Source organism: Hirundo rustica, chromosome 5 (genome assembly GCF_015227805.2).
Source record: "Hirundo rustica isolate bHirRus1 chromosome 5, bHirRus1.pri.v3, whole genome shotgun sequence".
NCBI classification, from domain to species: domain Eukaryota; kingdom Metazoa; phylum Chordata; class Aves; order Passeriformes; family Hirundinidae; genus Hirundo; species Hirundo rustica.
The window spans coordinates 38,926,576-39,040,994 of record NC_053454.1 but is presented as its reverse complement, the minus strand read 5'-3'; the positions used below and the strand labels follow the sequence as shown (position 1 = coordinate 39,040,994).

At 43.4% G+C, this 114,419-nt stretch overlaps 8 protein-coding genes across 15 annotated transcripts; 2 read left to right on the top strand and 6 right to left on the bottom strand.

The window, feature by feature from the left end:
* The first annotated feature begins 204 nt into the window (after positions 1 to 204).
* YTHDC1 (YTH N6-methyladenosine RNA binding protein C1) lies at positions 205 to 20,898 on the top strand. 4 transcript variants are annotated; one of them, XM_040065891.2, is made up of 18 exons: positions 205 to 339; positions 4,095 to 4,196; positions 4,802 to 5,130; positions 5,263 to 5,617; positions 6,885 to 6,974; positions 7,492 to 7,545; positions 8,140 to 8,234; positions 9,998 to 10,106; positions 10,207 to 10,324; positions 11,199 to 11,283; positions 13,148 to 13,314; positions 15,806 to 15,888; positions 17,296 to 17,332; positions 17,426 to 17,465; positions 17,568 to 17,630; positions 19,094 to 19,228; positions 19,866 to 20,073; positions 20,479 to 20,898. In XM_040065891.2, exons 1-18 carry the CDS (start codon positions 312 to 314, stop codon positions 20,526 to 20,528), a joined length of 2,148 nt encoding a protein of 715 aa, XP_039921825.1. In that variant the 5' UTR covers positions 205 to 311; the 3' UTR covers positions 20,529 to 20,898. The 4 variants fall into 4 exon arrangements, with proteins under 4 accessions (XP_039921825.1, XP_039921827.1, XP_039921826.1 ...); XM_040065893.2 differs by lacking the exon at positions 7,492 to 7,545; XM_040065892.2 differs by having other exon boundaries at positions 19,866 to 20,898.
* Positions 20,899 to 23,591: 2,693 nt separating this feature from the next.
* LOC120753570 (UDP-glucuronosyltransferase 2A2-like) lies at positions 23,592 to 35,127 on the bottom strand. Of its 2 annotated transcripts, none has more exons than XM_040065894.1 (6): positions 34,392 to 35,127; positions 27,804 to 27,952; positions 26,465 to 26,596; positions 25,946 to 26,033; positions 25,110 to 25,329; positions 23,592 to 23,868 (listed from the first exon to the last, which is right to left on the bottom strand). In XM_040065894.1, exons 1-6 carry the CDS (start codon positions 35,125 to 35,127, stop codon positions 23,592 to 23,594), a joined length of 1,602 nt encoding a protein of 533 aa, XP_039921828.1. The 2 variants fall into 2 exon arrangements, with proteins under 2 accessions (XP_039921828.1, XP_058276812.1); XM_058420829.1 differs by lacking the exon at positions 34,392 to 35,127 and adding an exon at positions 29,469 to 30,192.
* Positions 35,128 to 39,170: 4,043 nt separating this feature from the next.
* LOC120752868 (sulfotransferase 1B1-like) lies at positions 39,171 to 41,453 on the bottom strand. The gene is made up of 8 exons (XM_040064592.2): positions 41,374 to 41,453; positions 40,716 to 40,864; positions 40,360 to 40,488; positions 40,174 to 40,271; positions 39,868 to 39,994; positions 39,696 to 39,790; positions 39,440 to 39,620; positions 39,171 to 39,366 (listed from the first exon to the last, which is right to left on the bottom strand). The coding sequence occupies exons 2-8, from the start codon at positions 40,861 to 40,863 to the stop codon at positions 39,254 to 39,256; spliced, it is 891 nt and encodes a 296-aa protein (XP_039920526.1). The 5' UTR covers position 40,864; positions 41,374 to 41,453; the 3' UTR covers positions 39,171 to 39,253.
* Positions 41,454 to 41,917: 464 nt separating this feature from the next.
* On the bottom strand, positions 41,918 to 44,225 carry LOC120752975 (sulfotransferase 1B1-like). Its single transcript, XM_040064823.2, has 8 exons — positions 44,178 to 44,225; positions 43,351 to 43,499; positions 43,040 to 43,168; positions 42,848 to 42,945; positions 42,614 to 42,740; positions 42,442 to 42,536; positions 42,187 to 42,367; positions 41,918 to 42,113 (listed from the first exon to the last, which is right to left on the bottom strand). Exons 2-8 carry the CDS (start codon positions 43,496 to 43,498, stop codon positions 42,001 to 42,003), a joined length of 891 nt encoding a protein of 296 aa, XP_039920757.1. The 5' UTR covers position 43,499; positions 44,178 to 44,225; the 3' UTR covers positions 41,918 to 42,000.
* A 1,404-nt stretch (positions 44,226 to 45,629) lies between these two features.
* On the bottom strand, positions 45,630 to 47,880 carry LOC120752977 (sulfotransferase 1 family member D1-like). Its single transcript, XM_040064824.1, has 7 exons — positions 47,082 to 47,880; positions 46,881 to 47,006; positions 46,679 to 46,776; positions 46,457 to 46,583; positions 46,261 to 46,355; positions 46,001 to 46,181; positions 45,630 to 45,877 (listed from the first exon to the last, which is right to left on the bottom strand). The coding sequence occupies exons 1-7, from the start codon at positions 47,224 to 47,226 to the stop codon at positions 45,765 to 45,767; spliced, it is 885 nt and encodes a 294-aa protein (XP_039920758.1). The 5' UTR covers positions 47,227 to 47,880; the 3' UTR covers positions 45,630 to 45,764.
* Positions 47,881 to 48,264: 384 nt separating this feature from the next.
* On the bottom strand, positions 48,265 to 50,654 carry AP5S1 (adaptor related protein complex 5 subunit sigma 1). Its single transcript, XM_040064825.1, has 2 exons — positions 50,497 to 50,654; positions 48,265 to 50,128 (listed from the first exon to the last, which is right to left on the bottom strand). The coding sequence occupies exons 1-2, from the start codon at positions 50,652 to 50,654 to the stop codon at positions 49,702 to 49,704; spliced, it is 585 nt and encodes a 194-aa protein (XP_039920759.1). The 3' UTR covers positions 48,265 to 49,701.
* An 8,530-nt stretch (positions 50,655 to 59,184) lies between these two features.
* Positions 59,185 to 69,659, top strand: SH2D4A (SH2 domain containing 4A). The gene is made up of 9 exons (XM_040065275.2): positions 59,185 to 59,722; positions 60,513 to 60,672; positions 61,193 to 61,355; positions 63,492 to 63,557; positions 63,971 to 64,106; positions 65,320 to 65,536; positions 65,921 to 66,051; positions 66,439 to 66,659; positions 68,165 to 69,659. The coding sequence occupies exons 1-9, from the start codon at positions 59,548 to 59,550 to the stop codon at positions 68,255 to 68,257; spliced, it is 1,362 nt and encodes a 453-aa protein (XP_039921209.1). The 5' UTR covers positions 59,185 to 59,547; the 3' UTR covers positions 68,258 to 69,659.
* Positions 61,227 to 109,004, bottom strand: CSGALNACT1 (chondroitin sulfate N-acetylgalactosaminyltransferase 1). Of its 4 annotated transcripts, none has more exons than XM_040065272.2 (10): positions 108,849 to 109,004; positions 108,293 to 108,361; positions 88,706 to 88,962; positions 86,202 to 87,119; positions 79,761 to 79,977; positions 78,508 to 78,609; positions 77,524 to 77,702; positions 77,078 to 77,172; positions 73,979 to 74,060; positions 72,167 to 73,617 (listed from the first exon to the last, which is right to left on the bottom strand). In XM_040065272.2, exons 4-10 carry the CDS (start codon positions 86,830 to 86,832, stop codon positions 73,334 to 73,336), a joined length of 1,590 nt encoding a protein of 529 aa, XP_039921206.1. In that variant the 5' UTR covers positions 86,833 to 87,119; positions 88,706 to 88,962; positions 108,293 to 108,361; positions 108,849 to 109,004; the 3' UTR covers positions 72,167 to 73,333. The 4 variants fall into 4 exon arrangements, 2 of the variants coding, with proteins under 2 accessions (XP_039921206.1, XP_039921207.1); XM_040065273.2 differs by having other exon boundaries at positions 108,293 to 108,442; positions 108,849 to 108,922; XR_005701018.1 differs by lacking the exons at positions 108,293 to 108,361; positions 108,849 to 109,004 and adding an exon at positions 61,227 to 61,278 and having other exon boundaries at positions 71,730 to 73,617; positions 88,706 to 89,058.
* Between the last annotated feature and the right edge of the window lie 5,415 nt (positions 109,005 to 114,419).

The following is a 114,419-nucleotide window of genomic DNA, read 5'->3' as shown; positions in this document are numbered from 1 at the left end:
CTCCAACACCACACACATCTGTCACAACAGCACGGGGACGCCGAGAAACCCGAGCTTCCCACACTTCCGAGAGCAACCTCCTCCCTTCCCTACAGCTCCTGGCCCAGCCAGGGAAGCACAGCCCAGCACGCTGCCAGGGACTGACATGGCGGCCGCGCCCTCCGCGCCCCGCGTGGCGCATGCGCGGCCCCGCCCGCCCGCGGCGCGCTCTGACGTGAACAGCGTAAACAAAGCGGCGCCCTGTGGGAAGAGGGAAGCGCTACGTGCAGGAAGAGGGAGCCTCCATCTTAGGCGCTCGTCGCGGCGGCGGGATGGCGACGGATAGCCGGGAGGAGAAGGGTACGTGGCGGTGGAAGGGGGGGAAAGTATTAGGCTTCGGGGAGGGGGGAAGGCCCGGGCAGGGATCGGGCCTCTGCCCGAGCCTTCCCCGGAGCCACCCTGGAAGCTGGTGTGGGCCTTCATCCCGGGAGACGACCGTCTCCTGCAGGGGAGCGGAGGGGCGGCGGGGTCAGGAGTGACCCGTCGAGGGTGATTTCATTGGGGAAGCGCTCCTTGTGTTTTGTTGGGGAGCAGGAGGTAATAGGGCCCCTCATACCTTGGTGTCCCGGCGGTAGCGGGCTCGGGGCAAGGTGACTCGAGCAACGGGAAGAGGAGAAGTTGCTGGGCCGTAAGTTTTACATTATCGACAGAGAGTTAGGGCAGGTTGTCTTTTCGCAGCAAGTATTTGCCATTTCTATTGCGGCTTTTTTTATCCGCTTGGATCGCTAGGCCGTTTTGGTTTTGGGGGTTTTTGCACGATTTTCTGTGGGGGGATGTAATTACTTTAGCAAGCAGAAACTGGTGTTGGAAGCTTATTTTGGCGATTGTTGCTCGGCCTTTTGCAGTCAGCTCTGATTTCTGGGCACTGTGGGTAATTAAATTTGAGTTATAGGAATCGGACGGTTTCAGAGTCATTACTCAGGAATAATAATAATCTGGGATAATTAGTGTCGAATGATAGAATCACAGCTCTTATAGCTAACTACCGCTATTCACGGAAGCTGCAGTGATCCGCATGTTATCTGTGAGATGATATTAATCAGCCCTCACAAAATAGCCTCTTCAGGAAGCAAAACCAAAGTTAGGTGTAGCAGATTGCCATTTGGTGCTAAGCGCAGAGAGTTGCGGAGTTATGAAAAGGGCAAAGTATCATTAGGGTATTGTGGCTTGGATTGTGCTCGTTTGGATTTCTGTGGAGAATAATGCTTCTTGTAAAGCCTTTTGCAGGATATGTGTCCACAAAATGGCTTTGTCAGAGTGGTGAAGGTTTACTGTCTAATACTTATTTGTGAAACTATATGACATGGAAAATTCCTGGTAGATTTTGTTAGAACTGATAAATAAAATTATTAGTGGTGCTTGATCCTCAATGATATTATTGTAAGATTGGTAGTTTAGGGTATGATCAGATTTTGTTGAAACAGATCTGATTGCCCGCTGTGAATTTGAAATGCTTGCTATTGTCATCTGTAAATTTCTATTTACATAATTATTTATCCAGTTGAGCTTGAATTTTATTTTTTTGTGCTTGTTAATCATTGCCAGTGGTCAAATTATATTTTTACTTTAATTAGTTTTTAGTTATTTCTCATATAAAAGAGGTTATTTTGACTGAACAGCACGCCTTAATGCACATTTGCAGCTGAACTGATTTCTGCTGTAAGTGCTTCCATTGGAAGAGAAATGCTGTTTTACCACTTAAAAAAGCAGAAATAAGGCTTGCAGACCTGTTTGGTTTGAAATCACAGGGTCTTATTTCTTTTGTATGCCAACTCAGATTTTTGCTTGGACCCTTCCAATAGTTCTAATTCTCCTGGTCAGCAGAGGAAATGGCCTTTCAGGCTACCTTCCTGCTATTTTGGGTGAGTTAAATTTGTTCATGGAAAGATCCCACAAAACACGTGTGTCAGGAGAGTTCTGTTGGGAGTATCTGTCACAGAAAGAGCTCAGTTGGTCCCTCCCTCTTCCATAGTGATGGACTATAAAGTACCTGTCCTCTGACATTTTTCTGTTTCTGCTTTTGTGTTTTTCCTGATACCTCTCTGAGATAATTTAGCTCTTCAGGTTGAACACTGACAGTGGCAGTTCAGTGAGAGGAATCATCTTGTGCTAGTCAGTTGAGCAGTGTATCCAGTGCAAGTGAGAGACGGGAGGCAGGCTGCTAAATAAATCTGGAAATGTGTTTCTCAGCAAATCAGGTCGATGTACCTGAAGAAGGGGATGAGGTAACTCATCCTGCTCCTGTCTCTTGCACTCTTTTTAAGGTTCCAGCTGCAAATGAGGCCCATCTAACTTGGAATGGATTTAGGAGAGAGTATGTATCAGACTTGCATTTTCTGTTAAATTTTCCTTCTCATTTACTTCTGAATGAGCTGATACAGGAGTCTTTTAGCACCTTTGAATGCTGCTGCAGTAGGCAGGTTAAATGTAGTTTACTCAAGTATGCTGTTGTCTCACCAAGAGGGAAACAAATCTAAGGTTCAATATGTGTGATTTGAGATGGATGATATATTAGATTTTCTAATCTCAGTGCACTTCTTTTTTATTAGTGTCCAGTAAAAAAAACCTTGTGCTCTAGAGTTGCCAAGCTTCCTGCGGGCAAGCAGAATGCAAGCCAGGAAATTGCAACCCACGTTTGGCAGTTGCACAGCCACAAATCTGACTCTCATATGTTTATCAGTCACAGCAGGAATATTTGCTGTGGATGTATAGGTGTCTACAAAAAAAAAAGTGCTGTTCCCAAGAGAATTGTGGTGCACGTTTGTGTTGCATTTAAATGCCTGCTAACTGTGAACTGCCAGGGAAAGGTTTGATCCACTTCTCTCTGCACCATTTCCTTTGCATTAGAGACACTAACTGAGCAGTCCAGGGATCACTTCTGCATTTCCCTGCCACTGAAAATGTGGAGGAGTACCAGCAGGAAAGTTAGTGCACATGCTGACATCAGATTTGGTTGTATATAGTAGAGAGACAATTATAATACTATTCTTTTTTTGATATGTAATGTGGATTATGTTTGGGTTTTTTTCTAGTGGCTCAGCTCAATATTTTGAGATAGACAAGCTGCCAAGCTCTACAGGACTTAATTTGCTGCATTACCCCAGTTTCATGCAGTACAGGAGTCCTTACCTGCATCTGCTATGTGATATTGTAAACTAGCTGAATCCTTGGAGTTTGCTCTGGCTTCTTTTTCCTGAGCACAGAAAATAATCAATCACAAAGTGGAAAGAACTAAGAATTTTGGCGAGATTCCAAAATTAATACTTTTTTATTTTTCACCTTTGCATGCTTAGGCTTTGTTCACTTTTTAAAGTGCTTGGAATATAGAGCTGCTACCCTAAAGCTCGTGACTCCTTCTTCTAATAGAATCACCGTATATCCCCTTTGGTTTCAGGCAAAGTGAAACAGCCAGAAATGGTGAGACATTTTAAAAGTTTTGTGAGCAGGTGTGGTCATTCACTGCTTCTGGCATGAATTTTCTTTAACACTTGCCCTTTTGATCCAGCTGTGGGGTGTTTTTTCAGAACAGCTCAGAGTTAATGATGCAGCAAGTAAGTACTGCTTTCCTTGTTGTGTTTTTTCTATTTGTAAGTGAATGACAAAGCTCACCCTTCTAACACAGCAATGACAACAAAAATAGTGGAAGAGAGATAATTAAACATGCAAGTTTCAGAGTTTTGCAGGGATTAGGGTCCCTCCTCTTTACTAATGGCACTCAGACTATCTCCTGGTCTTCCTTTTTCAAAAATTATACAGACTTTTATGTTCAGTTTTCATTTGTAGGTCAGCTTTCCTGCAAAGCTTTTGTGACGTGAGGAGCCAACTTGGACCTTGTTAGAGGTCTAAATGCATCTTGTGACATATTCTGATTCTTCTATTTGCTCTTCTTGATCCTTCCAAATGAAAGTGTGGAAATAAATCAAGAAGATGTCAATTTTTGCTTTGTTGCAGATCTGTAGCCCTAAAGGAAATATTTGGGTTTGTAAGTACTAGTTCTGTAGTTTACATATCCAGACCTTTTATGGTTGGTTTTGACTTTTTTTGTGTCTTTTCAGATGGTGAACTGAATGTTCTGGATGACATTTTGACTGATGCTCCTGACCAGGATGATGAGTTGTATAACCCTGACAGTGAGCAAGACAAAAGTGAAAAAAAGGGTATGTGACTTTGGTAGTGGATGTTCTGCAGGAACATAAGTGGTAAAAAAAGTCTGTCTTATTACAGATAGTCTTTGAAGTAGTGGATTTTATAACTTGATTCAAAGAGTGAATGAGTTCCAAAAGTTTTTATTTCACAGACATGTGCTTTTTCACCTGACCCTCCAAGCAGACAGTCAAATCCGTTTCCTTTTGTCTCAAGAGCAGTTGCTGAGTCTGGCATGTTCTGAATTCATTTGCTGGTAGAAAATGACTGTCTTTTTTGGCTCAATGAAGTGAGATGGAAGCGGAGCAAAGGGGTTGCAAAGTCTGATTCCAATTCAGTTCTTGTTTTGGCTTTAGGCCAACCCCATAAGCATATAATTTAGCATTTCTGTATATAAAATCGAAGAAATACGTACCTTTTGTGAAGTTAAGTACATGTTTTAGAACGTGAGCTGTTCATAAGAAGCAGTTTAGAGTGTTGTTGCAAAGCCCACAGCTGGAGGATGCTCCTTATGACTGCAGCAGTGTAATTACCTAAAATAGAGGAAGTGGGAGCTTCTATACAGCTTTTGTTTTGATATTGGAAATAATACTGAATTTGATATTTCTTTCTATTTAAGGGTCAAAGAGAAAAACTGACAGGATGGAAAATGCTGAAAGCAAGAGGCAAAAACCTTCTGTGCATTCCTCGAGGCAGATGATGCCAAAGCCTCCCAGCTCATCAGTTAGCAATAACAAGAGAATAGTGAGTACAAAAGGAAGACCAGTGTCAGAGTACAAGACAGAGGAGTATCAGAGATCTGACAGAAACAAGCGCCCAGATGGTGATCGAAGGATGCGAATGTCAAGCAGTTCCAGGGAACCTTACAAAGGACAACCAGAGAAGTCTTACATGAGGAAGAGGGATAGTGACAGAAGGGCAAAGTCTTCTACACCGGACGGTTCAGAGGTATTAAGTATTCTTGCTGCCTTATAAATAAAGCAATTTTATGAGACTTTTGTAAGGCACGTTCTCTTAGGACTGTGTGTGCGTCCTGACAATGTTATATGACTGCTGATTCACTTTTTCTTTAAACATCAGAGAATCAGGCATGATGTGGATAGAAGACCAAGCAGATCTAGCCATTCTTCTAAAGAAGAAGTGAACTCTGAGGAATATTGTTCAGATCACGAGACTGGCAGTAGTGGTTCCTCTGAACAAGGCAACACGGAGAACGACGAGGAAGGAATGGAAGAAGAGGAAGATGATGAAGGGGAGGAGGATGAAGAGGTGGAAGAAGATGGGGAGGATGATGAAGAAGAGTATGAACAGGATGAGAGGGATCAGAAGGAAGGAAATGACTATGACACACGGAGTGAAGCCAGCGATTCTGAGTCTGAATCTGCCTCTTTCACAGATGGGTCAGTCAGATCTGCGTCTGGTTCAGATGCATCAGGTAGGCAGCATCTTGCATGCTAATGTGAAATACCTTGCCACTGAAAGTTTGGCTAATTTTAAAAATAACCACTTCCTGACCATGTCAAAAGTAAGCTGTGGTAGCAGAAGTCAGGAAGATGATAATTATGAAATACCATAGGCATGGGAAAAACATACTGGAAGGTGGTGAAACAAAATGGTGAATATTCACATTACTGTGTTGAGGATTCACTGTGTTCTTGACTGCTTTGGCTTTGCTGTTCAATGCTTTAAAACACTAAAATTAGTATTTTCTTGGATATCTAATGGCTTCATTTTCCACATAATTCATACTAATTTAGTGTTGAGCTGTTTGGTATCTATTTAGATGAGTGACCAGGTAGACAGGTGTAATAAAACCGCCATATCCCTGTGGAAGGATAGCTGAATGTTAAATAGTGGCTGTGTTCATCATAGGAAATCTAAACTGAAGTTGAAATTATTAGCTCTTAGGGCAAATTTAGAACAAAATAATTGTTTTAAGTAGAAACTAGAAACAGTTGTTTTGTATTTGTATATTGTAGCTGGTCCTAACTTAGAGATGTGAAGTGCTAATGATGTAAATACTTTTGGGTTTGGCTGTTCGTTGTTTGTTTTTTCTAGGAAAGCAGCTTGCAATCCTGTTAAGATTCCTATTGTGTATCTTCCTTGTCTGAAGTCTCCATAGGTGGTCATCCTGCTTAATATGCTGCCTTTTTTAGCTCAGCTCTGCTGTTTGGAATTAGAGACAGCAAGGTGTACCCTAAAGACAAGTGAAGCTGTAATAACTGTTCTAAAAAGCATTGTGGTATAACAAAACACTTTCTTAAGAGTGGAAATAATTGCCTGTGTGCTACAATGTTTTTTTTTTCCTGTCTCTTACCATTTTTTAAGCTCTGAGCAAATGAGCTCATGTCGCTGTCACTACACAGTTTATGCTAGATGTTGCGCATTTGGGTGAAGGCTGGAAAGAAGTGCTAACCCACCCTTACTAAAAATACAGATAATATTAATAAATTCTGTCTCTAAACATTGCACAGATTTATTAGATTTGTGCCATTCATCTTCCTTTTTGTGAATGAAAAGCTTGAATAACTAGCATTTGCTTCTTTTGTGCATGATAGTTTTGTGGCAACAACCACAATTTTAACGTGCAAGCCAAATGGTAACTTCGCTTTTACTGATGCCGTTTTCCTGTCTCATTACTTTTTAATTTCAACTTTGCCTGAGTTTAAACTATTGCTTTTATTTTTTACCGTTTCTTTTAGATGAGAAAAAGAAGGAGAGGAAGAGAGCAAGAGGTATCTCTCCAATTGTTTTTGACAGAAGTGGAAGTTCTGCATCAGAATCATATGCAGGTATTCTTCCCTTTCGTTGCTTATCATTGTGACTTGCATCAAATCTTAATGTGTAATCCAAAATAAATGTAACTGGCTGTAGAGATTTATGGGGTATGTAGCTTTGTATAATTTGTAATTGACTTCTGGCATGTTGTGTGTGGATACCTTTGGGGGAAGTAGGCTTTCTTGTTACTATAATGCTATTCTGTTGCTTAAGTGGAAATTTCACTTTTTTTTTCTTTTTTTTTCTTTTTTTTAACTTGGAAGATGATGATTCAGTGACTAGTTTTCTGAGTAAGAAATTGTTCAAATACGATTTTAAAAAACAAACCCAAATCAAACAACCGAAAACCAAAACCAAAAAAATCCAAAACAAAACACTCGTGCACATTGAATAGTATTTTTTTGTGTGTGTGGGTGCGCGCCAGAAAGCGTAATTTGTCATGAATGAAAATTGTATGGGACAAGGCTGTAGAAATTGTATATTATCTCTATTAAGGCTCAATCTGAACAAATGTACTTTGGCTAAACACAGGTTCAGAAAAGAAGCATGAGAAATTATCATCTTCCGTTCGTGCTGTCCAAAAAGGTATCATTTAAATTTGAATTTTTAATGCATGCCCCATAGCAAGCCATTGTCTCTGTTGATTAAATTACCTGTAAGTAGTGATGTTCTGATATAAATCAATTTGAGCACGTCATTGTTCTGAGCATGATAATTGAATCTTGAGCTACTTTTGCATGTTTTGAGAGTGATATGCAAAAAGTTCAGTCACTTTGCTCTTTGCAGAGGCAGCAAATTTATAAAGGAAGTGCCTAAAACTGCAAAGAGGAGCAGCATTCACCATTCTCTATTGAACAGTTTGTGCTTGCTACCCATCCTTTATGCGAAGATCCTTAAGCAAGAAAATAAGTCCTACATATCGGAACATCACTGAATCATGCTGATTTTATTTTACTTTTTTCTTTACTTGGATATCTTAAGTTTTCGTTTTGGTTTGGTTTCCCTTGGCATTTTGTGCTCTGCAGCTTTGACATCAAGTTGGGTGGTTGACTTTGATAATACATAGGAAATGGGTGGGATACTGTGTATTTTGAAGGAAGCAAAAAACTATCTGTATTCAAAGCAACATGTTTGGTAAGTATTTATTTCAGCTTATTTGATACTTTGTTGTCTTTTCAGACCAAACAAGCAAACTTAAATACATTCTCCAAGATGCAAGATTCTTTCTCATCAAGAGTAATAACCATGAAAATGTATCACTTGCTAAGGCAAAGGTATGTTGAATTTTCTTTAAACTGGTCCCTTCGTTTTCAGACTCACCCACCTTAGTTTAGAAGAGTGTGTGGTTGGATGCATTATTTTCTTTATATCTTGGATCTCAGTAGATGCAGCTACAAAAGCTACTGTGCTTTGGTTCTTCTGCTTCCACTGTAACCTAGAAAAGGTCCTAGACCATTGGCCGTTTAGCTTGGCAAGAACAGGGTTAATAGGGGCCTTAGGGTCTGTTTGATAACATCCTAAACCAACCTCCATCAGGAATGCTGGGGTGGTGTTTTCTCCCTTCCATCAGCACCTCTGTTCACACTGCTGTACTCTGAGAAGGTTCAGAAGGTTGTGTGGAATTGTATGCCTAGCAGTGCTGGTATGGGTGAGTTCTTTGTGAGGGATTCCAGGGCACTGGATTTCAACTGTTGTGGAATTGCACTCGGTGTTCGTTGTACCATGCCAGTGGTGTTGTATTGGCACGTGTTCTTTGGAACGGGTTATAGAGAAAATACTTGATTTGCTGTTGCACAATATACATAGAGGAGATGATTCTAATAGTGAAGATTTTTTAAATTAGGGTGAAAATAGCATTAAAATGATTAAACAAATCTGAGAGTCCTGGACATGTTTGGTTCACACCCCTCCTTCCTTTGAAAGTGCAGTGAACACCATTCTGACTGGGGTTTGCTTTAGCTCTGTAGAGGAGCCTATCCTTTTTTGTGCTCCATGCAGTAGTATCCTTGTTCCTGAAGTTGTTGGGCTGCATGCTTTGCCTCTCAGTGTAGAGGCATCAGTGCTTTGACATTGGACTTCCATGAATCTCACTTTTGCGGTGCTTTTGTGCAGTTCACAGCAGGGCTTTACAAGCAGTCAAAAGCCATGTAATCTGACTGAAAGCTAGCAAAAAAACCCAAATAGTTCTCTGGTGGCTATAATGAATTACTAGAATCAGACAAACATTGATCTGAGTTCAGAATAGGACATGAATGCTTACATTCTCTAAAAAAATGCAAGAGAAGGAACGTTTACTTTGGTATGTAGATCCCATTCTGAGGCTGAAGCTTATTTACCCAGCAGATGAATGGAGGAGTAATTCAGTAAACTGTTTTTCTATATCTTAGTTCCGTTGGTACCTTAAAACAGGTTGGGTTTTTATTGTGTGTGGCTGCATAATGGCTGATGAAAGTGAAACGATACTATTGAGTAGTAGTAGGAGATGTGTAAGGCTGAACAAAGTGATTTGTCTTGCCAATTTGAAGTGTTACTCTGGTGTCTTTCATGTTGCTGGCATTTCACTGAAAGGGTTTTAAAGTCTGCAAACTGTCCTCAACAAATCTGCAATACTATATTTAAGTCTACCTGCCCACCTTTTTGTATATATTCTGGTAGTTTTTCATAATTTTTGTGTGTTATATAATACATAAGTTCCCTAAGTCACTTGAAACATAAATGGAAACTTTCACCCTTACTATTTTTAAGTTGTCTGCCCATCATTATAATTGCAGTGGAAGTCTTATGGATGGTCTAAATGCATCTTCAGTGTTCAAAAAAAGATTGAAAAGCCAGTGTTTTAAAAGTTTTAGCACAAGGCAGGCTAAAATATTTCTTGAAAGAAATTAATTTAACAATACCTTTTTCTTTCTATTATCTTCTATTCCAGTACACTATTTTGGTCTTGTTTTCTTCATCTACATTATAAATTTATGTTAGCTAAATAATTTGAGACGAACTCTCACGTTTTGGTGATGGGGTTGGTGTTTTTCTGTTTTAGGGAGTATGGTCAACACTTCCAGTGAATGAAAAGAAGCTTAATGCTGCATTTAGATCAGCAAGGAGTGTTATTTTGATATTTTCTGTAAGAGAGAGTGGGAAATTCCAAGGTAAGGAAAAATGAGCTATTTCCAAGGTGAGTAAAAGTGAGTTTTATGTGCAATTGCCTTTCTGTTGTATGTTTTTTAAAATTCATACAAAATCCTTCAGGGTTTGCAAGATTATCTTCAGAGTCCCATCATGGAGGATCACCTATACATTGGGTGCTGCCTGCAGGAATGAGTGCAAAAATGTTGGGAGGTGTCTTTAAAATTGACTGGATTTGCAGGTAAATAATTGTGCATTTATGTTGCTGTTAGTGGCGAGGCATTATAATATCATTTCCGTGTGTTGCTCAAGTGCCAACAGCATCCTTCTGAAACTTGATTCAACCAGAGATCTATCCTCACTGCTCACTCAAATAGACAGCTGTGGATGAAAAAGAAAAAAATTCATGTAAGGACAAATCGGTCTTGATCTGACTGAACAAAGGAATAATACTGTTCTAAACTGACATGTGAAATAGTGCAAGTATTGCATAATGTATAGGTTGTGAGCATTATGTTCATTGATTTAACTGAATATGTTCTTACAGAAAATATTTTAAATATATATCAAGGAAAAAAAGTTACAGCAGTCCTGTGAAACACATTTGCGTGGTTGTACGAGTACTATGGACTGCCAGAAAGACTAAATACAGGAAAAGTGAGACTTTGAATTAGAGAAAAATCTCTGTTGGAAGGGTCCTCTTTGAAACTACTGAGTCCCACCTCCAGCTCAGAGCACTTCTTGTTTCATAGTTAGGTCAGTACTCAAGGATTTATTTCAGTAGGTGCCAAGAGCTACCACATGTAGAGACTGGTCATTGTATTCAGATGGTGAGATAATAATCAAGCACAGTCTCAATATTGCACAAAGACCAAAATGCTTTCTTTAGAAGGAGATCCTGTCATAGTTCAGACTATATTATTTACTACTGGAATAAGTCAAAGTGAAATCTTCAGTTACTAATATGTAGAACGTCAGAATATGTTCGAAGACCTGACAGTACAAAGAATAACAGGATTATTTTATATGTAATCTTTTGCTGTATACATTTTTAATGATTTTCTTAATTAAAAAAATGGAGGCAAAACTATAAATGGTGCCACTTGCATATTTAGGCGGGAATTGCCATTCACTAAGTCTGCTCACCTGACCAATCCTTGGAACGAACATAAGCCAGTAAAGATTGGACGCGATGGACAGGTTTGTTAATTCTTACTTTTTTTCTATAACTGACATCCTCTAGTGCTTGCTTCCAGCTTTGAATGTGCAGGAGATTAGGCAAGTTTTTAGAGCAGTTACTTGCAGTAGAGTGCTGTGGCAAAGGCACTCTGCTGCTTTCTAATGCCACTGTGGAAGAAGGAAAAGGAAACAATACAGTGCCGATTCTGTTGTCATCTTCATGATAAACAGTGTTTGCTTCAAAACTGTGTGATATTTTGAATTTGAATTGTAATGTGCCTTGCATTGTATGCTGTGCAAACTATATAGCATCAGGTTTTAAGAAAATGTTCTGGTATTTCCAGTTGTGCTCTGAGTTGCGTATTTTTTATATATATACTGTATTGCTTAAGGCATAGACTCCCATTATAGAATATATGCTAAGCAAATTTTAAGTGAGGCTGGCTCTTTGTCTTGTCAGGCTTACCAGAATGCAGGTATGTTGCTGCTGTCCTCACGTACCCAAGCTGTGGGTAAAATAACAGGTTGTGCTTTAAGACAACGTGGGAGGTAATCTTCACACTGTATGGAAGATGTCAACTTTTTGCTGCATTGCTTTGCCCACAGATACATTTGCTTTGTTGTGTAGCAGGAGAAAAACAACAGTTTTGGTCTTGTTTTTAGTTTAGTGTGAGCGTCAAAATGAAAGGATTTCAGTTAACTTAGCTTCTGTTAAATTGTCAAGGAAATAATTCTTTTTAATGTTTTGTCCACAATAGACTTGCAATCTGGATGTGGGTTTCAGCTTTTTTCATCAAATTACTGTACTGTTATGTTCTGGACAAGCATCTGGTCTGATGCTTGGTCTCCCTGCTTTTTGAGTCTGGTTATTTCCTGAAGTGATTGTCATTTATCGATTTATATTTGCACAACTCTGAATTGATCTCTCTTCTGAGGATGCGTATGCTGAAATTCTGCCTTTAGGACATCATTTGGGAAGGTGTTCTTGCAGGCCTGCAGTCACCAGTTTGAAGAAGCACTTCTTGTTACTGTTTTGCACCTGGCTCTTGCTGGATTTATTTGGTGGCCCAAGTTCTTTTGTACTAGAAGAGTCAGCAAGTTGGTGTCTGTCTCATTCTCCTCCAAACAACTTGTGGTGTTTGACAGTCCTATTATCTCCATCTTGTTCCCCTTGTACTGCATATTTCTCTTTTAATCTAGGCTGGGGAGATCCATCCTGCTCAGTCATTGCGTGTAGGAATTGTTGCACAGATTGTTATTCTTGGTGCCCTGATTTGAAGCTTTTCCATTTCTGTTGTCCCCCTGTTTTTTTGAGATGCAGGAGCACAGCTGCACCCAATATTTAAAGTGTGGTTGGAATATGAACTTCCAGTATGATACAATGACTTTCTTATTCTGTGTTCCTTTCCTCATAACCCTGATCGCACAAACTCCTTGTTTTGACTGCGGTCAGACATTGAGTTGGTGTTTTCATGGACCTGTCTACCATACAATGAAGAACTCAGAATGAGTGGTAGTAGTCAACTTCATCAGGCCATGAAGGCTGGGATGTTTTTTTTTTCCTACGTGTGTCACTTTTCTTTCTGTAATAGGTGATCATTTTCTTTGTGATGAAAAACAGTTCTCTGATTTTATAGCAAAACAGTGATGTCTCATGGGAAGCTATGGTTACCCAGAGTGTTGGACTATTTTATGAAAATTCTAAGTAGTGCCTAAAGAGTGAAAGGTAACGTAAGTGCATTTTGCTGTCTCTAGTGATACTGAAATCTCTTTGAAGTGCCTTTTTTTTTTTTTTTTTTTCCTTAAATGTGTATTGTCAGTGTATTTGGGGAGAGTTACATTTCTTCAGTTTATGAACCACTACTGAACTTCTAACTAATTCTAGGAAATTGAGCCGGAATGTGGAACCCAACTTTGTCTTCTCTTCCCTCCTGATGAAAGTATTGACTTGTATCAAGTCATTCATAAAATGAGGCACAAGAGAAGAATGCACTCACAACCCCGATCAAGAGGACGCCCATCCCGTCGAGACCCCGTTCGGGACGTGGGAAGGTTAGAAACGTTCTTTGGACTGATAATAGGCACATGTGTCAGAATAACGTGATGGAGGAATGTGATTCGTCAAAGCTTTCCCTGCGATAAAGAAGAGAGAAAATCCTCAAATCAAGCTGCATGGACAAGTTTGTGGCTTCATTGAGGATTTCACATGGTTCCCCGGTCTGTCATTTTTCAAGAGGAAAATGGGGATCTTTGCTTTTGCAGAAAAAAGCTCTTAAAGTTCTGTCTCTAGTTTAGACTAGATCATTTACTGAGCTAATACATCATGTAATGCTAGCCATAGGTAAGCTTGGCTTGATTATGAGCAGGCTAGATGGAGAGGAGGAAATATTTATATGCCAAAAATGTGTTAATATCTTGTAAAAGCCTTTTCTTTCAGGTGTGTCTCTGGATAAGCCTTATCAAATATGGGACTTTTATAAGGATCACTTAGAATTTTGCAGAAGATGCCGCCTCATTTTGAGGATAAAATATTTAAGTTATTTTGATATTCAAGAGGAGCATTATTGGGACTGTTTCAAATTGTGTCACCGTGATGTGTTAACCCTATTGCCAGATATTCTCTAACATGTAACCACTGAATTCACACATCTTGCTGAGCTTCTGAAAACAGTAGGTTCTTTCCAAAAGGGATCAAGTGGCCCTTGGAGACCCGGCAACAAACCAAAAAGAATGGCTGTTGCTGTGTCTGTATATACAACCTTTCCAGATGCTGGCAGTACCTGTGGACTTAAAGTATTTTTAGAGGATCGACATGGTTATTGATCACTGCTATATGAACTTAACATCATTTTCCAGAAAAAAAGGGGGTATAACTTGTTACAGAATTGGAGAAGTCTTTGCAAAGAACTGATACTAGCCCTTCTGCCAAACACCTTTTCCCCGTGGTAGCCACTTTGCATACAGACTGATGTATGGTTTGGGCTGAAACCTTTGGTTAAGTTTCCTTTTTGTGGAAACGTCCTGTGGTAGGTACAGAGCCCCAACAAGAGTCCCCATTTCCTTGAGCTTAAAAAAAAAAAAAGGACACTGTAACGAGTAGGTAGGAGGAAACCTGGCAGCGCCCCCCTATTTTTGGCTTTAAAGGACTGAACACCAAGATGGCTTTTGGAATTAAGCTAAGAGGTTTCCAGTGCAATAAAGTATGTACAAGTGAAGGTTTTGCAATGGACTGCAAACTATACATAATAACACCACCACACCTCAAGCCTGCCAGGGCCTCCATTTATGTATGTGGCTTACAGCTTAAAGTCAGTAGTTGGACTACTATATGAACTGTTTCTATCATATTTTATACCGGTCGTAAATGCACTCTCAAAACTACAAGAAAGCGGTATGTTTATTCTTTACACCAGCTTTTTATTTTCTTTGAATTTGCTGTAGATGAAACTGCTTTGGTTTTTGGGCTTTTTGCTCATACTAAAGAATCTGCTTCCATTTTAAAAAGCTTAGTAACTGGGTATGGTGGGCTTTAAAGACTGAAGTTGGGGAAGGGAGGGAGAAGTCACTATTTATAAAACTAAAAGCTATAAATAAGCTTGTTACTCAGCCAGCAAGTTGCACAGTAATTAAGCAATTTAAGAAAGTGTTAATGTCTTGTCATAAGGAATTATACTGTTGGGGAGGGGGAGGGGCGTGGGAAGGAAATGATTCTTTAGCTGCTTTGTGTTTAGAAACACTGTTACATTAGCACTGGAGTCTCCCGGTACAGTAACATTTATGTACCTTGGAGCAAAATAAACAGCCAGTTGTCAGCTCTTTTTTGAGCCTAACAGCACCTGGAATGTAACTTTATAAGGAAGAGCAGATTTCTTAACACCTCTCTGTCAAATAGCTGTTTCTATAGAAAAGAGCCCTAATTATTTTAATTATTAGGAAGCTTGAGTGTTACTAAATTGTAAAATGCACCAGTGCATTACTAGTAAATTGCTTAGAACAGAAATTATTAGAAATAGTACAATTGGCCTATTCAACTAGGAGAGTCACAGTTAAAGTTGCAATTTCACAAAGCATGCAGAGTTTTATAAATAAATGTTATTTAAGTAGATCTTTTAAAAAATTATTTACCCTATAGCTATCAAATGCAGTAATCCTCATACCCTCTGACTGCAATGTTCTGTGAAATTTTTTGTTGACCAATAGCTTGTTTCAAAGTGTAATGTGGAAAGTGTAATGTTAATGCCTAAATTCGAGTTTGGTTTAGACAAATTTGTTCCCTTTTGTTTGGTATGAAGGTACAGTTGGGTAGAGTTCCTTCCTTAACTACCAGAATTCCTGTAGACAGAAGGTAACAGTGGGGTGTATGTAATTGAGCTATTTCTGATTCTTTCAGTTGAGATTTAATGCTGTAGAATATTTTGAAGCAAATAGAGTTGAGAATGATTCCATTGATATCCTGGGCAGCTTAGACTATTCCTATGAGTTATTCTGCTGTGACAAATGCTCCAAGCAACCTTGTTTAATCTTTGATATCTAATTTGTGTAGGCGTCGACCAGAAGATTATGATATTCATAACAGCAGAAAGAAACCAAGGATTGACTATCCCCCTGAGTTTCACCAAAGACCAGGTTAATATCTTACTATGAAGATTTGTGTGCACCAATTCACAAGGTTTTCTCTTTCAGCATATCCTTGTTAATTCAAAAATAAAATACTGATATAACTGGGATATTAAAATGTGACATGTTCCAAGTGCTGCCTCCTGCTTTAACCCACCTCTCACAGAAGTCAGTGATGCTGTTTCACTGGTTTGAGAGCTGAGTTAACCTAGGCTGAGCCCTTTCCAAGAGCCTTGAATTGTGTACATTGTTGTGAGTGATCCTCACAAGTGCTGTGTTAATGTGGGCACAATAATAGATCTGACCTCCTTGTCTAGATGCTAATTATCAAATGAAAATGTTTGAGAAATTTCTACCTGGGAATGTCAGCTGAAACTGCCTGACTAACAGACTTTGTGTTGACATGATGGTAGACATTCAGTTATGTTTTCAGAGAGAATTTTTTTTACAAGCTTGACATGAGTTAGGGAGGGGGATGTTGCACTGCATTGTACAAGAGGATCTAATGATGAAGGGAAATTTGTTGTTCCCTGGAAAGAAATGTTTGCAGTGGTAGTGCAGCTTTTTTTTTTTTTCCTTCTTCAGAAAGTAGCTATTAAGAAATTGTCACTTTTAGTCTACCAGATTGTGCTTCACATCTCTTAGAAAAGTGCATTCCGCTATTTCAGTCATAGATTTCTAAACCTGTCATGAATATGCCTTTATCTGTCCAGCATGTCTCCAAAGCCTACATTCTTTCATGCAAAAAGTGTTGGTGCTGCTCTGCATCTTTCTAAGGCCATTGTTTAAAAAAAAAACAAACAAGATTTTTTAAAATTAATGAAGCCCAGAAGCACTATTTTATTTTAGTGCAAGCATGGCTGGTGCTTTGTACCATTCTGCTGAGCTCTTTAAAGGGATTTACTGAAGCCGTAAGAATTCTTTGCCTTGTGGGGCTTTTCCAGATACTTTTTAGTTTAATGACATGTGTGGCATTGTATCCAAAACATACAAGGAAATTAACTTCAAGCATCGTCCAGATGAACACATTCTACTGAATACACAGGAAGTAGTAACAGCCACATACGAAAGGCCTGGAAACAATACTCTTCAAATTCAACTGCATTCCTAATTTGTTTGACTAAATTTCAAGTCTTTATTTGCACAGTATCCCTCTTGCATATTTGTTGATACTGTGTGCAAGTTCTTATGGGTTTATCAATGTCACTTTTTTTGTTATTGCATTATATTACTTGTCTACATTGTCTGTTAGAAGCTGTAAGTTTTCAAGAGTTATTTATAAAGTGAGGGTAATGGCAGGTAGACATAGTTTTGTAGCTGGCACAAAATGAAAGGACACTTTCTAATGAATATAATTTTTAAGATTGTTAAGATGAGATGGTGAATTGAATTTAATACTGCTTGATGTTCGAACAGGGTATATAAAGGATCCCAGATATCCCGAAGTAGACAGGTAAGGTGTGTTCATGTTATTCATTTTATGCCCTGGTAACTTGTCTGAATGGATAAAGTTGGATTTAGTTCTACAAATTTTTATTCCCAACAGACGATTTTCAGGAGTTCGACGAGATGTATTTTTAAATGGGGTAAGTTGTTGCACGCAAATTTTTGGGGAACTTTATATTCAGCTTTCTGCACTTCCAAAGAACACTCAACACAAATTTTAATATTACTGTCTTTCATTTTAGTCCTACAATGATTACGTGAGGGAGTTCCACAACATGGGACCACCACCACCATGGCAAGGAATGGTTTGTGTCTTATTGAATTCGACTTTTCTCCTTAGCATACAGCTTCTTTTTGTTTCCACCTAATGGAGCCTGGCATACGCAGTGTGCTCTCAACTCTTTGCTTTTCCCAAAATGTATCTTTGCTGTAACAGTGTAAAAAGTTTAGGGGAAAAATACTGATAGCAAGTATTTTGAAATTTATTCTGAACTGTAGTCTGGCATTCTTGGTAAGCTCTGAGGAAATATCAGAACCCTCCTTTATCCGAGATGGGAGGGGTGTGATCACTTGCTGTATTCTGCTAAATGTTCATGGTAATTGGCTCTTGAGCAGCAAATGCATCAAACAGGTGGTCTTGTTGAAGAGGCTCCGGGAATGGGCTGCTGGGTTTTAGCATTGTGCAGTGGCTTGCATTTGGCTATGGCAATGAAGCATGCAGGAAATGAGCAAAATGTGCTGTACAGCCTAATTAAAATAAGTCTTCCTGTATTACAGCCTCCACTGAAATGCACTTTTTTCCCAGTCAGATGAGCAGATACATGAGTATACTTATCTACTGCTATGTAAATAGTTCACGTGTACAAGTTGCGGTTTTGCCTTCATGTCAGGAGAAGTTGTTGTAGGGAGGGTTTTTTTGTTATATTTAGTAAGTCTGGCCTGATTTTGCATAACTAATGAGTCTTTTGGCTCTTGTTTGTACTCACAATGAGCAAAAAGCAGTGGCAGATGTAGAGATGCTCCTATAGCCTCTCATTTTTCTCAGCTGAAGCACAACTCTTTACAGCTGAAGGAGGTGAACAGGGTTGTCTGATGGGGAAGAAAAGAGTTTTTCAAACACAGTTAAGCCTCCAGAAACTCCCTTTTTTTTTCCTCTTCCCCTCTTCTGTATGCAGTTCAAGTAGTTGTCCTAGAATCCAGTGCTTCCATTTACTTTCTTTGTAATAAAAATGCAAGCGAAGATGCTTTGGTACTATGGCAAAGGAATATTTTACTGATTGAAGAAATGGAAGAAATCAGTCAAAATATGTCTTGTTTAAAAACAAACAAATCTAGCATTTTGTCAAATAATTTGTCTTGCAAAGTCAGGTTTTTTAATTTAGAATGCAAACATACTCATAAGACATGAGTATGACTTGTTTCTATAAGAGCTCACTGGTTTGGCCAGAATTCACATTCCGTATGCAAACGTTTAAAAAACCCCAAATCAAAACTCCCATATTTAAGTAGCAGAAGTTTTATGTACAGTGTCACATTAAGGCAGATAAATAAGGAAGGAAGGTATATTGGGCTGTGGGGAGGGTGTTTACCAGACTTCTCCAAGCAATGGTAGAGAGGTAGTAAAGCATGATAGCCTAATGGAAAGTAGTCTGCTGTTCAGTTAGGAGGCTGTGATCAGATCTATTTAGATGCTGTGTTTTCCATCTGAATGATGCACTCCTTGTGAGCATTCCTTTGCTTCAACAAACTTCCTGTAACTTTCTTGTAGCCACCGTATCCAGGTATGGAGCAACCACCACACCACCCTTACTATCAGCACCATGCACCTCCACCTCAAGCTCACCCTCCATACTCAGGACATCATCCTGTACCCCATGAAGCGAGATACAGAGACAAACGAGTAGTAAGTGTCCACACAGAGGGGATGCAAGTCTGCAGGCTGGAGTAGGAATCTGGGGTCCAGGCGTAGCCTAGCCAGAGCTTTGTTGGCCATGATAAACGGCATGTTTATGACATGCATTAGAGTTCCTTGGAAAGATCAGTTGTTTAGATTGACTACACACTTCCAGCAAACTTGAAAAGCCTTTCTTTCCCTGGTGAGGTAGAAATGAAAAATTCTTAGGCTCTTAAACTGAAGTGTATGTTTAAATTGGCTTCTAGCCTATCCACCTCTGAACACTTTCCATGCTGAAGCCCAGTTTGAATAAGGACATGCCTGTAAATTTGCTTGTGCTCATGGACAACAAATTATTTATCAGCAGAATTTTGTTTAAAAACTTCTTACAGGCACATCAGAAAATGGGGCAGATTATTAAATTTCTGTTACCTGGCTTGAAAAGCTCCTTAGCTTTCAGGTCTCTTGCTGTCGTCTGGCATTTGAACCCCAGATTCTGCATATGGATGCTGGACACTTGTTTGGTTGGGTTTTTTTGGTTTTTTTTTTAAATAACGGCTTTCTGGAGAGTCACAGCCAGTCTTATAGATGAGGGAAGGAATTCTGATCTGGGAAAGAAAATAGCAGAGCTGTCCTTTCATCACAGCACGACTATGACATGAGAGTAGACGACTTCCTTCGCCGCACGCAAGCCGTTGTCAGCGGTCGGAGAAGCCGGCCCCGGGAGAGGGACCGAGAGCGGGAGCGCGACCGGCCTCGAGATAATCGGAGAGACAGAGAACGTGACAGAGGCCGTGATCGGGAGAGGGAGAGAGAGAGGATTTGTGACCGGGACAGAGACAGAGGTGAAAGAGGTAGATACCGAAGATAATCTATCTGGAACCAGTGCTCACTTGAAACAAAAAAAGCTTGTATTTTTTTGTGTGTTTACAAGTAGTACCTTTTATTTTCAGCTGTCTACTTAAAGTTCATTGTGTAGAAGGATTTATAATGACCCTCTATTCCAAGCATGCAGTGAACTATGAACTGGAAAAACTCAAATAGGCCAAAAATAAAATACACAAAGCTGACACTCAACTTCATGTTTCTATTGGAACAGAGTTGGAAGCAGCTAAGAATGTAGATATTGAATAATTCTTAATAAGTGTTCATCTACTTAGTGACTTCATTCTAGGTTTTTGAATACTGATGGATAACTGCCTTTTTCTTTTTCTTTTTTCTTTTTTTTTTTTTTTTGCTTTGATGTTTTCTTCCTGTAGTTTCATATGGTTCGATGGGAGAATGCTGCTATCAAGTATGCAAATATTGAAGTATGATTTCTTTTTCTTTTTTTGACGGTATGGCAGTGTTGTAGCAGCCTTTTTCCCCCCCCTCTTTACCCCCCATTTTTAAACCCTATCTGTGAAGTCAAGTGGGTTTTTTTCAGTCTTCAGTAAGGAAAGCAATATTAAGAAGACACTATTGATACCTGATTTTTAGCCTTTTTTTAAAATCTTCCTGTGTTCAGTAACATTTTGGTCAATTCTCTTGTCTAGTCTCTTTCCAAAATGTATACATTGCTTGGAATGTTCACAACCTGCGTGTGTGGAACCAGAAAATATTGCTGTATTCTACATTGCTACCATTTTTTTTTTTTTTTTTATATAAAAATAAATTGGTAACTATTGAAATGTTTAAAACTCCATGTCGGGTTTCTTGGTTTTCTAAGCTTGACAGCTTTGCTAGATGCCAGAGTTCTTAGGAAAAGATCTATGTTTGGAAATAGTTCAAATGTTCTTTGTGGTAAGCGAAATTGATCTGAAGTCTGAATTTAGGAAAAGGACTGCTGATATAAAAAGTAATTGCATTTCTGCTTCCTTAGTGAAGTAGCCATTAACTCCTGTAGCTCATCAGAGTTATTAAGGCCTTATATGTTCAGCTTAATCATATAATCTTCAAGCTGTTGAGAAGCTGTTCTCAGCCATAACATACCTGTCTCAGGAATGTGTTAGTCCTGCAAGATCCGCAAGTCTGCACATGTGTTCTTTGTAGTGATCACTTCTTACTTCTCTTAAATAGCAAATACTTTAACCTAAAAGCCAATGTTAAAACTGTGACGGGAAAAACAAAGTAAAACTTGTAGTTAAAGTTCTTCAGTTTATCCAGCAATTTCCAGGTTTCCAAAACTTGTAAGAGTAGCACTGCCTTGGTGGACTTCTTCATAAACTTTCTCCAGTGTCTTCTCATGTAACAAATCCAGACTGTGCTTTAAACACCTCCTGCTCTATCCTGCTGGGTGCTGCAGCTATTTTTCTAAAAGGCAATATAAGACTGGCCACTGTGTGGCATTTGTGGAAGTGTGGTCCAATTTTGGTCTGGCAATAATTTGTGCTCTGTCTGTTTTAGTCTAAAATCACAGTAAACATCTATATGTGTTTAACAAAAAGTTAGACCTCTAATGTACAAGTATGTTTGGATTCTTTAGGCAGTACAAGAGGCTGAATATGTGCTTAGGTTCCTCAACAGAGTTTATTATGTACAGAGAGGTATTGCCTGCTAGCTGGAGGATTAGATCAGTCTGTCATATTGAGAATACATTCTGTGTCTAATTGATGAAATGCGCCATGGACCACCCTCATACTTTGATATCTTTCTCTGCATTATATACAGACTCTAAAATTAAGAGGGAGTGTTGGTTTTGTTTGAGCTTTTTTTGTTCATGGTCGGGTAAAAAGATTCGTAAAATCACAAAGTAAAAAGGCGTTTTGTTTGTTTGTTTACTTTAAAAATTCAATACTAGATAAACCAAATTTCACTGAGTAGGTTACAGAAACAAAGCACCTCCTTACAGCAACTGTGCAGCAACTTCGTCCAGCTTTTCCCATCCATCTTGTTTCCAGTATGCTTTGTTAGCTCTGTCTGACCAATACCTTTGCAGTGTGCTGGAGGCTTGCTGTCCTCCTGGCATCCAAACTGACATCTCAGCAATTGGGTGACAGGGGCTTGTAGAGATCCAGTTTGGTGGAGCTGTGCCTAGGGACCCACCTGGCTCTCTGAACAGTTACAGCAACCCCTTTCTGATGTGGGGCCTTAGTGTCCTGCCCCTTTCTGTTCACTGTGCATATTCCTGGTTATGATCCCATCGTGACAACAGGAACAGTACACCAGAAACTGCCATGAGATGCAGCAGTCTTTTCGTAACCCCTCTTTACTTTGGAAATGGTTGAGCTTTTGTACATGTTGTAGTATGAAGATGTTTAAGCAGATGCTGAAACATGACAATGGTAATAGAAAAAAGCCAATGTGGTGTAAGGAATTTTATTATGTAAACAAATAATCATGTTCTGTTTGAAAACAATTCCAGAGTATTTAAAAATATCAGTTAAAATTATAGCAGAAAAATTTTTTCTTGAGTAAGCTGGCACAGCAGTGAAATAACCTTACCTAGAACAGGAGGCCTGGACTAGCAGCATTTTACAGGCATCTTTAACACCTGAAGAAGTACTACATTTACTACCTCTCTTATCTGATCTAAATGCAGCAGTATTTTCTCTCCAACTTTTCAGGCAAGGCAAATGGCTATTGCACTGTTCCTGCATGGAATGTTATCTCTTTGCAAGTTCCCTCTCTAGATGTTTTCCTGCATTTATCAATTAGCATGGCTCAGAGGTGTTTGGGGCTTAAGATGGGCAAATTCCTGACAGGTGGTTTTCACACCCCTGCAGTGTTGTAGTTAGACTGATGGCCTGTGCAGTTGGAATTCCGGACTGAATGGGAAAGAGAAATGGTTGCCAGGAAAGTAAATTATTTTTGATGCTCTTGGGATTCTAGTCTCCCCTCAGCCCCCAAGTAGTCAGGGCATTTGCCATTTGCAGCTCCCGGTTTTCATGATTGTGGCCCTTCAGATGGGTGCTTTTTAGGAGCTCATGATCTTGGATTCACTGTCCAGTCTGGAAAGAGCTTTTCTGACAGGAGAGGAGGCATTTTGGTTATGAATCAGTGATCAAGCCTGCATGACACTAGAGGACAGAGTTAGGATAAGGAGCCTAGTTGCAGACCCACAGTACCACATGGGGCAAGGCTGAATTTATGAAGTATTGCAAAATATTTGAGATATTTGAAAACTTAGAGCAACAATTTCTATGGCAAGGACCATGTGTGATCACCTAACGTGGTCCCAAGGGATAAAGCAACTATAATGCAATTTTATTTAGACGAGAAAGAATTTGCTGGCTAAGCAAGCAGCTCTGCCGCGCAACAGCTTTGTTGTGGTCATTCATGATATGCCCAGCTTAAAGCATATCCCAATAAACTTGTTCACCAAAGAATGTGCATAAATGCCTTGCTTAATCAACCTAGGACAAGAAAACTGCTGCTGCTGGGAACAAGGTTTCTATTCTTTCTTCGTCTTTGCAATTCTGCCACATCTTCTGCAGCAGCATAGGCAGCACTTGAAAATAATGAAGACAATAGTGGCTGTACAGGTGAACAAGAATGCCAGAACATCCAGAGAGTGGTACTGGTACCAGGTGAGATGGTGAGCAGCTGGTCTCAAGTGCTTTGCTCCTTTGTGACGCATGACAAATTCAATCCAGAAGACAGCTCTGTCCAGAGGCTTAACAGGCTGGTCATGCTGTATCTTGGATAACTTCAGAGCATTTGCCTTATAGCTGGGGAAAAAAAAAACCAAAAAAATGAGAGAGAGATTTTTCCCCTATTCCTGAAACAAACCATTTAGCACCTGGCAGTCCTCTTGAGGAAGGTAGACAGCCCTGCTTTTACTTTCATCAATCTTTAAATGTATTTGAAACTGGTCCAGTTTATTCCTGTATGCCTAAAATTGGGTTAAGAATAGTAATAGCAAAAGCCAATGTTTTGCAAAAAAAAAGTTATTCAAAATTATTCCAGATACTCTTTTAAAAAAACGGCATGGAAACATTTACAGCATTTCTCTTCCCATATAATAGAGTGTGGTGATTTGCACTGGGACAGAGTTAACTTTCTTCATAGTAGCTGGTGTGAGCTATTTTTTGGATCTGTGCTGGAAGCAATATTGATAAAATAACTTTTTCCTTACTGCTGAACTTAAGTCAAGGCCTTTTCTGGCCCTCACACCCTGCCCCCCCACCAGCAAGGAGGCTAGAGCTGCACAAGGAATTAGGACACAGCAAGGAAAGCTGATCCCAACTGTGACCCAAGGGGTTCCCAGACTCCCTGGTGTCATGGCTCAGTAGTAAAACTAAAGGGAAGGCTGGGGAGGCCACATGTACCAGCTGCCATCCATGTTGTTACCAATCACCTCCACCATGGCTGACTCCCTCAGATACTAGATACCTCCATCAGCTGGTCCGTTTGCTTCAGGAATTTGCAGGTTCTTACTTGAAGGAATACCTGTCATTCACACTAGATGGGAGTTGCTGCTAAAGACTGAGGACTTCTGCATTTTTCCAATCCCTTTGTCAGTGGTCTTATCCTTAGCAAGGGAGCCCAGCTGCTGGGCTTCCTTCTCCAAGTCCTGACTGATAGGTATGGTAACCTAAGGATACTGCTAAGTCAGGGGTAGGAGAAAGAACTGTTATGACTGAAGGCAGCTAAGAGCTAATAGAACTAGAATTGTCGTTAACACCCTCCAGAGGATTTACACTAGCAGAGAACTCTCAAAAGCTCCTCTGAACTTTCCAAGAACTATTTTTCTCAAAGCACTCATAAAATGCAATATAAGGAAAACCAAATTACTGATCTCTCCTTTTTGAGAATGCTGATTCTCAGAAAGGAAAGGTAGTTTTCACATGAAATCCAAACTTCAGCTACTTTGCATTTTCCATTCCCAGAAGAGCCAGCAGAATTTCTTTCATCAGCAGCCCAGGATTTTAGTAACCTCAGCCTACTGTAAGGCAAGAACAAAACTCACGTAGAATTGTAAATGACTGTGTTCAGTGCATCAACGAGGTCCTGTGTCTTCATTGTGCTGAAATCCACCTGAACTGCAGCTCCTTTTGCTACCATGTGAGCGATGTTGTCATGCTGGTCAGCAAACATGGGAATCCCAACCATTGGTATCCCATGGTAGATGGCTTCATAGAGCCCATTGGTCCCACCATGTGTAATAAAGGCCTTAGTCAAGGGATGGCCTGGAACAGGGAAGGAGAAGTGCATGTCACAGCAGCTGTGGCAGACTGCATTCCCTGGGATGTGAGCACTGCATAGAGGGGCCAGTGCGCTGCTAGAGAAGGGAACAACTCTGACCTCTGGATCAGCAACAGAACTTGCATGCTTAGCTTTCACAGTCATATGTATTTTAACACAACATGTGAATCAGCATGTCCCTCCAGACTACCCCACAGTTACTTTGGCCCTTCTGCTATTGTGCAGTTGTAGTTTTCACATGGTATCAGGTTCAGAACAGCCCTGTGCTTCAGCCTTGCTTAAATCAAGCATTTTTAAAAATGAGTCCTGGAGATGAGCTGCAGATGCCAAATCCAACTCCAGAGTAGATCTCTACTTTGATGTTTACTCCTGCCTACAGGTGCTTTTGAGCCCTTCCAGACAGCTGCCATCAAGCTCTCTAAGTCAGAGCCTTTTAGGAAACTAAGGGTCCCGAGAGCAGAGTTCTGCAGTTCAGGCTGTGAAGTGTATCCACAAGCATTACATGGTTCTGTTGCCTGAATGCCTGAAACATTCTAGTGGAAAAACAAAGGAAACAGTTTTTCCAAGGGTGCAATCCATCCCAAATAGAATCAGTCTCACCAAGCAGGTCATTTTGTGGTATCCAGTCATAAATCCTGGTGTTGGAGCCCAGAGTTTCTGGTTTTTTCCCTTTGTACCGCCAGAGGACCTTGAACAAAGGAAGAATAAGATAAACATGGTACCTGTGATATGCCTTTCTGTATTTATTACATGTAATTTAGAGCTTTATCTCAAACCCACCTACCTTTTCCCAGTAATTTAAATAGCTTTGGCTCCAGTTCAACTCTTTGATGGGTTATTATGTGCTAATTATAAAAAATGCACTGAGTGATTTTTTTTTTTTGCCCTATAGACACACTTGTGTGTCATTTGGTTCAGAGGAGGTGAAACAGCAGGACTCCCCACGAAGTAACTCAGCACTCTGTCTTCTGAGAGAGCCCAGCTTCCTGGCTGTATCACATCCAGCAGGGATGCAGGTAAAGAACAGGCCACTCCAAACATAAAAGGCTCACTGAGAGCAATGGGAGTGAAAAATCAAGGCAACAGGGCAGCTTGTTTTAGGCTTGAAAAGAAATTCACCTTTTGTGGAAGCTGGCTGAGAGCTTTGGCAATCACATTACTTTTTTCATCACTTAGGTTGTAGACCATCGACCCAAGAGTGAATACAATGACACCATGTTCCCCTGAGCTCTGAACAAATTCTTCCATTTCCTAGAAGAGGCAGAAAACATACCAGGGGTAATTACACAATGCAGATTACACAGATTTCTGTGAATAGCGAGCATAACCTTTTCAGCTTATTTAGGAAGTGATGTTGGTGTGAGCACCTCCTGACAGAAGGGCTTGACAAAGACAGACCTGGCCCTGTGGAAAACAGTCAGTTTCTCCCCAGTGATGAGCAGGACAAGTTGAGACAGATGACAGATTCTTAGGATACATTTCAGCAGCAGGACTGAATCCTGGCATTATCATAAGCAAGCCACACTTCGTGACACTCTCCCTAGAATGGTCATGGTTCTGGATTTTCCTGGAACAAGTACTTTGCATTATATAGCTCTGCTGAAACCTGAGAGGGTTTTTCAGCATCCTGCACAGACTGACCAAGCTGGTGCCATCACTTTGCTAGTCAGACAGTTCTCATTTCTTACAACACACCACATTGCTCAAAACATTTTCTACAAATCAGACCAATAGGTTTTCCTGTTTCTTTTATTAGTGTCATATGAACTGGGGCAGTAACATGCAAAAGAGAGTGGTTATCCATTTTCCCTAAGCTTAACCCATGCTACAGGGGAGTGGGAAGAGAACTAGAAGGTTTCTTTTAGTAGACAACTTGCACTGAAGATGGCCTATATGATAATCTGCACCAGAGGTTGTCAGGTTGTCATCTTCAGTATTTGGGAGTTTCAAATTCCACTTGAATACTGCAATTCACAGCAGAGCATATGCTGGAGATGCTCAGTGTTTTACTCCCTTTAAGATGTCTTAAACTAAAGTACAATAGAAAAAGTGTTTATCGCTCGTCTATTTCTGCAGGTTTTGACCCCGTTTCACCTAAAGAATTTGTCTTGTCACAGTGCCCTCTGGCATTAGGTATTTCAATGTCATTGTGGGCTGCAAGTCTGTGTCTTAGAATTAAATATTACATTTAAGGACCCTGAGGCAGTACCTATTTTTCCTAAAATAGACACTCTATTACCCTGTGCTGACATCAGCTATCCTCTTCTAAGACAACAGGCTACAAACCAGCCCTTAGTTTGGACAAGTATGTATGGATGCTGAATAGTTCCTTGCACCCCAGCAGCACCAGACCATCTTCTTTAAGGACAAGCTTTCTCAGGACATGGCTTGTGTGGTTATCAGGGAGAGAAACAGTCTTTGTAACAAACTAGCCAATGGCAGAATGAAGTTGGGATACCTTTGGTAATGGTTTTGCAGGCTGGCAATGAAGTCCTCCAACAAACTCAAAGTTGGGCAGGAAAGGACGTGGAAATTCGAAATCCCAGTATGTTCTGATTAACCAAATCTCTGCTTTCCCCATCGTCTCACACAGGGTTGTGGGCTTTCCTGTGGACAAGGTACAAGAGGTTTACAACGTGCACGGGAGTGACCTTGTTTGCTCTAAATTGTGAAACAGGAGCCTTACCTTTGTCTTTTGCACTCCCAATCAGTGTAGTTTATCAAACCATGTATAAAATTAAAACATCCACAAATCTGGATCTATTCCTTGCCCTGTCCTGTGTTCAGCTTTAGCAGGTGGCCATGAGCAAGGCAGTACAATCCTTAAAAGGATTTTGAACCTTCATGATTACGTTAGAGAAATACAAGCAAAAAGGATTTAGTATCTAATATAGAAGTGCAATTCTTGTAGTGCTGAATTATTACCTGTGCTTGTAGTAAAAACACAGAGAACACTTGGGGAAGAGAACAGTCACAGAAAATTTAGTTCCAAATACAGAATAAATGAATCACAAAGTGATGAAGTGAATCACAAAGTCACCTGTCAGGGAGGAAGAAAGTTTTTAAACAAAGTTCTGTAGCATTTTTCACATGCTGACTCATTTAGTGGCTGCTCAGACAACAATAAAAGACAGGTACAGACATCTCTAGTTTTCTTGAGGACTGGGTTAGCTGCTTCTTACACATATTGGTAAAAAGTGGCTAACTCCATAGATACTTTTAATGTCATTGTATGCAAAATCCAATATTTCTAGAAATTCATCTGAAAAAAAAAAATGGTAATCTGATGTTTTGTAGTTTACCATTTGGAAAAATCTATATTCTTAGGTAGGCGTTGCAAGTTGTCTTTGTAGTATTTTCTCCACAAAGTGAAACTGGGAGTAAAAGGGTTAGAAGTATTGATAAATAGTTTTCCAAAGCCAGCCTAATGCAAGCAGGAATCAAGCTAAATATGCAGCAAGATAAAAATTATCTGTAGGCCATCTTCTTATACTACTTTATCAGTATAATAATCTACACCAGTAATTTTTTCTTTGTATTTAAATTAAAGAGCAATGAGTCAGTTACAAAGTTGCTGATAGGAAAATCAAGTTTGCATTACAAGTAGAGTGATATAAAGATTTAATTAGGTCTTTATGTGGTATTAAAAATTCAGTCCAGGGAAGAGGGACTTTCAGAGCACAAAGGCATTCTTTGCAAATGCAGGAAAAGATTGGACAGCAACAGAAGAGATACCCTTGTGTTTGCTGTTCACTCGTTATCTGCCTAAACTTAGATAGCCTGGATAAGATTCAAAGTCCATTGAACTAAAAGGTCTCTTTATTAAATATTGAATCATGCCTGAGTTGTACTATGTTGGAGCAAAACTTTCAGGTATGTATGTAGTTTAAGGGGACTATTTCAAACTCTAAATGATGGATGAAAGGGAAAGGTGACAGCATTCACTGCTGAGAATTGAACTCAGACTCAGCATGCTGCACTATGCAGAGTTGCAAGATACTTCAGGATTGCCACCTCTGCTGGCCTTTGAAGATGAATATTTTGAGACAACAGCATGGTGGTCCCAAAGCATTCAAAAGGCACAACATATGCAAGAAAAGAAACCACTCAACAGCTGCCTTACCTAAGACATTACTGTAGTACCCATCCCATTCATCTCGCCAAAACTTCATGAAAAATAAATCCGTGCAAATGTAAAAGAGGAAGTTCTGTAGTCTTTCCATAAAGGACATCTGGTGTGTCAGCCCCATTGTGCTAGCAGGCACATAAGAAGGTGGGGACGGGAGCCCACCACACAGCCGCTCTACCACATTCCCGTCAGAGAAGCGGAAGCTGTAGACAAAAGGGATCTCTAGGATTTCTGCTACAAGTTCCCCACCTACAGACAGGGGGTCAGCGATCAGAACATCAAACTTGGCCTGCTGCAGCTTTGCTATCAGGTGAGAGTTCATCACCAAGGTGTCACAGGTCTGCTTTGACATATTGGTAAAAACCTCCAGTTGCTCTTTCATCGTCCACATGATCTCCCAGGAGAAGAGATTAGCAGCTTCATTCATCCAGAAATTGAGGAAGTCCTCCATGGACGCATCCAAGGTCTCCTGGCTAAAGGGGACTTGCAGGACCTCAAAAGTGAAAGGGGAGGAGGTGTCCTGGTAGTTGATGAGCAGATTGCTTGAGGGCACCAGCACAGTCACTTCATGACCCCGGAGAACAAGCTCTTGCAGAAGCACTTTCACATTGATCCAGTGACTGGCATCGGTGGGCCAGACCACCACCCTCCCACAAAAACCAGTGCTGCAGAAGCATGAGTAGGCCCAGAGCAGCCAGGGGAACTTTGGCCCCAACATCTCAGCATTCCACGTACAACGCTGGTCTGACCGAACTGGAAGCAGTTCGCTGCTTCACTGTGCAAACACTGTAGAGCCAACCAATTAAAAGTGACATCTGTTTGGTGACTAGATTGGCAAACGTGTCAAGATTGGCGTGTCAAGATTGGCAAATATGTCGAGAGGGAATGTCGTAACACAAAACAACACTCGTGGGAGGAGTGGGCAAGCAGCAAATCCCGTTCTGGAGTGCCTTGCAGAGCAACAGCGGATCTCAAAATTATGGCAGCTCCTATCTGCTCACCACAAACTACATTTTGCAGCATGTGAAGACCAGAAGCCTTTTCCCTGTGTTGTGGTTTAGTCTTGAAAGGCGGCTAGGCCTCTAAATCTCTCACAGAAGAAGAAGAAAAGGAAGGGCAAAAGTTAGAAATCTCATGGATTGACAACTTAAGGGGGAAAAAAAGGAAGAAAAAAAAAAGAGCAAGGAAAGCAAGTAATGCAAAAAGAACAGTTGCTCACTACTAACCAATGCCCAGTGAGTACCTGAGAAACAGCAGCCCTGACAAACTGACAAGCTTTTCTCCCATATCTTTTATTTTGCTGAGCACAAAATCGTCATGGGCTGGGGTATCCATTGGGTGAGTCGAGGTCAGCTGTCCCAGCTGTGTCCCCTCCCAACTTCTTGGGAGCATCCCCAGCCCCCTCACCGGTGGGGTGGGGTAAGAGGCAGAAAAGGCCTTGACACTCTGTAAGCACTGCTTAGCAGTAATTAAAACATCCCTGTGTTATCAAAACTCTTTTCAGCAAAAATCCATCTTGCAGCCCATGCAAGCTAACAAAACAGGTATTGGCACATGGAGCCTTAAATGCTAAACCCCACAGTTCACAATGAAAAAAGACACCACAAAATCCAAAGAGCTCTGAGGCTTACACAACAGACATCATGCTTCAGCCAGCGCAAGATTTTCTAGTCTCTGTCATCAGAACATGATAAGCAATACAAACACACAGCTAGGTACTCTAAGAGTAGGATACCTTAAAAGCTTAGCTCTCTCAACAGAATTACACCTTAATATAAATAAAATAAGATATAATAAAATATTAATAAAAAGAATAAAATATAAATAAAAAACACTTTAAAGTCTCATATTGAAATACCCATTTTATCTCTCCACCAGCAGTGCATATGTTTGGTCTGTTTCTTTTTAAGCATTACTATAATCACCTAGAGCAAAAATGGGAAAGCAATTATAGAAATATTTTTTAAAAATTAAAAATACAAATAAATATAACTATAATCTAAGAGTTTTTAGACACTTTAAGAAAAGCAAAGAACCATGTTTCTGCAGAGGGCCTTTTATCACAGTGAATTTGGGCTCATCTGATCTCCCAGGCTTTTAAAGGCCCAGAGGAGGATATTGTCTCTCATTTTGAGACAAGGTAGCAAGTCAAAAGTGTGCTATGAGAGAAGAAGTACTAGTGTTTGGTGGGTATAGAGTATTTTACTATTCTTAGTGTTTGTCATGATTCATCTATGAATATGACTAATGAGCCCCATTTCAAGTGCTTTAGCACAGTTTTACATATCTTGGAAGTACTTGTACAGACTTAGCTCTACCACTGTTGCAGGTCAGGCTTAACAAGCAATGTTTGTACTTGCCTGGATTGTTGGACTTGATGCAGGAATTTTGAAGGAAGGAGAGTGAATATGGGGCTGTCTTGTTCCTGATTTGTGCCTTACCTCTCATCTCTGGGTATTTACTCTTGTGTGTACAGATGTAATTTCTGGAAAGAGAGCAGCCTTACCTAAAACTTCACTGTAGTATTGATCCCAGCTTGCCCAGAGAACATAATGAAATACGAAATCCTGTAGAGCGTAGCTGAGGATGTTTTTTACCCTTTGCCAGAAGGTCATCCTATCTGTTAGGCTGGTTAGGGTGGTTGGTACATAGGAAGGAGGTGCTGGGAGTGTTCCACAGAGCCGCTCCACCGTGTTGCCCATGGAGAACCGGAAGGTATACACAAAGGGGATTCCCAGCTTCTCAGCAACCAGCTCCCCACTGGGAAACAGTGGGTCTGCCAAAAGGACATCAAAGGCGGATGCCCTCAGTCTTTCCATCAGGGCATCATTCTTCACAACTCCATCACAAACTATTTTGGTTATGTTCTTCATCTGCAACATCTTTTGAGCTATCTTGTAAGCACCTTTCCAGATAGGTAGCTCTCTAGCCTCATAAAAAAATAGATTAAAAAGTTCATCCATTAAGTCAGTCATCTCCTTTTTGGTGGTTGGCACCTCAATCACCTCAAACTGGAAAGGTGAGGGCTGTGTGGGATTGAGGATGAGGAAGAACGAAGGCAGCAGCACGGTCACCTCGTGGCCCCGGACCACAAGCTCCTGTAGTATGTGCTCCATGTTCAGCCAGTGGCTGTTGTCAGCTGGCCAAACCAACACTTTCCCCCCAAACCCCGAGCCCAACATGGCCAGCAGTATCAGCGCTGCCGCCTCCTTCCCTGCCATAGCCTGCCCTGTGTGGCAATGCCTCTGTGGCCTTCCTTCACCAGGAGCAGTGGCGCTCCCGAACTGGGCTGGGCATGCATGACGCTGCCTTGATCCCGAGGGCAGGGAGACAAAGGTAGGCGGCGTGAAATCCTGTACTGGATAGTAGCATGTTTAATACCATGTTTTCCTAGGGCGCAAAAAAGGTGACTGGCACCAGCTTGCACCCTCTGGTGGTAAACAGCTTGCTGAAGCGGGAAGATGTTATTCTTCTGGACCAGCAGGGAGAGCTGTCAGCCCTCTGGGACTCAGTCCAGCAAGGATTGTATCCTGTTGGTAATCCCATCCCTCCTGCCCATCTAACTACAATCTCTGTGTTACTTGTTTGGTAGAAGAGGTGACTTTTTCATTCTTCTGGTTCTTTGAAGCATAGCTGGGTAGGCAGCAAAGATGTTCACTTACTATGTGGGCACCTTTTTGCTTTTATAAAGCCACAAACCATTCCTTTAGAACACACTCTGGTGGTCCAGGGCTGCAGCAAAAGAGTTGCATCTTGAAGTAGATGAAACTACACAGCAAATTACTCCAGTATCAGAGTAAGATTGTACTCATGTGAACTTGCCTCTTGCAGAGCACCATGGGAGACCAGAAGGGGATAGTACAGGCTTCCTGCCTGCCACTAAGTGCCAATTATGCACTATAAATGGAACCAGAAAATACATTAAACTGGGGTTTTTTTATATATGGTCCCTCCTGATGTGGAATTAAGAAATTAATTCTCTTAAGAGTAAGTTCTCTTTTCTGTGCTAAAAATCATTATTACAGGGTTTCTGCCCAGTGCTGTTACACAATAGTTTCCTAATGTTGTCATCCAAGGCTTTTGGAGTGGTTTCCATGCTGGCTAGAGCACCCTTTCTGGGACAAAAATGTGGGTCATGGAAACAGCTGGACTGTGAGGAGTCAAGCTGAGATATGTCATGTACTGTACACATGACACCAGCTTGGTGTACTTGTGGAGTCTTGCATCATGCAGGTATTTGCAGGCAATTGAACCCTGAGAGATTTGCAAGAGTTCTTTTTCAAGAGCTCAGTGGGAAGGTAGTAGAAATGACATGTGATTAATAATAAACATATTTTTCTACATGATCACTCACAACAGTCCAGAAGAAAATCCTACAGAGACAGATTTGTTGTTTTCACTGTTTGCTTTGTGGGTGGGAGGGTATGTTCTAAATAAAACTTGTTTTGTGAAGGGAGAATTGGTTTTATATGACCAGTGACATAAGTGAAGTCTATATTACAAAGCCACAATGTACTTAAATATTGCTACTGAGGGTGACAAGTCTGGCCTGTAATTCACCAGCTCCCCTCTCCTTGTTATGGTGCTTTGGGTGAGGAAAATGGCTCTGTTCCTGGCTGCTTTCTGTGCAAGCAGTCACCTTTGCTGAGCGCCCTGTATGGTGTGGAAGTCGTATCAGACTCCACACTAAAATTACAACAAAAGTCAAATCCGTCAATTGGGATGGCCCTGATCCTGTCTCAATGCAATGGCATAGCAGCACAGCACACTGACTGCTAGTGGCTCAGCCCCTTTTTAGGGACATAATGACAAACTCCTGCTGACCTCTCTCTTGACTTTGTGACCCTGGTGGGTTCCTATCTCTGCAGGTCATAAGGACAGACTGTATAATGAGAAGTGAAGTATCAGAAGGCTTACCTAAAGCCTTGCTGTAGTAGATATCCCAATGTCCCCAGTAGCTCTGGAAAACGTAGTCTTGCAGGTGGTAAGACACAAAGTTTTTTACTCTCTCCCCAAAAGACATGTGGTCAGTGAGCTCAGACAGGGCTGCAGGTGTGTAGGATGGTGGGGTTGGGATCTTGCCACAGTGCCTTTCCAGAGTGAAGGCGGGGGAGAAACGTAGAGAGTAGACAAAAGGAATGCCCAGCTTGAGAGCCAGGAGTTCCCCACAGGGGGTCACAGGGTCTGACAGCAGCAGGTCAAAGCCAGACCCCTGCAGACGAGCCATCAGCTCTCGGTTGGTCAGCACTGCATCGCACATGATCTTGTTCATCTCCTGCCAGCCCACGGACAGCCTTCCCAGCTCCTTGTAAAACTGCCAGAAGGTCAAGACAGTTGGCCTGTTGTTGAGCCATAGATCCACTATTCCATTAATCAGGCTCTCAGGAACATCTTTTGTGAAGGACACATTATAGGTCTCAAACTTTTCCGTGGCCTTAGGCTTGGGTTCAATGTAGAGGGTAGCGTTGGATACCAGGATGGTAAAGCTGTGCCCACGGCGGATGAGCTCCTGTATAATTACATTCATGTTCAGCCAGTGGCTGCCTTCTGTTGGCCAAACCAGTATCTTCCCACAGAAGACAGGCCCTAGAAGAACAACCTGGAAAAGGAGCAGCTGGAGGTATTTCTTTGAGCTGGTTGTTTTCATGGCCATGGCAGAGTCAAGGGCTAGATTGTCTTTCAGCTGGGAGTGCTGTGCCTCTGTGTAGTGTTTGATGACTCTCTTAGCAGAAGTGAGACTTAGCTGTTGCACACGTAGTGCCTTTATAACCCGTGTTTCATCTGAGCTCTGAAAAGAAAAAAAAATGTTTGGTGATTCATTTTTCCCTTTCTGTCTTCTGCCCTGTTAGCTTCCCACCGAGGGAGTTCTAGTCTCTTGTTAGGATGACAGCAATCCTGACTACTGTCGAAGGAGCCAGTCTCCTGGATGCCAGCCCTGAGACTCAAACAAATCCCTTGTACTTTTTCCCATGAACTAGCAATGCCAGAGGCAGGCCAAGGAATGAGAAACTGCCCAGGCAACTTCATGCTGTGGGCTCAGTTCGGGCGTATAAACATGGTCCTGGGCCTCTTCTGAGCCCTAAAGGTTTCACTAAAGAGCAAAACCTACATCATCTGGGATGGCTCTCATTTGGAAAGTTGTCCCTTGAATATAAACACCATGCCTGGAAGCAGTTCTTTTAACCACCTGGGGCCAAAATGACATCTAAACCCACACATATAATGATACACTCAATCCAACACAATCTGGGGAACAAATGCCATGCAGCAAAAAACTCTTACCTAGCAGATTCTTCCAACAATAAACATTGTGCTCTGAGTTGCAAGGTGCAATTTGCTACACCAGTTTGCTGCTTTTCCTTGCTGCTCCCCTCCTCTGTGGCTGGGCTGCTCCAGCAGGACTGGTTATCAGGCAGAAGGAGCTTAAGTAAGTTACCCTCTGAACTGGACTTTTCAATAGGAGGAAGTAATAAAATACAGAATGATGGTGATGAGGCATGTATTCTGTGTTTATTCATTGCTTTGTTAAGCTCTGGGAATTTAATGGCTGAGATGGTCTTTCCCTTGCCAGGATATACTATAATGTTATTACAGACCCAGGTTCTTAGCAGGACTTTATATCCTAGAAATAAGAAATACGGTGTCTGACTGCTAAAAGACTTTTTTACTCCCTTTAGGATCCCAGGTGGCAAAACAAAATTGTTTGTTATGTAGCAGATATATTTATAAACTGTTGACAGGAATAAAGATTGAATCTTGTGGTTTGTTTGGAAAGGTTTTCAAAAGTTGGTACTGTCGGTGCAATTTTCCAGAAGTCAGCGTGTTACTTGTGTTGTCTCTGTGGCCCTTTATTCCGGAGATCTAAGTGCTTAATAACCTGAAAATATAGGAATCTAAAGGTGCATCTCAATGATTTTTAAGTATTGTCCATAATAATCAACAGGGCTTTTTCTAAACCCTTAGAATCCAGGACTATTATGGCAGCATGTTTCAATCATAATTTGGCCTTACAGACAGGAATTTCACTACAGTCTCTCCACAGATCTTTGTACCCAGAGAAAGATTTTTTTTTCAGGCTAATTTAGCTTATTTTGTAAAGTCCTATAAAAAACTTAAAGTTCTTCCAGCAACTATTGAAAGGCTATGTTCATATGGGCTAGAGCGGATCATAGAATCATAGAATATCATGAGCTGGAAGGGACCCACAAAGATCATTGAAATTCAACTCCTGACCCTGAGCAGAACAGCCCCAAGAGTCCACCATGTGCCTGAGAGCATTGTCCTAAAGCTTCCTGAACTCCCTCAGGTTTGGTGCTGTGACCACTTCCCTGGATAAAAATTTAGATGGAAACTTGTTTTTTTGTTTCCAACCCCTTAGTATCAAATTTCTCCATAGCAAATGAGAGCAATTTCTAGGGGAACCAAAGAGTTAAATTTGTCTTGTTTCAATAGCCAGCTCTAAAGATGATACTCAGATTACTCAGATCAGAGAAGATAAGCATTTTGAGGGGATTAAAAGAACAAAATCCAGCAAATGAGAGAGAATTGGGGCAGAAGAAAGTAGATGGTGTTAAGAGCCTGTATTTCACACATCTAACATTACTAACAGAAGTGCTGCAGAAAGTGATGCAACCTCCAGCCTTGTTAAAAAACAACAGGCTTTTCAAGGCTAAGGCCCTCATGCAAAAGTTAGGCAATGCAAACTGATGTTTTTCACACACGGGTCTCTTCACCATTGTGCTGGCTGGCTGGGGGTTGCAGTGTGCATGGCACTTTGATTTCTAGGAAATCTCAGAAATTCAGGGCCAGGGTGGAAAAGGGAAGCTTTTGCCTTGAAGAAGTGCCAAATGATTCTGTGCTTTCCCTTTCACTTAATGCAATGAAGTAGCTTCTGGTCTGAAAGCAGAGTTAAAAGTCTTGCCTATCTTTTTGTTGTTGTTCTTTTGGGGAGTGGGGGTGTTGGCAAGGGGAAGGAAGGATACTAAGTTGGGAAAATTTCTAAGTTGGCTCATTCATCCCTACGTGCAGAAGTGACAGGATTGGGCAAGTCTGCAAAGTCACATGTGTGTGTACTCAGTAAAAGGCTTGTAATCCCCAGAGTATAGGGAAACTCCAGCAGAAGTTAATGAGATGAAATAGCCCCACCTTAACCATCTTTCTTGAATAAATTGTGTCTTTATACCTCTGCACTGTTACCACAGGATGAAAAAAAACAAGTGCTAGGTTTATAGCATTGCACTTGGATTTTTTGATTCACTTTAAGATTCTACAAACTCTCTTCACTGCTGCTGAAATGCTGCAGAGGCACCTTGGCATGTAAACAGCAGCCATCAGGGTGGCTAGCACAGGAGCTATTTTCACTCTGCAAAGCCAAAACATTAAAGAAATGAGAGAAGATTCAGGCCAAGCTTGGTGTCCCTGCTAGAAATCCGCATTGTTGGTGGAAGAATAGGTGCTGCACCTTATCCTTGTCAGCTCTACAGTGAGGAGCAGCAGAAGACTTGCCCAAGCTCCCTGCAAATGTGCCACTCTCCTGTCTTGCCAATATCTGTCCAACATCCCTGGGAAGGCTGTGTGCTATGGTAACAGGCAAATCTTCAAATCCCATGGGTATGGACATGATGGGACTCATCTAATGGCTCACCAGCCCAAAAAACAGGAGTTGCTTTCTCCATTCCAACTTTTCATTCATGTTTACTGTTCATGCTGCCATCAGAAGTCTTTCCCCATGACTTTCCCAGTCATCCTGCCAATGGGAGCTTGCTGCTGGGGCAGGAAGGAGCTAGGCACAGACCAGGCAGGCTACAATGGCCAGGGCAGCCCTATCACCATTCCTGGCGGGGGAGCGGCAGTGATAGCACCAGAAAACAGACCAGAGGTCACCGCAGCCATCGCTGTGCCCACTGCTGGGGACAGGGGTCCCAACTGCAGGGACCGGAGCACACCCAGAGCCCCAGCACGGGCACGGGTGCCCACACTGTGCCAGCATCACTCACAGCAAGCACCTCTCCTCTTGCCTCAGCACCTGTGGGGAGCAGGAATCTGGGTCCCTGGGGTTATTGCAGAAGACCCCAGATCAGGAAAAGGTTAGGGGTGCTGATTGCACCCCAAAATCCCCCAAATCCACCACCCTTTACCCCCACACATGCTGCTCTGTGACTGAGCATGGGCAGAGCACCCAGGGACACCCGTCTCACCTAAGACCTGCTGCTCTACGCCGGGAGAGTGACGCTGGAACGGTGACACCAGGAGGGTGAAAATGAGAGGGTGACGGCAGCAGTTTTTACAGGCAGAGACAGGGAGGCGAGGGCAGGAATGTTTGCCAATGCTCTGGCTGCAGGGAGGGAGGAGCGAGTGCAGGGAGAAACCGGCAGCCACTGACCTGCCGGCAGGGCTACAGCGGACATCTCCAGCCCCACCAGTCCTGCTCTCCCCCACAGGTCCCGGGCCACATCCCGTTGTGTAAACGTGGGGAGGAACCCATAACCTTCCCCACATGCAGTTTTGCAAAAACCTTTTGCGATCCCATGAGCTGCTGCTGTCAACCCCCTCACCACAGTGGCTGAGGGGTGACACCAGCTTGTCCCCAGCCCAAGAGGACAGCAGCTCCAGGGACACAGCTGGGTTGGGATCAGCAGAGGCTCACGGCAGAGAGTACACCATGGCAGGGTCAAGGAGCACATTTTATTTCTCTCCAGCTGTCCCAGGGGAGAGGAAGGAACGGCAGCAGTGCCATCACAGCACAGGGTGGGTTTGGGGGAGTGTCCAGCAGTGTCTCCTCAGATCTCAGTGCGGAAGCACAGGTCGGTGCCTGACATCTTCTGTGCGTAGTCCTGGTCAAAGCGCTCGTTCTGGGCCACAGTGAAGTAGTTCTTCCAGTCTCCAGTGGTGCCTGTGGCCACGTAAGATGGGGCTCAGCAGGGGCCGGGGGGACAGTGCGCCAGAGGCCCCCCGGAGCCGCTCACCTTTGCGCATGAATGGGGACACGCTGTGGTCCATGAGGTCAGAGGGTACCTTGCTGTAGTTGGTGGCAGGGTTGTCCCGCATGGTCTCGAAGGACGTGTGTCGGGTGATGGTGTCCAGCGCCGCCTCCGACAGCGTCTGCCCCAGGAACTGGGCCACCTTGGCAATCTCCCGGCGGAGGTCCTGTGCGACACAGGCCAACACTCACCCCTCCTGCCACCCCCAGCCCCCACACCACCGCCCAGCCCACCCCATCACCTCCTTCAAGTCCTCATAGAAGAGGTAGAGAATGGGGTGATCCTTCCTGCGCTCCCAGTAGCCCTTGACATGGTTGTACCAGGAACCATACGCCACTGCATGGGGAGAGCAGCCAGTGGATGACAGGTCCCCGCTGGGCCCCCTGCATGCACCCAGGGGTGCCCTGTCCCACCTCTGCCAGCCATGAACTCCTCCAGGTACTGGGCCCACGTCCCGGGGTGCGGCAGCAGCTTGTTCATCAAGTCAAAGTGGTAGTAGGAGACAGCCACGTCCTTGGCGTTGCGCCCCACATAGATCATCTGCAGATGGGCCATGGAGGTATGAGGGGCAGCTCCAGGATCCCCAACAGGGAGGACGCTTCAGCTCCTAGAATTCCCATTACCACTTCGGATGCTGAAGGGAGCAGTGGGGGATCCTGTCTCAGGGGAACAGGGGTGCTGCAATTCCCCCCAGGGCAGGGACCAGTGGTGGAGGTTACCTTGCAGCGGTTTTCCCAGAAGGATTTAGGCAGGATATGTACCGGTAGGTGAGTCTTCACCACACGGGGTGAGGGCATGGTGGCCAGCAGTTCTGTTCCTGGGGGATCCCAGAGCACTTCCTCAGTGGGCACTTGGCAAAGACCCTTGAGACTCAGCACCTGTGGGGTGCCCCTACACGTCACTACCTGCTGCCAACTTCCCGGGGGCAGAGAACTCCAGCATGGGCACTCTCCTGCTGATAATGTCGCGCTTACACTTCTCAGGATCTCCGCCTTGCAGGATCATGTCCACAATCTCACTGACCCAGGTGGTGCCTGGGGAAAGAAACCTATCAAGGGGAGCAGCCAGGGCAGCATCGGGTGTCTCAGCACTAACAGTCCCTCAGACCTCAACCAGACGCCATGGGGGAAAAGGGAAATCCTACGCAGCTCTGTCCTGTCAGCCCCTAAATGTGCTGCATACCCCCAGGCAGTGGGTCTCAGCTGAACAACACACTTGCCCAGCCAGCATCAGCACATTTGGTGGCCCTGGGGATGCTCACCAGATTTGGGGTAGGCAACCATCACAATGTCCTCAGGGCGGCTCTGGAAGGTGTCAACCCGTTCCCAGTTGTGGGCGAAGGCATTGACCATGGGGATGCCGTGCACTGTGAGCCAGGGCTGGCACAGGTAGGGGTCCGGACTGGCCATCCTGCTGGGGACAGGGACACATGGCAGGGCTGGCTGATGAGGGGAGGCCCCTCCCCTCCACCCTCTCAGGGCGGCCACCAGCCAGGGCAGAGCGGTCACCTGGCACTGTGCCTGCCCGGGGAACGGCAGTGATAGCACCAGAAAACAGACCAGAGGTCACTGCAGCCACCCCTGCACGCACTGCTGGGAACAGGGGTCCCAGCTGCGGGGACAGAAGCACACCCAGAGCCCCAGCACGGGCACGGGTGCCCACACTGTGCCAGCATCACCCAGAGCGAGGGGATGAGAGTAGAATAGCACCTCTTCCCTTGCCTCGGCACCCTTAGGGAGCAGGGAACAGGGTCTCTGGGGTTATTGCAGGACACCACAAGCCAGGGGAAGTTTTAGGGGTGCTGATTGCACACAAACCCAAAATGCCCCAAACCCACCACCCTGGACCCTGCAAGCATGCAGCTCTGTGACTGAGCATGGTCAGAACACCCACAGGGCACCCCAGGACACCCGTCTCACCTAAGACCTGCTGCTCTGCGCCGGGAGAGTGACGCCGGGACGGTGACACCAGGAGGGTGACAGCAGAGGACAAGGAGACTCGGGGCCTCGCAGCGGTTATTACGGGAAGGAGAAGGAAAGAGGCAGGGCGCTGAGGGCAGTAATGTTTGCCAGACCAGCAGCTGCAGGGAGGGAGGAGCGAGTGCAGGGAGAAACCGGCAGCCACTGACCTGCAGGCAGAGCCACAGTGGACGTCTCCAGCCCCACCAGTCCTGCTCTCCCCCACAGGTCCCGGGCCACATCCTGATGTGTGAGGGTGAGGAGGGGACTTCTCACTGCCCACACCCATGCAACATGTTCCCCATACACAGATTTTCCAAAACGCTCTGCGATCCCATGAGCTGCTGCTGTCAACCCCCTCACCACAGTGGCTGAGGGGTGACACCAGCTTGTCCCCAGCCCAAGAGGACAGCAGCTCCAGGGACACAGCTGGGTTGGGATCAGCAGAGGCTCACGGCAGAGAGTACACCATGGCAGGGTCAAGGAGCACATTTTATTTCTCTCCAGCTGTCCCAGGGGAGAGGAAGGAACGGCAGCAGTGCCATCATAGCACAGGGTGGGTTTGGGGGAGTGTCCAGCCGTGTCTCCTCAGATCTCAGTGCGGAAGCACAGGTCGGTGCCTGACATCTTGTGTGCGTAGTCCTGGTCAAAGCGCTCGTTCTGGGCCACAGTGAAGTAGTTCTTCCAGTCTCCGGTGGTGCCTGTGGCCACGTAAGATGGGGCTCAGCAGGGGCCGGGGGGACAGTGCGCCAGAGGCCCCCCAGAGCCGCTCACCTTTGCGCATGAATGGGGACACGCTGTGGTCCATGAGGTCAGAGGGTACCTTGCTGTAATTGGTGGCAGGGTTGTCCCGCATGGTCTCGAAGGACGTGTGTCGGGTGATGGTGTCCAGCGCCGCCTCTGACAGCGTCTGCCCCAGGAACTGGGCCACCTTGGCAATCTCCCGGCGGAGGTCCTGTGCGACACAGGCCAACACTCACCCCTCCTGCCACCCCCAGCCCCACACCACCGCCCAGCCCACCCCATCACCTCCTTCAAGTCCTCATAGAAGAGGTAGAGAATGGGGTGATCCTTCCTGCGCTCCCAGTAGCCCTTGACATGGTTGTACCAGGAACCATACGCCACTGCATGGGGAGAGCAGCCAGTGGATGACAGGTCCCCGCTGGGCCCCCTGCATGCACCCAGGGGTGCCCTGTCCCACCTCTGCCAGCCATGAACTCCTCCAGGTACTGGGCCCACGTCCCGGGGTGCGGGTGGAACTTGTTCATCAAGTCAAAGTGGTAGTAGGAGACAGCCACGTCCTTGGCGTTGCGCCCCACATAGATCATCTGCAGAAAGCTTGGTGGCATATGGGGACTTGCAAAGTCCCAAGGGGGGAAGGCAACCCCCTTATGTCTGCTGGATCCTTCCCAGTGTGTTCATTCCAGCCTGTTACCTTGCAGCGGTTTTCCCAGAAGGATTTGGGCAAGATGTGAGCTGGGATGTGGGTCTTGATGATGCGAGGGGACGGCATGGCCTCCAGCTGCTCTGTCCCTGTAAGGATTTCCCCCAGAAGTGATCCCATTGTGGTGCCCTCCCACACAAAACCAAACCTGTCCCCATCCACCACCCTCTTCCACCTTGCTACCTGCTGGCAGCTTCCCAGGAGCGGCACACTCCATCATGGGCACGCGCTTCACAATGTCCTCCTGTTTGCATTTTTCCGGATCACCGCCTTTCAGGACCATGTCCACGATCTCACTGACCCAGGTGGTGCCTGGCGAGGAGATGTCAGGTGTCCAGCTGATGCCATTCCCGCTGGAGCCCCATCTCACGCACAGGGCGGTCACCATCTACCAGTGTTGCCTTTTAGCATGCCTCTGGTCCCAGCCCAGGCATCTGCAGGCTGGTACCTCCCTTCCTGAGCGTGGCCCCTCTCTGGTGCCTGGGGATGCTCACCAGACTTGGGGAAGGTGACCACCACGATGTCCTCAGGGCGGCTCTGGAAATTGTCAACCCGTTCCCAGTTGAGGGCGAAGGCACAGACCATGGGGATGCCGTGCACAGTGCGCCAGGGCTGACGCAGGTATGTGTCTGAATCGGCCATCCTGCTGGGGACAGGGACATGTGACATGTGACATGGCTGGCTGGCAGTGAGGAGCATCACGGGGCCACCTCCCTCCCTGGGGGCCAAAATCCCTGCCGAACCCAGACATCCTGGCCATAGGAAGGAAACCATGCCCTGCTTGGCTTCACAGGGGGTGGCACCTGTTTTCCGTGGGGATTTGGGGGCCCGAGCGGCAGTGCAGGGAGAGTGGAAGGGCATGGCCAGCTCTGGGCAGCTCGGGTCACGCAGGCAGTGGGCAGCTGCCCATACCAAGTCGGCAGCGCTCCTCCTGGGTATAAAAACTCTCAGGGGCATTCCTGGCTGGAGTTGCAGGCTGCTTTCTCTTTGCTTTTTCCTCCCCATCTCTCCGTTGTTCGGCAGCACGGGAAGCCTTGTTTTCAGGGGGTATGAGTGAGAGTTTGACAGAGACAGGAGCGAGCAGCAGAACTCACAGGACTCTCTCCCTAGGAAGCCTTTCCGCCCACCACCCAGGACAGAAACGCTGGACACGCCAGCTGCAAAAATCCCAAGCTGCATTTTTAGAGAGAGGCTCGGTGTCTTGCTTCCACCTCCTGGGGGCTTGCGGGGACACGGAGCCCCGCACCCACCCCGGCCGCCCCCCGGTTATGAGGCCAGGGCACCCCTAAACGCCCACGGACAAAGCCCCCCAGCTACTTGCGTCTTTTTCCGGGTGCTCTGGCAGGGAGGAGGCAGAGCTTTGCCCGCCGCTTGCGGGGCGGGATTTGGCAATTCCCTTCCCCTGCATGGAAGACGGAGGCGCAGGGAGGCGGGGGACAGCCCCGGGACAGAAGCCTGGAGCGGGACCTGGTGCCGGTGCTGCGGTGGGAAAAGTGCAGGGAAGGGGCGAGCGGGGATGAGGACGGTCCCCAGATGCCTGGGATGAGCCGTCCGTGCTCAGCACCCGTGGGACGCACACGGGCAGCGAGAGTGGAAATCAACAGCTTGCCCCTCCACCCGCAGAGGCGAACGCGGGGAGGAAATCCCAACCCCCATTCCGGGAGATTGAGCATCACCCTTTCCTAGTCCAAGAGTCACCTGCGTGGACGTCCCCAGCTCCTCACACCGACGTGGGGCTTGCGAGCGGTATGTGGGGTTCAGGCTTTGGTCGTACCCCTACTCCACTCAAATACGGGTCCAAAGTTTGCGGGGTTGCAAAGTACAAGTGCTCCTGGGAAAAGTGTTCAAAGGTGCCGGTGGCAGGGCCAGCAGCTTAGCTGTCGGCAGCCTTGTGAAAAACGTCCCTGATTTGTCTCCAGGGCCAAGTTCCCGGTGAGATGAGGCATGCCATGGCAAGTGTTCAGGGGTTTTGCTATTCATACGCCAGCAAAATTGGCTGCATGTGCAAACAGGGCAGGCAAAGCCAGGAGCTGGGGAAGTACATCTTCCAGTGGAAGACATCTTCAGTGGCATTTAAATGAATGCATGAAAAGGATCTTTTTCAGTGAGGCAGATCCCCTCATAGCACTGCTCCTCTCTAGCAGTTGGAACTGGGTTGCATCTCTTTGGGGATAGAGCAACACCATGAGGCTATCTTGCCAAGAAGCTGCAGTCTTGCGATCTCAAGAACCAGCCAGAAATGGGGCATAAATGGGGAACTTGGAGCTCCAAAGTACACCCTTGCCCCCAGTGGGACAGGGACTGGTTTGCTCCAGGCGTCCCAGAGCAAGGGCAAGGTGCAGGCAGGTTGGAGGTCGCAGGGTGTTTTCTCTTTCCAGCAAGGACAGTGATGTTGCTGAGCCTGGCTGCATGCCAGCAGGGAGCAGTTTCCCTTCACCTTTGTTCCACAGTCCATGGGATGCCAAGCTCCAGCTGGGCCAAGGAGAGCCTCACCACCACCCATTCTGTCAAGAAACTTGCCACAACCCAGAGGCATGACAGCTCCTGTGCACACAAGGGAGTACTGGATTTGCTGGTGCTCTGGGGATTTTCCATTCACTCATCTTTGCTCCCTCCAAGCACCTTGGTAGGCTTGGGAAGCCTAGGTTGACTGGGACCAGTGGTGGTTTCTGGGACAGTGCCCTGGTGATGCCTAACCATCACTAGCTAAAATTCCACTGTGTGCCCACCCTCTGTCCTGATAACAATGAAGGTGTTCCCAGACACTGCCTAGAATTCAGGAGGTTCAGGCCCCACCCTCATTTTCCCTGCAGGCAATGACTCAACCTCCATTTGTCACAGTTTATTGCAGGGGGAAAAGTGAATTAGTGCAAGAATCTCCATCTGGATGGGAAGGGACATGAGCCCCTCACACTTCCATCTGGAAGTGGAGGTCAGAGCCTGCCATGTGCTCCTTGTAGTGCTGGTCGAAGCGCTCGTTCTGGGCCACAGTGAAGTGGTTCTTCCAGTCTCCAGAGATCCCTGGGGGCAAGAAAATAACCAAGTAAATCCCCACACACATGAAATATTTGTAGCCACAGATGGGGGCTGAAATACAATCCAGGGACGTCCCTCCCAAATCCTCCACCACCAGCCAAACCCCACCTTTCCGGAGGAAGGCAGAGAGGCTGTGATCCATGAATTCAGGGAGCATGGTCTCATAGTTGGCAGCAGGGTTTTTCTTCATCTCCTGGAAGGAGGTGTGGTGCAGGATCCTCTCCATTGTTCCCTCCGCCAACTCCTTGCCCAGGAACTGCAAGATCTTCTGGATCTCCCGCCGTGGGTCCTGCAGGGTGATTGACATGTGTGACTGCCAAAAAAGCTGGGGGGCAGCCAGGGCTCCTTCCCCTTCATCCCACCCTCACCTTCTTCATGTCCTCATAGAAGAGGTAGAGTATCTTCTTCTCCTGCTTCTTCTCCCACCATCCGCGCACATGGTCGTACCAGGACCCGTAGGCCACTGTGGGATATGGACAAGGGATTAACTGAAAAGGTCGGTAGCGGGGAATGTCCTTCCCACCAGCATTTCTTTCACAGGGCATCCTGTGGCTCAGCCCACACCTTTGCCAGCCATGAAGTTCTCCAAGAACTCGGCCTTCGTGCCAGGATCAGGGTGTATCTTGGCCATCTGGTGGAAGTAGTAGTAGGAGGTGACAACATCCTTGGGGTTGCGGGCCATGTAGATAATCTGTAGAGAGCCAAGGACATGTTTGGGAGGTACAGAGTGGTGCCTCCTCCTCACCAACCCAGATGGGGAGAGACAGGGGGCACCTGTCATGTTACCTTGCAGTCCTTCTCCCAGAAAGACGTCGGGAGGAGCTGGACCGGGAGATGGGTCTTTACCAGCCGTGGAGATGGGGTACTCTCCAGCTGCTCAACGCCTGTGGCACAGGGGACTTAGAAGTGTGAGCCCCAACACCCTCACCCCCACGCTGGCTCTGTTCCCTCTCCACTCAAGCCAGGCAGCCGGGCTGGGGAAGCTCACCACTCGGACCCTTGAAGACCTTCATTTCCAGGAAAGGCACGCGGTTGTAGATGGCATCCCGTCGGCACTTCTCCACATTGCCATCCTGGTAGATCATGTCCATGATCTCGCTCAGCCACGTTGTGCCTACAGCACAGGGGCAGCATTGCAAAGGCTGGTGTCACCACATTCCCCCCTGCACCCTTCCCCAGGACCACTCACCTGATTTGGGGTAGGTGGAGATGAGCAGGTCGTCTGGACGGGCTTGGAAAGCCTTTACCTGTGGCCAGCCCTCGATGAAGCTCTTGAAGAGCGGGATGCCATGGAGGCTTCCCAGCTCCTGCCTGATTGCATCTTTCTGCTCCATGGCTGACAGTGGGTCCACACAGCACTGGCTGTCTTCCCTACTGGCAGCCTCCACAAGCTGGCTCCTGTGCCAGGACTGTGCCTGGGACAGTACTGGATCCTGTGGCAGGACTGTGCTCAGGGCAGTGCCCCATCAGGCAAAGTCCAGCCAGATCGCACGTGGCAGAGGTAGTGCCACAGGAGCGTGCCCTGATCCCTGGTAAGATACTGACCTAATGTGGATGCTGGCCATGCACTAAGCCCAAACCAAGAGGGGTTGGGAATGGAGCCCAGCATCACCTCTCCTCCCACCTGTCTGCACCTCTCCCCCATCTACAGCCCCTTTACTGAGTGCCAGGGGGTTGTGGCAGGGACAACTCTGGCACCCAAGGCCCCCATTGCAACTGTGCCTCTCAGGATTCCATGTGCTCTGGTGCCCAGGAGCCACGGCACCGCCACCCTCCCGCCACACCCAAGCTGTAATGGTTAATGAGAGCCAGCTCAGCTAAACTAGAGCACAGAGGATGTGAAGGAGTTCCAAAGTGCCAGCAGCTGGGGCCTGGAATGGTTTTGCAGTGGGCTCTGCCTCCCTCTCCCCACCTGCTTCATGAGCACTATGTTGTCCTGCAGTGTCCCTGCTTGTCCTGGGGACCAGACTGGCCAGGACCTGGCTGAGGGTGCTGCAAGCAGAGGGTGCCTCCCTCTCTGCTTTCCTGGGTGCTCCTTTGATGCTTCTTGTAGGAATGGACTGGATAAGCTGATCTGCTCCATCCTGGATAATCTAATCCAGCAGGTTGTGCAGTACAGAAACCCACCATGATGGAGCAGGTGCTGCTCTTGCTCAAGGAGGAGATCAAGGAAAAGAAGAAGCCAAGTGGTGCCTGGCCCAGACCAGGTCAGTGGGGTCTCTGGGAAAGGAAGCACTAGTGCAGGATATAGCATCTGGACCATTTGCAGAAATACAATCTCACAACTCTGACTTTCTGTATCCAATGAGGGAGCTGGAAGATAGTAAATGGGTCTGTTACCCCTACAAAAAAATACACGTAACATTCTCATCTGATGAAGAGGAAATAACATTATGACCTTTACTTAAAATTGAAATACAGATGATGGACAGGGTCCACAAACTGCTACCAAAATGGTGCCATATATGGCAACCAAGATATCAAAGCTCCAAGAAAAGTCTAGCAGACTTACATGGGATGGAAACATGCAGGGCTATCCCCATGACAGAGAACTGGGAAAAGATGATTCTTTATCTCCTTCAACTCCCTCTACATCTACTAGACCTTGGGGTGGAGAGGAAAATTACATACAAATAACTATCCCATTTGATCCAATTCAGGTGGCTGATTTGCAAGAAAATTTTGGCCATAAACCCAGTGATATTGAAATCCAGCAACCGTAATCCTATCAATGCATACACAATAATGGCCCTACATTCGGATTCCAGTTGATGCTCATCAAGAGTTAATTGCTAACAACATCTAAACAGTCCAGGATAACGTCTCTTTGGCTTTTGCTTGCATTCAAGCCAGTTGTGGGTGCAGTATGTGACAGCTGCTATCACATGGGAAGGTGAAGACTCCCACAATACTCCCACACCTCCAGCGCACAGTGAGATTCCCCCAGCACAGCCAGAGACCCATCATGGCTGAAGCCCAGTGTCCAGCACCACTCGTCAGGTACTCCAGCTTTACTGGTGCAGTTACAAGGGAAAGCACTTTGGGGTCTGGCCCCGTGACAGCCCCTCTGCATGGCCTGGCAGTGCCCAGCCTGTTCCTGGCACACTGTGGAAGAGCTGTGCATGCCAACTCCTGTCTCACTGGATTTCCCAGCACCCAGAAAGTGCTAGGCTAGGACCCTGCCCCCCACTGCATCCTGCAGAGCTGGGTAGGTGGGTGCCAGCTCCTGCCAACTCCCAGGGTGTCACACAGGTCCCCTGGCCCCAAGCAGTACCATCTAGGGACAACCACCCTGCTGCACGAGGCACACAGCTGCATCCTGCCCCACTGTCTATTCATTCAATCACCCATACAGAGACCCCAATGCCCCACAGCCGGATGCACACCCCTGGTTGCACCATGTACCCTGCCAAGGTCCCCTCCCAGAGCCTGCTGGGGACCCCATGCCTGCCCCACAGTGCTCAGCTGGGGTAACCACAACCCAGGATCCCTCTTTTAGCATCACGGCCACGTGCAGCCTCCACTTGCTGTCATGTGCACGTGGAGTGGTGCAGGAATGCAGTGCAGGAATGCAGTGCAGGAACTTGGCACTGTTCCAGCTCCAGGTGGATTTATAAAGATGGCTATTAGCTCTTCCATGATGGTGTTGGGGTATAAATGGATTAAAACCCTGCTCTTAGCTGGCTCATTGCTCTTTATTCCTGAACCGTGTTTCTCATCCATCCTGTGGGGCTTGGTGACCATCTCGGATCCCTCCCTTGTCTCTCATCCCCAAAAAATATCAGCTAGGCAGGAATGTCATCTGTAGCTTAGCGGGATGCTTTGATACCCAGCTCTCGGTCCACTGCCTGGAGGAAACGTTCGTTAAGGAAAAGCATCTGTCCATGGGGCAGGAGACGGTCCAGGAGGCCATCAGCAGCATCAGGACGGAGCAGGACATCAGCACCAGGGCCGAGGAGGCGCAGGGAGAGGAGCAGGCGGGGAGCCAGGCGCCGCAGGGTGATCTCAGCTAACGATAGATTCTCCTGGGGTTCACAAACCAAGGCAAAGGCGAGGGCCAGCACTGACAACCAGACTACTGTAACCCGCTCAGGGAATGGGTCTCCAGAGGGCAACTGGAAAAGACCCCCTGGAGCATCTTGGAGCGACATCGTCTCATCGGGTAGCTGGGGAAGTTGTGGGGAAGACGGGCGCCCCGAGGATGACTGAAGCAGTTGACACTGGGAGGCCACTTGCCTGGAAGAGAAAAGGGGGACCCTCATGTTAAGGACCCCCACCTCATCCAGGTACAGTGACCCTCTTCCTCTAGGGGAACAGGGTCTCAGGGGTCCTGCCGAGCCCAGCATCCTCAGAAAGCGGCGGTCCCATGAATGGGACTACTGGGGTTCTCGCTGAGCCCTGTCCCCCGAAAAGGGGGCTGCCACAGGCTCCCCTCAGGAACGGAAGGTGTCCCACAGTGAAAGGGCGTCCCAGCCCCGGGGGTCGGGCAAAGCCCAAGAACCCTCCGATCAAACAAAGGGCGTATGACGGCTGCGGGGATCCCAGGGAGAGGGATGAGGTGTCGCAAGACCAGAGGGTCCAGGAGACGGAGGGCACAGGCGTACCTGGCCACGACCAGCAGCTGCTCCTTGCGGCGGAGGCGCTGCCGGGAGCCCCCGGGGGCGGTCCCGGGGGGGCTCCCGAAGGTGCGCGCGTACAGCACGCGGCAGGGGGCGTGGCCGGCGGGCCCGCCCGGCGCCAGCAGCACGAACGCCCGCACCATGGCCGCCGCTCGGCCCCGGCCGCGGCCCCGGCGCGCCGGAAGCGGCCCCGCCGGCTCGGAAGGAGCGGCCCTCGCGGTGGGCGGACGGGGGCGCGCAGGCAGCGGGTCACGATTGGCCAAGGCTTGCGGGCATCGAGAGCGGATTGGCGGGCAAAGGCCGGTGGGCGGGGAAAGGCCGTGGGGGAAGGCCTCGGCGAAGGCGCCGTTTCCGCTGGCGACCCTCCGCTGCCACCCCTGCCCCTGCCCCCTTTCCCCTCCCCGGGGCGTTCCCGTGGGCGCGGCCACGCTGCCCCGGCGCCGGGAGCTGCCGGCACCCGGAGCGGGGCGGAGCTCTGAGCCCTCACCGTGCTGCCTGCCGGGGTCCAGGTCGGCCTCGCTGCTGCCACCCCCCGCGCAGCGACAGCTCTCAGTGGGCCAGGGCTTGTCCTGGGTGAGCTCTCAGCCCCCCGGGGAAGATCCCATCGTCTCAGCCCTCGCCCCTGCCAGCCGCTCTCCCTTTTCCCACACACATCCCCCGCATTGTGGTGCATTCACAGGTCAGGAGCTGGGGTTGCTCTCTCTCCCGAAGGAGTTAACAGAGTGTAAAAAAAACACTCCCCACCCTCCCCAGCTCACAGTGCCCAAACCCTGGCTCCAGTGTTGGGGTGAAGCCCCTCCTGTCCTCCAACGTAAACCACAGCTGGCTTAGAGCAGGACAAATTACTTGAATTAAGACGGGAGGGGGACCTTGATGTGGCCATCCTGGTACCTGCACACTGGGAATGCAGCACGGGGACTGTGGCTCAAAGTGGCAGCACAGCAGTTTTGGGATGTAAATGCAGGAGGGAGTGTGTGTCCCCGGGCATGGGGTGGACACGGCTGGGAGAGGACATGGGGGTAAATGTGGCTTGAGGTGGCTCAGGGGGACACGGCCAGGACCAGCACGGAAAAGTGCTTGTCTTGAGTGGGGAGGAGAGTGTGGCTGGTACAGGTAACATGGGGGGGGGCCCATGGCCAAGAGGGACCATGGAGAGGGACGTGTCTGGGTGGAGACATGAGACTCTTCCATGAGACCTTTCCAGCCATGAAAAACTTATTTTCTGCTTCAAGTGTCTTCCGTGGCAAAGCTGGTTTTTCACCAGTTCTTTATGGCTGTGGCTGGTTATTTGTAGGTTGAAGGTGAGGGTGGAAGGGTCTTTCTGTGACGTTTGGGGCATGATTGGGGACATGATATCGCAGCTATGCTGTCCATATTCAAACAACGGTGTCCATATTCCAGCTACGGTGTCCGTCCCAGGCATGGTGTCTGAAAGGAATAAGATGAATGTGTCCTTACAAACAGACCATGTGAACTCTAGATAGGGCTAGGAACTTATAGATAGGGAAGTAACAGAAGAAACTATTAATTTTAGAAAATGTTACTAATCAACACAGACTGTTGCTTAGCCAAGGCCATGATAAGTTCCTGAACCTAGAGAAAAATAACAAAGACTTAATATAACTATTAATAGCTTTATTTTTTTCCCCTCTTTTATATTACAAAAGGGGGTCGTGTATTAGCGGGGAGCATAGACTAAGTGATTCGGGAACTTCAGCCAGTGGGGAAGAGGAAGAGGGTGATGTGGCCAGGGACTTAGGATAAAAAAGGGGGCTGCCTCCCCCAACAATCTGAGAGACCCGATGGGAAATTCCCATGGCCTCTCCCTTTATTCTAGTAAAGTCACATGACTCCTCTGTCTCCTTTTGGGACATAAACCTCTGACCTCGTGGATTCATTTTCCTAGCAGCGTCCATCCCGGAGCTGTCTCTCTTGCGCTGCCCCCCAGGAGTGGCTGGCCAGCCTTATCCTCCTGCAGCCTTGCTGCGCCTAGCCCAGAGCTGCACCTCCGTGGGTGCGGGCGGGGGGCTCCCGCTGCCGCTCCCGGGGCTGCGGTGTCGCGCCGGGGCCGCCAGGCGGCGCCCGCTGCGGGACAGGGGCAGCTCCGCACAGCCCGCCGCGGCCGCCAGGGGGCGCCACCGCCCAGGGCCGTGAGCGTGAGGGGCCCTTCCCGGGGGTCCCGTCCCGGGAGTCCCGTCCCGGGAGCAGCTGCAGGTCACCGCCCCGGCGGCCCCTCCTGCCACCCGGCCTCACCTGCTTTCTTCCCCCCAGCTCTTTTCCAGAGCCACTGCCGGCAGAACGAACCCTTCGGCCCCGCGCTGGCTCTGCTGTGACCCGGCAGAATAGCTCGAACTGGCGCCGCTCGGAGCCGCTCGTACCCGAGCGACCTGCGCCGGGTGTGGATCCCGCAGGAAGACGCGGGGATGGCTGCACCGAGGGCGATGCTGCTGCTGCTGCCTGCCCTCAGCACGGCCCTGCCAGCGCCCACCCGGCTCAGCCCGCACAGAGACGCGGCGCAGAGCAGCAGCTGCCGTTCTTTGCTTGCAGCTCCTGGCGGCTTGCAGTTCCTTTGTGACTCCGGTCAGTTTGTGTCTCCTGCTCGGGAAAAGCTTCACCTCATTTCTGCTTCGCCGCATTTGCAGCTTCAGGTGATTTGTTTCTGTCCCCAGATTGTCTCAGGTTCAGCTCATAGAGTTTGTTCGTGCATCCAGCATGTTTTAGACTCCAATTTGGTTTCATTTTCCCCGGCTTCGTTTCGGCTCCAGCTTATTTGCAGCTCCAGTTTGTTTTGGTCTGTGGCTCCGGTTCATTTCTGCTCTGGCTCATTACTGCTTGTGCTTTTTCAAATTTGGCTTTTGACAGGGCCACAAATCAATCACTATCATAATTTAAATACGAACGGACATAATCGTACATTGTCTAAAGAGGGACTAAGCTTCTTGGACCATTGCAAGTGGACCTTCAACCTCCAGTGGGATTCCCCACAGGTGCCCTCATACCGGTTCCTACTGTCGGGAAAATCCACAATCGCCAGAAGTTTATCTCCATAGAGGCAGAGGAGTCCTGCAACTTTCTTCGAATAAAGGGAGAGTCCACTGGGGCACAAACCCGTGGGATTTTTCTTTCGAGTTTTCAGAGGGTGCAGCCTCCTTTTATCCTAAACTCCCAGCTGCAAGTTGCCCTCTTCCTTTCCCCATAGGCTGAAGTGATAGGAAGCTACAGCCTTCCCAAACCACCTACCACATATTCCCCCCTTTTATCCCAAAGTTCAGAAGTTCAGGCTTGTGCAGACCCATTTGTTTGTTTCAGGAGACAAGCTGCCTGGTCTGTGCAACAAACCTGCCGCCCAAAGTCAGTATAGACCCATTTCAAACTCGTTAACACCAATACTCTCACCCATCAAATTGTTTGTAAAGACATTAGCTTTCCTCTCATCGTCTGGATGAAAAACTGGAGTGAAGTTCCAAACAAGGTAAAGAACAAAGTGGTTAAGCAATGGAAACAATAATCAGGAACGTGGAAGAAAATTGATGGCCTAAGTTCTCGAAGGGGGAAAACACAGAGAGATAACACTGCTCTTATCCAGGGTATGTAATGATGAACTAAAAAAATCCCCAGTTTTGACTGGTTCTGTAGTGAGAACTTGCCCTACTGATGAACTTTTGCTCCTTTTAATAGTAAAAACCACACCTCAGCTCAGGCACCTCCCCCGACAATAAGACTGCCACTCACCGAGCATGGGCTATGATTTCTTGGGACACAATAACTTTAATCTGAAGTAGAGAAAGGACAAGCTAATAACAGCTTAAGCCAAGTGGTGACTTACTTAAGATTTAATAGCCCAAGACTGTGCCTTAGGGTGCTGGCTCTGGGATTTACCACCCAGTGCCTCTTTCTGCACAGAGCAGTAAATCAAATTAAGTGTCATGGTTAGAGAAGTCTCCTTTTTTACAGTGACTGAGTTTGGTTGAGTACCTGATGCTGTGTGTTAACCTATAGAAGCTCTCACCCTTTTCACCACTCTGTTAATTCCCTCAGTAATTTTGATAAAGGAAGATGATCCAAGAAGTGTTTGCACATTGTTCTAGCAGGGAAGATACATTTTCCTTGAAAGCAGAGCCCTGTGGCCTCAGATTTTTCGGTGACTGCTTCTGTGTCAAATTATTTTCCCTTCTTGCCATTCCCATCCATTCATACCTGCTACAAGATAACTGCTGCCCCCTCCAGCAATGTCAGGGACCTATAGGGCAAGTCAGTTCAGCTATAGGTAATTTCAAGGTAGTTTATGTTGTGGTGGTTTTGTTGAACCAACCTTCATTGGTTTTGTTCTTTCAAGCATTATATGTGAGATTTATGCAGAATCCAGTACATACAAGACAGCTGAAGAGGGGCTTTGGACGAGGCATGGAGTGATAGGACAAGGGAGAATGGCTTCAAACAGACAGAAGGCAGGTATAGATTATATATCAGGAAGAAACTCTTCCATGTGAAGGTGTTGAGGCACTGGAACATCCCTGGAAGTGTTCAAGACCAAGCTGGGTGTTGCTTTGAGCAACCTGGTGTAGTGGCCCTGTCATGGCAGGGGGTTGGAACTAGATGATGTTTGAGGTGCCTTCGAACCCAAGCCATTCTATAATTCTAAGATACAAACAGGTCTGGTTCTGTATTTTGGGGGCTGTGCTTGTGCAGTTGTGTTTTCCTTCTGTTATACTCAATCTAGAAGTTTTCTTTCCATCTGAAATTTAAAAAAAAACACCAAAACAAAAACAAAACCAACAACAACAACAAAAAAAACCCCCCACACAACAACAACAACAAACCAGTAGGGCTGAAGCAAAATTGAACAGAAAGAGAGGAATTAATCACTTCCCTGTTTAGAACAGGAGGATGTTTTAAAAAAGCCACAAACGAACTAGAACAAAACAAACAAGTGAACAGCCAAACCTCCAAGCACCGAAGGATATTTTGGCACTAACCTTGCTGGTGCAGCTGCTAACATAAATGTTTTCTGACACAAGTGTATGTTATGAACCAATGTGTAACAATTAACCCATGAAGGCTTGTGTACTCAGAGCAAGGTTGGGGAGCTGATTTTTTTTTGGCTGCACTGATTTCAGGTGGGTTTTGCAATTCTGCTTTTCTTCACTTCTGAAAAAAATCAAAAATGCCTTCATAAAGTCTGGCAGAGAGCTGAGGGCATTGGAGTGGCTGGATCTGGAGAAATCCAGAAAAACCTGAGCCTCTTAGTACTGCAAGGCTTCGTTTGGAAACTGAAAGGAAATTCAGTTGCATTCTCACAGTCTGATCTCTTGATCAGGGAAAATAATTCCCAATGGTGTCTCTGAAACCAAACAAATAATCAGTTCAAAGGAAAAGCTCTTGACTCAAAATAATATAGTGCCACTATTTTACTGAACAAAGTGGTCTTATCTGCCTTTTAAGGGGAAAACTACTTTATGACCACAGAAATCCTCTTAGGTCATCAGCCTATACTCTGAAGCAGCCTTTCTTGTATTCTCTTTCCTCCTCACTGTTAGGTTTCTTGGGTTATTTTTAGTTTACAGTTACTTTCACATTTACAGTGGAGATGTGTGCAGTAAGTTGAATAAGCTGCCTCCCTGAAAGTGAGCACATTTACACTGTTCTGTTTGATTTCTTGGTGAAAACCATATCTATGATTTTCTGTGTCTGTCTGTTGTCTTCTTGGAGAAACTTTCCCTGTGCTGGCAGCACTGATGGTAAGGACCAGGACGGGTATGGCCAGGTGGGAGTGTCTTTTGAGCCTGTGTCCAAATGTGACCCACTGCATACATGAGCAGGAGCTCGTGCCAGTTCTTCTCAAAGCTACGGCTACACTTTCATGTGTATTCATAGACTTGTTTCCCCTGTTCATGGTAGATGATTTACAGGAGCACAAAGCAGAGACTGCTCTCCAGTAGGACATTTAAATGCTGTGTGACTTTGCATTTTGAAGGATCATTTAGCCTTTGAATTGTGCTTACCCTTCTGGCTTTCAGGTTGAGTGTCTTATATATGAGTGTCAGAACCCCAAAGCCCTTGTTGGGCATCCCACATCCCCTCACTTAGTTTTTGCTATTTTTGGCGATTCCCATCTCTATTCCTGCACAAAACCAGCTCCCACCTACCACTCCCATGAAAAGAATGCAAACAGTAGAAAGTTTAACAGGACCTCTACCAGAGTTTTCCTGCAAGGAAGGACCTGCTTGGAGGTCCTTCTGCCATTACTGCAGTCTTTGGCTTCACTAAGCTTGAGCTGTAAATATACTACTTACAGCTGGAACAGCATCTGCAAAACCACTTCCAGCCAGGTGTCAGTTACATGGCTTTGATTCAGACTTTGGGAACAGTATATGACTGATTACAAGGATTTCCAGCTCCTAGATCTTTAATGAAGTGTCTGCTAAAACAGAAATATCACAAACCTCTTGAGATGCTTATGTCATTTCCCAGTGTTAAAATAGCTGGTGCTTTAAATGGTACCTTTGGGATACAGCATTATAAATCTCCCCTTACAACCAATGTTACAAGGAGACCCAACTCTGCAAAACTGCATCAGTACTGTGAAACTTGTTTGCTGAACTCCCTTCCATCTTGCCAATACACTGTGTCCCCAGGCATGGAAGGAAGGACCAGTTTGTCATCACGGTATATGGCAGAGCACATCATGTCCTCCTAAGTAAATGCCATAGCAAAGCCATTCCCCCTCCTGAGAAGCCAGAGCAGTATGAACATGCTGCTGCATGCATTCTGCTAATGGATTCTCATGTGTCATGTCCCAGGAAGCTCTTCCCTCTCTATAGCTGCCACCTTCATGGCTCAAGGACAGCCCAAAGACCCTTTGGCTGCTGAGCTGAAAAGAATCAGGGGTGTACCGAGAAAGCATTACTCAAGTCAGATCACTTCCCCTAAAAACCTGTTTTTATATCAAGAAAATAATTTGTTTAAACAAAATCCATACTGGAACAGCAGCTTCATGCTTCCTTCCAGAATGAAGTTAACATTTTAATAGGGAAAGTATTACATAATCAGAGAAACAAAATAGAAATGAGAGGACTTAACACCAACTCCTGGTCACTGCAGCCTCCCCAGGACCCTTGCTCCTGGCCTCTGCTGCAGACAATGCATTTCTGGGACTGTGATCTGCACTGCTGTTGCCTTGAGATCCGTGAGGAGCAATTTGTCTCCCTGCCTACAGCTCCTCCCCCTGCTCCAAGTTCCTTTCAAGCTCCTCTTGCTAAAAGTGCATGGGGACTTCACTGCAGTGGGGCTCCAGGCAGCTCTGTTTCTGGCAATTTTCAGGCAAGCCATATTCAGAAGCAGGGGGATGCTTGGGACAGACTGCTTGCTCCAGCATGGGTGCAGGATGGAGAAAGGTGGACCAATGCAGCAGATACTGTTCTGACAGTCTGACTTTATGAAGCTGCTTTGTGCTGTCCCATTTAATCTAATTAATTGTGTGCTCTGTGTGTGCTCCTTGGAAAGATTCAGTATTGCACTTGCTGGCTTGTCTACTACCTCCTTCTTTGTTAGTTTGTCAGAAGCCAAGCAGTCACACTGTGAAGCTGAAGGTGCTCCCACCACTTTTCTTCCAACATTTGGATTCCTAGAAGTCCAGTCTCTCTCCTGTAAGATGGCTAATTGATTTGATCCCATTAACTTGATTTAATATGTAGTTCCACTTCACCCTGGCACAGGTCCTTCTGCCATGTCTGTGCCCTTTGTATTTCCACATTATTCTTTCCATAACCCTCTGCCTCCCACCTACTGTGCTATGTTCTAGCATGCTTGTTCCTTAAACTCCCAGGGTTTGTGCAGAAGGACATGAACAATCCCACTGCTTTAATTTTCTTCGTAATCCAATGGCAACATTTCCCAAGAGTTTGTCCAGAAAGTCCCTGCCACCTCTGGCCAGTCAACCACCCTGCTCTGGTGTTGCACTTAATACGTGGCTGTCAGCCTGCCCATGTCACTGAAAGCACTGCCAGCCAATCTCCTGATCTCCATGAGTTTATCCAGATAAGATAAGGAAAATAGTTGTTTTCAAGGTCTTTAGTCCAAATTTTTATTTTCTCATTTTTCACCTTCCCAAGTGACTGGAGAGCTTCCAATGTTTCAGTGAAATCTCTGTTGTAAATGTAAATCTATGAGCACAAAGTAAGGTTGTGCCGGTGTTAGTACCTCTCCAGCATGCACTGGACACAAACCAGTATCCTGGGCAGGAACAGGAATGTCCCATCTCCCCATCAGCTTCATCCTGGCAGACAGGGATATCCCATGCTAGGCTCACCATGTGGGCAGGCGCATCAGCAAGATGCGTCGAGCAGGAGATGTCTCGGACACTGGCTATCCAAATCGCCTTTCTTTAAACCAGCTGCACTCCTTTTGCTCTCTTGACTTGCTGGGAGGCTGACTTTGATGGATGGGAGTACATTGAAATTCCCACTCCTACCTCAAAAGCAGAGTTGAAAGTCCTCCGTGTCTTTCTTTAGTAAAATGAGGCAGGCTGGGCTTTTGATCTTCAAAGTTTTCCTGTTTGGAAGGGGGAGGAGCCATGTAGTCATGGGTTCATTGATTCCCTGCCCAGCAATGTTTGCTTGGGCACAACCAAGCCGCGCCTCTGATGACTAACAGGCAGTGCTCTCTCTCCTTGACATACTATCAGCTGGGCTTATCACAGTATCAACACAACCTCCCCACTCAAGGCCTCGCCTCTTCTGGCCAGCTCTCTCTGCAGAGCGGGCAGGGGCTGCATGAGAGCTGAGCTCACCTCTTATTCCAAGGAATCTTAACAGCAGGTTTTAAGCTACTTATTTACTTTTTTCGGTCTTTGCAGGAAGTCTGAGCTAAAAAAAAAAAAAAAAAAAAAAGGAAAGAGACAGACGTATAATTGCTCTGGCACGCCTGCATTCCTACTTCAGTCTCAGACGGGCAGGCACCCTTTCTTGTCGGAGCCAGGAAGAGGATCTGATCCCCAAAGATCACCACCACGAACGTGTGTAAGTGAAACCTGCAGCCATGCTGAAACAGATATTATCAGACATGTACATTGATCCGGAGCTGCTGGCAGAACTCAGTGAGGAGCAGAAGCAGATCCTCTTCTTCAAGATGAGGCAGGAACAGATCAGACGGTGGGAGGAAAGAGAAGCTGCTGCAGAAAAGATTTCAGCAAAGAAGCCACTGCCAAGAAGAGGTAAGTCTCTGCTTCCTGACTGCTTCACCCTCTGGCATATACCTGGCTCCATCAACTGCTTCCTAGAAATAGGAAGTAATGTATCCTTATAGCAATTTCTTCTCCAAGGGATATGGTATAGGCTTATTTCCAAACATAGCTAAATCCACCTGCAATGGGGTAGTTTTTGCCAGGCACACAATAGTTTTTACTCCCTGGCCCAGATATTCTGTCCTTGACCAAACGACTCAACTCCCCTAGCTGGGAAGACAGGGCTTATTTGCCCCCAGGAGATGCACCTCATTAAGTTTCCCACTAACTGGTGCCTCTGAATCTGTCTTTAACATAACCATGGATTTGAATATCTGACCTGAGGCATCAGATCTGATGGCCAGTTCCCACTGAGATTTTACATCTGAAGTTCCCTTGCCAGGATTACACAGCATGCTGGCTGCTAGGAGGGTAGCTCTCTTCTCCCAGGTCTCCCGCATGTGCTCTATTTACAGGTAGCTCACCCTCACACAGTTTGGGGAGGACAGTGGTGATTCAGGAATTAAGGCAAGAAAAGAAACAGTGGTGATTCTTCTCCTTTGCTCCCAGACTCAGAAATGCCTCCTTCACTGACCTGGCTCAAGGGTATGATAAAATTGGCAAGTGTGGGCTGCCTACTAGTCAAGCTTTCTTCATGTACAGTTGCTTTTGGGGGGGCTCTGCCACCAACAACAGCTGGTAGGGCATAGCAGGTGCAACACAGGCCCTGCAAAGAGCTACCCAGTAAACAGTATTTGCCAAAGAGCTGCTTCTTTTCCAGTCAGCAAGAAGTCAGTGACATGGAAACTCGGTGCTGACAATGAAGTGTGGGTCTGGGTGATGGGCGAGCATCCTTCAGATAAATCCTATGCAGCCATCTGTGAAGAGATCCAGGCACAAAGAGCAAAGCGCTTAGCGAGAGAGCAAGGCCAGGAGGGCAGGTAAGCACCCTTCAGCTGAAGGACTTGGTGGGCTGATATGGAGGAGAAGGCTTTTGTCTAGGGACACATGAGATGGAGTCTTCTCTGTAGGGGCTCTGGTTAGCACTGTCACGCTAGCCTTGCTGGCAAAAGGCACAGGCAAAGGCTGGCTTTCTAAGAGGACACACAGTGCTGGCAGAGACCAGCTGCAGCCTGAGACTTGCCCTGGTCACTGAGCCTCCTGTGGCATGGGTCCTGCATGGTACCCTCTGCAGACCACAGGAAATGCTGATGTTGTCACTGCAGCAGGTGACAAGCTTGGATCGTTCTGATTCACTGGCAGGTGCCCAGGTACAGCCGGACAACAGTTACTCACCACGAGTCATTAATTTAATTACTCACCTAGCTGATTTGGAGATATAACTGCCTATGCACATGTGGCTTCATTGCAGCTCTGCTCTGCTCACGTGCAGCCTTCTTACAAGATGCTCAGACATCAGAAAGTGACTCCCTCCTAAGTCCTCTCTCTCTTGCATTTCAGAGAGACTGACTCTTCTGCAACATGGTCTCTACACCCACAGACAGGACTTCTGGCTGAGACAGATCTTCATGGGAATAAAAAAAACACTGTAGAGAAAAAGGAGGAACATGGGAGGGGAATGACTGATATTGATACAACAGGAAGAAGCCAGGAGCTCACAAAGGTAGTTTTCCATTTTCCCATAACTATAAGAAACATGTTTTTTGAGGTCTAGGAAATGCAGCAAATCCTGGTTGCTGTAAATACTAATCTGAAGGAAAAGGTCATCTATCTGTTAAAGCTTTTCTTCTACAGAAGAGAAGAAGCTGTGTTGTTACATCCTTCTTGAAGACTCAGGGGGTCCATATGCTATTCTCAGCTCAGATAGATCTGCTCTGCACCAATGGATAAATTACTGTGAATTTCTTTGCTTTCATTCTCTCTGGGTAAAACAAGGGGTGCAGTACTTTTCCTTCTGCACTGTGGCTGATTTGGATGGCTTTTGGGGCAAGACCAGGGAGGCTATCCTAGGATCTTTAAATGAAAGGTCACACCCCTCAGACAAAAAAATTTCACTCGGTCTTTTATAAAAGTAGATAATTTTACCAGAATCATCTGTCATGCATATTTTAGGTGGTTCTTGAGGTTTTTTGTCTTCTAATACAGAAAACAGCTTATGACCTTGATAGCACAGGACAGCTCCAAATGCAGTAATAACTTCTGCTTTCCTGTGGTGTTTCATTACAGAAATATTTTTTCCAGCAATAAATACACTTTTGCTTTTTAACTGGCTACAAAAAGCCATTTGCAGAGAAAGGAAGAAAAGAGGAACTAAATTAACTACCCATGCAACCACAGTTGAACGAAAGGAACAGGACACCCTGCCAATTTAATGGGAGAAGTCCATTCTCCCTCTGCAGCTTTCATTCAGCCTTGAATGAACTTGTATGAGTGTATATTCTTTTATCATACAGCCACTCTGTACCATGGTATAAAAAATATGATAAGAGAAGGTTGGGTTTTGGCAAAATGCTCTCCTACTGCTACCAAAATAGTGAATGGAATTTGGAGTGACTGTCTCTTTTATCAAAAGCCTCTGAGTCACATGGGGTTTTTCTCTGCACTGTTTGCTAAAGTTGAGCAACTATGTGGGAGATTTTTTTTTTTTCAGGAACTTATTAGTCAAAACTGACTAAAAGAAACGCAATAAGCCAAAAAAAAAAAAAAAAAAAAAACAAAAAAAAAAAAACAAAAAAAAAAAAAAAACAAAAAAAAAACAAACAAAACAAAAAAAAAAAAAAAAAAAAAAAAAACACCCAACCAAAAAGCAAACAAGTCATCACCAAAAATCAAAATCTAACCCCCTTTCAAAGTCTTGCACATGGAAATAGATAAGGGTTGTATACTTTCCTTTCTTTTCTGTCATTATATTATTAGTAAATTTTCCCAGGTTTCTGGGGCTTTTGCTATTAGAAGGAGGGCTCCAGACTGAAGTCCCCTGTTGTATTTTCTAGGCCTGGAGAGAGGCTTTTTCCCACTTCCTGCAGTAAAATGTTTTCTCTGAGATCTAGTTCCCATTTAACTTGAGAGATCCTGGTAACACGCTGCACGGAATAGGGCTGATCTACGAAAAAGTGTTGTTTCACACACATTTGAAGTTCCTAGTTTCCTGTTGAGGAGAGGGAAATTATAAAGCCATGTTCATATTAAATATTAGCCAAGTAGGTGATGGAGCTAAAAGGAAGTGTGACCTTGGTAAGCAGAAGAGTACAGTTAACTCCTCACTTGTTGTGCCAGGGGAGGCAGTCAGGGTCTGATGGGGAGGTGGGTGGGTGTTTACTGAAAGCCAAACCTAACAGTTCGTCTGCAGAGGCAGCTCTCAACTAGGGAATGCTGGCTGGGCTGGTTTTCAGGGAAGAGAGAACATGAAATATCCAGCCAGTTGGATCAGTTTGTCAAGTAGGAGTTTGCAGCAACCCAGCCACAGCTGCAAACATGCACAGGCAGGTAGGCAGCAGGTTCTGCAAGGTATTACTTGACAGGAAAGGAAGAAATGGACTGCTCCCTGGAAGCACTTGTCAGCATTGTTTAGCAAATCTAGGCATGCTTATGGCAATCCTAACATCCCTGAGTTCTTGTCCTGTGGCATGTTTGGCCAAATATGATGGGAAACCCCCCTCAATGTTTGTCAAAGCAGGCTGGCAAAATCTGTTAACAAATGTCACATAATTGCTTTTGCATTAAATACCTATTGCACCAAACAAAAGAGCAATTGTCCTAATGTCACATTTATTTCTCACCACTCTTTTACTCTGCTCAGAGAGGAACCAGAAATGTTCACCAGATGCTGGCAGATTGCCATCTGAGGAAGCATAATTTCCAACAGGTAAGTGGCAACCTATGATGCTCCTAACACACTGAGTGGGGTCAGTGCTTTATCCTAGAGTCCCAGTCAGCTTCAGAGCCTCATGTGAGCCAAGACTGTTGTCACTTTTTGGACCACTTTTATCCAGTATTGCCATGCTCCTCATGTATGATGTGATGATTTGGAGATGATACAAAGCAGGCCAGGCTGGAAGACTGGGGAGTAGCACAGGGAGATGCTCCTGATGATTTTGGATGGGCTGTTTTCCCTTCCTGCCTCAGTTGTCACCTGCAGTAAAGACAGAGGGTCTCTATGTTGTTGAAATTGGAGGGATTCAATTGGTAAAGAATGAAGTTACCAGTATTTCAAGGCTAGCTAAAAAGCAGGACTAAAGCTTGCCTGAGACAAAGCTGAACATACTGTTTCTTTCATAGATGAAGGAAGCACAGAGGAAAAAATCAGAAGAGATCACAGACCCCCAGGAGCCAATACCACAGAGCCACTCCAACACAGAGAGCCAGAGAATGCTGCAGAAATCGGATGAGAATGAGCCTGAATGGCAAGAATTCTGTAAGATCTTAAAATTACCTTTTCCTATAAGGCTTGAGACATCTTATGGCTCTGTGGGATCATCCCAACCCTTCTCCTGCCATCCTAGAGCTGAGTAATAGATCAGAGGCTGGAGAGTATTGCCAAGAAATACAGCGCTGTATTATCAGAAATATTTCTGAGTCCATGCAGCATTGAGACTAGAGCTGGGCAGGGGAACGGAAAAGTTTTCCAATTGACACTATGTTAAAGCAAGCAACAAACAGGAACCACATGAGTATAGCCAGTACAATTAATTTTAAACTAGAAGCTGGCCTTTTGTAGGACTTTGCAGTAACATTGCTCTTGAGGACTAGGATAATGGGTAATAGGGACTAATCAAAAAGGGCTTCCCTGTCATTCAAGCATGATCCCGCCTAAGTAAAGCCCTGCTGCACTGTCTCATCTAATGGATCCCAATGATGAAAAGGAAAATGGCAAACAGTATGAGACTTGCAGTAGCATCCATCACTGCTGCCAAATACTTCCTGAAGGAGAACCTGACTCACTTTTCTTCCCAGTTCCCCCCCTGCTGCTCAGTAGATGGCAATGCTGTACTACCAGTTGTTTCCACTTCAGTCTATGGGTTTTATTTTTCTGACTGATAAAAAAAAATGCTGACTGGAGAGCTGGTTACTGATACAGACTCCAGGGTGAGATGGACCTAGACAATTGAGGCAGTTTTACAGGAAAAAAACCAAACAAAAACAGTCAAGTCCTCCACTTTCCATAATAGTTTCATCAAGGCTCCTTCCCGCCTTCCAAAATTAATTAGCACTTTTAAATCCTTCGAATTATTGATTTGGGGTAAATTCAGCAACTTCAACTCCATAAACCCTGCCCTGCCCCCGACCAGTTTACATGAAAGTCACTACAGAAATCCATGTCTGAACCAGGAGTCAGCATCTGAAACAAAACCAAGAAGTCTCTAAGTAGAAAGGGACCTGGTACTGAGAAAAACCACACATTTTTAATCTTTTCCCATAAAAAGACTGGGTTTTAATCTCTTAAATGAATAAAAACTGTGCCACTTAACACATGGGAGACACGCGGCAAATGGTCTCACAACTGAGTGAATCTTTCCGTTTGTGAAATGGACTATTCTTCCATTTCATCACGCAGGAAGATGGCCAAAGGGTAGCAAGCTTTAAACTTGTTGCTTGTTCGCTCCTGTAGGACTCCTTTTTTGTTCCAGTGCAGAAATCCAAGGCAGCAGATGAGAAGAGACGCTCACTTGCACGGCAAGCCAGAGATGACTACAGGAGACTTTCACTGCAGGGTATCCACAGAGGGAAGCAGGCAGATATTTCCAAGGGTGCCACAGGAGGAGATCGGCGACCACTTCAATATCCACCTCTCCCCCCCAAGCCTAAACTTCCACCTCCTGCAATGGCAAATGGGAGAGCAATTAGGTAAGGAAACCCCTGTGCACTGTGGAAAAGAGAAGGCATGAGATGCTTTTGCTCTAGCCTGGGATGGTTGAGAAGGGAATAGTTAGCTCTCCCCCTTGTGTGGAAGAGACACCCAGCAGGGAAAAATACAGAGCCTAGGCTATGTTCCAGCCTGGGGTGTGATGAGGCCTTCAGGTGTTCATTTCTGGAGGGTAACAGGTTTTAGTTAGTAGAGTGTCCTAAGCCTGGAGCACATAGAGCCCCTATGATGCCAGATATCCACTGAAAACCATATTCCATACACCTGAACTGGCCTTAAAATCCTAAGCAAAATGTAAGTCCTGCACAGGGACTGAAAACCTGTTGTTTGATTCTGATGCACAAACCAGAGGTCTTTTCTAACAGGAAAGAGGGAGTCCGGAGGACAATCTCCAATTCCACAGAAGAAAGCATCATCAGGTGGTTCAAAGAGGAGCAATTCCCTCTCCGAGCTGGCTATCTGAAAACCACAGACACAATAGCACCTTGGTTCCATGGTGAGTCCTGGGAATTTCCACCCAACCCAAATGTTTAAAGAGTTTTTTCTGTTAACACAGGCTGGGCTTGGGAGTAAAGCTCCTTTACTGGAATCAACATACAACAGCTGCAATACCATTCTCTCTCATAACACAGCAAGAGTCTTTTCGACCTCTCCACGTTTGTCATTCATCGTTGGCCAAATGTGGAACAGTTAACAAAGAGCAGATGGCTATGGCCTGTTTCTAGCAATGGCAGCATTCTTCTTCTTGGGCTACTGGGCAAGAAAAAAGTGACAGGAATGAAAGTGCCATGGACTTGTTTTGGAGCAGATTTCTTGTGAGAACTGTACTGTCAAGTCCTGCACAAATACTCTCCCTTCAGTTTTGTGTTTTGGTTTTGGACAGGTATCCTAACCTCCAAGAAAGCAGAAGAGCTTCTGAATAAAACCATACCGGGGAGTTTTCTGATCCGGGTCAGTGAGAAAATCAAAGGCTATGTGCTCTCCTATCGGTCTGTGGAAGGATATAAACATTTCCTCATTGATGCCTCCAGTGATTCCTACAGCTTCCTTGGAGTGGACCAGCTGCAACATTCAACACTGGCTGACCTTGTAGACTACCACAAGGTGATCATCTAGCAATGCATTGATTAACGGTTTAATTGCCTCAGGGCACTTCAAAATAAGAAAGAATAGATTTGGTTGTTTAGAAGTGGGTAACTAGACCCATTTTAACTACTGCTGGGTATCTTGTGTGCTCCTCCAGTAGGATATGTCAGCCTAACTGGTACACCCCAGGTGACTCAATACATCTTAGATATCTTAAATTTGACACTCACCCTCAAGCACACAGAACACCTTGCATGCAGGGCCCAAGTAACTTACAAGCTACTTAATAGAATTGTTGATGAGAGGTGACAGCATAATCATGCAGACTCCTTTCTTTTGTATTCTTTCCATGTTTAAGAGGCCCTGGCAACCTGGGTAAACACAAAATCCTGCTTACCCTCAGCATCAGCATGAAAGAGAGCAAGGTATCTTTATAATCCCAAAGCAGGCAAGAGGTGGTACTGATCAAAGGTAAAAATTAGAAGGGAAGGAGGAAGGTTGGCAGGCTCTCACAACAATAACAGTGGTGTTTACCAGCACTGACTGCAGTTACATGGATTTCAAGGAGAGCCACATGGATTGTTCATTTGTTTACTGTAAGATCTGCCCAGGGACAGGACAATAATTTTTCTCATAGATTCATTTAAAATCCCTGTTTCTTTTAAATAACTGCCTAGCTTAATACAGACATGGCTAAAAAAAACTGGATGTGAGAACAATAGCTATGCTCATTTACTCTGTGGAACTCTTCCTGGACTCCCTGAGCTTGCTTCTTGTATGATTTTCAGGCTGAAATGATTAAAAGCAGGAGTTACACAGCTATTTCTACCAGAGCTAAAGGATTTAAAGCCTTGCTGTGCATAGCTACATCAAATATAGAGCCAAGCCCACAGTCTGCAAAGAATCCTGCAGACCCCCTGCACTACTTCACATGTGGGCAGATGAACCCTCTCTGCCAAAGTGCCCCACTGGGCTCTGCTTATCACCCACCAGGTGACCATGAAAGAAGGCAAGTCCCCACCATGCATCCATTGCTAGGATGGAGAATGAGATTGGAAGCAGAGACTGTAATATCAGGGAATTCCCTGCTTAGAACAGGACTTGCCTAAGCAGAGGGTGTCTGCTCTCTCCAGAATCCACCCTTGTCCCTCCCACAAACACAACCAGAAGCACAGTCCACAATCCCTTGTCCTGCTTTACCTGCATGCTGCATAGTCCTGGCTCCAGCACTTTCTAGGCAGGGCACCACTCCATGTCAGAGAATTTCCCTCAGGGATGAGCACAGCTCTTTCCTAGAACTACCAGAGTTGTATCACTGAGTTATGGCACAGAGCACAGACATGTTATGAAGACAGAGGGCAGAGGGCCTTTCCCTGAGTGCTCCAGTGAACTGAGCTGTATCACACAGTGGTGGGAACACATCCACACCATAACAGAGGCAGGAAGACTACTGTCCACCTGGTGAAATTGTGACAGGCAGGGTCTGTTGGAAAGCTGTGTTTGATCATATCCTATATTAACAGGACGAACCCATCACTTCCTTGGGAAAGGAGCTGTTGCTTTACCCATGTGGCCAAGAGGACCAAGAGCCAGATTATATCTCTCTCTTTGAGTAAACATCCCCATCTTGCTGGACAGCCCCAGACTTGTATTCACAAAGAACTTGGAACTAGAGCTGCTGATACTTACCTGAAACCATAAGTGCCTCTATTTTGTATCCTTCACAACACTCTATTTTGTATCCTTCACAACAAAGCAGGAGGAGTATAAGTACTGTTGTGTGCTACAAGATGCATCAGCCCAGCAAGCTGCAAAGCACATGGATACATCCCACAAGATGGAGAGAATGAGCTGATGAAGTAATCAGTTGAACAGGGAGATACTGCCATGGATTTTCAGCGGGTTTTGTAGGTTTATTGAGGGACTTCTGTATTCAAGCTGCCTTTTGTTCTTGAATGCAAGGTTGTGTGCCATCTGGGAAATAGATTAGTACCTACAATTGAATGAGATTATACCTTCCTGAAGGCACAGAACAACTTGGAGAGGTGAATCGATCTTGATATGTAATTTGTGAAGCTTAATTCTATAAAACTATAAATCCAAGAAAACCCTGAATGCCTTTCAGTGAAAGGTGCTCTCTGTGACAAGAGATTTCCATCAAGAGTGCATTTTTTAAACTCCTCTAGCCTCTGAATATAGATCCTCACTCTTTTAACCTATATTTAACTCCCACACAGTCCTTTCTGCATTGAGATGGATTATCCTTTTTTTAAAGAAAAGGAGACAGAACAGAGGCATTTGTGTAAATGACTACCACATGTACAGAGCCTAAAAATGTAAGAAGGAACGCCTATATCAGTATTAATACAGTTTACAGAAGAGTTTTTGCCAGTAAAGAATGCTGTTTTCCAAAATGGAGCTATTTATTGCAAGTTGTGTCCCGATTACTGAGATGCATCTGGTGTAAACCTCATCATAGAACATGTTCTTTCCACATAATATTCTCTCTTCTTATCTGTTACAATGCTCTTTAAATACATAATTCAGAAAAATGGGGGAGAGCCTGGACAGACTCACAAATTAGTCCTCATCCAGGTTCCCTCATGTTTTTGCATATAACAAACTCTGCAGCTGAGGGTTGTGATGTGAATCTGCAAATATTGTTTTTTAGAGGCACAATCCTCAAGTAGTGAACAAGAGCTGACCTTGTTTCTGTTGTTTACCTGTTTTTACATGTTTCCTTTTTTCTGTTAGATCAGGGCTACTCAACTTGAAGAAGCAGTCAAAGCTTTCAGTCTAACATTAATCTGTGTTTTGCACAATACAGATTTAAAGAAATTGTGATCATCTGGTCCTAACATTTACAACTATGCTGACAGGCAGTTTCCATTACAGGAAAGAGGGGATAACTGCACTCCAGTTATAGCAGGTGTTACTTGCTAGAAATAAAGCCTTAAGGTAAACTGAGATTCTGAATGTAAAGACACTTTGCCACTGCAAATTACTTAATGAGCTTCTTGAGCAATATATCACATGTATCAAAGAGATAATTTCAATATAATCTCCATCAACTATGAGAAAGGGTGTTAGATTATTTGTAGAGGGGGAAACATCCCTCCTTCCCTCTTTATGAACTGTTTCTTTTAAATGAAAGGTCCTTCAGAAAAACATCTGTTTTCATATGAAGAATGTGCCATAGCTGGTATCTCACTGGAGACAACTTAGGAAGTGTTTTGCAGACCTATGGGCTGGTAAAGTCAGAGGAAAAAGTATGCTCTAAAAAGGCATTTGGAGATGCAGGGTGTTAACTTGCAAAACAAGATGCTGTCCTGCTATGTCTGGCATGGACATAGCAGGACACAATCAATTTTAGCTCTAAGATCTTTAGTAAAACTTCTCAGGGTTTGCCCTGCTGACAAGCGGACCAGTAGATTCCCTGCCTTTATCTTAAACTACTTATTTGCAAATATTGTCTCAGTACAGCCCAGGGAAAACCACTGTCCATGTTTACATGGACATGTTTGAGTCAAGCCTCAGTTTTTCAAAGACCCACTTTTCTGCTGTGAGGCAAGAAATATAAACATTTAGATTACTGCACTGACTGCAAAGGCAACTACTTTGCTGGAAGAGATCCCCTCAAAACTGACTTTTTATTGCTCCAAAATCCAGTTACTCTGAAAGTCTGTGGAGCAAGGATGTCTTGCAGCAGTTGAAAATCAAGGTGATGACGTGCCTTTGGGAGTTTCTCTGTAGAATCTTTCCTTCTTCAAGGGATGCTGTGCAAGGATTACAAGATAAATCAATTTGAAAATTGCATGCTGGAGAGATAATGTATCCTGGAGGAGCATGGCAATTTGTTTTGCTCAATGCCTTTAGCCAGAGCATGCCGCAGTCATCAAAAAAGTAAAGCAAGGAGTCCCCAGATGGCCTCCCCCACCTGCACAGGGCCATCTCTAGTCCTTCCTCCACCAAAATCCAATCAGTTTTCATTCTGAGAAAGATCACAGGCTGGACTGGGGACAAGGAAGGTAGAGACCTTCATAACAAAATCTGTTCCTCTGTTGGCTGCCCTCTTTGGACTTCACCTTTTTCTAACAGGCTGGAAGACCTGTTAGAGCTCACTTGCCAGATGCAAACATGAGTAACAGCAGCTTCCCTTTCTCATGCTGTTCTTCAGCTCTCCTGTCAGTGCAGTCTCCACCTCTAAGAGGGCCCTGCCAGATCTCTGCTGTGATTAGATTGCCCTGCACATCACTGATGTGGCCAATGACTGTGGACTGGATCTCTCCATCACTGATACCATCTCAGCTCTTGCCAAACTGGCTTCTGCAGCCAAGGAATGGAAACTACATAGTATTATTCCTGGCAAGAGGAACAACATCTCTGTGGAAAAGGACAAACATGAAAATCACAAAGGTGCTATTTAAAAACATAAGTTGTGAAACTGACAGGATACGAATGATGTGCTTGCAAAGCTACCCGAAGTAATGACGTGCTGAATTTGCAACTGCCCAGTGCTTAGAACTGGAGACTAATAGAGGTTTGACGGGACCTCTGGAGGTCATCTGGTGTAGTCCAGCTCTACAAGTGCGACTCAGGGAAGACTGAATAAAACCATAATGGAAATAGTTAAGTGAGGCTTGAGGTAGGCTATGACTACAAAACTTTCATAGTGTACAACACCCAGTTTCAAATTGAGGTTTAAGTGAAACTGTAGGATCAACTTTTGCCTTGGAGGAGCTGCATTACCAAACCTTCGTATGCACTCAAGAAGCCATACCTGATTCCTCCTATTGCATAATGTTTGTAAAGTTTCTTCATCAATACAAAGCCCTCTATAAATAATTTATCATGTGTTCTGGGAACAAAACAGTTCTTTGGAGGATCTACTTGAGTGATTGTTGAAGTTTCTATGGTAAGTGATGTATTTTGGGGTTGAGGTTTCAAAGAATACAAAGTTTCTCTCTATTTTTTGGTACTTTTGCAGTGTTTTGGACACTTGGTAATTCGCAAGGCAAGTGCAATGCAGATCCTTTGTACCAACAAAAGACAAATACATATAAACCTGTCCAAGGAAAAGGTACTTACAGCATCATGGTCTCTGTCTGCAGAACCTGCATGCAGTGCTTTCAGAAGAGGATCGTAGCACTCTTCCTACTGCACAGCCACACAGCAAAGAGTGGTTCATTCATTGTTCAGTGCTACCTTCCTTCCCCCAGCTTTTACAAGCCAAAAACCAAATTTGAATCTGCTTCAGACTGGTTTGAATTAATCTGAATCTATAAAACAAAGAGACTGCTCTGAGAAACAGCATTTAGGTAAGCAAATGGGATTTATAAGCCCATGCAATTTTTGTTGGCTAGTATATATTAAAATAGTAAATAGCAGTCAGCATTAAAAGAATATGCTTTATAAGAGCAGTAACTCAGACTTTCAACAGTTTTAGGCAACAAAAACTATTAAGAAGATGACTAATTTTTACAATTACTACCTATAATTATCATAAGAGAATTTGTGGGGTCCGGTAGTCCATCACAAAAATTTATTTTGCTAAATACAAAAAGCTTTCTATACTCTGGGCAAGACTCTGTATTTGGTTTAGAAGAAATACTTTGGTATAAAGTCAGAAAATGTTCACCACCATTGGTATCTGGCATCTGGAGTTTAAAGCCTCCTGCTAAATCAGTACTGCAGGTTGATATGTATTTCCTTTTCTTCAGCATGATAAAACTTCTGTATTCCAATGCCCAGGTTGTATAGAAAAATCACTTATCTGAACCCAGTTCCCATCTACAGAAACACAGATCTGCAGAGCATTTTCCAAGCATTGGAAGGCTGTACTATTTCCTGCTAAGGCTAGAAGCAGAAAACCTGAAGTATGGCAAAATAATTCCCAAGCCAAACAAATTTCATTTAAAAATAAATCTTGAAATACATACAGCATTCTAAAGCAGAAATTGACAATCTGATTCACACGATACAGATGTGGATCATTGCTTTTGGTTCACTGTCCACAGAGGAAAACAAACAGCTTCAACCATCACACTTGACCAGTAAGGTTTTCTCTTTCTTAAGTTTAGAAAACACTTTCTGAGAAACCTCTTTCTCTGAATGAACTGGAAATGGCCTGTTAATGCACTGCTGCTGTTCCCCTATCCCAGCCCCTTAAAGGAAAAGTATTTTTTGGTCACTCCAGCTTTACCATGGTTAACAACCAGATGTCCTTCTTAGAGCAAGAGTCTCTTATGAAAAAATAGCCCTTTTTAGATATGTCAAGTTAGGTGTAGAAAATAACTCCTAATTATTGGCCCACCAAAAGGTGAATCCTTTAAATAACTGTACACATCTTACAAACATTTCAAAGGAAAAGAACATCCATTTGTTAGTGTGAATACCACACTGGTCACATTATAGCACATAATGTTCATTGTCTCTGTGATGTGACCTTGAATCTCATCAAGTGTTCAAGTCTTCCCCAGGAGCATGCTGAACAGTCAGGATAATGGAGTACTTAAAAGCCCCGTTAGAATAAGAACAAAAGTAGAGAGGACAGATGCTTTCCCTCTTCTTTTGCTGTCATCCTGCTGGAATCTCCATCCTCTTTCAGTCTCATCCCAACTTTTCTTGTTAAAACCTCTTTTCCAAAACACCCTAAAGTCCAATTCAGAGGCTTTGAACCTCCCTTTCTGGATTCATGTCTTCTTACTGCTCGATTTCTGTCTATGGAGGTGTGTCTCAATCTCTTGCTTGAAAACAAGCATCCCAAGCTGGCCATGAGAAGCCTCATTCATGGCCTTGGACTGCATGCACATTTTGTACTGCTCTGGAGTCAGCTCGTCAAGACACTGCTTTTCATGCCACAGATGGAAGAGACCCCTGACAGGCGTTCGGATCACCATGAGGTTGCTGTGAAGGTACTTGCGGTACAGATGCACATCTTCACCACCCCAGCCTTTGATGTCCAGGTCAAAGCCACCTGACACAAACAAAATTCAAAACAAAACTAGAAATCTGTTAGCAAACCTGATGCTAATTAATTGCACTGCAGCTGTTTCCTGGCTCCACTCAGCCCTTTAAAACACACACACTTCCTGTGAACATCAAACTGCCTATCTTCAAATCTTTCACTATCAGACAAAAGTTCTTTATTTTTAATTTTATCTGTAAGCAGTGCTTAGATTCTGGTAGTTCTATGGCACCTAGGAAAAGCCTGGACGTCTAACCACAGCAATACTGCAAATTAGTGGCACAGACATATTGGCAAAGGAAAGGGATACTGATTATAGTTTTCCATGTTTTAGCAAAAAAGCAGGTGTGTTGGAGTGTATTTTTCTTACCTATGTTGATAAAATCAGATCTGTATTGGCAAGTCATCCCAAAACCAAAGTCTCTCCAAAATCCAGTTTCTTTTTTAATAATCTGCATGGAGGGAAAGGAATGTTTACATAGAAACAGAAATACTTTCAGAGTGAGCATTCTGATCTGAATGTGGTCAGAAATAGGAGCAACTGCCCTTTTATTCTTCCCCATGTGAATCCACTGCTGGTACTGAACATGTTTTTGTAGATATTCCTTGGATATATCTGCCCCCACCCCAAACAGCTGTGTTCTTAAGTATCGTGGATAACCCCCCTGATCCAGAACTATGAGATTTTGTTCCACTCCTGCTGTTGTAGACCAAGTAGAACGATATCACACCTCTGGAGTTTACTTCTTTGCAGGCAAAGCATCCTCCAAAACTGTTAGTTTCTGTGGGATTCACACTCAATGTAAGAAACATATTGGTAAACCAGGGAAGCCAGACTCTGCTGTCAGAGCAGTTGATGGCATCTGTGTTGAGGACCACAAGAGCTCTTGAAGGAAACGGGTTCTAATCTGATCACAGATTAGATTACGTTGATTTTGAGTAACAAAAAAAAATTTCCATTACAGAACTGCTATATATACCTAAAATTGAACTCCAGAAATGCTGGGTAATAAATATATGTCCCATAAAAGTCTTTGTAAAAATGAATAGTCTGCCTTCCTGAGATGGACAACAAAAACATTGTGTATTACAGGTAGAAAATCAGAGCACTGAGAAACCATGGCTGTAATTTTGAAAAACAGACATCCAAGTACAGATTTCTAAGGTCATAATTAGTGTCTGTGAGTGATCTAACTCAATCTGGTGAGACATCCAAGACCTTCAAGGGGCTGCGATAGACATTTAAATCCTCTGAGCAAGTGAGCAGTACTTCACACTCTTGAATGTCTGGTTAAAAACCTGTCCCTTAGCAGCTGATTTGGAAAATCTCGACTTCCCTTGTGAAAGAATTTCAGAGGATGAGAAAAGACAATTTCCATTTCCGGATTTACAAATCCCAGTATTTCATTTACGAAGAAATGCTCTTCCAAAGTTTTCTCTCCTGATTTCTCGTTTATGCCTCTCCTTTTTGCTCATAACTCTTGTCACTTCAAATGCCTTTTTTTATTATTATTTTACTGATCACATTGCTATACATTTAATTTCTCCTTTCTCCTTTCCTTGAAAAAGCCAAGTCACTGCAGAAATGAATTAAAAGGAAACAAGATTGTATCTGTCAGGCCTGCACCGTAACATGAAGTCTCCATCAGGACGCCCTTACAGCAAGCTACTCATGTGCATTAGCATTATTATTGCCCATTAGGGCAGGCGGCTGCTGCACAAATCAAATTCTATTAAAACTTTCTGAAAGATTTTTTTTTTTCTCCTCAGCAGCCCAAGTTCCAGACAGAGAGCTAACACTGGCTTATTTTATTGACATAGATCTGGCCTTATGCCTAGCAACTGATGTGGGCTAAAAAGATAAAAATATACATAAAAATGTGATTGGCTGTACTTCTTTAAATTAAGAAGCTTTTCTGACATAAGCATTACATTTTATGGTTCAATTATTAGCTATAAATATTTTCACAATCCTGACAATGTACTTTGTGAAATTTATGCTAGCTTGAAAGCTAAACTCTATTGTAAGCACAATTTTTACAAGCTTGAGGATCCCTGGCAGGGTCTGAGCAGAGAGAGAAATGCTTATGTGAACCCCATGGTATAATCAGAGCAAGTTTCTTCTGAGAAAAAAACAGTACAAGGGATTTTCCAAACTCTTCAGTAAAAGGCTTTCTGACTATATGTCTCATAACACAGAGAGCAGTAGACAAGACTTTAAAACATTTTGGATGGACTTTTCAAACTCTTATTCTTCATTTTTATGGAAGAACTGTACAAGGTGGGGGTAGTGAGACAGAAGACTGGATTCAGGTCCCAAGTAATCTGTTTCAACTGTGACTGTCCCTGGTCTCATGCCACCCCTAATTCCTCCCTACTCAGAACAACAAGAGAAGCTGAGATGCTCTGGGGACAGTGTCCACCCAGGGACAGGATGAGCCGTAGTAAGTGCGGTACCTGGCAGTAAGAGAGGCAGATGTGGCAGGTCAGGATCTGGCCCAGAGGAACTGAATGAAGCTGCATAGCTGGCTTATGTTACAATTTGAAAATTCGGGCACTAGTGGGCAGAGGACTGTGACCCGCTGACTCTGGAGAGAAGCAAGACTCCCTTCTATCAGGCCTTTGGGTTCAACAACTGTGCAACACCAGTGTGCAAGAGAATGGAGAACAGTGTCTGCAGCAATGCCGAGCAACGGCTTGACCACTAACATTCATGTGAACCTCTCATCTGTGTGCTCTTTTTTCCTCACAACAGCTCACTCCTTATCCAGGAGACTCATACATGCCTTAATCATATGCTTTATGGCAATGTTTTTAAAAATATTGCTTTGTTCTCACATCAAAAATAAGCAGGTGTGATGAAAATCAGCGGAGTTGTGCTGTGTTGTTATCAGTGCCAGAATAAAGTGACAGTTCCAAGCATGTGATTTGACTCTGGGACACTTCAGAAACACACTGTCTGCTCACAGACAGTTCAGTCATGAACTGTGGGATGGGAAAGGCCACTCTAAGGTGTTCAAGTAAGTGGGGAAATAACTGACAGTCCCTGGAATTCTCATTTTCCTGACTGATCTGAGGACAGCTCTACTTACAAATGTCAGGTCTTCAAACGCAAATAGTATTCAGTGATAGGAAGAAATGAGAGCAAGCCAAGGACTGTCACAAGATAGCACACCATGGAGGAACTGTTCACTAGTTAGGAAATTCCTTCTAGAGAGAAGCAGACAAGCAGACACTTCTAAAATTCTTAGTTTCCATGTAAAAACTTCAAAAAGGTTTAAAATAAATGGCACCAATATACTTCCCGGTATACCTACAGAACTCACAGTAAGGTGAGTGTTGTAGTTAATTTTGTCTGTGTGGTGGTCACCGTGCACAAGGAATTGGGAAATGCTATCCAAGAGCACATATACCTTTAAAAAATGCTTTGTTCAAATAAAAGCAGGCATTCAGAGAAGCATGTACTTACCAGCTGCTGTTCTAAAGATGGGATGGAATCATGGTGACCATAAATTATACTGGGGTTATACTGGCTGAAGAGAACAGGATAAAATACCTTCTTCCCTGGAAATGACAATGGGTTATTTAAAAAAACCCAGAAAACGACTGTATAAAACACACTTGTCTTTTACAAGGTCCAGACCTGACCAAATCCAGGCTAAGTCATACAAGTTTTGCACTGAGCCTATGTTCTTTCCATGAGAATGTGAATGTGAGGATATAATTAATAAAAAGATCCTATTCCAGAAAGCACAGGGGCTGAAGGCAAGAGATCTATCACAATGGGAGCAGAAACTGTTACAACTGATTTCCAGTAGCTTCATTAGCAATTCAAAGGCAAGAATACTCTGGTGAGGGATTTTACAGAATAGGTAGAACCTGTTGAAAGACAATGGACTTCATGAGAAGCAGTACCTGGCTGTGTGTTCAATCTACAGGAGTTCAAGAATTCAGCTGTGAAGTATATGTCCACATCGCAAAAAAAGAGAACAACATTGTTTCCCTTCCAAAATCGAGCACCAACATCTAATCCTTTGCCCCTGGAAAACTCTTCATTCAACTGGATGAAGGTAAAGTTCTTGAAGTTGGCTGACCTGGAAAGAAAATATTCAGCAACTTACCCTGTCCATCCAGCTCTTAATACAAGTCGGGGGTGGGAACCCCGTATGAAAGAATTAATGTAGAAATCTGTAGTATCACAGTTCTGAGAGCAGCTGGAGGGAAGACATGTCCTGTTTGACTCTTGAGGAGATTTCCACTACGCCTATCTATGTTCAGAGCTTGACTTTTGTACTCACACACTAGCATTCCTGTCACAGACTTTCTTTGGGCAGATCTCACAAAAATCCCAAGGTTTAGATTAACAAAAATATCTTCAGTATGCAAATTTCAATTGCCTGTTACATTACCGTATCTATCCAAGAGTCTTCTTCCTACATGGAGAAGACAAGCAAAAGGCTGTGGTGCCACATGATCTTGACAAACACAGCTATATAACCAAATGCAACAGAGTAGAACTAGCCAAAAGTATCCAGTTCCTTTGTGCTCTACAGAAATTGTTTTCCTCCTGCCTTTGGAAGTCAGCTTTCAATCCTAACAGTTAAAGCCACTTTCAAAGAAATAAAGAGTCACCAGTGCATGGGGAAGAGGAAAAAAAAGCAAAAAAAAAAAAAGCAGTTGCACTGAGGTAAATTAAATTAAAATCTGCTCTGCAATTCTAAAGTTCACGCTGTGGAACTCTCTGGGTAACACCATTTTTATTTGATACAAAATGAAAGCTATTTTCTGCAATGCACTTTAGAACCTTTTGGCACAACTATGGGTTTTGAGTTCTCAAGTCTCCACTTCACGTAGGATCCCTCTATATGAACAGCAGACACCAGATGTTCAGGTACTTACTTAGAGGTATTTTCAAGTATTGATTTGACTTCATTCATTTGTTCTTTTCCAAAGTAAACTACAGTGAGGTGAATTCTCCCATCCTGCTGAATGCCCATTTCCCTGACGAAAAGAGACAGATTTGTGAGTTATCCCAGAAGTTAGCTTCCTTCAATAACCTACAGCAGCTGGGGAAGGCAGAGTAGGGTGAACCTTGGAGGCATTCCTGGGGACATGATTTACTGACAGATATTCTTGTCCTGACAAAGTGGCTCACTTTCTCCCTTAGAAGAGACAGAAGTCGATCTTTCAGGCAGATTAGGTGCAAGCTCTCTAAGCAGAATTTGTTATATTAATAGGACACTGTTAAAAGAGGCCATCCAGCCCCAGGAAGAACAATCAGGCAGGCAATAACTTCAGCACTCACGAGAACACGAGAAGGGGGATTTTTATAATACCCTACCTCCTAACCTTGAGGTTTTGTAACATATATTCCAGAGTTCAGATCTTTGGCATTTACTAAAACCGAAGTATTAAGCAGAGATCAAAAGCGTAGCTCAAGGGTAAGACCAATCTGAACAAATGCAAGAACCATGCCCCACTTGCACTAAGTTTAGTTAGCAAGAGTTCATCTATAATCAGCAGAGATATCAGCATGACCAGAGGACAATTTCTCCCAGTCTAAAGCAAGACAATCAGAATACTAATCAGATGGCTAATTTAGAGAAGGAGCCTATTTTTAGATGGGTGTAATTAAACAAAGCATCCCATTGTAAGAGTCAGTATCTTTTGATAACAGTCTTTTCTGGGCAGCTATTTAAAGTTACATCTCAAGTAAGTTCTCCCTCTGAACACCATGTCTGTACTGAAAAATAATAGCTTAAGAGTAACTATGCTGGAAGTTCAAATACATTTCCTTCTTGCCTTTTGTTACCTTCATATTTTATTTAATGGAGCCAGCAAAGTGCCTGGGAACACTTATTCCCCTTTTCCTCAGAAATGCTCCTTTGCAACTACTGCATGAAATTCTCATGTTGCCACAATTGTATGTGCCCAACAAACAGATTGAGACTCCTAAGTCAAGTACATGCAAATCAGAAACCCTGATGACTGGAATATAATTGCTAATCACAATGCATTAAGTAACCAAATGCCTTTTAGTCTGTAATCTCAAAAATCATTTAGTGGCACAATGAACTGTTATGTAAAAGTTGCAGTGAGTGAGGTCTTGATAACTCCAAGAAAAAGTAAAGGCAGCATTGAAGGAAACCCACCTGAAATTCTGCATGAATTGCCGAAATTTGCTGGCTCTCTTGGCCAATGGCACAATGACATTAATAAGTGTGTCAGCCATATTGACATTTTCATTTTTCACTTTCATTACAGGACCAAATGGTCGGAATAAAACAATCTTCTTGAACTGATGTTTAGCATCTCCTTTGAAAGTCAGCTCATACAATGTGCCTTTATTTTTTTCTGTGCGGTAGATCCCTGCATGAAAACAAAAATGAAGAGATTTTTGGATTAAAGTTGGGCTCCTGAGGGGGAAAAAAAGGAGAAAGTCTTAAGTTGCTACACCTAAGCTGAAAATGCAGCAGAGGCAATGAGATATTTACTTTTAAACCAATACACAGTTCACCATGGTTCAGAGGAGGCCATCGCTGTAGCAGGGACACAGCCCTGGGTTGCAGGAGCTATTTGGCATTCTTGCAGACACATTCCAAGGCTTGGCTGAGTTACAAACCCCTGAAGGTTACCAACTGCTCAGTCTCAGTATAACTCAGCAGATATACTGTCCTTATTTTTCAGACTGCTCCAATTGCACGCTGCAGACATGCATGGTAATGGGATGCAGAGAGACTGCAAAGGCAGTCTTTCTCTCTGCAACAGGAGGGATTAGGCCATCTCCCAGAAAGGCAATTTCCCTGATGAGCACTGGGAAGTTCTCTGGAAAGTCCCCTGATAAACTATGCAGCCAGGCCCCAGCCATCAACTTCACCCACTGCCAGTCAGGACAAAACTCTCCTGTTACTCAACTCTCAAGAGACTGCTGTTTTCTTTATGAACGTCCACTCCTGGTCAAGTAGTCGTCTGCAAGGATGATGTTTGTCAGAGGCTAGACCAGGATACTTAATTCATACAATCTTGTATTTATTTCCTATATGGAAGGAACTTTTTAACATACTTGATGGGTGTAATTGATCTGGTTCATGCTGAGGGCCAGCATGAACTATAAAAGCCTTGATCATGCCCCACTGAAATACTATAATATCCTAAATGAGATCAAGTTGGCAAAAAGGCTATAGATTTCACCCACTTTAAATGATACTCCAGTCCCTACAGTGTATACTGAAATAAATGTTTTTCACTGGCAAATCCATTAGGTTTAAGAAAGAAAAATTAATGCTAATTCTAACTACTCACTAAGCCACTGTAAACATCTTAACAACTTAATCAGTACAAGAGTATAATTGCAATGCCTCCCATCTCTTGCAGAAGTCAAAAGAGACAAGCACAGATGTCTTGAAAAAAACTCCTCCCCCCCTTAACTCTTTTTTCTTTTCTTTTCTTTTCTTTTCTTTTCTTTTCTTTTCTTTTCTTTTCTTTTCTTTTCTTTTCTTTTCTTTTCTTTTCTTTCTTTTCTTTTCTTTTCTTTTCTTTTCTTTTCTTTTCTTTTCTTTTCTTTTCTTTTTTTTCATTTTTCGTTTCCATCTGGCTAGGAAGCATAGCTTCTTCTGGTTATGAAAAACAAGACCAAAATGAGGAATGAGGTTTGCTTCCCCCCCCCCCCCCCCCCCCCCCCAGTCTTGGTTATTCCCTTATGTGTAACATTGCTGGGCATCTGACCCATAGACTGTCAACTCTGTCTGCATTTCTTGGAAGGTCTGGGTCAAAGTTTTCTTCAAAGACCAAAGTGACATAATCTCTTCATTTTGTATTGCAGTTTTTACATTGGTATAATCAAAAGACTAATGAGGTGTGATTTTATCTGGAGAGAGTTCTGTGGACTCCCTTATCTTCTCTATCATCCTCCAAGTGTTTTATTCTTAATGAACCCTTCATCTGGTTAATAATATATGCAGATTTACTGATCTGTTATTCGCTTCATGTTTTATTTTTAATATAAGCTGATTCAACAAATGCCCCAATTCTCCTTCGAGCATAGCAAATGAATCTAGGGAGATAGCAGCTCCATCATTCTTCTACTGCTAATCTTTTACTGCCCTTGACTCCTCCTAGCTTTTTTTCATAAAGTCTGCCCAAGCTGCAGACCATGAACTACATCTGTTACTGAAGTGGAGCTCATCTGAATAGTGACCTAATAGTCCCTTGATTTCCTTCTCCTGGTGGCCAGAAAATAGAACTCTGGGCCTTTGAATTCTGCTCACCTATTTATTCTTTCAGAAAGCCAGCTGATGATCCAAATGCATAGTTGGGTGCACCCATTTGCTCTGGCAGTTTTTGAACACAGGTTTTACCAAAGAAATTTGTGTTAGAAAGGCACCCTTTCAACATTCAGCTAAACAAAATTCTAAATTAAATCTGATTTACATTCTCTTTAGAGATAAATTGATAGAACTGTTTCATGTTGGACATAGTGAACTGACATTTTTCATAATAAAAAATACCTAAATTAAATTAGCAAATCTAATAGTATCTACTACACAACATCTCAGCTTTTGCTTTTACATTCTTTTCCACCTACCCCAGCCAAGAAACAATGACCCCACAAATACCACTTCCCTGGAGAGATGTACTACACAATAAAGGAAGCCTTGCCAAATAAGAAGTACCTTAAAGAAGAATGCAAGTTGTGACTGGACTGGGCTCCCTTCTAGGGCTATACACACAGAGGCTGCTTCTGATTCTGTAGTTTTGTTCTCATTTATTACTTCTACTACAGCTGAAAACAAGTAGTTCAGGTGAAGGCAAGGTTTCCTTGTGCAAAATGGTAATCCAAGAATTTATAATCCTAATGTTTTATACTGAAGAGAACTGTATGCAAGTTTAATGCCTCTAATTAAATATGGCTATTCTTGATGCACATTTAAACTATTTGTTTTCCATTTTTGAGCATGTTCTTTCCATCTAAAGTACCTTCTTTTAGAAGCAGAGAACAAAATGATTTGCCCAAGGACAGGCAGTGAGCCTTGGAAATGAGTCTGAATGTCTTGAGTCACTATGGCGAGTCACCCAGCAGAACATCCTGCCTTTTACAATTTTTTTCCATTTCCAAAAGCTCTACTTTATTTGTGCCACCAGGACCTTCTACGTGATTCAGGAAGATGTGTCAAACAGCCTCAATTCCAGGATATTAACTATAAGAAGAGGAAAAAAGTAGTCTCAAAAAAAGTAAAGAAAAAACCTTTTCTTTAAAAGATTGCTTCTGAAAAAAAAACCTTGGAAAGGTTAGATATTCAATATGGATTTTAAAAGGTTAGTTAATAATCCATTGCTTCCATTACAGCAGATATGTTTCAGAATATGCACCATTCCTTTTAGAGGCAGGAAGAAAAGCCTTTAGAAGCCCAATGTAAAAAAGTAAACAGGAGCTCTGTGTGTCAGCAGATAGCATGGCCCTGAGAGGAAGGAAAATAACAAGTGAGAAGCAAAAATGGCCTAGCCTGAAGAACTGATGAAAGAGCTGTAAGTCTCCAGTCTTCAGAGCAGCAATTCCCAGGGCACTCTAAAGAAATGGAAAATACCTGATGTCTATTCAGCAGGGCAGGCAAACAAATGTTACCTATGTGGATCTACATGAAATGTCTCACTAGCAAATAGCAGTGCATTCTTAACAAAATACTGTTGAGTGGATGATAATTCTAGCCTCAGTTCCACAGACTACAGGCTTCGTCTCCTAGGGTCACTAGAAATGTTCCCTGGACTCACATTCATTAGCTCCTTTCTGTTAGATGATGTAGGAGCCACTACGAGGATTTATCAGAATTTGCTGTCCCCATTTTAATTCTATACTACAGTGGTCTTCCCACTTCACATGCAGTAAAATACAGTATCTTATCCTTTGATGAAAAGTGTCATTCTTTCTCCCAGTAAGCTTCCAGGGCAAAATTCCATCAGAGAGACCACTACCAGTAGCTGCCCATTTGAGAAAGCAAAGCTACTCCTATTTCATTTGCATCTGTGACCTTGATTAAAATTCCAGTCACTAGACAGACACATACTTCAAGTAGGAAAACTTATGATCCAGCATATTCAAAGGTGTTATGGCAGGGCATTTCTTAAACAATCCAGGGATTTTCTGGAACTGTTCATATTAGGAAAGAATATCATCAAGCAGTGATTCCATTCACTTATGGAACACACTACTGAGGCTTGTCAGAGTCTCCAAATTAATCTCCATCTCTGAGAAAATGAACGACTCCCAGATCTATTTGGCCCTGCTGCTATTTACATAAATTTATGACCAGACCTGTTATCCTACTTTCTGAGCAACTGGCTTTCTACTGGAAACAGAGCAGTCCTTTGCCTGCTTACAATACACAGAAATTTCTGATTTTTTCCCATGCTGTTTCTTACTGACTCCCCTTGGCAGAAAGCTAGTGAACTTGGTACATAAGTGGGAGGAATAAGCGGGAGGGGGGAGCATTATAGCAGTGGAACGGCCCATGTGCCTCTGTCAAGAGAGAAGCTAAGCAGAGCAGCGGCCAGATGGATACATCTTGAGCTCCAGGGAGAAGGTGTGGCTCACTTGGCTTTGATTAAGGGGAGAAAAATGGAAAATTCCACTTTGTGTCAGCTATTACTCTGGAAGGAGAACTGAGAATCCTATCCAAATCTCATGTAACAGAAAATCTGCTGAGAAGCAGATGTAAGGTACTGGGGTCATAGTCTAACTTCCATGCACAAGTAATTCTCTCTAGAAGCTGCAGAGGATGCAACACTAACTTTAAGATATCCCAGCCACAGAGACAAAACATTTCTCCTTAAATGCAAGAAGTGTTTGGAGAAACATTTCCCTCTGCAAACACCACCCCGTGCCTGTTGGCATATGCTAGCAATGAACTAGTACTGAAAAAGTGATAGCAGGTGCCAGATGTGATCCACAAGAAAAGAAATATCCACACAGGAAGCCAAAGAAAACAAGATTACTGTGCACAACTCTATGTTCTGCTAGACTCACGATCAGCAACACACTCGAGTAAAGCAGAATAGAGCAGAAACAAGGACACAAATCCAACATACTGACAGCAGCAGTTCAGATTTTAAATCCTTTCTCTGACCTTGCTTACTTGATTTTCATTACAGTGCATCTTCACTTGATCAACCTTAAGATGAATGGTAGCATCACACTTAACAGAAGAGAGGCACACTGATTTTGTGTGCTGTTATTGCTAAAGCAGCTGGAAAACACTTAGAGGGTGCTATTTACTTTCAGTGCAAATCTGGGCACTCCCAGAAATCTCCAGCTGCCCGTGACAGTTCCAGAAAATTAAAACAGCTGGCTTGGTGGCTGGGTTAACAGACTCGTGGTTGCTGTGTTGCTGGACTTGTACTAAGTTGTCAGAAGCTGACATAGAATCCAGCTTATTACTCATTTATTGTGTAGGCAGTAGCGCTTGCACGGCACTGTTTCGAAAACAAGTTCAGAGTCCAAACTATATTTGAAATGCAGCACTGGAACAGATAACTCAGTCCTCCCTACACATACTGAAGTTACACAGAGCAATGGATCTGTCCTTTGATTGGCAGTTTTTTCCACTCTTGGAAGAATGAAGTTGGGGAAAAAGAGAGTGACAAGAGGTGACAGAGACCTTCAAAGGGATTTGGCAGGGAAATTTTCTGCCAAGTCTCTTTGTTTTCAGCCTCAATACACGGGTCACTGCATTTGCAAACAAACCAGTCTGCACTGATGACTGAGAGTTAGAGTTTGTACCCTTGCACCTACAGAAGCAAGGACCTGTCCTGCAGGGGAAGACACAAGGAAGGTTCCTTGAGCTCAGACTGAGCTGCATGCAGGCCTCCAGTTTCTTGAGCTCCAAGTCATGTGAAAGGCTTCCTCCCTCTGGAGCATTTCACCATGGTATAAGAAAGCCAGCAAGACCATTAGTGCATGAAGAACTTTCATAGAGCCAGCACTCGTGTGCATCTCTTCCCCAGGTCTTTCTGCACTTGTTCCCCAAGCACAGCACTGGTACCCAGTCAAAGACTCTCGATTGTGCATAAAGAGAGGCTCACTGCTTAATTGATATTGAGTAATGTGTGATAGGAAACATCTCCTATCTCCTTACCCTCTTGCATGGAAAGAGTTGGTGCCAAACAGTCACACATGCTTGTTCAGCACATATAAAAAACATATTTTGAAAAGATAAACTAAACAACAAACAGAAAGGAGGAGAATGGCAGCATGGATTTGAACTGCAGTTGCCCATGTTAATGCTGGAAATCGATCCGGGATTGCAGCCTGGTCAGTCACTCCTTGCTTTGTCAATTTTGAGGCAAGTGCATGACTAGAGAGCTGTGAGTGCCTATTGGTATCACTACAGGAGACTGGTAGGCTTTGTTGTCACAAAGTCCTGTTCCCCAGGAGAGCTGCCATTTTGCAATCGTGCCTGAGACAGCATCACTAGGTCACAGCACTAACACCGTCCCAGACATCTGTGCTCTGACACAGTTCTCATCTCCCTCAGCAACTCACTCACACCAGAACTCCCCAGCACCGCGTGCGCCTTCTAACCTGCTCTCTGCGTACGAACCTTCAACGAAGTCGGAGGCTGTGTATACACGGGGTTTTGCTTTGCTGACCCCATCTGGCTTGTTCAAGCTCCCCACTGCTAACTCGATCACCTCTATCAACTCATCTCGCTTGTCCTTCCTTACGGGTTTCTCCTCTGGGTGCCGTGTCAGCCCTGTCTCCAGCTGGTACACCTTCTGGAGGGTGAAGCTCTCAAAGGGCACCGCCGCGTACTCTGTGGACAGCTTAACGCCGCTGTGCACCTCTGCTTTGTCTACTTGGGAACGGAGGAAAGCCAACAGGTTGGCCTGGGCCTTTTCTGGCTTACTGTGGTCGAGCTGAATGTCCAAGGAATCTGGGTACTGCTTCTGCATGTTCTTAAGCTGCTCAGTCCTGCCCTGGAGCTCAGCCTTCAACTGGGCAATTTGTTTCTTCAAGCTGATGATGTAATTGCGGTGTTGCTCTTCTCGCTCTTGCAGAATGGCTTCATATCCCTCCTTCACAGTCGGACTGTGCACCCTGGGCAAGGCAAACTGCTGGTTGTCACCCTTGGGTGTGCAAGCCAACATATAAACAATAGACATTGAGCAACAGGCCACAACCAGCAGGCCTACAAGTCGGGGAAGAAATAGAATAAATCCTCTTCGGAACATCGTATCTCAAAAAGCAGAGTCTAAGCCCACACATGCAACAGCTCTTATATCCATGCAGTGCCACAGAGACCTCTGGTCTTGGAGTACTCTTACACAGATGCATGTATGTGCAGGAACTGGTTTCTCAGCTCTCTTGAAATGTGTGCTCTGCCTCTATAGCTCTCTCTGGTGTATACCCAGCAGGACAAAAAGACAAGTTGTGAAACAGACAGGATGCCTCCTGATTCTCATGGCAACACCTGTGTTGCTGCAATGTGATTGGACGGTGGCTGATGGAGCCTGAGGACCTGAAAGATAAATGACAAAGACAGACAGGTTAAAATCTGGTTATTCAGTCCAGACCATTTAGAGTGTTCTAATTTACCTTGTTTCTCAGCTGCGTTAGCAGATCTCAAAGCTGTGAAGTGCTTGGGTTAAAACCCTAAAGGTGCCAAGATCCTTATGCGGAAAATCCCGTATGCATCCTGTTCATTGTTAATAACATGGCTTGGCCCATTGCCTATGGAAAACTAATCCAGGCCTCAAAGACTCCCACACTTCAGAATTACTAGGAAGTGTCTAGTGGTCAGATGCTAAAGTGTTCAGTTCAGCCAAGCATTGATGGCCCTTTAGATGTTCGCAAATGTTGGTGTTCACTCAAGTTTCACTCAGTCCTACAGGTACCACATACATTTTAGCTTCCAGGCATGTTTTTTCCAAAACACCAGGTGACAAATAAGGTCCATTTGAACATATGAAGCCTGACCTGGAGCAGAAATCTGATAACCAGAAAACTAAGAGCTGTTATCAAGGCCAATGACTGCAACTATCATTGCCTGACATATCCTACCAGATGCTCCCATAAAAACCAAATAATGAGGAAGAGGATATTTTCTGGGAACACCAGACCGATTTTACTCAAAATCAGCAACTTTGTTGCAATTTTGAAACTGTCATCATTGCACACTATTTCAACATTTCAAGACCCTTTTCTGTTTCTTATTACAGTGTGAAAAGCTGTGCAAAAATGTACAGTAATACTGTGTTTTCCAGTCTGCCCAGGACTATAGACCACAGAGAAGGTAGAAATGGGAACATTATAATTTTTAATAAAACTTCTTCAAGTATATATAGAAAAGGGAAAAAAAATAGATGATTGAAGTTGAATATTGATCTAGCTATAAGCTACATTAAAACAATCACGCTGAGAACACTACCAGAGGGATTTTCAAAATCCCTTGAGTTTGGTCCAAGCCCATGCTGGTGCAAGGAACTTCATCATTTACTCAGCTGACTGTACACTTAGGTCGATGCTGAGTAACATCCTAGATGACACATTGTTAGACACAAACACAATCAAATTAACCCCTTGATGCTCTCCCCTTGAATGCATGCATGACATTATGACACTCTTTTGACAGAGTCACCATCCTTTTAGGCATATATCTTTGCTGGCACACCCTTAAGTAAAGACAGTTTGACTAAGAATAAGACTTTCAGAGTTTTTTTCAGTCTTTTCTAGTCTCAAATCAAAGTCTTATGTAGGACTTTTTATAAACTGCTCTGTGGTTTCCCTTTCCCCCCTCACCTCTGTCTTGACTGACTATTACTCCATATGCAGCAATTACACAGAGTTATTTCTGATGTTTGGACTGTTATTATTTTATCAGTTTTCAGAGCTTCTGGGAAAAAACCCATCTTTGAGTAGGAATTGAGGGGGCTGGAATGAGCCATAAAAATAGTATGGTATTTTTTCAAAGTAATGCTAAATTACTTTTATAGCATTTATAGGATTCTCCAGAAAATGTCAGTATTTTCAAAGGAAGACTTGCTGATTTTCAAGAAAATATTCAAGCAGCAGGAGAAAAGGACAGGATGAAGTTGGTGCCCTTACCTTTTTGATGTGATCTTCTCTTTGGAACATCTTGGTCTGCTGCAGCTTCTTCTCAGCCTGCCAAAATCGTCTCCTGTTTATCTCCCTCCTTATGCCTTTCCCAGAAAATGCGTGCACTATGAAAAGCACTGTCAGCCTCAGAACACCTCTTCATTGCTTTCACATTTGTCAGCTGCCTACATCTTCAGTCTGTCTCTCGTGTGGTGAAAGGCTGTAGTGGAGACGCTTCCTATGGATGCACTAAAAATGTTGGCCTCCTGAAATGTAAAGGAGCTTGTCAAAGCAGGGAAAATTAATCTGGGCATTTCTAACTGTACAACAGATCTGGCTAGAAGACTGTAAGAAGGTAGTGTGCAGGGAGACAGGGTCAGGAAGTGGTGAGATGTAGTACATAAAACACTGCTGTGCTTGTATGCTTCCCTTCACACAATTAGTCCATTGACTGAATTGGCAGAAGCTGAACATCAGTGAAAGGATTAGTTGTACTAACATGGTATAAACTGAAATTACATCTCAATGGCTAAGATAAACACACTATTTCATTTCTATAAGCAGCAACAGATTTGAGTTTTGGGCAAACAGCTCTTCAAATGTTGACCTTAGAATATATGTGCATATAGATAGATATCTTCACTAAAATATAGTGTCTCTCTCTTCAGGGTACTATCTCTTTTCTATATAGTTTTCTGGTTTGAAATCCCCCCATCAAAGATGCACCTTTATAAACATTTCAGGACAGTAAATTAACAGAGCTACTTCGTCCTTTGAAACACCATTTTCATAGTAAGGAATTGAGACCATGGGGACTTTAACCTTCTTCATGGGCATTTTACCATCATGACTGGAGGCGTCCTGACAAGAAGCTTTCATTGCTTGCCCTCTGGATCTGTTTTATTAAATTGTACTGGTAGCTTCAGTGGCATTGCCTTAGGGTGACTGACATTTAAATATACAGCTGTACTACTATCTCATGGGCATGCTTGTGGAAGGAGTCCCAATCCAGGTGAGGGCCAAAAAAAGCAAATTACTTTAAATCAACACCAAAGGTGGTCACAGCTAAGGCATCTCAGCTGCACAGGCAAGTATCAGAAAGCCAGGGATGGTAACTCCTCCTAACAACCATTCTGTTGATTTCACCAGACCAACAGGGTTTCACACCAACTGAAATGAAGACAAACTGAAATGTCTTTTTTTTTTTTTTTTTTTTTTTTTTTTTTCCCCAAGAACTGACAAAAACGCCTCTGTATTTCACAGCAGTCAGCTGCATCAAGTAGTATTAGTCTCTTTGCAAAGAGAAACTGTAACAAATATGCAGTGATTAGTCTGCTGGCTGAGGAAAAGGACATTAATTCTAAAAAAGCCTTCTCTTGCAAAAACATCTTCAACCTCAGTTCAACCTGTTAACCCAGCCAGAGGTCAGCCCAGCTCACAGAGGTGCTTTTCACTTGTTTTCAAGGAGCCTGGGCCCAAAAAATGCTCTAAACACAGAAACAGATTCTGTCATCACTCTAAGCACTCTGTAAACATTTCTGCACAGAGGAGGGCGCTGCACCCAATCACAGGGAGTGGCAAAAAACGGAATGTTGGTTGGTTTGAAATTTCAGATGGCATGTACCTATCACTGTTTCTCACCAACATCTGAATTTTTATTGGATTGTAGAGATACAGGAAATTCATCTCTGCACAAAAATGACAATCTATTTCAAGTCTGAATATTTGACTCTCAAAAACCACACTGAGAATCTGTGCAGGAGAAAGGGACTCAAACCAAAGTATCTCTGTGTATATATCTCCCCTCTGAGCTCCACAATTTCTTCAGTCCTCATGTTGAGGACAGAAATGAATGGCAAAAGTTCAGTCATATTTGCAGAGGCAATTATCTCTCAACATACATGACATGAGCAATGCCAGATAATTCCATGTTTTTAAGTATTTTCTGTCACCACTTCTTATTGTAGTTGCAGTGCAGACTGGCAACTCCCATTTTAGCTCACAAAACTTTGAAATTCCTATTATTTTCTTTTTTTTTTTTTTTTTTTTCAGTATAGGCAGTAAGTGGCAGAAGCTGCAATTAGGTTTTGTGTAGGTGTTTGAAACATCTTCATTGAATAGCAGCACATGTCACTGTGAGATTTCACTAGAATCATAATAATCTCTGAAATGAGCTGTGGGGAGGAGGAAACAGATGTTCCACCCAGACTTTAAGTGTCTTACAAAAATAGAGAAAGACATTCTGCAGCCACTTGTAATTTGCCTTGAACTTCTTAATTACAAGGACTGTGCAGACAAATTAGTCTGTTTTAAATGTTAGGAACAAGATTTTTCCCCTTAGCTTCTCAACAGAAATCCAAGATACTCAGCAGAATAGGACATGTCACAGGGATTAAAATTTACTCTCGCCTAACTGTTTACACGCTTTATGCAAAAATTAATTATATTTCTCCTTATGGCCAGATCCTGATTTCTCAACTACTTCTCAGCCCAGTTCATCTGTCCAGGGCTGAATTAAACAAAAGGCTGAAAAAAGAAAAAAGCCTGTCTGAAAAACTGACTGTGTGCACCTTCTTAAACTTCTTGTATGGTCCCCTGTTAAAAATTCCACTTCTCTCTCCTGGGTTGACACCCACACATCGCAAACAAACCACTCAAATTCTTAATGTCTGATTTCTAATCTTCAATCCAAATAAAGGATTAGTAAGAAATAGTACCCAGAATGAAAATGCTAAATGCTTATAGTTGAAGACAGTAGACAGCTTACTGTAAAATTCTTAATTTCCTAATCTTTGATTCCAGAGTAGTCTTCAACAGAAAATCTTACATTGTCACATGTTCTCTTGGAAATTTCCAGCATCTAACCCTGCCCACAGAAGGCAAATTACACTGTTTCCCTCTGTAAATAACAATTATAATTACATCTTGCAAATAGGTTACAACAACAGCTAGAAGCTGACTTCAAAAGAAGAAACCCTCAAAACTTTAACAGTCCTGGAAATACGATATTTTCCTCTTGTAAGGGAACTGAGAAGTAGCTGCTTCATTCAAGAAGCAGTTTACTGCTACAGACTTCTCACTCTGGAAGCTACAAAACCAGTGCAGAAGTCCTAACTTTTGCCTTTATTAGTAACTGGACCCCATTTCTGTGAATATAATTGGGCTTTTCTTCTCAGGGTAAAGCAGTAACTCTATCCACCATGCCACTTTAGCTAAATTCTGAAGTCCATGTGTACTTGTGTTAGACCATCCACTTACATGTGGTCTCACTGCTCGTGAAGGCAACTTTCCCAAGGACAGTCCAGAACAGAAATGTGCCAACCCCCAAGCTCGACTGATCTGCATTTGCCTGTCAGTCTGGTCTGTACTGTTCGACAGGAAGAGGCCAGGCCCCTGATTCAGCCCCCACTTCCTTCCTCCTCCAGGTTAGTGCTAACTCGGAAACAACAAGCCACAAGGTCTCGTTTAGTTCATCACCAGTGTTTTGATACATGGTTTTGGTCAAAGACACAGCATTTCCTTGATACACCAGGAAACAATCTCCTAGCAATACTTTGAAACGCCCAAGCTCTTTCGGTTATTTCAGTGAAACAGTTTTTCGCTTTCTAGAAAAAGTTTCCAGATATCGTTTTCATTTTTTTTATTTGGGGCTCACGTAATACTTGAATCTCACTGACTTCACCTTCATCATTAAACTAGCTAAATCATTACTATTGGAACTTGAAAAGATAAATCACAGCAAAGCCTCTGCAGAAAAGGTCTAGGCAGAGATGAAAAGAAAGGAAGGCTATTTTATATTTAGTATTATACAGTCTTCTATCCACTTGACTATGAAATTCTTCTTCCAAAAAGAAATGGAAAAAAAAAAAAAATCCCATGTCTGAGGACAACCAAAGATTAAAGAACTATCTTGCAAAACACAGCTATCTACAAACTTTCATTCAGGTCAACTGATTTCAACAAAATGAAGATGTTTATCACTGTGTGATATTTTATCACTTATATAGATTTATTTTTAAGTAAAATATTTCAGGTAGGCTGAAAATGCCTACTTTGTTTTAACTTAACAAATCACAGTGCTTCGAATTTCCACCTCCTGTCAGTTTTTGTATCTTTGAAGGTGTCAAAATGCACACTGGTCCACAGAATACTGCTTTTAGTCAAATGGCTATAAGAAAAAAAATTCTTTTAATTTCACAAAAAATGTCATCACATTTCTATATCTTTTAGTTAGGTAAACCAAGCCACATTTTCAAGTGTTAATGAGACACTTGCTCACAGTTACTTTGGTTAAGTTTTCACCTCTTTGATCTCAAATCACATTGAAAATGGAATCTTTCAAATTCTTAATAAGATACCTCAATTCAAACAAGAAGTCTGATATTCTATTTTACAGCTCTCTGATATACCAAATTACAGACATAAACATAATTTCTCATTGGTCCTATTGACTCAGTTGGTATCTGGGTTTCCCTCATTGACTCTATTGGTATCTGGGATTAATCTGTAGTTTATTAAGGAAATTTATTAAGTTTATTAAGGAGATGCAGTTATTGCATATTGTCAATAGCTCTTAAACATAGTCATTCAGCTAGAAACACACTAGATGTTAACAGTTCATACAAGAGGCATACTGGTTCACCAACACAGAACTGATTGATGACGTAAGTAGAGCCAGTTTCCCTTATTCCCATTTATTACGTTACCTAAGGTCAGACTCCTGCACTGACCTCTTGAATTGTCTCCTAGACTCCATCTACCTACTTTCCTGATGGGAGCCCAGGGAATTTCCCTGGCTAATTTAACCACCTAATCTGTCAGTTGTCTATGAGTGGGGCAATTGCTCCCCCAGACCACCTTGTCTACATGATTATATCACTGAAGAGCCATCATCACACAATGCCAGTTAACTTATTTTACATAATTACAGTGTGTTCATTACTTCAGAAAACCACAAGTCAACTAAGGTAACATGCCAGGGAGTGGAAACCCTCCTGATAGCTTTTACACGCTGACTTACCCCTTTAAGACTAATCCAGTGTCCTACTGTTTATTCATTTTATTTCTAACTTCAGTTACTTTTACAGGATTACAAGAATCAACCAACAGTGCAATAGTTCAGTGTATCTCCAGCAAGTCAAACACACTCAAGATGCACTCAGCACAAAAAGTAAAGAATATAATGAAAATCAGATGTTCTTGGCCACCCTTTTGGTTTTATACACCTACTTCTGCTCTATTTCAGATATTCTACCTCAAAAGGTACAGTTGACTCGATATATAAAAAGATGTAAGAACCAGGCACCAGTCTGAGTTAACAAGCTGGTTGCCAGCTGAGGAGTCATGCACACATCCATTATTACAAGTCTAAAAATAGCAAGCCGTTGAGAAGCTCTTAGAACAGCAAAATGTGGCATGTCAATATAAAAGTAATTTGGGGATGAAAAAATGGTAAGAAGCTATTTCAAACAGATGGTTAAAGAAATAAAACAATTTAATCCCAACTTTCAGAGGCAAATATTGCCATCATTATCAGTGATGTTAGACCCAACTGTTCTACACGGGGTCCTGCTGCATTCCCTTTGGAATGTCCAGGCTCCCAGGCAGTGGGGTCTACTCCAGAGGAAAGCTACACAACTTCCTATCACTCTTTGAACACTCTCTAGAGTCTTTTTCTACCCATTTTCTATCTCCCCACAGCAAACCTTTCTAGAACAATTGTGTTTCTTGCTGTTCAATATTTTGCACAGTGAAAGTCAGGTCCAGTTGAGCCCTCAATGAATCTGTTATGACAGCAAGGCATCAAGTACCAGATGGTGACCCATAGCTTCTTCTTTCTCTCTTAACAGATGTTCAAGGCCACTTCAAAGGCCCTGGCAGAACCAGCTTGGCTGATCTACTGAAATGATGCATTAGTGCTGGCACTCAGCCTGGAAACCTTAAATATGTACATACTATGACTCCAGCCCAGAGGAAAAGGGGCAAGAAAATGGTAAACAAATTGAAATTAGAACTCTGTATTCTCATCTAGCCTTTTAAATCAGGAGTCTGAAACGAAATACTGTGCACATATTGCAGCTACAGAGTGAGGTTCCTCATTTGTTGGCAGATCTGGAATTTCACATGAGTCTGTCACACAGGAGCACTAGGAGGAATTTGAGGAGCAAATGTGAGGTAAATATCCCTGCCATGATCTTACAGCATCATTTTGCATTTCCTTCTTTTAAGAAGGGCACACCCTCAGGATGACTATTTTGACGTGTGCGCCATTTGCTGGATGGAGGCTCTACACACTCCTTTGGACTTCCAGAAGAGATGCCCCATGAAATCCCTCCAAGCATATTCTCCTTTACAAGCAGAAAACTGCAGTTTAAGGAGTGCAGCTACACACAAAACCCCGAGTGTGCAGTTATAGGATGGGCCTTCTATATCCATTACCACAAGCAGAAAAGGATTCCCAGCCTGAAGAGACAAGAGGAACAGCTGGGAAGTGGCTTCCTCAGATTTGAACTGCACATGGAAGTCCCTCTAGATACAGGTCCCTGGTGTCCAGCCAAAACAAAAGACAATTAGCTATCATGGGTGGGAAGACTGTCTTAGGCAGCCTCCTTTTCCAGAGTAGCTCAATCTAAAAGTTTTTTCTGAGTACACACTCCACTAGAGGATCAGCCAAGAGAACATTCGTTAGTAGCACGTTTTATAGCCTGCAAAGAAATAAAGTTCAGCTACTCATGCTCCAAAGCACTGGCGAAACACAGGCATCCCTCAGCTCAACCCCACACTTCAGCACAACACTGCAAGATGCAGGCTATACTCATTAGACAGGTCAGTTTTCAGGCATGATCCACTTCAGTCTGCAAAGCTGACTAGAGAAAAAAAAAAATCACAAAATTATGAGAAAATGCTTCCACTACACCTGCAGAAGAGAGTCCAGTTGTACAGTTTAAATACTTTCTACACCAGAAGTGCATGATTTTGAAGACCCTGTCATGGCCATTTCCTGGTGTAAAAAACACCTGATCAATCTCATCTGGAAACACTACCTGGGAATACTGAGAAGGCTTTCTAAAGGACACACTGCTTTTTTCACCAGGGTAGTCATGAGGTATCTAGATAAGGTTTCTCACACAATTAAAACAATGCAGAGACTGCTTGAAAGGAGATGCTAAAAGGGGATGGTTCACTGTGAAAGTAGAGCTCAGCTTTGCATTTCATTTGAGAGATATGGAAACATGTAACCAAAAAAGAATCTCACAAAAGGATATTACTGGGATGGTCACTAATTTTTTTTTATTTTATTTTTTTTATTATTTTTTTTTTTTTTCCCTTGAAAAAAGGGAAGTTCTACAAGGAATTAAGGTAATGGTGACATGATACTAGAAAAGGAACATTTGTAATGTGTAATACTACTTCTTCTGTAACTCAAAACTGTCAAGACCTGTGCCATAGACAAAATAGTCTGTATTCAAAGGAACACAACATCAGGAACACTGACACCACAGTTTACTAATACCTGTCAGATAACATGAGGAAGGCAAACAGTTGACTTTAGTAACTACCAAGAAATCAAATGAGAAAGAATTTACAAATTGTAATTTCCTGCTGAAAGTAAATCAGCTGTAGTGATGGAAAGCAAACCTTTACACACATCTGATTTTATGCATCCTGGGTAGATTTCAAAGGGGCAGACATGACATGAAAATTATTTATAGAGCCTTACAACTGTATACATTTAGTTAACTTTTGCTACTTTCCCCCCATAAGAGGGCATGTTCTCAACAATTTTCCCTTTTATTCTGGAACGACATTGTGACTGGGGATCAGGACACTTTGGGTTTATTTTCCAAATTACTTGGAAGAAAAAATGCAAAGAGTATCTATGTATCACCTAAATGGAAAAAAACTAGATTATTACCAAGGTCATAATGATTTATTGTGGAAGTTTTAGTTTCATTTTAAAAGAAAATAAAAAAGGATGTCCTTTTCAAGGCATAGAACAGTATAATCTGCTGAATGTCAATTGGTACTGATTCTACATAAAGCATTTTGTCCATCCAAAACATCTGTACAGTAGTAGTAACTGTTATTAATGAACATTGCAAGTAGACCATCTGACCAGAGCCATTACTTAGACCAGTCCATGCCCTGACTTCATTGAAAATTACAGTAAATTTTTTTTTAATCCTTAACTCATCTATTCAATATCAGAATGTCAAATCCCTCTGATTAGCTCAGCACATACACTGTGATTGAATATCTGAAAGGAGCTTCAGGGGTGCTTTGCACCTTCATGTCATGTGCACAGGGTCATTGAAGAACAGAAACACAAACTTTAAAATTCATTACCCAGCCTATGCCATTAAAGCTCAGCAATCAACTTACAAACTTTGTGTATGCAAGACAGGATATCACTTGCCAAGATGACATTTATACTCAAAGTAAACGAGCAGCACAGTCTAGGTTTCCTAATGCATCAGGCTATTTGCAGGCTCTGATTGCTGATGCTTAATGCTCACATGCATGCAAAGAAGCCATGTGGTTGTGAAAACACAAACTACTCTGCTTAAACCTGAAATCTTCATCCTAGGAATCAGAAAGGACTGGGTTAAACTGTGGATTGTGCTGTCCTCAAGCATTCCTCCAGTCTCCTCCATCAGCATTGATATATCCTTGTTGGAGCACAGGACTCTGCTTTGCTGAAGAGATGGAATTTTTGGAAGAAAGAAGGGATGAGTAAACAAATGGAGGCAAAAGATGAGGGTATTTGTGGAACCACTTAGAATTACTGTGTTGCTAAAATAACCTTGTAATGTAAGGAAATTGGCTGTGAGTAGGTTCGCAGCTACAAAGATCCACAAAACCTCAACATGGTTTACGCAGTTTTGCTGAAAGGAAGCAGCTGTAGCAGCTGAAGCAGCTGGATTCTGAAATGTGTTTGGGAAAAAAAAAAACCCAACAAAACAACAAAACTCCCCACATGTTCAAGACATACATATCTGCAGAGAACATCAGGAGAGCCTTAGAGAGCTCAACAGGGTCTGGACGAGAACCACACCTCTTCTCAGAAGGAGTGATGAGTGCACAGGGACCCTTACTAAATTTGCACTCTTATTTTCCCTGTGCAGCCTCTACCAGCTTTTGTTCTTCCCAAAGGTAGGCTGGGTTAGAAAGCTCTTGACACTCCTGTTTCCACCAAGTGTATTTATCTGAGCAAGTCCAATGGGCCTGAATCCAGAGACAGCAAACTTTCTGGGCACCTCTGACTGTTACGAAATGTAGTGACTCAGCCAAGCTACATCAAAAAGAGAACATATTTTATTTGTTTACTGGAACTTAATAAATCAGGGCAGGAAAAAAAAAATAAAAGTGTCAGAAAAGACACATCCCCATGTCTTCTTCATCTTAGAAAGCTTAGTCCTTCTCTCTGACCCTAGGCAGTTGTTGCTATCTGGCTTTCTGCCTCCCTCCCCAGGCCCATAGCTCTGCACTTCAGACACTCCTAGTCACCTGCCCTGTGATGCAGTTGAATCAAAGGTATCAGTGCTTATTTACGACCAGCATTTCCCCACTTATGTTCCCATTGCCATGGTGAGCAGCAACAGAGCCTGAAATATAAGGTCAAAACATAGCCTAGATATCTCCCACAAGCCATATGGAATAATCACTTTTGGAGGAAATTTCTGGCATAAATTTGCACTTGCTCTCTGACCAAAAGCACACCTCAGCTCAGCACTCTGGACTCTAACAGAGCTCCTAAGACAGAGAACAATAAACATCCCTAAAAAGCTTGAACCCATATTCCTCTGAAGAAACTAAAGAGGAACTTGCCTGTTGCTTATAGGTTATCAGTGTTACTTCTTTAATCTCTGTCAGCCTCACTGTGTTTCCTTCCACCATGTGGAAGTTCAGGGCCATGGCACATACCTGCACTGCTTGCCAAGCACCCCAACATCACTTCATAGGTATTGATTATTATTTTCCATCTTTCAGAAGATTTTCAGCCTATCCTTGCACAAAAAATGTATGACAATATACGTTGCATCTGAATATATTTGTGAGACAAACCAGACCTCCTCCCCAGTTACTATTCCACTGAAAATCAAATGTCAGTTTGCATGTCATGGATTACTCAGAGATAATGCAGTTAGCATCACAATACAGTTAGGTAAACTGTATCAAATTAATCAGACATCAAGGCAGAGGAAAAAACAGGAGAAATCAAATGAACCCTGGAAAGAGACATCTAGTACAGGCTGCCAGGACTGCACATACTGAAATTCCTGAGGAAAGATGAAAATTATTGTGGTAAGTACCTCATGATTTAGGCTAGCCTAAGAGGAAGGCTGTCCACTTGGTGAAAACCTGGACCAGAGCAGATATTCAGCATAAGAGACTGTGTTCTGGAGTCAGGTACGAGGACACAAAATATGTAGCACCAAAAAGGCAGAAACATAATCACAACATACAATTGCTGCCTTGTCTCAGCAGGAGTCAAAATTCAATTAACGGGACCTACCAGATATCAGTATAAATTGTATTTTTAGACATTAAATAGGATTAATCAGTACAAGAGAACACAAAAGTGCAGTATTGACAATAGAGTCAATATATCAGAATGATGATACTGCAGCCCAGTTTGGCATCCTAAGCTTGATGAAAAATACACTGGGCAAGACAGAAGCTTTTCATTTCTGTGTTACCTCCTGTATCACCTCAGCCTTCTCAGGATTAATTTAAAATGGCTATTTTTGGAACTTGTGAAAACAAAGGCAACTCCGTGTCAGTTTTAGCTTGGGAGACAGTCAAAAATCCAATTCTAGCTGCAGTTTATGTGGAATCAAATGCAGACCCAGGCCTTAATTTTGACACAGGTACCACAACACAGAGACATCAGCTATTTTTAACTCTGTGAATTGCAACAGATCTTCTCTACTGATAAGTTTTCATGTCATAGTTGCTTTCTAATCTGAAAAACAACAATGCAATTTAGAAATTCTTCTCCTCTACCTTGATAAAATCTTGAGGAATGCAAGTGAATTCTTCATTTTAATCTAGATCACCAGCAAGACAAAAGATGATAAAAATTAAAAAGAGATCAAAATTAAGAAAAAGATATAATATCTAAGGAGAAAAAAATAAATATTTAGCCAGAACATAGGCATAGGTGAATGGAAATTGCCCTGTGAAACATAAAAAGTGTCGGTAAAGGGCTGTGAATAGTTCTTGCCTACTTTACTCACCTCATAACAAAAACACACTTCAATGTTTTGTTGTTTCAGTCTTAAGATATCTGAAATATTTGCCGAACTTCTACTGACCATACACATCAGTTTGATGAGAAAGACCAAAAATTTAGTAGAAAGTGCGTACCATAAGCTGAGGAGCAACAGCTTAGGAGTTGTATCATTCAGCAGGCAAAATACACTACAGCCTTCACATACGGAAATAAGTCCTCTCTTAAAGAAAGCTCATGGAAGTAAAAAAAAGGGACATTGTATGGAAGAGCAAAAGCTCTCAGTGCATTGAGGTGACTAGCATGCAGCACATCAGAACTTTCCAAAACACTACTGTACTTTCTAGGTCACTGTGTGCAGGTTCCAATACTTCTCCAAAGGCAAAAAAGCCCAGAACTGGTCTGGAAGAGAGTCCTGTCCAATTCCTAGATGACAGATATATATGCCACTATGTTATAGGACTAAACAGCAGCATACGCAAGCCAAGTCTCCTTCCTGGAGGTAAATCCTGTGCAAGTCATTTCTCTGTCTTCTTGATATTTCCAGCTGTAGCAAAGACAATAATGATGACGCTCACAGTATTATACATTTAGATAAGATCATGAAAATAAACAGAAGTAAATATGTACTTAAGATGAAATCGCTTGCTGTGGCTTCTTCTCTTCACTGATTATCATGCAAACTCAGTCAAGGAAGCTTAACAAGATGCTGAACAGAAATATATCTAAGAACCGGACAATCCAGAATCAACTCTCACAGTGTAACATTTAGCACCATTATTAATACGCTGAATACTACTTCCCCAAAAATCTCAAGGTGAAGTATCAGAATTCACATCTAGATCATAATATCACCTTGAGAAGGTGGGGGGTTTTCCCTCTCCATGGGTATGTTATCATAGATATTAATTGGAAAATGTCTATTTACTTCCAATAGGAGGGGGAAAATGTGCCCAGACTGGAGATGCCCATAGCAGCTGCAGTGATGAAACAAGAAACTAAAGAAGTCTAGACCTACATGAAAACATTAAACATGCCACTGTAAAGATTCAAGTAGGACAGACTTCTCTGAGAGTCAGATGATTTTTTCACCAACCACTTTAATGATGGTGCATACTCAGCTGAGAGGAGCTGTGGATACAATTTGACTTTAATTATTTGAACCCATAGATTTTTTTAATTTTTTTTTTTTTTAAGACAATATAAAAGTGAAAACACAACTCCTATAAGAAGCAGCAGAAAAGTCTTACTGAGCAATCATATAATCACAGAATACCAGGTTGGAAGGGGATCTCGGGACAGTTTTGCAGTGGCATTCCTAAGGTGAAGCTCACCTTACCTGTGCCATTCTTCCAGCGTGAAATCACGCCCACAAGCTCGTAATCCAGCCCAGGGACTCCAAAGAAAAATGTAGTTGTCACCTGTACCTGATGTTCATCTAAACAATCGTCCCCAGCAGCAAGAAATTGACACAACATAGCTTTTTATGACACCAGAACTCTGTGATCTGCCTCGCCCACACCTTCTCTCTTTCCTTGGTAACTCTGGAAAAGAGCTTAACCTTCCCTTGGACTCCCTTTGATAGCAAGGGACATCCATTTAGCTCTTCCCAGTGAAAGGAAATTCTCATGGATCTAAGGTACCTGTGACAGCCAAGGCTTACTTATTTCCTCTGGTTGTCTGAGCACATTAATCAGCCCAGATGAAGATCATAATGGATGCAAGGATGCCCTGATGACTTTTCCCTCACAGCCAAATCTCTCCTTTGCCACTTTATGCAAGTTGAAATATTTATATGGGAATGTACCAATATCAAAATTCCATGTAAGATTTTTTTAACTCTAGGATGGAACTTCAGAGGGAAACTAAAGAAATAAACTTAGTCTGCTCTGCGAGTATCAGCACTTGTATAAAACAAACACAGCAGTGATGAAGGATCTCGCAGAACCCAACATCTTTGAAACTCAATCTCATACAGCATAAATACAATCCCCTGATTCATCCATCCACTTTTCTGCCTCCTTTGACTACATTTGAATCATGCATATGAGAAAAAAACATCGGGACAGTACCGTTAGCTGCAGTACAAGTCGCAGAAGGACAAATGGCATGGAATGTCTAAGCCTTTTAATAACGATGGTGTTCTCTGCTGCAGATCACCTGGTACGCACAGTTCAGCTCTCTGAAAAAATAATGCAGTCACTCCCTGATCAAATTACTCCTGGAGTGGAAAAGACATTGGGCAGCCTGCCTGTTTCAATTGGCTGTGTAGTGACTGAGCTGCATGAATATGGAAATAATTGGAAATCCTAGACCAATATAGAGGAGGACAAGGAATATGTGACCCACATAAAGGGCATGCTGGAGCTGCATGAAAGTGAAATCATAGTGTAATATTGAACAAGTGAAAAATCCATCAAGGATTTTTTTTTCCCCTCTATCAGTGATAGATTTTAGAAAAAAAAATGAAGATTACTTCAGTAAAATGTCAGAGGGTTCCAACAGAGAAGCAAAGCCTTTTCAAATGCATTTTGAGGGCTCCTTTCTCCTAGGAAAGAGGTAGAACTGAGATTTTATTTTAAATCCTAATTCATAACTCTAATCTACACCTTTGTGTCTCTTTTTCTCTCAATGTTTAATAGGCTTATAAGATTACTAAGTAGTTGCCAGACAAGTTTTTTTACTTGGCCTCTGAAGCCTTGACCTTAGTAGTAGTTAATACCCAAAAAGATTCTAAACAGAGTATGAGAAATGGATAAGTACCCTACAAAAACCAAAAAGCTTTACCACCAGATGAGCCCATTTTCACCAACTCAAGCAGATGAACTGCAAAGAAAGTTAGAAAACTACGGCCCTGAATTTACTGGAAAAACTCTGTCACCTACATCTGTAAAATCTCTAAAAAAAGCCACATTTTCCTTGGACGTGGCTCACTTGCCCACCTGTGCTAACCAGGAAGAGCCAGCACTGCAGTATAAGAGGTGCTTTGGTGAAATTGAAGCGCTCTGCTTCCCACATACTCCTGCAGCTGGAGTACATGGCACCTCCAGGCGCCCCACATAGTTCTGTCTCTCTTGCCACTCCGTGGAACTGCTGACAAACAAGGTATGTTAACAGCAGCTTCTTCTACCTGGCTATCAGAGCAAAAGGCAGATCCAATAGCAAGGAAGAAAAATTAAGTCTAAATCACACTGGACAAATGCAAACATCCATGCACATAGAATTCTAAACATTTTTTGTTCCCATCTGAAAACTAGGGCTTCCAGTACATGACAATACTTTTAAGAGGCTCTGAGAAGCAGTCTCAAAACAGTTTTGCTTGTACCTTACTTTTGCAGAGATCTAGTTTCTTAGTATAGTTAGTTCCTAAGGATTTGAGAGTGGAGCTTTATTTTCCTTTCTCTAATGCTAAGAAATTTTCCTTTCATTCCTTTAACATTACGTAAGTGCTTTTCATTTCCTGAACAATTTTCAGAGAAAGCCGATATATTTTTGGAATAGCTTATTAATTCATATATTTATATACATGGTTCAATTCAGCATCAGAAAACTTCACCACTGACTTTTATCTCATAAAATCACCTTACACTATCCTGTAAATTGAAAGGTCAGTGGCATGTTTTCTATCCCTGTGGCTCAAACAAATCTCTGTATCAGTTTCTAAGCCAGCAATCACTACTTTCACAGTAAGTTCATTAATCTAAAATATTTCTGTTTAAATTTGCTAGGATTAGTGGTAACATTATGATGTGTTACAAATTCCCCTCAGATAGTTTTTTTACTTAGTAGCAATATGATGAGAAAAAAACAGTGCAGGTAACATGATTCATGATACACACCACTGTATAAAGCTTTTCACAAGTTTTCCCGAAGTTTATTTAAAATTTCTTCCCTGAAATCAAGACGCTACACCTTCTCACAAATAAAGTAATGCAAAGTTTCCTGTACAAAGGATGTTTCAAAACTGTTACCTCTATTTTCAGACTATTCTAACTGAAGAGGAATGCTTTTCTAAAATACTGTCTCCACGTTAAAAGTGCACCTGGGAAAGAGTATTTGATGTAAATCTCCTCCTTTCAAAACCAATAAAACTCAAAGTTTCCTTCTGTGAAGGAAGTCAGTATGTATGTGGTCATTCTAAACGTTAATGAAAATATCAGTTGTAGTATACATGAATGCAAAGAACCCTAGTATAGACATACTCTGGTCTGGGCAGGTTGAAATCTAGCTGTCCTGTCAGGGGTTGGGTGACTGGCTACAAAAGCTAAAAAATAAAAATTAACCCAATGCACCCTTCAAAACTTGGTTCTCTGAGTGACTGCCATCGATCCCTGGCACACGCAGTTCTGTCTAACTCTGTTATGATCACGGCCAGCACTTTCACAGCTACCTTCTCTGAAATCAATTCTGAGGGGAAAATGCTGAAAAAAAATCTTAAAATTATACAAGCACTAAAATCCTACTTTTACGACTGAAATGTTCTTCCCTCCCAGATGTAGTTTAAACACCACCATGGCAACAGAAATGGCAGCACAGGTGACATAGTATCTCCTTATCTTTCACCATTCACATCCCAGCAAAAGATGCGAGTGCAACACAAACCTGTGACTGTCAGTATTGGTCTGGGTAACATGAAAGTCTCTGAAGATCTCTGCCTTGGTGCATGTGCCTGGGAGGCCTTTGTATATTCAATCACTCCTATGGTTTGAACATTTTGGCCTGTAATTCTTTATGAAGCAAACTTTCAAAAGAAATTATCTCTCAGTAAACCAGCTGGAGTTACAGATCACTCAACTGGTTTGAAAATTAAGTGATTCTAATTTCTAAATATGGCTATAGAATAAAAGATAATCTAGTAGGCAAAACTCTGACCTTAAATGCAGGACATTTAAGTCCAGCTTTTGGTTCCACCACTGGCCTACTGGCAAGATTCCATGTGAGTCTTTTCACCATACACAAAACAGGAACAATAAGAGAATTGCCTCAAAATTTGAGCAACATTATAAGCAGATAATTAATAGATATATTGGGCTGCAGACTTTGGTTTTGAGAATTTTGATCCAGTTTCTTATCCTGGAAAGGAAGCTGGGATTATTCAACTCAAGAACTGTCAACTATTTATAGCCTCAGCTATAAAAAAAAACTCTTTTAAGAAATAGCAAGCCAGAAACCTCTTGCTGTCTTAACCATCTCCAGTGGAAACAATTCCCAGGGGTTATCTGCACTCTGTTCCAAGGTTGCTGGAGTGCATATTGTTCCATGTCTTCTTGCCAGTAAATTGCCAAACCACTGCAAGACACACAATGGAGGGGAAAAAGGAAAAAAAGTTCCGAGGATTTAACTTCAGTAGAGTTTTTATCACAGTTCTGTTACTTTAGGAGGATGATGCCTATGTCCAAGTGACTGAGTAATGTTTCTCTGTTATCAAGGCAATGCAACCTGATCTAGTGGAAGGTGTCCCTGCCTATGGCAGGGGGGCTGGAACTAGATGATCCTTAAACAATGTTCAATGCTAATGTAGTCTTAGGAATATTCCCATTGGCATGGAACAGGGCTAGCATAGTACAGTTTAGCCTAAAACACATAAACCTCTTGATGAACCTGAAAACAGAATCCAGAACTATAACTACTCTAAAACTGAGGTACCTTAAAAAACCCAAAAACCTACACAGCTCTCTGCTATCTTCTGACAATTAACTTTCTGTCTCCATGTCAGAAGAAAGACGGAGCTCTGCACAACACTGAATATGCTAATTTACTCATTGGTAGAGAATACAGCTCACCACAAAGACATTTTTTTCTGAAAACTAAGTCCCATGGGGAGGTGAAGACATTTACTCCTGTTTTGACTAACCAGTCAAGTATAAGAATGTAACACATTAATAAAGCTATCTGTGAGTCTCTAACAAGGAAATCATTAAGAACAATGATGGCATCTTATCTGGATAGATACAAATGAAACGGTTTGGGGAAGAAAGATTAACTGCCTGAAAACACTCTGATTAACTTCACTGTCCAAAAACATTTGTAGTGCAACTGAATAAAAAACGAGAGTTTCTTCAAGAATCAGAAAATGATCTGAAGTATGCTGGTGTGGCCAAAGGTGCAGTGTGATGGAGTTGCTCTCACCAGAGGGTAACTAACTCATGGAGGCTTGTGAGCAGGCTTTTTCCAGTATATGTGATCTGAAAGGTATGCTACATGCAAACAAGAAAATTTTGTCAGAAGAGGATCAAGTCAGTAGGATAGGGTGAAAGAAAATAGAGGCTAGGTATAAATAGATTTGGCATTTTTGCCTTATATATTTGTCTGTATCTTTCATAAGTGTTTCTAAGTGCATTGCTGATCTTAACTATTACAAAGAAAAGTTCATAACGCGTTTCCTCTTAACCTGTCTTGACTTGTGCATGGTTTTGACTAAATTGCCTTTTCTTACTAAGGCCATGGCAAGACACAGACCAGGTCACAAGGGTAAGAAAACAAGCAACCAGTTAAACAGGTAACAGGAACCCAATTCAGAGCATGAAAGGAGAAATACAGCAAGCCATGAGCCCTGCTATATTGACTGGGTAGAAAGCTGACACCACAAACATCAGGAAAAACAAATACCTTCCATTGACTGTTGGGATGGAATCCAGTAAGATATTGCATCAACTCCAAAGATTCCAAAGAACACACTAAGCCACCCACATCACTTATCTTCCTTCCCCATTTATGTTTTCTGGCAAAGTAATGTCCATAGAAATGTCAACACATCACGGTGGGGTTCTAATGAGATTGTCTTTAAAAAGCAGAACTGGCTACCTCACAAACCAGAGATCAGAAGGGAAGGGGACAGCCCAATACACCCTCTGCCAATGATGGTGGATCAGAGACCCTACCTAATTTTTTCAGAAAAAGCTTCAGAAAACATGTTATATAAAGACTTAGTTTATTATACTTCTTAATTTTAAGTTTTTAAAGGAACATTCAACCTGAGATAACTTTAACAAGAGAAAATATGGGAGATTTTTTTCTTCACAGTAGAAAACAGGTTGCAGACATAAAGTGTGTATTTGCACTCTGACAGGTTATGAATTTATAACTCAAAAAAATAAGATGACAGAAAATAATAAGATTTGGTGTAATGTTGATTAAAGAAACTTAAGCCTCAGTGGGTTTTTTAACACCTTAGAATTAATATATGAATTTAAGAATTGTAAATGCTTATAGCAGTAAATATTTTTGTTCTATAAAATTAAAAATTGTTTACTGTAACTTTGTAACTCTACCCTCTATCATTCCTTACCCCATCCCAAATAAAAAACCTCTCAACAAACTGTTAAAGGACACTTCTGAATGGACCTAACACTAGGTAGAATTCAAACAGCAAACAGATTCAGAGATGTGAGGAGCCAAACAAGATAGATTTAAAACATTCTGCTAAATCAAAAGTGTTTCTGGACATGCAGTACAGCATGTCTGCCTTAAAAGATGCAGACTCCCCTTGTAAGAGATGCACCAAATATTGAGATGGATTGATTTAAATAATGAGAAAACTCTAGAGCAAAAACCTTGAATTATAAAAACTGTAACTTTGACACAGAAAAGAAAAATCAACATCCCTTAAATGGCAAGTTCTTAAATTACTTAAAAAGAAATATGAACAAGTAGTATTTTCTAATTTCCCATGCACTAATCATAACCCACCAGCAGTGGTTTCCCACACAAATCCATTTTCAATGCAGTTGCATTGGGCGATGTTGCAGTAACACCTTTCAGCTATTCTGATGCTCATAAATAATGATTCAACCTTTTAAAGCTATATACTTCCTCTAAGAAGCAACATTAAGTAGACAAGGAAGTAAACAGCTTGATATGAATAACTATTTTATTGGGACTGCTCTTAAAAAAGAATACACAAAAAAGACCTTGTATATGTTTGAAAACAATTCTACTCAAGTTAAACATTACCATAAAAGTCATCCTCTTACAAGGAAAGTGATTCACAGTGGAAACAATTTGAAACTCAGTTTTACAAAGTTTGCATGAGAATTGCCCACCCAAGGCAAGAAATCCACTCACTCCCACACAATGTGATAAGCTTAGAGGACAAAACCAAAGCAATTACAAAGAATGGTCTTTCATTGATCCAGAGAACACAAGCTGATAGGAACACGCAGATATGTAGTAGATATTGTTGAAATAAAATACAGAATTTTAAGTGTCACATAGACAAGGAACAATTTTGTGACAAGTATAAACGCGTTTTATCAATAAGAAACCCAAATAGCAACAGGATAATCTTAGTAACTATAAAGAACATAAATACTGCGTTTTCTTCATATTTTGATTTCAGAGATAAGGATAAATAATTGCCTTACCTCAAATACAGCTTGAAGAGAGACATTAACAATACACCTACATCCTTTCTTAGTTCCCGTGATAGCAGTCTACAGAAGAAATAAAAAATAGCAAATAACTATCTTCCCTGCAGAGAGCATGTGCCCAGGAATAACATGCTTCCCAGTAAACTGTGCAGAAAATAAGTAAAAAAAGAAATAAAAGATTAAAACTCAAAAAGACAATCCTTGCAAAATAAAAAGACAATAAGTTTATATTTGAAACTCACAATATGATTTATTGCATTTTAAGGGAATAGAGATATTCAGGAATTAGATAATATAGACTTAACTGTGATATTACCTCAATTCTCACTAAAATATTAATTTGGTATATTTGTCTACAAAAGGAAGATTGTAAATTCATCCACACAGAACTCGGACACCAAAGACGTAAAAAGATTCCTATTCCAGTAGTAAGCACACATGGGCTCACACGATACAGCCTTATTAGCTTGCTTTTTCCTCCCAAACTACAGTGCTTACTAAAACGACACTCAAATGTTAAATGCTTTTGGTCAAGAGTTCAGTCACTGACCTGAAATGAAAGCCTTACGTTCAGCTCCAACATTTTCTAACAGCAATCAAGGAAAAAAACTGGTTTCACGGAATGAACTGTTAAAAACGAAAATCTTCATATAAGCTTTCCCCGAGGGGGAAGAAATATCCACAAGCTTTAAATTGGCCAGGCGGATTTAAGAGGAAGCAAAAAAAAAAAAAAAAAAAAAGGCAGCTCTTTCTGTTGCGTCAAAGAGCCCACTGTGCAATAGGAACAGTGAACAGAGTTGTTAAACTGGCAAGCTTTTGCTGAAGACAGCTTTTCAATATGCTCTCAGCATCGTCTCCCAGGGCTGGCTGGAGACAGTCCCACTCCTCTTATTTGGGCTCTACTCCTTCAAGAGGCAATCGCTCTTAAGGACAGTTTCTATAAACATACTGTTCTCCTGGCTTGGCTGCACACGGTGAGGGCAGTTGCACACATATATACATACCTGCATTCAGGGAGCAGACCTGCACGCACTTGGGGAAAATGCAGGCACACTCAAACTAGCTGTCATTACCTTGGCTTAAGAGCAGGATGCTATTGATGACTGACTGCTTGCTGAAATTCCCTTCCCCACTTAGACCATTCAGTGTGCTGTTGGAAAGCAATCCTGAAAGGCACAGTACTTAGAGAGAAAACCTCTAATGCAATTCCACCGGGACGTTGTAGCCCCAGCAGTGCTCTCTGATTAACGGAAATCAGTAGTCACATGCTGCTGCCTAGCTTTGTGTGTAGTGCAGAGTGCTCGGAGAGCCACCAGAGACTGCAGCTATGTGGGATGAGTGAACTGCCCCTCCCGGGAATGATGGCTCCATTACTGAGGACATCTTTAGAAGGTGAACCTGTGTACATTTGGCGAACAGAGTAAGGACACGAAGCAAGCTGGTTAAACATTAGTAAAGCCACGTTCATCACCACATAGAGGAAACTGCCACATAGATCCCTGCAGGTGAGGACACCGCCCTGCATCCCTTTTACAAGCCATGGAGACCTAAGCAAAGGCACTCGCAGCACAGTTCAACCCACTCCAACCTGCATCTGGTCCACTGAACTGCCTTCTGGGCTTCACCGCCTACAAAGGGAACCCATGATGGCATTCCCAAAAAGAGGTTGCAGACAGCAACATTTTTAAAGATGAGTGCCACTCCAAATGACAAGGCGATGAATGCCTGCAACATGAGTGCACAAAGAACTTGCATGGAAGAATGGCATTGGTAAGGGACAGGAATAGAAAAGGGAAAATACAAACTGTGGAATGCACTTTTCAACGTGACTGCAGAATTAAAAGTGGGGACAAACATATGCAGCTGGTTTATATAGAATTTCTCTTCTATTTATATATCTTTCAGAGTTGCCACAGGGACATTATGAGCCTGAATATGTGGGAAGGCAGCAGAAGGAAATGAAATATATACAGTAGTTAAATTCTCTCTATTTGTGTTCTTTCTCTACTTAGTGAACTTCTATATGGAAAAATTACTGGTTTAACAGCTTCTCTTGAAATTCTTCCAGGTGAAAATGAATTTCTCTCCTAAAAAATGTTTCCATAAATGACAGACTGTTTTTGCAAAAAGTACCTTCAACTTAGAAGTGAAATACAGCATTTTCTAAGCTTTTACCCCTGCAAATTTAATGCAAATTTTAAGGTTCGATTTGTGCACCAAGCAGTGTGTTGCTTTATTGTGTTCTCACAACACCAGACAACTCACTGCGTCCCAGCTGTAGTGTCACTGGAGTCATATGGGTGTAGATTTGGCCATAGGAGAGTAGAGTGATTAATAATTCTGTCTGTGCTGTGTGGAAGGTAATTACAATCTGGTTCAGTTTCCCAGATCTAAAAGCTAGGCAAGTATTTTAACACATCTCATAATAATAATAATACCTGCTCATAAGATTATCTAATTGTATCCTCCTATAAATCCAGACTCCCCACCACTTATCACTGTCAAACTGCAGGCTGAAGGAAACTGGTAATATTTGCTCTTTTCTTGAAATGGATTTTTTTTTTAAATTTCAGTATAATAAAAGTAGATTGATTTGCATGTTGAGCAGGTGGCTGGACCAGATGATGTTGTGATGTCCTTTCAACCTAAAGTATTTTGATTCTGTGAAAATGAGGTCAATTATTAAAAGCTGCCTTAGGCTATTACAGAAATTAGGTGGACTGTGGCCAGCTTCAGTGTTTTGAAGCCGTAATTTGGAGTCAACTGTCAACTGCAGTTTCAGAGTCACAGATCTCCATTCCGTCATTCTGGGGGAAGCTACCAGATCTGCTAAAAGATAAAACATAAGTATTTGTAATGATATTGCCATCTATGAGGTCATGAACGGATATCACTTTATGGAGAGGGCTGCATTGGTTCCCACACATCCCTTGCTGTTCCACTCTTGGGTTCCCAATCTCCTTTTGTTTTTAGCTTCTTATCTATCCATCTAAATTTAGTGTCTTTCAGCTGCAAGGCACAAAGAAGACACTGAGAATTCTGAGTGACTGAAAGCCCAGAAAACTAATGTCAGCTGTAGAAATTCCTCCACACAAAGCAAAGAACACAGAATTGACTAAAAAAAATCTACAAAATAACAAAACCATTTGCACGATCCCTAGTTTTTGTGTAGACTCCACCACACTGCTAGCTCAACACAGATTGTCTTCTCCAAGGCCTCACTCAGAAAATGTTAAGAAGATGACACTTTTCAAATCTTTTCAGTATTATGCAAAGCTTTAGCTTCCTTGTTACCCATGCCATACATCAACTCCTGCTCCCCAGGCCTAACGAGTGGCTATCATTTCAAGCCCACACCATTTAGCACAGCAGTCATCCCAACCTTTGTACTGCCACATCTTAGACCGCTTTATCCCGTACCTTAAACCCAACCTATGTGCCCTTAGGGCTTGTTGTTAATATACCAGTCCTGTGTAAGTGTCGGCAGCCTATGGCATCAAGCCAGGAAATCCAGAACGGATGCTATCTGCTGGGATTATACTGATCCAGAAATGTAAAAGGTGGAGAATGACATTCAAAGCCCTTTGCTGCTGCCAAGTGCCAACCCAACACCGTCCAAACACTCTCTTGGCTCATGGAGACTCGCTTTTGTGGTGCAGAAGGAATTTGAAATGCCACCACCAAGGTGTACAATACATTTGTACAATTTGTACAATTTGTACAATGCATTTGTACATTTGCACACAACATGTATCTGTCCCTGTGCTGCATCAGCTACACTGCCTGAACCCACAGCAAGCATTATCTCCGTTACTCACAGGCCTTCCTCAAGAAATAGGACAATCTTCCCAGGGAAAAATCATCCTTCACCACTGCCTTGAGGTCAGTGCTGCCTCTTTCCTGCTATAGAAGGTCACAAAGCCTCTTCCTGAAAAACAAGGCTCATGTGGGCATTTCAGCTGAGTCCTGTATTCCTGCAGGAAGGAGGCTGTGTGCGCACTTCCAATTGTCTGGCTACAACGCTGACATTCAGCATGTCCTGCACTGTGGAAATCAAAACAGCACAATCTGCTCAAGAACTCAGGAATGCCACTTTAAGTGGAAAGGAAGCTTCACACCCTGACAGGCATAGCCCAACCCCACCACCACCTACATGCTTGGCTCCTGGAATGGGAGATGAGCATGCAGTGCCATAGGCACATCAGTAGTTCGAGTTTAGTACAGCAGTGGCTCTAAACAGTCAGCCTGGCTAAAAACTGTAGTTTATGTTCCAAGTACCTTCAAATACTAGTCCTGTGTCACCTGTTGCAGACACAGTGCCCATATTCTGAACAACCGCAGTGCTCCTCTTCCTCCCATCCACAAATGAAACATCGGTGGTATTTCCTGCTGGCTTAGTGGAATCATTTGCCCCAATCCCCTGCAAGTCTGATCCTGCTGTCTGTCTTGTATTTATGTGGGGATCACAGAGCAAACAGTTTTATCTCCTAACTCCAGGGGTTGGGCAGCTTAATGTAAGTTCTTTCTTAGGTTTAAACTCTTGCAAGACTCAACCACCTTTGTCTATGTCCCCGTCAGACTTCTCTTCCGTCAAGTTATGCTGTTTGTATCCTACAAAAGTGGACTCACAACTTCTCCTTGCCTGGAAGGGCTGAGTGGACTGGCAAACACATGGAGCATTAGGAATGCAGAGGCAAGGATTCAACAAATCTCCTCAAGAGGCAGTGATATTTCATTTTGAAACAAACAAACAAACAAAAAAAAAAAAAAACCAACACAAACAAACAAAACCAACCAAACAAAAAACCCACCAACCCCCCCCCCCCCCACCCCCCCCCCCCCCCCCCCCGGTTATTTACAGCTTTAAAAGAAATTAAAAATAAAATAAAATCCAGTGTCCAGAGGACACACAGGCACAGACACGAGGGAAAAAAAAAAGATAAAAGGGTGTTTCTAATTTATTGGAAGTATTCCCCCTTGCCTAGCGGATTAAATACAGCAACATCTTGCTTTCAAGACACCTTGTGAAACTGGTTCAAAAACTACCATCTCCCTTGCTTAGCTGATGTTTTAAGGGTGATTCTGCACCAGCAATTTTTCAGGGTACTCCTCACACATTCATTAATTTTCAGAACTTTTGGTAATCCCCTGCCATCCATTTCATTCTTGCGGCATCCCGATTCTGGCCTCGCAAGCAGCATATGGGGAACCCCAACCAGCCCATCAGCTCTCCCTGGGCAGTTTCCAAAGAGACAGAATACTCAACTTTATTACTGTATTCAGTCCCACAATGCACAACTATTAAATTTTTATTATTATTATTCAGCCAAATTTGGCTGTATACATCTGCACAGGCACATGGGGATGAGCCCTGGAAATCAAAACAGCACAATCTGCTCAAGAACTCAGGAATACCACTTTAAGTGGAAAGGAAGCTTCACACCCTGACAGGTATAATAGCCCAACCCCACCACCACCTACATGCTTGGCTCCTGGAATGGGAGATGAGCATGCAGTGCCATAGGCACATCAGTAGTTCGAGTTTAGTAGTAGTTTAGTAGTTCAAGACCTATGCACCGGCCAGCGATGAACATTGCTGCCCTTGCAGGGGTTGCAGGGCTGTGCCATGCTCCACCAGTCTGTAGTTCGATAGCAAGAGCAGAAGAGGAGGCATCTGCTTTACGAGGGCCCGAGTTTCTGCTGTGCCTTTGTCGCCTCTCTGAATGGCCGCAGTCACCGGAGCAGGAAAGCAAGGACCGTGCCTTTTACCTGTAGGAGAGGTTACAAGTCTGGCAAAACTATTTGCTGAAGGGATTATTGCACTAACTCTTAGATGTGTAGATTTATGGATGTGTTCAGTGGGAGTCCCCAAGGGCAAAAGTGTGTAAGGTCTGTTGCAACATTAGAAAGAAATAGTATATTTGAAAGGAGCACAAGAAAGTGACAAGGAAATAAACAAGAGAATTCTTACTAAGTAACATAAAGGCAGGAGATTGTAATCAAGCGTCCTAACACTAGAACGTAATGATAAGAAGCAAGACTCAGTTCCAAGCTGCTGAAAAGTGGATGCACATCTGTGGTGAAAGGTTTTCCCCCGCATTTGCCTGTGGTGACTTTAGTA

Excerpts from the sequence above, each read along its gene's own strand:
- YTHDC1 (XM_040065891.2), top strand. The coding sequence starts at position 312 with ATGGCGACGGATAGCCGGGAGGAGAAGG. Across the intron at positions 7,546-8,139 it reads CGTTCGTGCTGTCCAAAAAG|ACCAAACAAGCAAACTTAAA; the intron begins GTATCATTTAAA and ends TTGTCTTTTCAG. Across the intron at positions 17,466-17,567 it reads GAGATGTATTTTTAAATGGG|TCCTACAATGATTACGTGAG; the intron begins GTAAGTTGTTGC and ends CTTTCATTTTAG.
- LOC120753570 (XM_040065894.1), bottom strand. The coding sequence starts at position 35,127 with ATGGCCATGAAAACAACCAGCTCAAAGAAATACCTCCAGCTGCTCCTT. Across the intron at positions 26,597-27,803 it reads CTGCAAAACCATTACCAAAG|GAAATGGAAGAATTTGTTCA; the intron begins GTATCCCAACTT and ends TGCCTCTTCTAG. Across the intron at positions 26,034-26,464 it reads TCAGCCAGCTTCCACAAAAG|GTCCTCTGGCGGTACAAAGG; the intron begins GTGAATTTCTTT and ends CCTTTGTTCAAG.
- LOC120752868 (XM_040064592.2), bottom strand. The coding sequence starts at position 40,863 with ATGGCCAGTCCGGACCCCTACCTGTGCCAGCCCTGGCTCACAGTGCAC. Across the intron at positions 40,272-40,359 it reads CCCCGGGAAGTTGGCAGCAG|GAACAGAACTGCTGGCCACC; the intron begins GTAGTGACGTGT and ends GGGATCCCCCAG. Across the intron at positions 39,621-39,695 it reads TCTATGAGGACTTGAAGGAG|GACCTCCGCCGGGAGATTGC; the intron begins GTGATGGGGTGG and ends TGTGTCGCACAG.
- LOC120752975 (XM_040064823.2), bottom strand. The coding sequence starts at position 43,498 with ATGGCCGATTCAGACACATACCTGCGTCAGCCCTGGCGCACTGTGCAC. Across the intron at positions 43,169-43,350 it reads GGTCACCTTCCCCAAGTCTG|GCACCACCTGGGTCAGTGAG; the intron begins GTGAGCATCCCC and ends TCTCCTCGCCAG. Across the intron at positions 42,537-42,613 it reads GGAGTTCATGGCTGGCAGAG|TGGCGTATGGTTCCTGGTAC; the intron begins GTGGGACAGGGC and ends CTCCCCATGCAG.
- LOC120752977 (XM_040064824.1), bottom strand. The coding sequence starts at position 47,226 with ATGGAGCAGAAAGATGCAATCAGGCAGGAGCTGGGAAGCCTCCATGGC. Across the intron at positions 46,777-46,880 it reads GGTCTTCAAGGGTCCGAGTG|GCGTTGAGCAGCTGGAGAGT; the intron begins GTGAGCTTCCCC and ends CCTGTGCCACAG. Across the intron at positions 46,584-46,678 it reads TCTGGGAGAAGGACTGCAAG|ATTATCTACATGGCCCGCAA; the intron begins GTAACATGACAG and ends GGCTCTCTACAG.
- AP5S1 (XM_040064825.1), bottom strand. The coding sequence starts at position 50,654 with ATGGTGCGGGCGTTCGTGCTGCTGGCGCCGGGCGGGCCCGCCGGCCAC. Across the intron at positions 50,129-50,496 it reads CAGCTGCTGGTCGTGGCCAG|GCAAGTGGCCTCCCAGTGTC; the intron begins GTACGCCTGTGC and ends TTTCTCTTCCAG.
- SH2D4A (XM_040065275.2), top strand. The coding sequence starts at position 59,548 with ATGCTGAAACAGATATTATCAGACATGTACATTGATCCGGAGCTGCTG. Across the intron at positions 63,558-63,970 it reads GGAAGCATAATTTCCAACAG|ATGAAGGAAGCACAGAGGAA; the intron begins GTAAGTGGCAAC and ends TTTCTTTCATAG. Across the intron at positions 64,107-65,319 it reads GCCTGAATGGCAAGAATTCT|TGCAGAAATCCAAGGCAGCA; the intron begins GTAAGATCTTAA and ends TTTTTGTTCCAG.
- CSGALNACT1 (XM_040065272.2), bottom strand. The coding sequence starts at position 86,832 with ATGTTCCGAAGAGGATTTATTCTATTTCTTCCCCGACTTGTAGGCCTG. Across the intron at positions 78,610-79,760 it reads CAATTCATGCAGAATTTCAG|GGAAATGGGCATTCAGCAGG; the intron begins GTGGGTTTCCTT and ends TCTTTTCGTCAG. Across the intron at positions 77,173-77,523 it reads TAGATTGAACACACAGCCAG|GGAAGAAGGTATTTTATCCT; the intron begins GTACTGCTTCTC and ends TGTCATTTCCAG.